The sequence below is a fragment of the Oryctolagus cuniculus genome, chromosome 15, assembly GCF_964237555.1.
Source record: "Oryctolagus cuniculus chromosome 15, mOryCun1.1, whole genome shotgun sequence".
Classification (NCBI taxonomy): Eukaryota; Metazoa; Chordata; class Mammalia; order Lagomorpha; family Leporidae; genus Oryctolagus; species Oryctolagus cuniculus.
In genome coordinates this window covers 10400613-10513709 of record NC_091446.1, presented here as the reverse complement: position 1 = coordinate 10513709, position 113097 = coordinate 10400613, and the positions used below count along the sequence as shown (strand labels likewise).

At 45.4% G+C, this 113097-nt stretch overlaps 1 long non-coding RNA gene across 1 annotated transcript; it reads left to right on the top strand.

Annotated features, from left to right (window-relative positions):
* The first annotated feature begins 21531 nt into the window (after positions 1-21531).
* LOC127484172 (uncharacterized) lies at positions 21532-79518 on the top strand. The gene is made up of 3 exons (XR_011382712.1): positions 21532-22212; positions 62596-62692; positions 79444-79518. It is a non-coding gene; the product is annotated as an uncharacterized lncRNA (long non-coding RNA).
* The last annotated feature ends 33579 nt before the right edge of the window (positions 79519-113097 follow it).

Here is a 113097-nt window from a genome sequence, read left to right as displayed (position 1 = left end):
TCCTGTGGTTTTCACCCAATAAGAGAAATGGTTGATTTTGCTTTTTGAAAGCAATGACAAGGACAGATCCCAATGTCCTTGGAGAAAAAAGGCCTTTCTAAAAAGCAACTGTAGAATCTATGTCGACACTGTGAATTTCGAAGGCAAGCCTAAGAAATCCATTTATGTCATCAGTGGATGCCTTCTCCCTTCCTGCTAAGTGGCTCCGGGCTCAGTTCAACCTGAAAAACTCAACCCAGACTCCTCCACCTGGGAGCAGTGCTTTGTGCCAGGGCCGCCGTGTGGTTCTCTCCCTGCTTCGTCTCTGCTTGGGGCTGGATTGTGTGCAGGCCGTGATTTCTTTTCTTACCAGTTGGCTAGCCCTGACAGGCCCAGCACAAGCTGGGGATAGATGTGTCACAGCTTGGCAGCCTTCCTGGGGTGCGGACGGGCCTCCAGCTCCACTCCACGCGCACTGAGAGAGGCGGCAGCTCTCTCGCCTTGTGAACAGCGGTGGCCACCGTGTGGCACTTCACTGGCCTGGGCTGTTGGTGGAGCCTCTGTGTCCTGTGTCTCGGAGCCACCCTGGGGTGTGCCCCAGTGAGACTGTCACCAGTGTGGGTGCTGGGTCTGCTCTGAACAGAGACTCCCTGTGATTTGAGTTTGCTTTCGACAGGCAACGGCCCTGTCGCATTTATCGAGGGCTTTCTGCGGGCCACTTCCTTCTCATGCTGTGTCCTGTGAGGACAGAGTGCCTTTTGCAAAAATCCTTTTTGAAGTTTGAGAGGCAGAGAAGCAGACACAAGTAGACAGAAAGAGAGTGCTGGTTCACTTTCCAAATGTCCGACCACTGTCTTCTTCTTCTTTTTTTTTTTTTTGACAGGCAGAGTGGACAGTGAGAGAGAGAGACAGAGAGAAAGGTCTTCCTTTTGCCGTTGGTTCACCCTCCAATGGCCGCCGTGGCCGGCACACCGCGCTGATCCGAAGCCAGGAGCCAGGTGCTTCTCCTGGTCTCCCATGTGGGTGCAGGCCCCAAGCACTTGGGCCATCCTCCACTGCCCTCCCGGGCCACAGCAGAGAGCTGGACTGGAAGAGGGGCAACCGGGACAGAATCCGGTGCCCCAACCAGGACTAGGACCCGGTGTGCCTGCGCCACAGGTGGAGGATTAGCCAGCCTCGTGAGCTGCGGCGGCGGCACTCGACCACTGTCTTTTGATGTGGACTTTGAGCACCAGCTTTAGGTTTCTATGAAAGTTTTAAAGTAAGCACAGAGAATTCCCATCTGCCACAGAGCCCGTTTCAGTCCGCCCATTTTTGCAAAGAATCAATCAGTATTGATATTTGTATTAATGAAGTCCATGCTTGGTTTAGAGTCCCTTCCTTTGGAATCTGAAGTCTTTATTTCTCTTCCAGGATCCCATCTAGGATTCTCCACTGCACTCGGTCATCGCGTCTCTAAAACTCCTCTTGCCCGAGAGTTTCTCAGACTTCGTCTTTGGTGACCTTGATGGTCTGCGAGAGAGTTGGCCAGGTGCTTGTGGAACGTCCTTTACTTAGCTTGCTTGGACTGCCAGGGAAGGAATAGTACATTGCAGCCATCTTTTGCCTCACCCGTGAGGCTTGGTGGGGGCTGGGGATGGAGGCAGGGAGACCGTGAGGAGGCTGCTGCATCAGTCCAGGTGACACAGGGTGGAGGCCTGAGCCTAGTGTGCTGGTGGGGTTGGGAAGAGCCAGGGCAGTGACCTAGGGACCTAACTTTTAGCTGTCAGGCAGAGTCCAGCGACCTACACACTGAAAATGTGAAAGCCAGGAGGAATGAGTATGTTCTGTATCCCAGTCAAGGTCGCGATTCTTTGGAAAAGCAACTTGACCTGATGAAACTATCAAAGTCACATCCATCTCACCCCAGTCAGGCAGCATAAGCATTCATTGTGCACTGTGTTCTGACTTGGGGACGCAGAAAAGAATGAAGCAGTATCGTGCTGGGGGTACTTTCAGTAGGTAAAGTTAGAGTTGAAGTTTAAAGCATTAATGCATACGCAGTGTGTGGTATGTCTCGGTAAATATGAGTGTTTGGAGATGATTTATTATCTACAAGATACCTAGGAAAGGTCAGCACTTAGATGTGAAATCCATTTCAGAAGCTGTAATCAAAGCAAACTCCCAGGGCAGCTTGCTTTAAAAAGCATATTAATGTGACAAGGCTATGTTGCTTTCCTCCTGAATTGATGGAAACCATCAAACCGTTTCTTCTTTGGAAACGGAGTCACCTTTTCATCTAGAGAACAAAGTGGCCAGACAGGGACCGACCTCAGGTACAAAAACAAAAAGGGCACCCAGAGTTTCTGCCAGAAGCAACAGGGCTCCAGCTAAATACTGTTCGCATGGTCTCTATCAAAGGGAAGTTGAAGGACAAAAGAATAATCCTTTAGTGCCTTTGAGAGAATTTTGAAAGTCTTTCTAATGTCCATCAAAAGCACCACAGTGTACATGGCTGTACAGCATCGGCAAATCCCGTTCGGATGCACCCTGGAACACTCTTTACAAAGTGAACCCTTCCCGGGAATATGGAAATGTACCCGCAACTCCTGCCGGATCAGGGACTGCATTTTTAAAAAGTGGCAGGCACATCGTCCTCAGATCTTGTTTGCTTCTGACAACTTAATGACTTAGCATCAACACGCTATTTCCAGCTTTGGTTTTGGGGGTTCTAGAACATTCTATGTTTGCGGCAACTCGGTTGGATCTTAGTGGACTTGATGATCTGCTAAACCATCACTGGCTGCCACTGGTTGGGTACCAGGCAACCTGTTAGAACTTCACAAGTATCTTCTCTGGGAGAGACACATTTCACAGAGGAAGTAGCTGCATCTCTGGGAAGTCAGGTAACCCCTAACGTCAGGAAGGGGTGGCTTTGAATCATGTGCCTGACCCTAGAATTAATGCACTTATATTGGTTGTTCTGTTAAATAATAATACCCAACACACACGGTGTGTTTTAGTTTGCAAGATGCTTAACTTAAGCGCCTAATTAATTCCATAAATGTGGTGATTTAGAATTATTCTTCATCCTTGAGGCACTTAATTTAGGCATTGACTTCTAAGTCCACAGAGGGAAAGTGTTGGAGCCCTCCTGCCTCCCTCCCTCATCCACTGTGCACCACGCCCACCAAGTGCCCACTGATTGCTCTGCGGTTTCAAGGATGCCCTGGGGGCAGAAATTGCTCTAGGGTCTGACCCAACTGGGGGCAAGGGTGGTTTGTTGGGACCCCAGTAGCTGTCTCTTTGCCTGCATCTCTGGTTTTGGTTTGTCGCTCTTCATTGAAAAGAGTTCCCAGCCTCCTGTTATTTTCTTAACTCCAAATCTCCATCGTTGCTAAGAGAGCCAGGAGGCCTTAACTTTGCTACACTGGGTTTCCAAGACAGTCAGTTGCTCTGGAAAAAGCTTCTGATCCCCAGGCAAGGGCTGGGCTGCAGGCGATGGGCGAGGCAGCCGCCCCTGGCCTCGCTGTGGACGAGGGGCTGAGAGCGGCATCCTGGGCTGCTGAGTCTGGGGTCGTCTCCATTTGAAGAGAGGGAGAGGCAGGGGTGGGTGGAGGAGAGCAGCCCTCATGTCTCAGCTGTGCTCACCAGGAATTCACCCTCTCCTGATGGATTTGGAGGGGATGATGTGTCCTGGCAGCTGGACCCCAGGCTTAGGAGCTGGGGACTGCCCAGAGCAACGGTGCAGGCAGAAATAAACAAGCTCTGTAAAGAGGTTAAATACCAGGTTTATTCTGGGCACAGTGTGAGTCGTCTAGCCCTGGCGACACAAGCCCAGCTTGGGGAGTGTTTCAAATGGTCAAATTCTAGTTGGAACTTAGGAATTGCACAGTGTGCACACCCTGGCTGGGCCCCCAGAAGGCCGGCCTTAGGTCAGCAGAGAAGGGAAGAGTTTCTTACTGGTTGCAAATTAGAATATGTTTGGCTCAGAACATCTTCAGGGACAGGGAGGGGTGGTCTCTGGAAGGAAGCTGTGAAGTGAAGGCTTCTGATTGATTTCAGGAAATGGGTACGGAGAGTGTAGATAGAGAACACAGGAACGCACAAAGTGGATCCGGGTGGCTGAGACAGAGCAGACCCCACGCACACCTGCACCCAAGTCAGACTGACCTGGGGGCTAAGAGCTCTCCTCACCCTGGCCTTAGCAGGTGTTTCTCTTGAATGCCTTGCAGCTCTCTGAGGGGCGGTTTGTTCTCAGCTGGGGGTGGCCTGCGCTAAGGGGAGGGAGGGAGTAGATGGTGGCTCAAATGCCACAGACTCAGAATTCTTACCAACTTTGCATTGATTTTCTTGAGTCAATGTTTCTTCATTTGCTATGCAGCCTTAGGACAATTTTCAGAAACTTTAAATAGTTGTTTGATTTTTGAATATTTTTGTTGTGGGGATCAAGAACTCTGGCTGGGCTTGGAGAGACCCTCGGCCAGACTTAGTCCAGGCTCTTGTCTTCCGCATGTAGGAATACAACCAGGAGACACAGATAGGCGTGAGCAGGAAGGCAGGGTTTAGTGAAAGGCAAAGGGATGGTACCGGTGGAGAGACGAATCCAGCTGTTGTCTGGGAGCTGCGGGAAGTTTACGAGACGGGATGCAGCAGTGACAGGAGAAGCAGCTAAGCTTCATCTGGGAAGCAGAAAATTCCCAGTAAAGGGAGGGGCTGGTGGAGAGAGAGATGGAGCTGCCAGTTCTCCGGGTCTGGGGATATTGTATCTTTAACGCATCATCTCAAAAGAGCAAATGTAGTGGTTACGCATTACCTATTGTGAAAGCTGGGGGACAGTTCTAAATGGATTTTTTTTTTTTTTTATTTGACAGGTAGACAGAGAGAAACACAGAGAGAAAGGTCTTCCTTCCATTGGTTCAACCCCCAGATGGCCACTACGGCCAGCGTGCTGTGCCGATCCGAAGCCAGGAGCCAGGTGCTTCCTCCTGGTCTCCTGTGCGGGTGCAGGCGCCCAAGCACTTGGACCATCCTCCACTGCACTCCAGGGCCACAGCAGAGAGCTGGACTGGAAGAGGAGCAGCCGGGACTAGAACCCGGCTCCCATATGGGATGCCGGTGCCGCAGGCGGAGGATTAACCAAGTGAGCCCTGGCGCCGGCCTCAATGGAATTTCTTCTATCTTTTTGTTGAAACATAAATCTTGCAGTCAGTTGGCGAATAGAGCTGCATCCTTGTGTCCTGTTTCATTCAGTGTGTGCGGGCTGGCAGAGAACTTGAGACGGAGTCGGAGGTCTGATCCAGGGTGGAGCTGGTGTGGCCTGCTTCTAGCCTCAGGCTCCCTCAGTACACACTGACATGAGTTCAGGCCACATTGAGGGGGAAAATTGCCCCCAGCAGCCCTGGGTCATCCTTTTTAAAGGACAAGGGGTGGGGCTGGGAGCGGGGGGGGGGGGGGGGGTGGTCTCCTGGACGGTGTCCCCGCCTCTGCTGCATAAGGGAAAGTGAGGCTTAGCTGCACGGTGGGGAGTGGGTGTGCTGAGCCTTCAGCCCCGTGGGAGCGACACAGGAGGTGGGGCTTGGGCGGTGTCTGTGGTTGGTGTTGGCGGCTCCTTGCCGCTCCCTGCCTACCTGCCGACACGTATCAGTGTCAGCCACCGCGCTTGGTTCACAGGACAGTAGTTTTGCTGGACCTCGCCGTTCCACAAGAGGGACTCCCCGTTAGTACCGGTCCTGCCACCTCTGTGCCATACACGAGAAATCTGAGGCACAGAGAGGCTGAGCGACTTGCCGAGGTCACACAGTAAATGGCAGTGCTCACCTACAAAACCATGCAGTCCTGTGACTTTGCACTGGGCCTAAAGGAAGGGGGTTTTGCGGGAGATGGGGCCTATATCTGGGGGGAGAGGGGAGATTCTTAGGAACTGTAATAAGAACGCTGGGGCGGCCCGTTATGCCGAGTGTCTCTAATCAAGCCCAGGGCGTCCTCAGGGCAGCAGGTGCGCGCACCTTCCCGGCAGAGCCTGAAGCGGGATTCTGCCCAGGCCGGCATTTTGGCTTTCTGCGGGACGACAACCGCCTCGCAGGCATCTTGGGAGCGTTTTCAACTGAGGACATTGTCCCTGCAGTCGGGGACTCAGGCCGCCCACCCACCCATGTTGCGTGGTGCACGTCTCTCGGGCCGGCCCTAACGACAGCCTCGTCCTGAGTGGCCTCCCACCCGGGATTGCCTGCCGGGGCCCGCCCGGGCCTGTCTCTCATGGAGAATGTCTCCCCGGCTCACCACCAAGTCTGCTTCCCGGCTGAGGCACCGCACGGCCAGGCCGCGGACTCGGGCCTCAGCTGCGCAGCCGTGGCCTCCGGGCCGGCCCCCGGTGGGGCTGACCACCCGGGCCTACTGCAGGGTGCTGAGTACCCGCACTGCGCGGTCAGTGGCCTGCTTGTGGCGGAGAAGCAGAAACCGCGCAAGCAGCGCCTGCGCCTGGGCGGCGTGGGCGCCCATCACCCCCTCTTCGTGGGCTGCAGCCCCTGTTCCGCGGCCCTCGCCCCTGATCGATTCGTGCTGCCATCAGCAGCTGTGTAGACCGACGCCGTGGCTCCTGCGCCCACTGGCGGGAGGGGCAGACGACGTCGGCGTCCTCGCGGGACAGCCGCTCCTAGGAGTGTGCTCCTGGGCTTGGGTAACCACCTGCACGGCGTCCGCAATGGCTGGACGAGCGCCGAGATCGACGAAGCGGTGCTGCACCTGTGCTAGGCAGGGGCCGTGACTGCCCCGGGCACCTCCACCGTGCTGAAGAAGAAAGCCTGTGCATTTTTGAATAGTCTCTGGTTGCCGGGGGGTAACGCTGGCAGTTTCAGGAAGTGGCGTGTGCCCCGGACGAGGGTACAGGGCCCCTCAGCTGTCTTTCTAGTGCGGTCTGGAAGGTTGGCAGGCGTCGCGTCACACCCTGCGTGTGGATTCTTCCACATCTGAGGTCTTCCTGCTTGCCCAGCGTTGGTCCTATTGCACAGTTTTAACTAACGTTTTATAATCTGGAGAGAATACTTTTTAAAGCTTATGGAATGTCTTAACCAAGACCGCATCTTATACTCTGAAATAAATAAACGGAAGCCCATTTCGGATCTGCGCCTTCCCTGCAGCTCCTCTGCGACTCCGCCTCAGGCCATCACCATCTTGCGTCTGGACACTGCTGTGGCCGCCTGACCGGCTCTCCGCTGTGCTTCACCCCTGCCAGCTCCGTTCTCTTCCCAGCAGCTGTCCATCAAAACACATGGATCAGGGCCTGTCTCCCATTGAGCCTGAAAGGTTCCCACGGGCTCTGAGACCAACATCTGAACTTGCTACCGGCCTGCCGCAGTGTCCAGCCCTCACATCCTGTCTGCCCCACCCACCCTGGCCTGGTTTCAGTTCTCATGCCAAGGCCTTTGCCCCGTGCTCCTCCAGAGATGTGTCTGCCCACTCTCTGTGACTTGTGACATGTTATGGTGCATGTAAGGGGACGTGGCAGATGTCAGAAGTACGGGCACTAAGGGAGCATAGCCTCTGTTACCCAGGGGGGTTCCATTTAGTCACAGACGCCCTTAAGAGTGGTGTCTGTTGTTAGCAAGAAGGCGGGGTCAGAGATGTGAAGAGTGACAAGGACTCGGGCACCATTGCTGGTTTAATATGGAGGAGCTGAGAGGGGCCCCTGGCTGACCACGAGTGAGGAAACAGGTGTAGGCAGCAGCCCTACAACCACAAGGGACTAAACGCTGTCAGTGTCCCCAGTGGAGTCAGAAGGCGATTCTCCCCAGAGGCTTCAGGTGAGGAGCTGGCTCGCTGATGCCTTGCAAGACCTGGGGCAGTGCTCACCTGGATTCTGTGAGGGGACCCCTTTGTATTTTCTCCAGCTACTAAGCCCGCAGTCATTCCGACAGCAGTGTCGAGATCAGGTACAGCCTGGAACCTGACACCCCGGCCGTTCCCTGAGAGCCCATCTGAAGCGGGCCCACCTGGTAAGTGCTCTCAGGCCTTCCCGTTCTTCCTAACGTTAACCCCGACTGGGCCTTACCTACTGTTTGCCAGGCAGGGAAGCTTCAGTGTTCAAAACCCAGCTGCTCTGCCACTTGTCTGAGCTTGGCTAAGCCGGTCACCGTTTGTGCCTCAGCCTTCTTATCTGTGAAATGAGCGTCACACTGCTGCGGCAGAAGCTTGCTGCGAGGATGAAATAAGTAAATATTTGCAAAGCATTTAGAACTCTGCCTGACACGGAGCAAGCTCCAGTAATCGTTGGCATTGGCCAGGTATTTGTTTAATGCTTTCTAGACCCGAGGCTGGCAAACTTGCACTCATGGGTCAAGTCCAGCCAACACCTGCTTTTTTATTTTTGAGAGAGTGGGGCTGGGGAGGGCAGAGAGAGGGAGAGCATGAGCATCCCCTGAGGCTGGGCCAAGCGAGAACTGGGAACTCAATCAGGTCTCCCATATGGGTGACAGGAACCCAACTACCTGAGCTATCATTGCTGTCTCCCAGGACCTGCCTTAGTGGGAGTTTGTGTCAGGAACCAGAGCCAGGACTTGAGCCCAGGCACTCTGATGTGGGATGTGAATATCTTTTTTTAAATATTTGTTTATTTACTTTAAAGGTAGAGTTACAGAGGGGGAGGGAAAGAGAGAGCAAGAAAGAGAGAGGTACCTTCCATCTGCTGATTCACTCTCCAAATGGCTTTAATGGCTGGGCTGGCCCTGGGCTGAAGCCAGGAACATCTTCCGGGTCTCCCACGTGTGTGGCAGGGGCCCGGGCATTTGGGCCGTCTTCTGCTGCTTTCCCAGGCACATTAGCAGGGAGCTGGGTGGGAAGTAGAGCAGCTGGAACTTGAACTGATGCCCATATGGAATGCTGCTGTCACGGTCAATGGCTGAACCTGCTGTGACACAAGACGCCCCCATGGAGATGTGAATATCTTTTTTTTAAAGACTTACTTATTTGAAAGACAGTTACAGAGAGAGGTAGAGACAGAGAGAGAGGTCTTCCCTCTGCTGGTTCACTTCCCGATTGGCCGCAACAGCCAGAGCTGTGCCCATCCGAAGCCAGGAGCCAGGAGCTTCTTCTGGGTCTCCCATGTGGGTGCAGGGGCCCAAGGACTTGGGCCATCTTCTGTTGTTTTCCCAAGCTATAGCAGAGAGCTGGATCAGAAGAGGAGCAGCTGGGACTAGAACCGGCGCCCATATGGGATGCTGGTGCTTCAGGCCAGGGCTTTACCCCACTGCAGCACAGTGCCAGCCCAAGATAAGAATATCTTAACTCCTAGGCCAATGCCCACCCCAACATGTTTTCAAAATAGTTTTGTTGAACAGAGTTCCACCTATTCATACCTATGTTGTCTGTAGCACTTTCCATGCTACCATGACAGGAGTCATAACCATGTGTCCTTCAAAGCCTAAATTATTTATTCTCTGGGTTTCTGCAGAAAAATGTTCATCTGCGAGCCCCCCAAAGGATGGGGCCACATCTGTTTGTCCGTCTCTGTGTTCTCATGTCTCTGCCTCCTGCCTGGTGCCTAGTAGGTGCACAGTGCAGGGAGTGCGGATGGGAGAAGTTGAGTTCCGTATTAGGCCTGCATTGCCTATCGGGGCGTGAAGGGATGTGGGCCCTGGCCTTGCTGCCCCGACTGGCATTGCTCCAGCAAGTGCAACACCTGCCGCGCGGGGGCCAGCTGCTCCTCCTCATCATGATTCTCCTCTTTTCTTTCTCGGCCTCATTAATGCTCTCCTGCTAGGGCATCTTGGGTTTTAATATCAAGTGCCATTTTTGCTTTCTAAATTAAGGCTGCTTTGTCACCGAAGTTAATAAGCTTGGTGTCCTTCGGCCGTTCATCTCCCAGGTCGGTACCTGAGTCTGACTGGGATGGCTCGGATGTCCAGCGTCAAGCTGCCAAGGCATCCATCAGTGGGAGCCACAGAACACATGGTGGCGCTTTAATGAGCTCTGATATGTGCGTTCAGTTGTCCCTTAAGATGCTTTAAAACGCCCCCCTTAGAAGCCCAAAGAAAGCCGTGGCTTGTGACCTGCGTTGCTGGGACGCTTCCAGCCGTGACCCGTGCCTTTCCTGCAGTGGTGTGTCCTGGGCTGCTCTGCTGCCATTCGTCACAGCCTTCTCACATTGCCAGTCTCGTGCCCTTTAATTATTCCACGGGGGCTCTCAGAGAGTTTTTAATTATCAAACATATTACACTTGCAGGGAAATCAAGCTACCCTTTCAGGAGGTGAAAGGGCAGAGCTGACTGCTAATTGAGCTGTTTGCCATCAGCATCAGCTGTGTCAGCAACTGCCCGGTGGGGAGCAGGGGCCCAGGCTGGCAGGCTCACCTCCATATCCCCTGCTGATGCTGCAAGTCTGCCATTGGTTCATAATCCCCCTGCATTATACATGGTCTGCTTCAAGCCATTCTTCATCTTCTGCAAATACTTGGGTAATGATAATGTTCCAGAGTTCTGTGTCTCTTCCTTATGTGATTTGGACAGGTGATGACAGAGCTGAGTGTTGGGGGCCCTTATGGGTGTAGCCCCTGGTTGGGAGATGGGGGAAGGAGCAGAGGGAGGCGATGTGGGCTGCTTCACAGCTGTGTCTGGCGGGGCTCAGTCTGCTGTGGCGTCACAGGGGGTAGCAGCGAGAACATGGGCGTCTGCGTCTGTGCCAGCTCCATCAGGAAGGTCAGACACCTGCTTCAGCCTCTCTCCTCTCCCCCAGTGGTCAGTCTGGGGAGTGGAGGCTGAGCAGTGAGGTTTCCACCTGAGCTCCCTCAGCTCATCAGACAACAGGCCTGGTCACTGCCAGGAAGTGGGTGGAGCGTTGGCCGTTCTGGGGTCTGCTGAGTCGGTGGTGGTGGGTTGAAAGTTTTCATTAGCTGACCTCAGGGCGTGGGAGTCTGCAGTTACAGCACAGGCACACCTCATTACTTTATATACAAGGGTGCTTCAAAAAGGTCCTGTGCAAAAGGAATTAACATGTTTATTTTGATGGAAAAAACTGAAATCACACATAACTTTCCTGAATATGTATTTTCATGAACTGTTTGAAATGTTTGCATGTTTCTTTTTTCCCTTTTTTTTTTTTTTCATTCCCCAGGGAGTGATTTAGCCTAGTGCTTAAGGTACCATGTCCTACACTGGCATGTCAGCACATGATTTAGAATTGTTTCACCTGTTTCTGTCTTTGAGCTAGTCCTACAGGTGGTGTGTTAGTTTCCAAAGGCTGCTGTAACAAGTGACATTTTCCCTGATTTAAGTTGCATTCACAGATTCAACCCATGATGTCATTAGAACAATACTCTGCCCTCTAAGTGTGTGATGGGATTGCATTCCGTTGATCCCTTGGAGTTGGGCCAAGCCATCTGGTGCTTCTGGCTAACGAGTTGCAGGTAGAAGGAATGCCACAGCATTTTACTGCCACTCACGACACCCAGTGACCAGCAGCATTCCAGGCCAGCCTAGCCCCTGAGTACCTATGATGAGCAGACTCTTGCCAACCTGCAAGCGTCATGTAGTCATCCAAAAAACAGAGTGTGAAATGAACCACAGTTGTTTAGATGAAGAGTTAGCAAACTGTCTGTAAGGGATCAGGTAGTAAATATTTTAGACTGTGCAGCACAACAGGTGAAATCAAGGATATTATGTATATTATAGATCTCTCTCCCCTCTCTCATGTATATAATTATAGATACTAAGAGAGAAAAGGAATTCCCACCCATTTTTAATCGGTGGAATTCAAAATAATAGAATGTAGTTTTGTACTGTAAGTTCTGATGAAAAGAATGGATTTGTGGCTGTTTTTTTGGCTGGGAGATGGTGGTGTGCTTAATTGGAGTTTTAAGTTTGTGCTCCATAGGATCAAATCAGTGGTAGCGTTTACTTGTTATTGCTGATCTCTGGTCTTTTACACGTCTCACCTTCATGTGCACTGCCCTCCTCAGAAGTGGCTGTGGGACCTCAGGGGTGTTACTTCACCTCTCTGTGCTGGTTTCCACGATGCGCAGCAGCCTCATACGGCTGTAATGAGAATGAACGTCATATACATTTCACATTAAGTGCTGTTTTGCCTTGCACTTTTGTCAAGTATGTAGCAAACCCTAATTTCCAACCATTAAAAAAGATAAACACCTCTATCCTCTGGACCATACAAAAAACAGGTGAAAGGCCAGAGTTTGTCCATAGGCCATACTTTGCAGATTTCTGTCACTGAGATGTTGGACTTGCTCTTGACCATAGCATGCTTATAGCTCTCTGTGTGTGTGTCTGTGTGGGCATGCTTTCTTGTTGGAATTTTGTATCAGGGCTAGCTTTGAAGAAATAAGAAGTTTTCTGATCTCTTTGTATATTCTGCCAATTTATTACATAATGATTGCTTTATGAAAATTTAGAATTTGCTTATTAAAATATCTGTGACTAGAATCTATTTTAGAGTATGTCTTAGTTGGCTCATTCAAATTCTTTCTAGTTTTTGGGCTATTTTCTGTACATCTTAAAAATTTTTCCCTAGAACTGTTCTAGTACAGTTGTCATCAGTCATATGTTTATTTAAATTTAATTAAGATCAAGTAAAAAGCTCTTCAGTTGCATTAGCCCCATTTGTCAGAGTTGGATGTGGCTGGTGCACCCGTGTTGGCCAGTCTTCATAGCAAGTTCTCCTTGGCAGTATTGGAAAGTTCTCATCTCAATTCCATGATGCATTGTTTGTTATACAGTCTTTAAAAAATAATTCAAATCTCTTTATCTGGAGTCACATTTCTTTTCTCACTCCCAACGCTGTTTATGTCTTCTTTTCTGTTTTCTTCTCTCTCTTTTTTACCAGTTAAAATTTGAAATACCAAAAGTTCTTTTCTCCTTTTTTTTTTTAAAGATTTATTTATTTATTTGAAAGGTAGAGTTTAAAGCGAGGGGGAGACACACACACACACACACACACATGCACAGAAAGAGAGAGACAGAGAGTGAGCGATATCTTCCATCTGCTGGTTCACTCCTCAAACAGCCGCAACAGCTGGAGTTGGGCTGGTCTGAACCCGGGAGCCAGGGTCTTCTTCCAGATCTTTCACTTGGATGCAGAAGCCAAAGCACTTGGGCCATCCTCCACTGCACTCCCTGGCCACAGCAGAGAGCTGGCCTGGAAGAGGGGCAACCGGGACAGAATCTGGCGCCCCGACCGGGACTAGAACCCAATGTACCGGCGCCACAAGGCGGAGGATTAGCCTAGTGAGCTGCAGCGCCGGCCCCCTTATTGTTCTTGAAGAATCTGTTTTGGTTTCACTAAATCTACCATTTGAAACATTCTTTAAAAAGATTTATTTATTTATTTGAAAGAGTTACACACAGAGAGAGGAGAGGTAGAGAGAGGGAGAGGGAGAGGGAGAGGGAGAGGGAGAGGGAGAGGGAGAGAAAGTTTTACATCTGATGGTTCACTCCCCAAATGGCTGCAACAGGCAGAGCTGTGCTGATCCGAAGCCAGGAACCAGGAAATTCTTCTAGGTCTCCCACATGGGTGCAGGGGCCCAAGGACTTGGGCCATCTTCACTGTTTTCCCAGGCCATAGCAGAGAGCTGGATCAGAAGTGGAGCAGCCGGGTCTCGAGCTGGCACCCATTGGAATGCTGGCGCTTCAGGCCAGGGTGTTAATCTGAGCCACAGTGCCGGCCCTGAAACAGTTAATTAATGTGTACTTTTACCTCCTCTCTGTTTCCTAGAATTTATTTGTAGTTCTTTTTATCTGGTTTCTTTCTTCCTTTCTTCCTTTCTTCCTTTTTTTTAATAATACGGGAGAAGAGTGAGAGCGAGCACAAGCGAGTGAGCTTCCATCTGCTGGTCCACTTGCCAAATGCCCAGCAGCCATGGAGCTAAGGCTGAGGGCTGGGAACTCAGTCCAAGTTTCCCATGTGGGTGTTAAGTATCCAACTCCTTGGGGCTGGCATGGTGGAGTAGTAGGTAAAGCCATCGTCTGCAGTGCCAGCATCCCATATGGGTGCCAGTTTGAATCCCAGCTGCTCCTCTTCTGATCCAGCTCTCTGCTAGGCCCGGGAAAGCAGTGGAAGATGGCCCAAGTTCCTGGGCCCCTGCACTCGCGTGGGAGAACCAGAAGAAGCTCCTAGCTCCTGGCTTCGGATCGGCACAGCTCTGGTCATTGCGGCCAACAAGGGAGTGAACCAGCGGATGGAAGACCTCTCTTTCTCTCTCTGCCTCTCCTTCTCTCTCTGTATAACTCTTTCAAATAAATGAATAAATCTTTAAAAAAAGAATATAACTCATTGGGTCATCACTGATGCCTCTCAGGGTCTGCACTAGCAGGAAGCTGGAGTCAGGAGCTGGAGTGGGGTCTCAAGCCTAGGTGTGCTGACATGGCACACAGACGTCCCAACAGTGCCTAACAGGCCGAGTGCTGCCCCAGTCTGGTTTCTTCAGTGCTCAGATAATTTATTCTCAATCTTTCTTTGTTGTGTTTTTTTTTTTTTTTTTTTTTTTTTTTTTAACTAGAAACTTTCCTTAATGTATTTGGCTTCACCCCCTAGTGTTTTTTTTTTTTTTTTACAGGTAGAGTGGACAGTGTTGCAGCCGGCATGCTGCGGCTGGTGCACTGTGCTGATCCGAAGTCAGGAGCCAGGTGCTTCTCCTGGTCTCCCATGTGGCTGCAGGGCCCAAGGACTTGGGCCATCCTCCACTGCACTTCCGGGCCACAGCAAAGAGCTGGACTGGAAGAGGAGCACCTGGGACAGAATCTGGTGCCCCGACCGGGACTAGAACCTGGGGTGCCGGCGCCGCAGGCAGAGAATTAGCCTATTGAGCCATGGCGCCGGCCACCCCCTAGATTTTTATATGGAAGATTTTCATTTTTATTCATTTATAGTTCATAACTTTAGTTTTGATGGTCTCTCCAACCAAGAGTTATTTCAAAGGGTTTAAAAAGTCTAAAAAAGGTTTGTTTATTTTCAGTAACTAATATCTAACTGTATTGCTTTGTAGTCAGGCAAAGTAGATTGTATAAATCTGAGTTTGGGGAATTTACTCAGTTTTTTAAAAATGGTTTATGTATTAATTATCTTTGTTGGGGACCCATACTTGGTAGCTTAAAGCAACATGTATTATCTTGTAGGGCTTCCGAGGGTCCAGCATCTAGAAACAGCTGAGCTGGTGTTCTGGGCTCAGGCTCGGTCAGGAGGATTCTGCCACTGGCAGTGGGAGGAGCGGCTGCCACAGCGGTTCTTGGCTGTTAGCCGGTGTTCTCGGTTCCTTACCCAAGGCCTTGGTCATACAAAGTGGGCTTCTCCTGGAGGAGTGATCAGAGAGACAGAGTGTGTGCGCACAATGCCGGTTAGCTCTTTATGACCTTGCCACGTCATCATGTCCACCCTGTTTTGTTCACTAGGAGGGACTCGTGAAGTCCAGCCCATGCTCAGTGAGCAGGGACTACAAAGTGTGTGGTTGCCAGCAGGCAGGGATCACCTACCAGGGCTGTCTCCGAAGCTGCCAACCACATGCCAGCACACGGTTGTTTTTGGTAGTGGTTCATGTGGTGTGAAAAGAAGGCTTGTCCCTGTTTGTTGGGATGTGCTCTGTGGAGATCTGGCCAACCTAACCCGTTAGTTGTGCACATCCTCAAATCGTCTCTCATTTTGCTGCTTCAGTGGATCGTGGCTAAGGATAAGTCAACCTTGATGACTGTCTAGTGGGTGCTGTACAGGTCTGGGGGAGCAGCCTAGGAAAGTGAGTGCTATCGAGTTGTCAGCTGGTGTTACTCAAGTCCTCGCTGTCCTTACTGAATTTTTTTTGGTGTATCTGCTGTTTTAAACACATACTAAGCGAGGAATGGCACAATCGCCAGTGATGACTTTGGGTTTGTCTGTTTCTCTTTCTGTTCCATCAATATTGCTGAGTGTGTTTTAAAGGTCTGTTATTAGGGCGTCACGTTCAGAATTACGTCTTGATGCATTGACTACCTTCTCATTACGGAATGGTTCTCATTTTCTCTGTAATATTTCTTGTCTCCTTGGGCTGATTTGTATGCTTGATGTTTCCATGACATATCTTTTTCCATCTTATTTTCAACCTGTCTGCTTTTAAAAATAATTTACATTCCAATTCCATCTCTAACAGCATGAAGCTGGGTTTTGCTTTGATAAATCCAGTCTGATCATCTCTGCCTGTAACTGTAATGTCTGAGATCAGTGGGTTTTATTTTTATTTATTTATTTTTTTTAGAGACAGGTGTAATAAAATCTCTTACATCAATTGTTCACTCATCAGTTTCTTTATTTTTTTTCCTCTAACATTCTGTGTCATTTAATTCAAAGCTAAGTAGTTATGTGCCTTACGAGTTAGAAACTGTATTTGGTTCCAGGTTAGACACCTGCAAAGCACAGGCTTAGATAGAGCAAGCGTTTATTTATTTATTAATGTAAAAGAAGTCTGAAGCTGGCTGCCAGGTCTGGTTTGGTAGGTCTGTGGACTCACCAGGGACTTAGGTTCCCTCTAGCTTCCTACTCCACCAGTCTAAGCTATGATTGTCACTCTCATGAACGTGAGACAGTTGCCAGAGCCCCGCCCATTGTATCCAGCCACATAGGAAGATGGAAAAGGGTGAGGGATAAAATAATGCATACAGTCCTTAGCTAGTGACTGCCACTTAAATGCCACTACCCATAACCCCACCACTTCAGCCACATGGAGGTCGAAAAATGGCTGTGCTCCTGGCTGCCCTGATAAAATTTTATTTATTTATTTATTTTAAAAGATGTATTTATTTATTTGGAAGTCAGAGTTACACACAGAGAGAAGAAGAGGCAGAGAGAAAGAGAGGTCTTCCATCTACTGGTTCACTCCCCAATTGGCCACAATGGCTAGAGCTTTGCTGATCCAAAGCCAGAAGCCAGGAGCCAGGAGCCAGGAGCTTCTTCCAGGTATCCCACATGGGCGCAGGGGCCCAAGGACTTGGCCATGTTCTACAGCTTTTCCAGGCCGTAGCAGGGAGCTGGATCAGAAGTGGAGCAGCTGGGACTTTAACCGGCGCCCATATGTGTTGCCGGCACTGCAGGTGGCTGCTTTACCTGCTATGCCACAGTGCCGGCCTCCAAATTTTATTTCTAATATAGAAAATGGGACTAGATATGCAGGAGGAAGCTGGTAAACTTTTCTGCAGAGGCATAAAGATTCTCAAGAATTATTTTTGTAGGTATTTGGCTCTACAACTTTTTCTTGGTGCTTTTACTTTGAGTAACATTTTGCTTGATATTGACATTGGCATCCTTGTTATCTATTAGCGTTTGCCAAATGAGTGTATATTTGTAGTCACTTTTAATCTCTCTGATTATGAATACCTGAATATTATGAATTATGAACAGTGGGAAGTTGGATTTTGTTGTTTTAAAGTCCTTTCTCTTTACCCAGGACTGTGGTTTCTGGTGCGTCTGTCTTGTTTCTGCAGGCTCCTTTTCCTTCACACCCTGGTCGTGTTTTAAGAGCGCAGTGGCTGTGCACATCTCTCTGAGGCTGTGAGTTAGGATTTTGCTTACTATGCTCTACTGTCTTTGTTACTTTGCTCAGTGAGGCCCTTGCCATCATCCTGCTGGTTTTCCTGAAGTGTCTGCCGCTTCCTGTTGGGGCGCTGGGCTTGGCTGAAGGCCCTGTCTGGACAAGCCCCTGTTCTGTGAGCTCAGCAGGCCTCTCCGTGGGGGACCTTTAACAGCCTCTGTGTAATTTGATGCAATTTGGTAACTCTTAATGTCAACATTTTACTGTTGAAGTTACAGTGTGGTTTCTCCCTTCTGACTCTACCCTGACTGACTGGAAAATCCTCCCAGTTAGGTAGTCGATATCTGATTACTGTAGAAAAGATCCCGAAGAATTCGAAAAGGGAGGAGACAAATTTCAAGAATATGGAAGGGGAGGAAAATGGAGAATCATGCTGTTTGTTTCTCAAGAAAGTCACCGTTTCTGCACTTAGGTCAGTTATCACAAAGTACTGTTAGTCACCTGGCGTGAACTCAGATCTGCAATTGAGACCCAAGCAGAGTGAGCCAACACCTGTCCCTGGATGCCTCCTGGCTTTCTGCTCATTCCCTCCCCTGCTCCCACTCTTACTCCAGAGTTCTGTGTGTGACTGATGATCCCGATTCCTTAGCCCTACATCCCTAGCCTCCTCTTGGAAACTTGAATGTGGAATACAGAACCATGGCCTGGACCCAGACTTGCTTCTGCTGCCTGCATGACCATGGCCTCCGTTGTCCCAGTGGCGAGAGGGGGACGAAGCGTCTGTCTCAGGAAGCTCACTCAGGGACGGCAGGAGCTCAGTGCACAAATGGCTTGGGACATTGTTGCCATGATGGTGAGCTCTGAATAAACCGGACTGTTTCAGGGATGAACATTGCTTTTTTTTTTTTTTTGACTATTTTTGCTTGATTTTGACCTTCTATTCAACACATCTAAGCTTTGCAATCATCATTCACTCCCCTTAAATTTATGTCATTTTTGATTATGAACTCAGTCATTTGGGCTCAAAAATGTGACGTCTGCTTTCTCTCTTTGTCACCACATCCAAATAACCTCCAAGCCAGAACATTCTTGGTCTCCAATGTCTTTTTTTTCACTTTAAAAGTTTTTTTAATTGTGGTTTTGCTTAAGTCTTATCTGTATTAGGATAAACTTTGTGTATTTCTATATTATTCTTAACTAAGTCTCAAGTCACAATAAAAACATAGGATTAAAGAAAAAAACAAAATAATTAAGCACTGAGTACTTCTTCCACTCTCTTATCCAAAATTACAAGGCCTCTGAAAAATAATGTGAGTGAAAATAATGGCTTTAAGACCTAAGTTGGTCATAATTTTTTGGAAGTTCTCTTTTTCTCAGCCAAAAGCTACATATTAAACTAACTTTAGTGAGGCATTTCAAAATAAAACCTACAAGACTATCCTTAGAAGCTATAAAAATTATTTGATAAACATACTCCTAATAATTTAGATAGATATGAATAAAATTACAAATAAAGATTAAAAATAAAGTCACTTTAAAATAATTTTGGTTAATCCCATTCCATATTTACCATGTGATTTAAACTGCAGTCATGGGTTTTGAAAAAATACATATATTCTTATCTATAAAAACACTAACCTGGAGCCGGCGCTGTAATGCAGTGGGTTAACACCTGGCCTGAAGTGTCGACATCCCATTTGGGCGCCAGTTCTAGTCCCGGCCACTCCACTTCTGATCCAGCTCTCTGCTATGGCCTGGGAAAGCAGTAGAAGATGGCCCAAGTCCTTGGGCCCCTCCTGCACCCACGTGGGAGACCTGGAAGAAGTTCCCGCTCCTGGCTTTGGATCGGCACAGCTCTGGCCGTTGCGGCCATCTGGGGAATGAACCATCTGATGGAAGACCTCTCTCTCTCTCTCTCTGCCTCTCCTCTCTCTGTGTAACTCTGACTTTCAAATAAGTAAAGAAATTTTTTTTAAGAAAAAACACTAGCATACAGACTTGAAACTAAAGGCTTATTTAAAGTGATACAGATGTTCTATATCTTAAAAAAACTTAAAAATATCTTTTCTATTAAAACTAAAAGAGTAAAATCAATATGATTGTGCTATTAGGAAATTAGTTCTGGAAACTTATTAATAAATTACTGTGGATACCGTTATGCTACCACCTGGAATAGACTCAGTCATTTTCCTGGATACAATAATAAGTAAACTAATGAGCTACAGGTTAGTCAGATGTTACAATCAAGTATGACTCTGTGGCAGTAACAGGAATGGGAATCACACAGTAACTCAGGTCTGGCTGTGCCCTGTGGGTATCACTGTGAGGCTATCAGGCCAACCTACCTTTGGGACAGTTTTATCTGTAGACACACAGTGGGTGTCTTTTCATCCTGCTCTCTTAGAGTTTGTATCGCTAGTTCTATAACAGATAGCACTGATACAACTCTAGTAGTAGGGGAAGCAGGAAGGTAAGTGTGGTCTAAAAGCACCGTTTGTCAGTCTTGATCCAGGCTTCTCAATTAATTCCTGAAGAGGTACCAACCCACGTCTATCAATCAGGTTAAACTCCTGAACAAAGAAGATAAAGTGCTTAAAGGAGGTGTTGAGGTGGCAATTGTGACAACCTTTACTAGTAAAATAACAGCAGGAAAACTGGGATGAAGTTTCCTTAGAAGCTTAATAGATTTTAATAGAGAAGTATAGATGTGGGTGATTATTTTGTGAATCCAAATCGGACTTCTGATTTTGTTATCAGTGGCTTCTGTGCTCAGGCTCAACTCTGAGGCTGAAAACTGACTTTGAGAAATATGTTAGATTATCCTGAGATGCAGCCAGAACCAAGATGCTCCAGGCCAAATCATGGCCGACTGGACGTGTTCCCCGTGTGTCTCCTGGGTGCTGCTGAGTGGGCTGGACCGCCTGCTGCTGTGATGAGCCCAGCAATGTCTCCAGGGGAAGAGAACGAAATAGCAGAGGGGAAAGGAAAAAAAAAAAAAACCAGGCTCCAGGCCAAGTCCTTTCATGTGCAGTTTTTCATGTATTACCATTGGCCTTTGTACTTGGAGATTGGAATTACGAACATAAATGATGAAATTTTTAGGAAAGTTTCCCTAAAACTTTGATGGCCAAAGAGAAGAAAGCATCTCTAGCAGACATTTGAACTTTTCCGGTATGTATGCAGCAGTCACAACTATGAAATTCAAACATAGAAGTAGTCAAAGTAGGCTTTTGAATTACGACTTCAGCTTATTAAGTAGATAAAGCAAGTCAAGTCGACACTGCTGAAAACACATACATCACTCACAAGATGCAGGATGGCTGCCAGCACGCGTGATGAATGGCTCCCCTGCAGCAGAGCCTGGCGCTCCGAGGCTGGTTTGCAGCCCTGTCCTGTGACATTTCCATCAGTCAAGGGTGTAGGATGAGAAAGTTGTTACTTCGTAGCAATCCATTAATTTCTTCACTTGTCCATTCACTGCTGAGCCGGGCACTGGAGAGAGATGAGTAATGCGGGAGGCTCCGCCCTGGACAAGCTCGCAGTTAGTGGGGGAGATGGGGTGGATACCGGTCCCTGGAGCACAGCGCAGGAAATGCTGGAGATGGAACTCAAGAACAACTGGAGACAGAGAAAGGAGGTGAACCGGAAGACTTCCCACAGCAGGTGGCACTCACGGAGGTGCCATTGAGACAGTGATTGCCTGAGGACTCTTTGAAACTAATTGATAATAGAGTAAAAAGCTCTGTAGCTTAGTAGAAAAATCCTGGAAGAATTTAGAAGTTCTCTCTTCATTCTGCAAATGGGAAAATGACCTTGGAGGAGAAAATGACTTATCCAAGGTCATAATCCTTGGAATTTGCCATCATGGCCATCTGGGGACTGAACCATGTGATGGAAGATTCTTTCTCTCTCTGGCTCTCCCCTCCCCCTTCTCCTCCCCCTCTCCTCCCCCTCTGTCCTCCCCCTCCCTCTCTTCCCTCTCTTCTCTCTCCTCTCTCCTCTCTCAGTATCCACAGTCCCACTAAGGCTCCTCTCTCTACTTTGTGTTTAGCAATAAAAAAACTATCATTTTCCTTCTAACTTCTCTACTACCTTATATACTTTTTTTGTTTAATTTGGTGTGTGTATAAGGAAAAAATCAATTGAATTCAGTAAGTCAACGTCTTGGAGAGAATAAAAGATGAACATATAAACATAGCTTTGAGTTTAAGATCAGCTTCTGTTGCTGCTGTAACACATTACGTAGACAAGGTGGCTTAAGACAATTCAACTGAAATCACTTTGTTACGGATTTGAGTAGTGGAAGTCAGTGTCACTCGGCTTAAGTCAAGGACTTGCTTACCTGCTGTGGCTCTGAGGGAGAATCCATCCAGCGTCTGGTGACTGCCGCACTGCATTCTCTGTCTCCATCCTCCCATCACCTTTTCCTCGCCTGTGCTCTGACTCTGCTCTCACCTGTCTACCACTGGGACACTTACAATGGCATCCGGGCCCCTCAGATAATCCAGGATCATCTCTTCATATCAAAGTGATTAATTCAAGCACACAAGCAGACACCTTCCAACTGAGCTCACACAGATTCCAGGGGCCTGCACGTTTCTTTGGCAGCTATTATAGACCGGCTGCAGGTTGCCTACATGGAAGAGGACATCACAATGGAGTGACGATTCCGCTCTATTAAACTTGAATGAAAGCTTCACCTCTGGGCTCCACATCTTCAGGGGTGGAGAGAATTTGGAGTCTGCTCAGAGGACAGTGAACAGGTTAGTTTAGAAAAAGGCAGTAGAAATGTGGAGACTTAGGCTGGCACCGCAGCTCACTAGGCTAATCCTCCACCTGCGGTGCCAGCACCCTGGGTTCTAGTCCCAATCAGGGCACTGGATTCTGTCCCAGTTGCTCCTCTTCCAGTCCAGCTCTCTGCTGTGGCCTGGGAGGGCAGTGGAGGATGGCCCAAGTGCTTGGGCCCTGCACCCCATGGGAAACCAGGAGAAGCACCTGGCTCCTAGTTTCTGATCAGCGTGGTGCGCTGGCCGCAGCATGCTGGCCGCAGTGGCCTTTGTGGGGGCGAACCAATGGAAAAGGAAGACCTTTCTCCCTGTCTGTCTCTCTCACTGTCCACTCTGCCTGTCAAAAAAAAAAAAAAAAAAGTGGAGACTTAATGTGAAGGATTGAGTCCTGAAGATGGCAGGATGGGGTCTGTGACTGGAGGTACCGAAGGCTGATGGACAGCAGTCGTGAATGGGGTTGGAGGGTGGCCAACCTTTCTGCCATTGCTAAACTGGCCTTGTGTGGTAGACCCCAGAGGAAAGCAGACTGGAGGAAATGACTCTGAGGTTCCTTCCATCCCCTGTTAACCCTTTGAAAGGATTTTTACCTATCAGGAACTTGGTCCCTTACCTTAGTCTGACTGGATGGAGACTGAGGATGCCATGGGGTTTATATCATTCCTAGGAGAGAATTGGGGCCATAATGGATTTGGGAGGAAAAAAATAACAGGAGCCAGCATTTTTCAAAAAGTATGTGGCCCTTTAAATAAAAGTAATCATTGAAGAAATGATTTGATATAAAAGTACTAAGTGTATTAGGAAGTGCTTCTGTACTAAAAATTGAGTGTTGGCAAAAATGATTTTTCTAGTGCGATAGAGGACTTTTAAAAATTTTTTTGAAAGGCAGAGTGGACAGTGAGAGAGAGACAGAGAGAAAGGTCTTCCTTTGCCGTTGGTTCACCCTCCAATGGCCGCTGCGGCCGGTGTGCTGCGCTGATCCGAAGCCAGGAGCCAGGTGCTTCTCCTGGTCTCCCATGGGGTGCAGGGCCCAAGCACTTGGACCATCCTCCACTGCACTCCCTGGCCATAGCAGAGAGCTGGCCTGGAAGAGGGGCAACTGGGACAGAATCTGGCACCCCGACCGGGACTAGACCCGGTGTGCAGGCGCCGCAGGCGGAGGATTAGCCTATTGAGCCGCGGCGCCAGCCACAATAGAGGACTTTTAAAGACTGCTTTTCTGAGACTACAGATAATTTTGTATAAAAACCATACCTAGGTAAACATTTGTTTAAAACTAGATGTAAACAACATTATAGGCATTCCCTTGTATGGGTGAGTTCCATATACATGGATTCAACCAACTGTGGATAGAAACTATTGGGGAAAAATCAAATCTTTAGTGAATTTTCCCTAAGTACACTCACCTTTTCTTGAGCACCCAGCTCAGGTTAAGAGTGCACCCCCAGAGACCCTCTACTCACTGTTCCCCAACAGTCATCTCTCTCCTGCATTTGCACATGATGTAAGTAGAACTGTGTACTTTGCACTCTCACTGTCTGGCTCCTCTTGAAAGTGTTGTGCATGAAATTTATGCATGTTGGTGGGGCTGTGGATTGTTCAGGCTCTCTGCTGAGCAGTCATCTATTGGTAAGCATACCACCACTGATTTATCCTACAAGGGGCTTTAGAAAGATTGTAGGAAAATGGAATGACAAGATAAGTTTATTTTGGTGAAAAAGTTTTGAAATCCATGCATAGATTTTTCATAAATCAGATTTCCCATAAACATTTTGGAGACCCCTCATGCTACTGATAGTCAACAGCAGTCTTGGGGCCAGCACATTATTAGCACAGCGGGTTAAGCCCTGCCCTGCAGCACTGGCATCCTGTACGAGTGCTGGTTAGTGTCCTGAATGCTCCACTTCCAATCTAGATGCCTGCTGATACACCTGGGAAAGCAGTGGAAGATGGCCCAGCGCCCCTGTATCCATGTGGGAGACCTGGAAGAAGCTCCTGGCTCCTGGCTTTGACCTCACCCAGGCTGAGTCATTGCAGCCATCTGGGGAGTGAATGAGCAAATGGAAGATCTATCTGTCTCTGTCTCTGTCTTGTCTTTTCTCTCTGTAACCCTCCTTTTCAAATAAATATTAAATTTTTTAAAAAAATATACAGCAAATTTTCTTATTCTGTTATTGATGGCTAGGTACTATTCATTCTACCCTTTAGGTAATTTGTAGTTGACAGTTTGATAGTACAAAAATGCTTCTATGAATATTCTTGCACATGTCTCTTAATGAACATTTGTTTCTTGTGTGTATGTACCTAGAAGTGAGCTTACTCCATAGTGTCTGACTACAGCAGTTTTAAGAGCTACTTTAGCCTGAGGTTCATGAGGGCATTAATAAGCACTCATTGCAGCACTAAATGTAAAGGTAGTGAAGACAAGAAGTACACTAGAAGAGCAGAGGTATTTTCTCCTTTCTTACTGCACAGTGCTTTCACCCCTTCTGCTACTGATTTCTGAGCATTTAACCACGAGGCCTGGCATTTCATTATCTTGTTTATCCTCACAGCAACCCCAGATGAGAAGATGGAGGTTGCAATGGATGGGGCCAGATTCAGACGTGGCTCTGTAGTCTTAAATATGTGACATTTCCTTCAGCTCCTCCTATGCTACTTGAACACCTTGTGAGTCCAAGGTGTATGTGCACATGGGATTCCCTCTTTCTAGCACCCTCTACACATTCCTGTGTGTACATGTGAAAGTGAAATGGAACCCAGAGTAGGTTTAATTCTGTTATCCTTTCAGAATTTTTCAATTACATAGAATAATTACTGCTGTGATGTGACACCACTAGGCCTTTTCTTTCTGGTAATCAGTGTTTTTCTTTTTTTTTTATTATTTCTTTTTACAGGCAGAGTGGACAGTGAGAGAGAGAGACAGAGAAAGGTCTTCCTTTGCCATTGGTTCACCCTCCAATGGCCGCTGCGGCCGGCGCGCTGCGGCCAGCGCACCGCGCCTATCCGAAGGCAGGAGCCAGGAGCCAGGTGCTTATCCTGGTCTCCCATGGGGTGCAGGGCCTAAGCACTTGGGCCATCCTCCACTGCACTCCCGGGCCACAGCAGAGAGCTGGCCTGGAAGAGGGGCAACCGGGACAGAATCTGGCGCCCCAACCGGGACTAGAACCTGGTGTGCCGGCGCCGCTAGGTGGATGATTAGCCTATTGAGCTGTGGCGCTGGCCAAGTCTGTTTTTCTTTACATCCATTGTTCTTTAGGATGATGAGTGTTTAATTACTATGCCAATTTCATTGTTCAACAGAACTCTGGTGAAAGGACACCTTCACTGGAACTTTCAACCTGTTGACAAAATTTCCTTATGACATTTTGAGCTGGAAAATGAAAAACAATTACCTACCTAATAGAATTTATGGGAATGAGTACAAATATTTAATAACCTGTTTAATAATCTGGCCACTGAGGAGTTCTGAGGAGTCAGGTTAAAGTCACACTTTCCTTTATGCGGTAAAGTAGAATCATACTATTAGGCTTGTTTTCTTTTCTTCCCCCCGCCCCCCGAAACCTTTTATGTAAGGAATATGAACTTCTTGCTTTTCATAAATACAACCAACTTTAGGAATATAGTGATTCTTCTCACTGTACCCACCTCCTACCCACACTCCCATCCCTTTTCCTCCTCCCTCTCCTATTATCATCCTTATTTTTAATTTATTTTATCTTTTTTGTCTTTTACAGAGTTAGACAGTGAGAGAGAGAAACAGAGAGAAAGGTCTTCCTTCCATTGGTTCACTCCCAAGATGGCCGCTATGGCTGGCGCTGTGCTGATCCGAAGCCAGGAGCCAGGTGCTTCTTCCTGGTCTCCAATGTGGGCGTAGGTGCCCAAGCACTTGGGCCATCCTCCACTGCCCTCCTGGGCCACAGCAGAGAGCTGGACTGGAAGAGATTCAATCGGGACTAGAACCCAGCGCCCATATGGGATTCTTGTGCCACACACAGGCGGAGGATTAACCAAGTCAGACATGGCACCGGCCCCCTGTCCTTATTTTTTATTGAGATCTATTTTCAATGAACTGTATACATATATGATTAACTTTTACTAAATAGAGTTCAACAAATATTATGAAAAAGAAAAACCTGTTCTTCAACAGTTGAGATAAGGCTGTTTGAAGTCATTGCATCTTGAAGTGTTGATTTTGCTTCTATAGTTTACTTTTATGTGCTCTAATAGTTATCACATATCTGGGAGAACATATGGTATTTGTCCTTTTGGGCTGGCTTATGTCACTAAGTATGATGTTTTTGTTGCACCAATTTTGTTGCAAAAGACAGGATTTCATTTTTTAACCGCTGTTTAATATTCCATGGCATATATATCCCATAATTTCTTTATCCAGTCTTCAATTGATAGGCATTTGGGTTGATTCCATGACTTAGCTATTGTGAATTGAGCTGCAATAAACATGGGGATATAGATAACTCTTTCATACTCTGATTTCATTTCATTTGAGTAAATTCCCAGGAGTGGGATGGCTGGGTCACATGGTAGGTCTATATTCAGATTTCTGAGGTATCTCCATTCTGTCTTACATTCCCACCAACAGTGGATTATGGTAACTTTTCCCCCACATCCTTGACAGCATTTGTTATTTTTCTGTATGAAAGCCATTCTAATGGGGGTGAGGTAAAACCTCATCGTGGTTTTGATTTGCATTTCCCTGATGGCTAGTGATCCTGAGCATTTTTTCATGTGTCTGTTGGCCATTGGGATTTCCTCTTTTGAAAAATGCTTCTTTAAGTCCTTTGCCCAATTCTTTTTTTTTTTTTTTTTGACAGGTGGAGTGGAAAGTGAGAGAGAGAGACAGAGAGAACGGTCTTCCTTTTTCCGTTGGTTCACCCCCACAATGGCCACTGTGGCAGGCGTGCTGCGGCCAGCACACCGCGCTGATCTGAAGCCAGGAGCCAGGTGCTTCTCCTGGTCTCCCATGGGGTGCAGGGCCAAGGATTTGGGCCATCCTCCACTGCACTCCTGGGCCACAGCAGAGAGCTGGCCTGGAAGAGGAGTGACTGGGACAGAATCCGGCGCCCTGATTGGGACTAGAACCTTGTGTGCCAGCGCCGCAGGTGGAGGATTAGCTTATTGAGCCGCAGTGCCGGCTCTTTGCCCAATTCTTAACTAGGTTGTTTGTTTTGTTGTTTTTGAGTTTCTTGATCTCTTTATATATTCTGGTTATTAATCCTTTATCAGTTGCGTAGTTTGCAAATAATTTCTCCTATTTTGCCAATAGCCTTTCACTGTGCTGTTTCTTTTGCAGTGCAGAAGCTTCTCAGCTTGATGTAATCTTTATTTGTCAATTTTGGCTTTGATTTCCTGTGCCTCTGAAGTCCTTTCCAGGAACTTTTTGCCTACGCCAGTGTCTTGCAGGATTTCCCCAATGTTCTCTGACAATTTGATGGTATTGGGTCATAGATTTAGGTCTTCAATGAATTTTGATTGGATTTTTGTGTAAGGTGTAAGGTAGAGGGCTTGCTTCATACTTCTGCATGTGGAGATCCAGTTTTCCCAGCACCATTTGTTGGAGAGACTATCCTTGCTCCAGGGATTGATTTTTAGCTCCTTTGTTAAAGATAGATTGGTTGGGGGCTGGCGCTATGGCTCACTCTGTTAATCGTTTGCCTGTGGCACTGGCATCCCATATGGGCACCAGGTTCTGGTCCTGGTTGCTCCTCTTCCAGTCCAGCTCTCTGCTGTGGCCTGGGAGAGCAGTGGAGGATGGCCCAGGTGCTTGGGCCCCTGCATCCGCATGGGAGACCAAGAAGAGGTATGTGGCTCCTAGCTTTGGATCGGTGTAGTGCTGGCCTTAGTGGCCATTTTGGGGGAGAACCAACAGAAGGAAGATCTCTCTCTCTCTCTCTCTCTCTCTCTCTCTCTCTCACTGTTTATAACTCTACATGTCAAATAAATAAATAAAAAAAGAAGAAAAGATAGGTTGGTTGTAGATGTGAGAGTTCATTTCTTGTTTCTGTTCTGTTCCATTTGTCTATCCATCTGTTATTGTACCAGTACTAGACTGTTTTGATTATAACTGCTCTATAGTATGTCTTAAAACCTGGTATTGGGATGCCTCTGGCTTTGTTTTTGTTCCTTAAGATTGCTTTAGCTATTTTTTGTCTTGTGTGTTTCCATATGAATTTCAGCATCTTTTTTTCTAGATCTTAAAAGAATATCCTTACTATTTTGATTGGTATCACACTGAATCTGTAAAATGCTTTTAGTAGTATTGGCATTTTTATGATATTGATTCTTCCAATCCATGAACATGGAATATTTTTCCAATTTTTGTATCTTCTTCTATTTCTTTCATTAATGTTTTATAATTTTCATCATAGAGATCTTTGACATCTGTGGTTAAATTTATTGCAAGGTATTTGGTTTTTTTTAGAGCTATTGTGAATGTGATTGATCTTAGAAGTTTTTTCTCAGCCATGTTATTGTCTGTGTATACAATGGCTTTTGAATTTTGAGTGTTGATTTTATATTCTGCCTCTTAACCAAACTCTTTTATGAGTTCCAATAGTCTCTTAGTGGTGTCTTTTGGAGCCCCTATATTTAGAATCATGTCATCTGCAAATAGGGATATTTTGATTTCTTCCTTCCCAATTTGTATCCCATTGATTTCCTTTTCTTGCCCAATGGCTCTTCATAAAACTTCTAGGACTATATTGAATAGCAGTGGTTAGAGTGGCCATCCTTGTCTAGTTCCATATTTCAGTGGGAATGCTTCCAACTTTTACACATTCATTAAGATGCTGGCCGTTGGTTTGTCATAAGTTGCCTTGACTGTGTTGAGTAATGTTACTTCTATACCTAATTTGCTTTAAGTTTTCATCATGAAAGAGTGTTTTATTTTATCAAATGCTTTCTCTACATCTATTGAGATAATAATATGGTTTTTGTTCTTCAATTTGTTAATGTGATGTATCACATTAATTGATTTTCATTTGTTGATAAATCCCACTTGGTCCAGATGAATGATCTTTCTGATCATTCAGAAAGTATCATCAGTATTGAATTGGCTAGTATTTTGTTGAGGATTTTTGTGTCTGGGTTCATTATGGAAATGGGTCTGTAGTTCTATTTCTCTGTTATATCTTTTTCAGTTTTAGGAATTAAGGTGATACTGGCTTTCTAGAAGGAGTTTGGGAGGATCCTGGTCTTTCAATTATTTTGAATAGCTTGAGAAGACTTGGAGTTAGTTTTTCTTTAAATGTCTGGTATTATTCAGCAGTGAAGCCATCCTGTTCTGGGATTTTTACTGGGAGCGTCTTTATTACTGATTCAGTTTCTGTTTTGGTAACAAGTCTGTTTAGGTTTTCTATGTCTTCATGGCTCAATTTAGATAGATTTTATGTGTCCAGGAATCTATCCATTTCTTCTATGTTACCTGGTTTGTTGGCATAAAGCTCTTTGTAGTAATTTTTGGTGATTTTTTTATTTTGTGGTGTCTGTTTTTACATTTTCTTTTTCATCTCTGATTTTATTAATTTGGGTCTTCTCCCTCCCTTTTTTTTGGTTAGTTGGACCAATGGTGTGTCATTTTTTTTTTCAAAAAATCAGCTTCTTGTTTTGCTGGTCTTTTGTAATTTTTTTTTTGTTTCTGTTTTGTTTATTCTCTAATTTTAGTTATTTTTTTCTCCTACTAGTTTTGGTTTGGATTGCTGTTGTCTTTCTGTTCCTGAGATGCACTGATAGCTCATTTATGTGGTGCCTTTCCAATTTATTGATATAGGCTCCTATTGCCATAAAATTTCCTTCTAACACTGATTTTCTGTATCGCATAAATTTTCAATGTTGTATTGTCACCTTCATTCATTTCCAGAAATTTTTTGATTTCTCTTTTGATTTCTTCTATGAGCAATTGTTCATTCAAGAGCATGTTGTTTAATCTTCATGTGTTTACATGTTTTAGAGATTCTTGAGTTGTTGATTTCCAGATTCATTCCATTGTGGTCCGAGAAGATGCATGGTATGATTTTGATATATTTTTAATTTGCTGAGACTTGCTTTATGGACTAGCATGTGGTCTGTCTTAGAGAAAGTTCCAAGCACTGGTGAGAAAAATGTGTATTCTGCATCTGTGGGATTAAAAGTTCTATAGATATCTGTTAGGTCCATTTGGTCTATAGTGTCAATTAAGTCTGCAGTTTCCTTGCTGGTTTTCTGTGGGGAGCAACTCGGACTAGACTAAGTTACTGGAATTAAGACTTATTCTATGCATCTGCTCTCCCACAATATGGCGCTGGGAGAGGAGTAAACAACTTCTACACAGGTGCCTCCAGTTCGACCGGTAACCTGCAGGAGCTGATCCCGCTCCTGATTGGAGGAGAGCAGCGTACTCGGAGTGTGGGTAGCAGAGTTGGGATTGGTGGAAGAGGACTATAAAGGAGGAGAGAGACAACATGCACCAGGAACATCTATCTGAAGGAACATCTGAGCAGCCCCCGAGAGAGCCGGCCGGCGGTGTGCCGCTCCCCCACGGAAGTGGGGAAAGTGGCAGGGGGAACCGCCCTTCCACGGAGGTGGAAGGGTAGGTAGCCAACCCGGGAAGAACCAGCAGCAAACCCGGGAAGGGCCGAGCAGGCAAAAGAACAGCACAGGGTCCTGTGTCGTTCCTCCACGAAGACGGGGAGCGGCAGTTTTCTGTCTGGTTAATCTGTCCATTGCTGAAAGTGGAGTATGGAATCCCCCATTACTATTGTATTGGAGTCTATGTCTCCCTTTAGTTCCATTAACATTTCTTTTAAAAAGCCAGGTGCCCTTTAATTAGGTGCATATACATTTATAATTGTCACATTTTCCTGTTGAATTGGTCCTTTAATTATTACATAATGCCTTCTTTGTCTCTTTTAACAGTTTTTGTGTTAAAGTCTGTTTTGTCTAATATCAGCATGGCTACACCAGCTGTTTTTTGGTTTCTGTTAGCATGGAATATATTTTTCCATCCTTTCACTTTTGGTATGCACATATATTTGTTGGTGAGATGTATTTATTGTAGGCAGCAAATAGATGGGTTTTGGTTTTTAATCCATTTAGCCAGTCTGTGTCTTTTAACTGGAGAGTTAAGGCCATTTATATTCAAGGTAAGTATCAATAAGCAACATCTTTGTCCTGCCATTTTTCCATAAATATTCCTACTGTTTCCTTTGATTTCCTTTGCACTTTTTTTAAAAAAGGATTTATTTACTTATTAAATCAACAACAGGAGTCACTGTGCACTTGCTCCCCATGTAGGACCTCTGTCCTTAATGTGATATACTATGAGAATTAATGGTAAAACTAGTCTTCAAACAGTACTTTCTACTTTGTGTGTCTATGTGGGTGCAAACTGTTGAAATCTTTACTTAGTATAGAGCTGATCTTCTGTATATAAAGGTAATTAAAAATGAATCTTAATGAATAATGTGATGGGAGAGGGAGTAGGAGGTGGGATGTTTTGGGAATAGGAGGACGAGTATGAGGGGAAGAACCATTACAATCCAAAAGTTGTACTTATAAAATTTATATTTATTGAATAAAAGCTTTCTATAATTACATATATTTATTTGAAAAGTTGGAGAGAGGAGAGGTAGAGAGAGAGGTCTTCCATCCTCTGGTTCACTCCCCAAAGGGCAGCAACAGCCAGAGCTGCACCTATCTGAAGCCAGGAGCCAGGAACTTCTTCCAGGTTTCCCACATAGATGCAGGTACCCAAGGACTTTGGCCATCTTCTATTGCTGTCCCAGGCCATAGTAGAAAGCTGGATTAGAAGTGGAGCAGCTGGGACTGGGACCGGTGCCCATATGGGATGCCGGCACTGCAGGTGGTGGCTTTACCTGCTATGCCACAGTGCTGGTCCCTATTTTGAACATTTAATGGGAGATTTTCTGCCTACAGTTTCTTTCATAGTGATGACCATGTTTCTGTATTTCTGTGTGTATCACATCTTTAAGCATCTTTTGTGAGGCTGGATGAGTGATGACAGATTTTTTCAATTTCTGTGATGGAAGGTTTTTTATTTCGCCTTCATTGATAAATGACAGCTTTTCAGGGTACAGTATTCTTGGTTGACAGTTTTTTTTCTCTTAAGACTTGGGATATATCTCACTATTCTCTTTTAGCCTGTAGGGTTTCTGATAAGTCAGCTGTGAGTCCATTAAAGTAATCTGGCATTTCTCTCATGCATTTTTTAGAATCATTTCCTTATGTTTTACTATGGAGAGTTTGACTAGGATGTGTTGTGGTGAAAATCTTTTCTGGTCTTGTCTATTAGGATTAATATGTGTTTCTTGTACTTGGATGTCCCTTTCTTTCTCCAAATTAGGGAAGTTTTCTGTAGTTATTTCACTAAAAAGGCCTTTTAATCCATTCTCTCTTTCCATGCCACCAGGAACTCCTAAGCCCTGTATGTTAGGTTGTTTGATCGTATATCACAAATCTCCAGCACTGTTTTACAGTTTTCTTATTTCTTCTTCTTCTTCTTTTTTTTTTTTTTTTTTTTTGGTTTGACTAAAATTTCTGGAGTTTTGTCTTCTAACTTGAGTATTCTTTTCTTCTGCCTTGCCGAGTCTGTTCTTAAAGATTCCACGATATTTTTATTTGCTTGATTGAATTCATTTCCAATATTTCATTTTGATTTCTCTTTAAAATCTCAATTTCATGGGAAAAATTTCATTCATGTCATGTACAGATTTCTTTTTCCATGAATTTGCTTTTGATTGCTTCTAAGTAATCCTACAATCAGTTTTTTTTTTTAATTCTGTTTCTGGCATTTTGTTAATCTCTTCATCTTAACATTCTAGTATAGAAGTGTTACGTTCTTTTGGGGGCGTCATGTTGCCTTCCCTATTATTGTTTCTTGAATTGCTGTGTTTATTATTAGGCAATTGTGGTGATCCTTGTTTTTACTTTTATTTTTCCCCTGTGATGGCTTTTTTAAAAAGATTTATTTATGTATTTATTTGACAGGTAGAGTTACAGACAATAAGAGAGAGAGACAGAGAGAAAGGTCTTCCATCTGATGGTTCACCCCCAAAATGGCTGCAATGGCTGGAGCTATGCCGCTATGAAGCCAGGAGCCAGGTGCCTCTTCCTGGTCTCCCATGCAGGTGCAGGGGCCCAAGCACTTGGGCCATCCTCTACTGCTTTCCTGGGCCATGGCAGAGAGCTGGACTGGAAGAGGGGCAACTGGGACTAGAACCTGGTGCCCATATGGTATGCCAGCAGCGCAGGTGGAGGATTAAATTACTGCGCCACAGTGCCAGCCCTCCTTGTGATGGCTTTTATCTTTGGAGTATTCCTCTGTGACTTAGTGGAGTGTCCGATTTTTCGGTGGATACCCAGAGGCACGTGCTGGGTGTGGTCAGGGAGCTCTGATCAGTGCTCCAGTGTGAGGGTCTAAGGTGACAACCACGTTGGGCATGGTAAATCTCTCTCTCCTTTTTTTTTTTTAAACCAGAGGGGGAGGTTTGTTTAGCTCTGTTGGCATAGTCTCATGCTCACCTCCTCTCCTGCAAGGAGACCAATGCCTGGGCACTAGCCCTGGTGGGTACAGTTTTCATCTGTGCTGCCACGAGAACCACACAAAGGATCTGTGCAGTCCTGCCACGAGAACCACACAAAGGATCCGTGCAGTCCTCGGTGTGAACACAGATCCTGCAGAAATGAGCCTCACCAAGGATTCAGGAGCCCTGAGCATGTGGAGCCACCCACAGCAACTGCCCAAAATCCCAGCCACACCCTGCTCCCTTCCACACAGCCACTGTTTTCACAGTCCCAGCACAAAATACTCCCACAGTCACGAGCTCCCAGACCTCCGTCGATTCTCCCAGCCAGACTCAGGCATCGCCTCTCTGCTGATTGCTGGGCGCGTGGACACAAGCTGGAACAGCTGTCACATATGTCCAGATTGGTGCCCGCCTTCTCGGCTGGTTGCAGGATGCCAGGTGGTTGGGAGAGAAAGGCATGTCCCTCCTTTTTTCCCTCTAGGTTTGCAGGTACACTGTACCCCACAGGGCTCCAGGCTGGACTCCCACCGGGCTCTTTCTACAGCTTTATTGCCAGTGGCTTGGTCTACTGCATTCTGGTCTCACCTCACTCCAAAGCTGATGCTGAGGCTCGCAGGTGCTGGGGTCCTGTGTTGTGTGTGTCCACACCCTCTACGTAGTCCCACAGTTTCCTTCTCATCTGCAAGGAGTTTCCTCTGCCGTTTTCTCTCTGAGACGTCTCCTCTTTTTTGACACTGTCTTCCCCTAGACTAGAGCAGTAAGCTCCCTTCCTATTCCGCCATCTTTTAGGCTTGCTGTCCACTAGAAGTTAACCAGATTTAATAGGTGGTAATATTCTCCAGTATCTCCTATAGCATAATATTTTCTAGATGTTATTTGTAAATGAATTTTATCTTTAAAAGTAGTAAATGCTTCACAGAGAATCTTAGGTGAGTATGGCTCTGGGTGTGGTGTAATCTCATTATAGGAATTGTCTTGTGGGGAATGTCTTGTTTGGCAGATTCAGTTCAGCTTCCTGGCTAGCCAACAGTGAGTGCCTGCTGTAAACAAAGCTTTACGTTTGGAACCTTGAAGTCTAGAAGAGAAAGAAAAGATAGTACCTTCCCTTCAGCAACTTGCGTGCTGTTTGAGGAGACAGGTGTTGAGACACTGGAGGTCATAGGAGGCAGTGCTATGATGTTGGGGTCCAGGATGTAGTGGCTCTTCTGCCCCCAGAAAACAGCCTTTTCCAAGTAGAGGGTATCCCCAGATGTGAAGCTGAAGACAGGTAGTTTACTTAGAATGCGATCATAGGAACCCGGTGGGGGAGACAGCACAGAAAGTGGTCAATAGGGGCGTGCTATTAAGCAGGCTAACTCTGTGAACAGCTGAGACTCATTTCTGTTGGGTGATTCTGGGGAAGAGTGAAGGACAGCCCATGCTGTTGTCCTCACAGAACTCTGGACAGGATTATTTGCCAACTTCTGTTAGTCATTGGCTGAGGGCACTGGTGGGGAAGAGTGCAATTTCCCAGCTCACCTGATTGTTCTGAAGCAGCTAGAGAAAGACCTCAGGAGAGACTTCCAGTGCTGGCATTAGGACACCATTGTATTGATGTGCACAGGAAGGGGAGTGAGAAAGTGTATGGGAAGTGTACTGAGAGTTGCTAAGATAGATCTGGGCACTGCACAGTAGTCTTGGTTGATTGGCTCAAGTGTGCACCTGACTGAGGAAGACGTGACATTGGTGGGTTGAGAAAATGAAGTTCTCTAGAAACATGAATGTGTTTCTAGAGTTCCGGACAGTGGCCTGTCAGAGCAGGGGCTAGAGTGGGTGCCACAGGAGGACCAAAGGCTAGGGTAGGTGGAATGTGGGCAGAGGGAAGGGCCTTGCTGAGCTGATGGCCTGTGGAGAGAAACAGGAAGTGGAGGAGAGAGGGAGAGTTGGGAGTCCAGTGAATTTGTAGACCTGGAAGCCTTGAAACTCTAGTTGGTGGTCTGGGTTCCCCCTGTAACCCAGCTGTCCTTTACTTCCTGTCCTTGCTGGTGAGACTGTCAGGTGTCCCTTCTGTGCACATCCTTTCTACCTAACCTAGATCTTGAGGGATTTTCCTCCTTGCAACCAATCTCTAAGTAGGACCAAAGTCCTGTGGCTTGTGACACAAGAAGTGGACTAGAAGTGAAACTTGATCTGGGTCTTGGTGCCTGAAGAAGGGTTTTACAAAGAGAGAAGGTGGGGGAAACTGAGGTCACAACCAACAAAATGCCACCACAGGAATTGGGAGACATTTCCTAGGGAGAAAGGTGTGACTGGGATAGATTGGATGGGGAGGAGGTGAAGGAGAGGTGGAAGTCAAAGCTGAAGTTGCATGCCTGCTATCTGATGGGCAAAGGTGCCATTGGCAATAGAGCTGAGTCAGTTGTGCAGAGAGCATATAGGGAAGAAGCTACTCTGTTTGATTTTTGCTAGATGTATTGATTTCTTTTTTAAAAAATATTTATTTATTTTAGAGGTGGAGTTACAGATGGAGTTGGAGAGATAGAAGGGTCTTCCATTTGCTGGTTCACTCTCCAAATGGCTGCAATGGCCAAAGCTGGGCCGATCTGAAGCCAGGAGCTTCTTCCAGGTCTCCCACATGGATGCAGGGACCCAAGGACTTGGGCCATCTTCCATTGCTTTCTCAGGCCATAGCAGAGAGCTGGACTGGAAATAGAGTAGCTGGAACTCCAACCGGTGCCAATATGGGATGTCAGGACTGCAGGCAGCAGGTTTACCTGCTATGCCACAGTGCTGGCCCCAGATGAATTGATTTCTGATCATGAACTGATCACTCTTATTGGTTACAAACAATATCAGGGACATTGATTTTAATCAAGGGAATAGATAGACTAATAATATGAAGAAACATTCCATTTCCATCTTGAAGTGGAAATCAAACAAATAAATTAGATGTTTAATGCTTTCTTAGGTTTGCAGTGTTACAATACACATCCATCAGCACTTTATCTCACAGTTGTCTGGTTTGGATCTCTCAGGAACTTTCTTCTTTTTTTTCATCAAAGTTTCATGCACCATTATTTGAAAGAGGTTAGTTGGAAAAGAATGGATCCTTTGGGGCATTGAGGGGTCTCTTCCCACCATGAGCCAGCTGTTTCCTGGGTGTAAGTGGGGCTTTGGTATGGGCTTTTGAAAACTGTCTGAGTGCTTGAGTATTCTCATAAATCATCATGTAGCAGTAAATAGTCTGAAAACAAAAGAGTCTCTACTTTCTAAAAACCAAGGGCCAATTTGTTTTCAGGAGGCTGAAGTCCAAGGGCACATTATGTGGGGCAGAGAGCCCTGAGTTAGGAATCCAAAGTCTCGACTTTGGTCCTGGTTTTCCACTGTCCAGCCTCCCTGATTCAGGCAAGATAGTTATGCTCTGCGTGCTCCACCTTTTGGTGGTGGGGAGGCCACACAAAGCTGTGAGCTGGATTTCTGGTGTACTTCCTAGCTTTCAGGTATGATAGTTTTGTGATTCTAACATTTTACTTAGCCATCAAAACCTTACCTAGGAGAAGCTGAGGGCTGGGTAGATGTGAGATGCAAGGTGTTTTGTACACATACCAAGGCAGGAGAAAAAAGAGCAACATAGAATGACAGAGCCCTTTCGTTCTTCCGTGAGTTAATGGTGCAGCCAAATTACAATGTCTGTATCTATCTAGAAATAAATATGTTCACTGGCCAAGCAGTTAATGGGTCTGAAACAAATTTTCAAAACTGTGCACACTAGAAGCACTTTATTCCTGAGGACATGGCGAGGTGCCCATTATGAAACAGGGATGGCGGGATTATTACTGTTAGGAAATCCATCAGGAGGCTTCATTTTCAGACACTATGCTTACAAGGCTGTCAGCAAATTGCTCAGATTTCAGATGTTGCGTATGAAACAGTCTGCTGTGATGCCATTTCTTTCCTATTTTTCAATCATGTGGTCCCTGGATGGTGAACTTCTCCCAAGGAAAGTCCAGATATGCTGATCACACACCTAGCTTGGATGATACGAAGATGACATGAAATGGTTAAAGGTAAAAGCATCGGTTGTGCATACAACTGATCGGTTAACACGAAGAAAGCCTGAAAATTCTTTGTTGCTGAGATTATATATAATTTGAAATCTCATTTCTTACCAAAGGCCAAGGATCTAGAAAAATGAAACTCTTTTCAGAGAGGAGCTGATTTTGATGAGACACATGCATTTTGCAAAGCTCCCGTGAGCAGGATCAGTAGTCATTGAGATCCTTGTGGTGCTGATTGAAATGGGGATGTAAAATTCAGAGAAATTTCATCTTATGATGACTGTGCACTTAAAGTCTGAACTCTGAGCAACGGAAGTAGGAGAGTCAGAGTGTCCCTGAGGCTCCTGTGAAAAGCCTCACTATGTAGAAGGGAGCACTGGGAGGACAGACCTACAGGAGGATGGGGAGAATTGTCAATTTGTTGAACTAATCTCATAGTTCCAGTCTCAGACACACTGGCTCTGAGTTTCCTCTGGTATTTACTTGTCTCTCTTTTCTTTAAAGGTTTATGCAGTTATTTTGAAAGTCAGAGAGAGGGAGAGATCACTCCCCAGGTGACTGCAGCAGCCAGCACTAGGCCAGGTAGAAGCCAGGCGCTTCATCCGGGTCTCCTACATATGTGGCAGGGAAATAAACACTGGACATTTTCTGTTGCTTTTCCCAGGCCATTATCAGGGAGCTGAATGGGAAGAGGAGGAGCCATAACTCTAACTAGTGCCCATATAGGAAGCTGGTGTCACTCTTACCCACAACATCATCCCCATTCCTCTGATATTTCTGAAGAAAGATGGCCAGGAGCTATCAGCTAGCCACTGACCTTTGGAGGGGCATGTCCAGTGGAGTAGTAGGGGGCAGAGGTTTTCAAGCATTTACTCTGGACCAAACCCATATTGTCTCTATTTCTCAGTAAAGGAGCTTGAGGCTTACGGAGTTTAAACAGCTTACCCCGATTATATAATGAGGAAGGAGGCCAACACGCCTGTGTTTTTAAAAAAGCTTTTTGTAAACTTTACTGTAGACTGTTTCAAGCCCATGCAGAAGTAGAGAACAACAGTGTTAAGATCTGTGGAGCTTCAATGTTATGGGTTATCTTGTCGCATCTATTTCAGCTACTGTAAGTGAAAATCATTTTATCTGTAAATATTTCAAAGGCTTTGAAAAAAACCAAAGCCATCATCATACCTCCCCAGATTAATGGTACTTTCTTATCAGCAAATGTCCACTGTGAAGTTTCCCCACTGTCTCATACTTTAAAAAAATCCTTGTTGAAATCAGGGTCTAATAAGGTCTACAAACTGCAATAAACTGCGATGTCTCTTATCACGATTGATCCACACTTCCCCAGTTGCAAGTTACCTGTTGAGGAAACACATGAAAATTTCCTTCTCTACTTCTCTTATTATTTTCCCCCTTAGAGAGTTATTTTCAAGTGTTTACTGTTTAGACTTTATGATGTTCATTTAGAGAAATGAACACACACATATGAACTATGTATATTTCACAGGCATGTATGCATGTCTTGGTGATCTTTGTATGCTTGGTGGACATAGATCCAGCTAGTCCTAGTGGCTCAATGGTAATGCCATGAGTTGTATTCCTGCACTACAGTTATCCTATTGATACAAATTTAAATACTATTTTCCCTGACCTTGACTGTGGAATGTAGTTTAGAAAGTAAGGTTTGAAATCTCTGTTCTGTTGTCATGGACAGAATAGAAATAATTGCTAGCATTTGTAGAGTGCTTTATTCTTTATTAAACACTTTCATGACTCTTCCTGTTTAATCATCTTGTCAAACATATGACTTAGGAATTAAAAGTATTGCTCTTACTGTTTGCAAAGTAAGCTTGGCCTGAGAATGAAAATTCCAGTCAGAACTGTTACTCCTATCTATTTTTAAACACTTGTCTACCCAACTAGTAGTGGCAATATCATCACAGTTCCATGGGCAGGAATCTTCTGTGAGAAAGACTGCCTGCCACCCCAGCACCCGTGGGACAATGTGTCAGGCTGTGATTGTTCAAACCAGCACCAATGGGGCAAAGGCTGGCTGGTTTGTCAAGAGCCAAGGAAGGAGGCAGAGTTTTCTTGGGAAATATAAAGTCACATGGAGTTTAATTGGGTCAGAGGCTGAAGCTAGATAAGCTGAGGCTGACCCTGCCTCTCTTACCTTTCTACAGAGCTACCCTTTCCACACCTACCCGCAGGGTTTCTGGTGCTATGGTTACCCGAGAGTCCCTGCCACATGCAGGAAAGAATGAGAGAAGTTGACTTAAATCAGGGAGCATTCTTAATGGTGTCACACGAATAGAATAAGTCTTTTCAACCATATGAGATTGCCAAAACATGTCCATTGTTTTTTACTCAAAATGCCTATTTGTTTAAGAACATTCCTCCTTAGAAATAGTTATTTCGGGACTGGTGCTGTGGTGTAGCAGGTTAAGCCTTCACCTGCAAGTGCTGGCATCCCATATGGGTGCTGGTTCGAGTCCTGGCTGCTCCACTTCCTATCCAGTTCTCTGCTATGGCCTGGGAATGCAGTGAAAGATGGCCCAAGTGCTTGGGCCCCTGCACCAATGTGGGAGACCTGGAAAAAGTTCCTGGCTCCTGGCTTCGATCAGCCTAGCTCCGGCCAGTGGACCAGCAGATGGAAGACCTCTCTTGTTCTCTCTCTATGTCTATAGCTCTGCCTCTTAAATAAATAAATAAATCTTTTCTTTTTAAAAGAAATAGTTATTTCTAGGTTCAAGTGACAACTAGGATGTCCACTTGGCCCAGGGCTACTTGCATTAATCAAAGATTCATTGCCTGGGACAGAAACAGCCTTTCCCCTCCATGCAGCTGGCCTCCGTCTCCCTGGGCTTCAGGTCCAAGTTTCAGCCGACTCGTCTGAGAAAAGGTTACATCTCTGTTGAACATGTACAGACTTGCTTCATTGCCATTGTCCCCCAAACAATGCAGTATACCAGTGACTTGTACAGCATTTATACCATATTAGGTATTAAGATTAATCCAGAGGTAATGTAAAGCATATAGAAGAATGTGTATAGGTCTTACGCAAACATCACACCATTTTGTTTAAGGAGCTTCAGTATCTTCAGCTTTTGGTGTCCATGGGGGTCCTGGAATCAGCCTCCCACAGATACCAAGGGGGAGCTGTGTTCAGTCAACACTCAACACTCTGGTACCAAAATACATGAGCTTCTCCGGTATCAGCCAGTTCTCCAGCAGTAGCTGGGTGAGCCACAATGTAACTCAGTTCTGTTACCACCTACCTAGAGACAGCATCAGATCCCACAGGTTGAGTGCTCACCCCCACAAGTCTGCCCCCTGCCCTCACTTCAGATGCCAATCCCAAGTTCAGGGATTGTGCTTTCAACTGACTGGTTACACATAGAAAGCTCCCATGCCCCCTCTTTAGGTTCAGTTAGTGTTAGAATGGCTCAGGGAGGTCAAGGAGACACATTACTTACATTTGCCCATTTATTACCAAAGGGAAGTAGTTCAGGAACAGTGTGGTGAAAGAGGTGCATGGTGTGAGGTGTGGGGGAGGGGCGTGGCGCTTCAGTGTCTCCAGGGCCACCCTCCCAGCACCTCCCTCAAGAAGCTCTTGAGTTTTAACAGGGCTTCATCATGCAGGCATGACTGATGACTGGCTCAGCCTGCAGCCTCTTTCCTCTTCCTGGAGGCTAGGGGCAGGGCTGAGAGCTCCAAGCTTCCGATTACGGCTTGTTCTTCTTGGTGACCAGTCCCCAACCTAGATTCTGCCAGGAGTCATGCCTCATTAGGACAAAAGATGCTCCTGTCATCCCGAAAATCCCAGATGGATCAGGAGCTCAGAGCCAGGAACTGGGGATGTAGACCTACATATATTCGACATAAATCATAACATCGCATCTAGTACATAAGAGACTAACTACATAAAACTGAGTTGCCACCATTATTTTCTGGAGTTAAATACTAATTTTGAAATGCTAGAGATGGACACAAACACTTGCATGGTTTATTCTTTCTGTTATCAAGGTCCTTCTGGGGGCGGAAACCGATTCAGCCATCCTCTGAGAAGTGGGGACGGCAGCACCTACCTCGTAGTCCAGAGCCCATGTGCAGAGGCAGCCCACAGGGGGACTCAGTCCTCACTAGTTACTACTAGCTCATGGAAATTAGTGTCCAGGGCCAGCATTGTGGCACAGCAGGTTAAGATGCCACTTGAATGCAAGCATCCCATATGAATGCCAGGTCCTGGTTGCTCTGCTCCCCATCCAGCTCCCTGCTAATGTGCCTGGGAAAGCAGCAGAGGATGGCCCAAGTGCCTGGGCCCCTGCATCCAGACGGGAGGCCTGGATCCTGGCTTCAGCCTAGCCTGGTCCCAGTGGCCATCTGGGGAGTGAACCAATGGGTAGAGGATTTCTTTCTCCATCTTTCTCTTTCGTTCTCTCTCTAACTCTGACTTAAAAATAAAATCTTAAAAAGAAAAAAAGTTAGTGCCCAGAGAAAATACTTGAGGCCCCATTTTAAAAGCAAAAAGTATTTGGTGATAAAAAAATAATAAACCTGATACTAAACAATTTTGTGACAAAGGTCTTGTGGCTCCAGAAGGTGTCATGGAACAAGACGAAGGAGCCAAGAGCAGTGAGAGCAGAACCTGTGTGGCCATCGGGGTTTTTCTGCTGTCTAATCTGATTCAGATAATAGACCTGTCTTCATCTCCCAGGGTCACTGCCAGTCTTCAGGCCAAGTATGTGGGACAGAGTGACCTCTCATGTATGGTCAGCCCTGTCCCTGACCTCCACAACCAGGCAGACACGGGATCTTTCTTCTTGAGCTCTGAGGCTTAGCACATTCTCCCTTCCAGGACTGTCATTAATGTGTTACTAATGGAAAAATAGAGTTTAAATCTGAATTGCCAATTAAAACACCCTGCTGTAAAGGAAATAATTTAAATCAAACTCCCTCGACAGTTGAGAGTAATACAAGTGCATTTTAAAAATCCTTCAAATAGATGAGATTCTTGAAAGATGATAGAAGCTTGCTAAGTATGCAAGTATTATCTGCAGACTTTTCTTGAGCCATGATTAAAAATGTTTCAAAATTATATGAATGTTGAAGCTTGAAGTTGTCCAAGAGGTCAGAAGTGATTGATGTAGAAATGGAACATATGAGGGGATTTCAAAGGGTTCACAGAAAATGGAATCAAAACATTTATTTTGGTGCAAAACTTTTTGGAAGTAATGCATTTAGGGGGAGTCTTTAAAAGGCTCTTGGAAAAAATGGACATCAAAAGATAATATGCATGGATTACAAAATGATTTTACACCAAAATAAGCATCTCTTATTCTGTTTTCCCAAAGATTTTTTTTTCAAGATTTATTTTTGTTCATTTGAAAGGCAGAGTTAGTGATGGTAGTGGTGGGAGAAAGATCTTTCATTTGCTCCTTGACTCCCCAAATGGCTGCCATATCCTTGGGTCAGGCTGAAGCTAGGAGCCAGGAGCTTCATCCGGGTCTCCCATGTGGGTGCAGGGGCTCAAGCATTGGGCCACCTCCCAGTGATTTTCCCAGGCACATTAGCAGGGAGCTGAATCAGAAGTGGAGCAGCCAGGACTCGAACCAGCACCCATATGGGATGCTGGCATTGCAGGCAGCAGCTTAACCTGCTACGCCACAACACTGGCCCCTCCTAGCATGTGTTGAGATCCCCTTACACATAAGATCACATTTATGTCTCAGCAGTCTTGCAGGTGGGACAGGAAAATCCAGCAGCCTGTTGTGCTCCCTGACTCTGCTCCCCAGGCTCTGGGGTTTAAAGAGATGGTTTTCTCCTTCTGTGGGCTCAGTCAGTCTCTGGCTTCTGTCTGTGGAGTGGAGTGACTTCCCCGCCTCCCTCCCTTCCCCTTCCAAGCTATCATCTACACTCAAGTCAGAGTGACTTTCTGTAACACGGTTTTGATCACATCATTCCCTGATAATGTGGCTCCCCGGTGCCTACTCAATAAGCCCTGAAGCCTTAATATCTGAATCCATGACTTTCATCCTCTTGCAGAACAGAGATGTGGTTGAAGAGCCTTGTTGATGGAACGAGACTGCCTGAGTTAATCCAACGAAGTGCTGGGAGCTGTGGCTGGCATGCAGAGAAGGCACAGTGTAATTCAGCAGTGCCGATCATTCGGCTCTGGGCTGTCTTCCAGCCTCATCGTGCCTTTGATCCCGCCTACGTAATCCATCCATCATCATCTTTATTAGCACTCCCTTGTGACAACCCATGGAGCTGGGTTCTTTGATTAACCCCATTTACAGTGAGCTGTGGATTAATTCCACATTGGAATCACTTGGGGTGCTTTTTGAAATACTGCTGCCTGGACTCTGTGCCTAGAATTTCTGAGATAATTGGCTTGGATTGAGACCCAAGCATTGGTTTTGGTTTTTTAATCTGGGGTGATGCTAACATGCAGGTGGAGTTGCGCAACAGTGAGCTCAGAGATTTGCCCAAGCTCTCAGAGGTGCTAGAATGAACCCTCTAGCTGTGTGCTTTTCTGCTGGGCTCCATGTCATCCTGCCTATGCAAGACTAATTCAGATTCTGTGTCTTTGAGGCCCTATTCCGCTCATCCAATGGGAAGCCCATTCTCTTACCTCTTTACCTAATGAGAATTTTCCTTTTTCAAATCTTGGCTCATAAATGGTCTCCTTCTCGGAGACATTCCTAAGACATTCCAATAGACATTGCAATAGACATTCCTAAGTCTGGGATGCTGCTGTCTACTCCTGGGCACACAGAGCATTGCCCTGTCATCTGTTTGCTAGTCCGGCCCTCCCAGCCTGGAGATCCTTGAAGACAGACCAGTCTCAGGCCTCTGGGGCACCAGCTTGTTGACTGGCAGCATAGATATCAGAGTTTTTGGTGAGTGAATGGATGAGACTGCATGCCAGTTCTGTCAGGTTCCTTCCATGGAGGAACAGGATACCTGTTCAGACTCCCTAACTCCCTATTTTTTTCTAAGTTAAGAGAAATTTCTCTACTGCTTTGGCTTGAAGGTGGTTTGTCCTCCCCCTCCCCCGCCCCAAACCTCATGTTAAGCTTGGTCCTAGTGTAACAGTGTTGAGAAGAGGTGAGAAATAAGAGGCATTTGGGTCTCGAGAGATCTGCCTTCAGGAAATGATGAATGCCTTTCTCTTTGGGTTGGGTTAGTTCTTCTGGGAGTCAGTTCTTGCTCTTACAGAACTGGATTAGTTACTGAGAGAGTGGATCGTTATAAGGTGAGGGCACCCCTCCTGTTTTATCTCTTCTGCACTCACCTGCCTGTCCTTCCACGTGTTATGATGCGGCACTAGCCCTCAGCAGACACAGCTGTCCAATCTCTGACTTCCAGCCTGCAGAATCACAAGTCAAACAGAGTGTTTTAGTCTTAGGTATTCTGTTCTAGCAACAGAAAATGGCCAAAACCATGCTTTTCCCTTGTAAATAACGGACCCCGTGAGCTTTCCTCACTTTGTTGGAATATTGGATAATATCAGATGTATTTTTCCTCTGATTGAAAACATTCAGTGTCAAGGCCTTAAATGTGGTTTAAGGAAATGAGTCTCAGGCTCCACTTTTACTTTGGGTCTTTGGAGAGAGGGTGGGCACTATAAATGCAGCTTTTACTGTCATTAAAGAGAAAGTTGAGGGGCCAACGCTGTGGTATAGCAGATGGAACTGCTGCCTGCAATGCCAGCATCCATATGGGCACTGGAGATTGTGTTGGCATCTTTATATGTACTCTCTGGAGTTAGTTGTGTATCGCTTAATGACAGAGATACGTTATAATAAGTGCATTAGTGGTGATTTTGTCATTGTGTGACAAAAAAGTAGATGGCACAGCCTACTACACACCTGGGCTATGTGGTTGACATGAGGGATCTTCAGAAAGTTTATGGAAAGTGCACATTATCTTTCATTTCGTTTTCCATGAACATCTTGCAGCTTCCTTAGCTATGTGGTATGGCCTATTGCTCCTAAGGCCACGATGGATGAAGCAACATGAGATCAAATCAAGCTCAGGAGAAAACGATGCCATCAAGAGATGTGGTAACCATGAGGTACATGATGCTGCTGGCAGTGCAACATGGCACTGTTTTACATAAACTAAATTAGGTAGAAGAAATGTGTTCTAGAATAATGATAAAAAGCATAGTGCAGAAGCACTATAGCCAGTACCTTAGCTGGTTGTCTTTATCAAGTGAATATTCTATTAATGTGCATAATTGTGTGTACTATATATACTCTCATATGACTGGGAGCACGGTGGACGTGTTCATACCAACATCACCACAAACAGGAGGTGTGCGTTGGCTGCAGCTAAATGACAGGAAGTTTGCAGCTCCACTGTGATCTTCTGGGGCCACAGTTGTGTATGCGGTGGTTTGTTGACAGAAACGTTGCTGTGCATGCATGATTGTACTCACTTGCAGGAAACTCTGCTCTGTGTGTCCTCTGGTTCTTCAAGCTCTGCAGAGTTGCTGACTTTGCTGCCTCGGATCAAGGGGGGGTCCTTGCAAAGTGAAGATGCCAACTCTGGTTGGAAAACCTGGTTAAATTATTACATGTATTCAAAGTCAAATCCCCCAAGTCAATGGAATATTTTTCTTTTGACTACAGGATTTATTATTATGATCCTGTTACTTTAGAGGAGGAGTTGAAACAGACATGGAATAGTGATTATTATTTACTGTATATAAAAGAGAAATTACATTGTGTTCAAGCTTTCATCAAGACAAGTTGATTCTCTCTTTGTGTGTGAAACCATTAGGGATTATAGTTTTGACGTGGTAACGAATATTTTCTTACTGTGTTGAATATTCACTTTACAAAATTACCATAAACTATGAATAAACATGAACAGGGCTATTAGAATGGTTATCCTCTCAAATCCTCTGGGTGTGCTTGTGGAAAGCTGATGATTCTAACTGCCTTAGTAAGTTCTAATTCTGCTAATAAAACAAGGGGGTTGAGAAAGAGTGGTTTGAGACAAGTTTGAAAAAGATGAATCTGTTTTCTGTGGTTGTTTTAAAGAATACCTGTATGGAGTTTACATGTTTTGGCTCAAGTAGCATGATGGGCATTGGCTTCTTTGAAGATACTTTGGTTGATTTCACAAAGCATGTTGTAGAGATGTGTTGAGCAGGAAAATGCACGCCTTGGTGTTGATGAGTCTGTACAGGTAATGGTATCACTGCTGGGTGTAGAGAAGGCCCCCAAACTGTCCATGGACTGTTTTTCAGCTTATGTGACTTAGGCTTGGGGACCCATTTCATCTGACCTATTTTGCACTAATTTTTCTTTTATCTCTTTTGGGGGAGTTGTCAATGTTTCTTAGGTGGTTCCCTATCCCTACCAAACATACCCTTCTTGAGCCCGAGGGAGTTACTGTATTACCACTAGATGATGGGTTGGTTTCACTTCACTTTGCAGCTAAAGGGATTCCTTGAAAACAAAAGAAAGACTCAAGGAAGAGGAGTTTCTACTGGTATCTACCACATGCCACCAGCGGTGACCCCAAAAGTGCATTGCAACCCAGAGCAACTCTCACTCTTGCCCAGGGAGTTAATATGCTTGTTAGGAGGTTGGTCTCAGGATGGGTTTTTAGAATATCATATATTTTTACAGTTCTTTTGGTATCTTTTTGACTTTCTTCTTCTTCTTTTTCCTCTAGAAAAATATTCTAGATATTTGCTACATACAAGTAGAAACAATGATAGATAGACAACAAATGGTTATAGGAAATGGGATTATAGTCTAATTGATTTTTATTAGTAAAACAAATTTTGCTTATATTTACCTGAAAAAAGTAAAATACAACGAAAAGAGCCATTGAATTTCAGGAATATTTTTCTGTGTTGTTGACTAGTCTTGAGCGTTAACTGTGGGTCCTGGTGGCATCATCTGAAGCAGGGGCCCTCAGCTATGTCTTGGATGTGTATATAGATATGTTACTGTACTTATCTTTGTGAATTGATTTTTTTCAAATCAATATTATAATTGAGCTCGGTGTGGCCTTGAACTCTAGGTCTATTTTGTGCTTGTTCATGGATGATTATTCTTTGTGAACATTAAGCTGCTGTTCCGCAGGCACCATGCCAAGGGCTGGATTCCTGCAGCAGGCCATTGCTCCCCACCCTGAGACTCGTTGTGCACCGCAAGCCTCCTGCTGGACCTGCCTTTGCCTTTCTCCAGTCTTCTTGGAGTTACTTTGTTCCTTACTGTGGGACTCCAACAGCTTTGGCCTTTCTTCTTCTCCTTCTTTTTAAGTACCCCTTCCTGCTTGGAGGACTTCGACTTGGTTGACTCGTTCCATTGAAAGCTCTTCTCTGTGTTCCTGCCTAATTCTCTCCACTATTCCTTTAGCTCATGTCTCAATTCCTGAGGGGAGTCTTCTAGAATCTTCTAGAATATACCAGATTCCTTTGATATACATCCTGCTCTTTTTGTCTTTAGGCTTTTTGTGGGATATATTTACATGTTTATTTATGTGGTTTTCTTTCTCCCCCACTAGACTCCAAGTGCCATATGGGCAGGAACCCTGGGTCTTTGCCATCCTGTCTCTGGAACCTAGAGCATCTTGGCCAGGCAGCTGCTCAAGTGTTTTCCTTTTTCATACAAAATGTTGTAGTTAAATAAACCATGGCCCTTATTCTCCAGGGGCTTATCGTCTACTATAATTAAAGGAATTAATTCTTGTAGCAGAGTGTGTGCTGTGCTATGAGAGACTATGTTTGTAGATCTTTGTAGGAAGCTTTGGAGGATGGGTAGAGGGGTTGAAGGATATTGGAGTGTTTATGTGTTTGTAGAGGTGGGAGTGGTGGTGGGAGTGGGAGGAGAGTGTAATGAAAAAAGCACTTGGGACACAGTCACCGAGTAGAAAGGATCGAAAGCATTACAGCGACATGTTCAGTGAACTTCAAGGTATTTTATGCGACTAAAGCCACACAAGGTAGTGGGTGGTCGAAAGAGATGAACTTGAAAAGGATTATGTGGCAGAATGTGAAAGATTTTAATGCCTACTACAACAAATGAAAATGTTTTCAAGATAGAATAGAACCATTAGCTTATAGCAAGAGGAAATGTACTGTGGCCAACACTGTGGCACAGTGAGTTAAAGCTGCCGCCCATGGCACCAGCAACCCACACAGGTGACAGTTCAAGTCACAGCTGCTCCACTTCTGATCCAGCTCCCTGCTAATGTGCCTGAGAAGGCAGTAGAAGATGACCCAAGTCCTTGGGCCTCTGCACCCATGTGGGAGAACTGGATAAAACTCCTGGATCCTGGCTTCAGCCTGGTCCAGCACTGACCATTGCAGCCATTTGGGGAGTGAACCAGAGGATGGAAGATCTTCCTCTGTCTCTCTGCCTCTGCTTTTCTTTTTCTGTAACTCTTTCAAATAAATAAATCTTTAGAAGAAAATAAAACAAACTACTTAAAACTGTCAAATCTTTTTAAAAAAGAGAAAATATATTTACTGTTTAGAAAATACTGCTTAGTTTGTTTTATAAAACATCAAATAAATTAATTTTTTAGAGTGTCAAGTTTTATTATGATACTTCATGAAGCCAAAAAGATAAAGCTTATTTGTAGAAAATAAAACCATAAAGCTATAGATAAAGCCTTTAAATTAAATTTGGGTAACTAGGCAGAAAAATAATTTGGATATCTATATACAACAAAAGTAGAAATTAAAGCTACTTAGTTAATTTTATCATAACAGACTTAGAAAATCTTTTCATGTCAGTGGCCTTTTGTTGATGGTAATTTAAAGGATTCTAACATTTTTCTGTGGAAATGGGCAAAATGGATCAGTTGAATTACAGACTTGTAAATTAATTATAAATCCTTTGGAAACCAAGGCATCATCTAGAAAAGAGATAGCATGTAGTATCTGCTTGTTTATGATTTCCAGTTGGGGGACTGTTTAGTCATTTTTTGTTCTTCTTTGAGAGACTTTTGTGGTTATGCAAATTTGCTCCCCAATATTTTATGCCGTCGGTCTTTTCTTGGGAGACATGCATTCTCATCCTGGATCAGCACTACTGGTGTGGCTGGACATGAAGAGATAGATAGTACAGATTCCTGGGCCCCAGCTCAGACTTCTGGTTCCAAAGGCCCAACGTTCTGAAAGCTCCTGACAGAGTTCCATTGTATACTGAAGGAGGGGGGCGGAGTCTCTTCCAAGATAGAGGAGGTGTCCATGCTAGACAGAGAGTCGTCTTTATGCTGGGAGACATGAAACGGAGTTTGAGAAATTCCATTCACCTGCCCAGGGAGGCAAGAAGAGAGTATGGTAGATGGAGAAAGAATCATCTGTGAGAAACCAGACACTGCCTAAGCGTCAGGACTCCCGTGGAAAACAGTGTCAGTAAAGATGAAAAATAAATCATCCACACTGGGAAAGAAAACTCCATGAGGCAGATTTATCAAGCTGGAGAATTCACATTACAAGAATTAGACATCATAGCAGCAAAGTTTCCAAAACGAGAAAAGATGAGCTAGAAAGCACAAATAAGAATAGGGTAACATGATAAATGAATAGGTGCATTTGTAAAGGAATCATATAGAATTGATGGAAAATAAAATACATCCATTATAGGGAAAAAATCTCTCAAATAATTAATCTAAATGTAGAACACACTAGCCTTAAATGAGAATTACTTAAGTGGGAGAAAGATCTGAGGAGATTACCCAGAATGTAGCACAGATAAACAAAAAGAAAATATGAAAAAAATTAGGAGATAAGAAGAGATGATCAAAGGGAATACTGACTTTACAGTGAAAAACATACAAAAAAATTCTGTATAGACATCATTATAGCAAAAATGTCTGAACATCTCACAACAGAAATAATGCTGCCAGAGATGAAATATTGAGTATTAGAAGGCATGAAAGTCAACCCTAAGCAAGGTGCTTAGCAGACATGATAGATGCCAGAAGACAATGGGGTGGTGGCTTCTTCATGCTGAGGGAAAATGAAGATTGAGCTGGGAATTTACACCCAAACTATTCTACAGGAGAGATGATGAAATAAAGACACCTGATGATGTACAAATTCAGAGTCTGCCACTCACAGACTGTGTTGGAAACACATTTTCCTCAAGGTGAAGCATAACAGAGAGGGAGAGAGAATGCAAGAAACATTTGAGAGAAAAATCAGTAATTCTGGTGCCTTAGGGTTCTCCAGAGAAACTATTCCTGCCAGTAGAGGCCTGATGGATGGTTTGACAGATGGGTGGATGGGTCAGAGGGAGTTTATTAGGGAATTTGACTCAGGTGGTAATGGAGGCTAAGAAGTCCACAGTAGGTCATCTGTAAGCTGGAGAACCAGGGAGGTGGATGATGGGACTCTATGTCAAAGAATGAAGGCTTGAGACGCTGAGGGGGTAAGGGGAGGGGCACTGGTACAAGTCTTAGAGCCCAAAGCCCGCAGAACTGGGGGTTCTGATGTCCACGGGCATCAGTGATCCAACAGAGAGACAATTTATCCTTTTTCCTGCATCTTTATTCTGTACTGGCCCTCAGCAGGGGATGGTGACTGCCCACCTTGGTGAGGGATGGGTCTGCTAATTCAGATGCAACTCTCCCCCAGACACAGCCTCACAGACACTCAGAAATAATGCCTTTCTAGTTTCCTCCGTATCCCCTAACCCAGTCAACTTGACATCTACAATTAACCGTTTCAATTGGCAAACCTAAAATGAGCTGGCCTAGAAAAGACCAATTTGTGGGATAGCAGAACAAAATGAAACTAAGATGACCATATATATCATAGAAAAGGGGTTTGGGCCGGCGCCGCGGCTCACTAGGCTAATCCTCCGCCTAGTGGCGCCAGCACACTGGGTTCTAGTCCCGGTTGGGGCGCCGGATTATGTCCTGGTTGCCCCTCTTCCAGGCCAGCTCTCTGCTGTGGCCAGGGAGTGCAGTGGAGGATGGCCCAGGTGCTTGGGCCCTGCACCCCATGGGAGACCAGGAAAAGCACCTGGCTCCTGCCATCAGATCAACGTGGTGCGCCGGCCGCAGCGCGCTGGCCGCGGCGGCCATTGGAGGGTGAACCAACGGCAAAAAGGAAGACCTTTCTCTCTGTCTCTCTCACTGTCCACTCTGCCTGTTAAAAAATTAAAAAAAAAAAAAAAAGAAAGAAAAGGGGTTTGGGGGTTGGGAATTAGAATATCCTCACTTTATCAAATTATTTGTGACCAAGATTTTGATACTGATTACTTTAAATGTATTTGATTATGTATATATAAAATTTAATGAAAGTAGAAAGTGTAACTTCTAACCAGTAAGTAGGAAAGAAAACAAATGGTCAATCCCCCTGAAACAATAGAAGGTTTGAAAAAGGGGGAAAATAGCAAAGAAAACAAATAGAAATGCAATCTTATTTTTAATTATAAATAATTATATTAGTATTTACAACAGATGTAAATAGCTTAACATTCTCTATTCAAAAGCAGAGATTTGAAGAGTTGCAATTAAAAGAACATATAATGCATCTTAAAAATGTCAAAATCATGATTGCTGCAATTAAAACAAATTAAATGTGTTTTTGACCATCGACATGCACAAATTTAGAATAAAATGTTGAGTTAAAAATTCAAGTTACACAATATGTACAGGACTAAAATTTATGTATATTTCGACATCATTAAACAGTATACTTTAATGGGCTTATACTAGAATGCAAAACTGTGGGAATGAACTATATTATTAAGATAATGTTTGTCCTTGGGGAAAAATGGAATGAGACTTGTGATGATACAAAGCTTACTTAAAATGCATATTTTTACATTAATATTTTAAAAAGAATTGGAGAAAACATGGAAAAGTGACAGAATTCATCAATGATCTGGCTGGGTACTGGGCTGAGTTAATATATTACATTTCTGTAAGTCTGAAATATTTTATTGTGGTTTTCAAAGCTCCAGACTGATTCTTCCCTGTGAGAATAATCAGAATAAATGACCCTGTGTTCGCTTCCAATGTGAATTTTGTTCAAGTCCACACATTATTTGAAATACGCCTTGTGGGAGCTTATAGAGACCCAAGTTCTTTGTGTTTCTGGAGAAGCTGTTAAGGATTGGCCAGAAAACTGCCGCAGACTCAGAGGGGGCAGTGAAATCTCGGGCTGCCATGTTGAGTTGGTGGCTTCCGTTCGAGCCATCTGTTCGCATCATTATCCAGCAAAGAGCTCTAGAATGGGGGGGAGGGGGTTAAAACTTTCAAACTGACATGTGGGGAAGTTGTTGGTGGGTGAAGGCCTCGGATGACATGTGCTCACCCCTGGCATTTTCCGTGGAAGGGAGGAGGGGCGTGGAAAAGCAGAATTAGATGATCCTTCAGAGTTCTGCCCAACTGAGCTCTCTTGGCAGTTTTCCCCTCCTCTATCAGAATCATCTCCGTTTCTTGCCAATGTGTTCTTTTCAGTTACTCTTAATATCCCATCCAGAATTAGAGACGTAGGAAATAATTGGGTCAGCTCATCTTTGCTTTGCCAGTGCAGGTGTTTTCCAACATGCTCTCCATGGTGGTGCCCAGTTTTTAATAACAAGCCTCGCACTGTGCAATTATTTTAAGAGTAGGGGAAAATGATGAGCCGTGTCTGTTGTATGCTATGAAGACCCTCATCACAGCATTCTATACAGCAGCTTTGGGGAAACCAGTTGATTTCCACATCTGCACTGAAGGCCCTTGACTGAAACTCCCTTCCAAATCAGGAATGAGAGGGAACTGCATGTCTCGGGGAGCCGAGCAAAGCACAAAGTATAAGTTTTTAAAGTCTTAGCTCTAGCCAGCTACAGGAAACATATAATCATAGCCCTTGGTATTCGAAATCTCCATTAGACAAGGTCTAATCTCGATTAGACAAGGTCTATTTCGTAGTCCTTATGATACTTGAGAAATGACAGCGTTGTAAGTATAATTCCTTCAGAAATTGAACAAGCAGTGTGGCTATCCTTCAGCTATGTGACTCTTACACCTGTTCTTATTTTTGTGGCATGCATTTTGTTGCATCATAATGACTGTTTGTCTTCCCCTATATGGAGCCCCTTGAGAGTAGGGATTCTATATTTTCTGCCCTTCTTCCCCAAGTCCCTAGCACAGTAATTGGTTCATAATTGGTGTTTAGTGAATGTGTGTGTGATATATATATATATATATTTACATATACATATGTAAATTGGACAGCTAGTGGGGGAGGAATGAAAGGGGGCAGAGAGGGAGATCAAGACAGGCAGACAGAGCTCCTGTTTGCTGATTTATTGCCCACATATCTAGAAAGGCCAGGGCTGGCCCAGGGCCAGAGCCAGGAGCTGGGAATGCAATTCAGGTCTCCTATGTGGGTGGCAGGGACTCAATTACTTGTTTCTGTGTGTATTCAACTTTAGGATTTATTTTATATCCTGTTTAGTATTCATATAATAAAATAAAAAGTTGGCCACAAGGTTCAAGTCAAAATTGTATGAAATGTGTATTCAGAGGAACCCCTCTGCCAGCTGTATTTTGTCTCTATTTCTACCCTCACTATAGATCACTTTTTCTTAGATTTGAGTAATCCTTTTACTATTTGTTTATTTATTTTTTGAAAGAATTATACAGAGAGAGAAGGAGAGGCAGAGAGAGAGAGAGGTCTTCCATCTGCTTGTTCACTCCCCAAATGGCCATGGACAGAGCTGTGCTGATCTGAAGCCAGAAGCCAAGGGCTTCCTCCCGGTCTCCCACACAGGTGCAGGGGCCCAAGGACTTGTGCCATCTTCTACTGCTTTCTCAGGCCATAGCAGAGAGCTGGATCGGAAGTGGATCAGCCGGGTCTCGAACCAGCACCCATATGAGATGCCAGCACTGCACGCATCAGCTTAACCTGCTATGCCACAGCACCAACCTCTTGAGTAATCTTTATGTTTGTGAAACATGTATAAGTGTGTGTGTATGTTTGTGTGTTTGTCTCCTTTATTCTTATGTAATAATAGCATGCAAAATCACTCCTCATTTGGTGGAAAGGATTTTCTGCACATGCTGGACTGTAACCTAACTTGATGTGTACACAGGGCTGTAGCCTACTCTCGTAGCAACAAGTGTTGAGCCTCAGCCAATCATAAGTTTGAATATGCTCAAGTAGGACTGATATGAACTATAAGCAATTGGGCTGTCTCTGTCTCCCACTTCTGTTTTCTGTCGGCAACTTCCTCTTTTCTGATTATAAATATCACCTGCACATAAACTCAGTGGAACATTATGACCCATATTTGATCTGTACTGATGCCTAATTCAAAAATCAAAATCAATTAAGATCCAAAAAACTAGATTTGTTGTAAGTTTCTCTTTTCAACACAAACTATATGTCAATGAAGAACTTTTATATTTGCTGTTTCTTATAGTGGTGGCTTTCAGGGTAAATTCTAGAAGTAGGAATTCTGGGTAAAAAGTTGCCAGTTTGAATTCTGAGTGTATTTGAAATGGAGACAATAGGTAGAAAGTGAAGATAACGTCAGCTTTATCCCTCTTAGAGCAGTTGTTAAAGGTCGCTCAAGTTCTTCCTGTTCTAAATTCCTGAATTAGGGGCCGGTGCTTTGGCACAGTGTTTTGAGACACTGTTTATGATGTTGGCGTCCCATATTAGAACTCCAGTTTGAGTCTTGGCTGCTCCAGTTCGAGTCTGGCTTCTTGCTAATATGCCTGGGAAAGCAGCAGGAGATGGCCCAAGTGCTTGGGCTCCTGCAATCACATGAGAAACCCGGATGGAGGTCTGGGTTCCTGGCTTTGGCCTGGCACAGTCTGGGCCTTTGTTGGGGAGTGAACCAGTGGATGGAGGCTCTCCCTCCCCATCTATCTGTGTTACTCTGCCTTTCAATTAATTTTAAATTAATCCTTAAAATACATAAATTCCTGTAGTGGGTAGACTTAACTACTCAGTCCTACACATTATGGAAAACTCAGTGGACTTTGCATAGGCAGAACTCCTTCTAAGTTTACAGCTTTATCCATGGGAGACCACAGCAGGGAAACTGCAGAGTGCAGAGGCATGGGAAGGCAAAGGGGTGGAGCCATGGGACCCAAGTATCTCCATCTCGTCAATCTGAGAAGTCTGCCCTCCTCCTGTAGGGAAGAAAAGTGAGGCGCAGGGAGAGGCCAGGACTGTTGCTCTGATGTCCTTCCACATGGAAATATGACAGCAGAGGGAAGGTGCTTCCCCTTTCTCTAATACCCTTTATTTTTAATTTTTATTTAATGAATGCATTTTTACATAGATACAACTTTAGGAATATAGTGGTTCTTTCCCCCATATCATCCCCCCTCCCATCCCAGCTCCCATTCCCTCTCCCATCTCCTTCTTCATTATGGATCATTTTTAGTATGACTTTATATACAGAGGACCAACTCTATGCTAATCATAGATTTCAACAATTTGCCCTCAGGCCCACACACACAACATATAAAACACAGTTTGGGGAGAGAATTTGCAGTGGATTCTCATATTACAATTCAATAGGATGGCTGGCGCCGCGGCTCAACAGGCTAATCCTCCGCCTAGCGGCGCCGGCACATTGGGTTCTAGTCCCGGTCGGGGCACCGGATTCTATCCCGGTTGCCCCTCTTCCAGGCCAGCTCTCTGCTGTGGCCCGGGAGTGCAGTGGAGGATGGCCCAAGTCCTTGGGCCCTGCACCCCATGGGAGACCAGGAGAAGCACCTGGCTCTTGCCTTTGGATCAGCGCGGTGCGCCGGCCATTGGAGGGTGAACCAACGGCAAAAGGAAGACCTTTCTCTCTATCTCTCTCTCTCTCACTGTCCACTCTGCCTGTCAAAAAAAAAAAAAAATTCAATAGGGACAGAGGTCCTACCTGGGGAGCAAGTGCACAGTGACTACTGTTGTTCCTTTAACAATTAACACTCTTTTTTTTTTATGACATCAGTGATCATCTGAGCTCTTGTCATGGCTGCCAAGGCTATGGAAGCCTTTTATGACCACAGACTCCATCAGTATTTGACGTGGCCGTAAGCAAAGTGGATGTTCTCTTCTCCCCTCAGAGAAGAGTGTCTCCTTTGATGACCCTTTCTTTTCTCTGAGGTCCCACATAGATCCTCCGTGTAGGATAATTTTTGTCACAGAGTCTTGTCTTTCCATGCCTGAAATGCTCTTGCAGGCCTTTCAGCCCGACCAGGAAGTCTTATGGGTAGATTCTGAGGTCAGAGTGTTATTTACTACAGAAGTCATTCTAGGAGTCTGCTGTGTGGACTGCTTCCCATATTGTTCCCTTCTTCCTTTTCAATTCTATTATTTTTACTGGGTACTTGATGTTATTTACATCATCTCTTTTAAACTTAGACCGATCCATCTGTTGCCTTTAACATTTAATATGATCATTTTAACAATGAAGGTGCCGTTTATTCCACCAGTGCTTATGGGTTTGGAGCCCCATGACTAGTTCTTCGGCTGCACCCTGAGAGGTACATCTATATGCCTGTATGCAGAACTATACTGTTTCACAGTTTTAGACTACTTCCTCCATCTCTTATTCCCTCTATTATTTTTACCTGGGATCTTTTTCCAATTGCCTTAAAATACATACAATTAACTCTGTGTTACATAGAGAGTTCAGCATATAGTATGAAGTAGAGAAATGAGAGAGAAAGAAAATAGAGGGAAAAAACAACAAAACAAAAAGGATATAAGCAGTAAAAAGTACCAATGATAAACTGTCCCTTGACAATCAGGTCAAGGATTCTTGAAGCCATTGATTCTAAAAGTGACAATTTCACTTCTATAGCTTTGATTTTAGCTGCGCTATTAATTCTTCCAAATCAGGGAGAACATATGGTATTTGTCTCTTTGGTACTGGGTTATTTCACTAAATATGAGGTTTTCCAGCTTGCTCCTTTTTGCTGCAAAGGACTGTATTTCATCCTTTTTATTGTTGTATAGTATTCCATAGTGTACATATCCCACAATTTCTTTTTCCAGTCTTCAGTTGATAGACATTTAGGTTGCTTCCATGTCTTAGCTATTGTGAATTGAACTGCAATAAACATGGAGGTGCAGACAGTTCTTTTGTTTACTGATTTCATTTCACTTGGGTAAATTCCCAGTAGTGGAATGGCTGGGTCATATGGTAGGTCTATATTCAGATTTTTGAGGTATCTACATGCTGTTTTCCATAGTGGCTTTACCAGTTTACATTCCCACCAACAGTGGGTGAGGGTGATTCCTCTTTTGAAAAATGTCTGTTAAGATCCTTGGCCCATCTATTTATTGGGTTGTTTGTTTTGTTATTGTGGAGTTTCTTGAACATTTTATAGATTCTGGTTATTAATCCTTTATCAGTTGTGTAGTTTGCAAATAATTTCTACCATTCTGTCGGTTGCCTCTTCACTTTCCTGACTGTTTCTTTTGCTGTAAAGAAACTTCTCAATTTGAGGTAATCCCAATTGTTTCTCAGTTTGTTAATGTGATGTATCACATTGATTGATCTGTGAATGTTGAACCATCCTTGCATACCAGGGATAAATCCCACTTGGTTTGGGTGAATGATCTTTCTGATGTGTAGTTGGATTTGGTTGGCCAGGATTTTGTTGAGTATTTTTGCGTTTGTATTTATCAGGGAGATTTTACTGATTTGAATCTTCTCTATCCTTTTTTTGGTTAGTTGGGCCAATGGTGTGTCAATTTTATTTTTCAAAAAAACCAGCTCTTCCTTTTGCTGATCTTTTGTATTTTTTTTTTGTTTCAATTTTGTTGATTTTTTTCTCTAATCTTAATTATTTCTTTTCTTCTACTGGATTTGGGTTTGCTTTGCTGCTGTTTTTCTAGATCCTTGAGGTGCATAAAGAGATCATTTATTTGGTACCTTTCCAGTTTCTTGATGCAGGCACCAATTTCTATAAACTTTCCTCTTAGCACTGCTTTTGCTGTATCTCATAATTTTGATAAGTTTTATTGTCATTTTCATTTGTTTCTAGAAATTTTTCGATTTCTCTTTTGGTTTCTTCTGTGACCCACTGTTCAATCAGAATCATGTTGTTCATTCTCCATGTATTTGCTTATAATGCAGAGATTCTTGAGTTGTTGATTTTGAGCTTCATTGCATTGTAGTCTGAGAAGATGCATGTTATAATTTCAGTTTTTTTTTTTAATTTGCTGAGGCTCCCTTTATGGCCTAGCATATGGTCAATCCCAGAGAAAGTTCCATGCACTGGAGAGAAATATGTGTACTCTGTGGCTATGGGGTGGTAGACTCTGTAGATATCTACTAGGTCTGTTTGGTCTTAGTGTCAACTAGCTCTGTTGTTTCTTTGTTCGTTTTCTGTCTGGTTGATCTGTCCATCGCTGAAAGTGGGGTATTGAAGTCCTCTATTACTATTGTATTTGAGTCTATATCTCCCTTTAAATCCTTTAATAATTCTTTCAAATAGCCAGGCGCCCTGTAATTAGGTGCATATAGTAACATCTTTGTTTTGGATTGATCATTTAATCATTATATAGTGTCCTTCTTTGTCTCTTTTAATAGCTTTTGTGTTAAAGTCTATTTTGTCTGATATTAGGATGGCCACATCAGCTCTTTTTTGGTTTCTGTTAGCTTGGAATATCTTTTTCCATCCTTTTGCTTTCAGTCTGCGTGCATCTTTGCTGGTGAGGTGTGATTCCTGAAAGCAATAGATAGATGGGCTTTCTTTTTTTAATCCATTCAGCTAGTCTGTGTCTTTTGACTGTAGAGTTGAGACTGTTTACATTCAGTGTGACTATTGTTAAATAATGTCTTCTTCCTGCCACGTTTCCTTAAGTAGGACTGTTTATGTATGTTGCTATTTGCTTGTATTTTAGCTGGGTCATTTTCTACATTCGTCTTCTTTTGTAGTGAAGTTCCTGTTTCTGTGTTTCTGTGTGCAGCACATCCTTGAGCCAGTGTTGTAGGGCTAGATGTGAAGATACAAATTCTTTCAGTTTCTGTTTGCTGTGGAAAATCTTTATTTCCCCTTCATTCATAAATGATAGCTTTGCAGGGTACAGTATTCTTGGTAGGCAGCGTTTTTCTTTTAAAACTTGGAATATATCATGCCTTTGTCTCCTTGCCTGTAGGGTTTGTGATAAGTTTGGGGTGAGTCTGATTAGATTACCTCTGAATATGATTTGTCGTTTCTCCCTGGCACATTTAGGATTTGTTCTTTGTATTTCACTGAGCTGAGTGTTTCCACAATGTGTTGTGGTGAATTCCTTTTCTGGTCATATTTGTTAGGACTCCTGTGTATTTGTAGTATTCGTATGTTCCTTTCAACCTGCCTATGGTGGAAGTTTTCTGATATTATTTCATTAAGAAGGCCACCTAATCCAATCTTTCTTCCTACACCCTCGGGGACTCCTATTATCCGGAAGTTACAATGCTAGATTGAATCTTGTAAGTCGTCAACAGTGATTTTTAATTTTCTAATTTCTTCTTCTTGTGTTTGATCTGACTGTATTATTTCTGGAAGTTTGTCTTCAACTTCTGATACTCGCTCTTCTGTTTCATCTGTTCGATTTCTGAGGGATTCCACAGCATTTTTTATTTTGTCAATTGAATTTTTCATTTCTAGTATTTCATTCTGGCTTCTCTTTAGAATCTCTATTTCTTTTTGTTCAGATCTTGAATCTGTTTCTCATTGCTTCTAGGTAACCTGATTATTAATTTTCTGAATTCTTTTTCTGGCATGACTTCAAATTCTTCTTCTTCGACCTCTATTATTGAAGGTTTAGATTGCTCCATTGGTGAGTTCATAGGTTCTTCTATATTCTTACTCAGGATTTTTCCTTTGTTCTTTGGCATTTCTGTTTGGTTTAATTTGAAGTTGATTATCATCTGCTATGGGCTGTTATGGGTGTGCCAATTGCCAGTGTAAGCAGGAAACTCCACCTCCTAGAGCTTTGTTTATTTCTGGTAGCTGAGGGAGGTGGGTACTTGAGTAGGCTGATACCTGGGCTTTGAGGTGCTAAGCCCCGCCCACTCGGGGGATCTCCCTGTTCCTTTGTTCACCTGAAAATGCCTGGGCCTCCGTTGACAGCCTTCCCTGTCACTGTGCTCCCTGCATGACGATGGGGGAGCCACTCTGAACTGCTGTGACCCTTGTCCCCGGGTGGGGTGGCCCATCACTGAAGTTCGCGTGTGGGAGGCAAAAGCACAGCCCACCCTGCTGCGCTCCAAAATGTGAACAAATAAGATGGCTGCTCTCTGCCTGCTGAGCTCCAGTTGTGGGGGGTGGAAGACATCGAGGGATTGTGGTGTGGTCAGTCTCTGCTCGCCCCCCAGAATTCGTACTGTCCTCCCGCTTTCAGCACCAAGCGCCGTTCACTTCGCCTTGCTTCTGCACCCCTCCGTGCTCATGTCTCCGTGGGCTCTCACATCTCGCCTGTTCCTCCCGGGGCGGTGGTGGCCGCGGCGGCAGCAGTCCTCCCACTGCTTCTTTGTTCTGTTCTCTTTCTGCAGTTTGGGCACCTCTACCTCCCCCGACATGGTCCCTGGCACTCTCTGGCCTGCTCTCATGCCACTCTGCACCACCCTTCCCGTGGTTCCATCGCCTGACTGTCCCCTCTCTTCATCAGTCTCTCTCTGTACGACTTGGCACATCTTGCTGCTATGCTGCCATCTTTCCCAAAACAACCTCTCCAGGAAGCGTTCCCCAAGTCAGCTGATGGCGGCTTTCCTCACAGCAGGCCCGGGACAGACGCTGGCCACATGATAGGGGACACTGTGCTGACTGCCCCCAGGTGCCCTCCAGGACACTCCCTCAACACAGGACCCTGCTCCTCGGAGCCCTGCAGCTGGCGGTGTGGACGTGGGCCCTCGGCAGAGACCCTGTGGAGTGGGCCCAGCCGCTCACACGTGCCCTAATATCCTTTAGCCACCAACTTCAGACTCTTTAGTCTGTGACAGGCACAGGTGAGGACTAGGAATGTCTGAAAAAGCAAAAACTAGTGAAAGCTAGACCACTGGGAGGCTGCTATTCCTATATTCCACTGAGTAGACTAAAGAGACTGCACCGGTTTTCCTCTTCCTGGGTCGTGTGCTGTGATTTAAAATGAAGTTCAGGTACACAGGAGCCATGATGAAAGGTGGTCGGAAGAGATGGGGTGCCCTCACGGCCACTACATTGCCATGGTACAAGCAGGCGCCCAGGGAAGACTCACTGTGACACACGTCTGGTTCTGCTGGGAGCTCCCTGGGCAGGGGGTGGTTACAGAGGGGGTCCCCATCATTCCTCTCATCTATAAAGGTTCTTGAGGATCCAGAACAAGAGGGGGCATTTTCAGTCTAAATTTTACAGAGGCTTCTGGGATTACAGCTATGCTTTTAAACGTTTTGTGTAGAAGGAGAACAGTGCTTTGAGTTGTCAAACTGGCGAGTTGAAAATACCAGACTCCAAAAAACATTTAAAGGAAATATTTCTGTGTTTTCCTTCAGATTAGAATATTAAAAATTAAATAAGTTCAATAATGTTTCATTGCAAATATGAAAAATTTATGCTCAGAATCTGATGGGAAGATTTTGGATTCCTGTGAAGCTTTGTTTATTTGGAAATAGATGAGTTTTTTTCTACTTATGTTGTAAAGTTGAAACCCTAAAAAAATGTGTAATAGAGAAGCTGCCTACCTCTGAGATAATTTTTATATCGTTTGGCATAAAACCCTCCAGCGTTTCCCCTTCTGTTCCTGTGATAGTGTGCGTTATGCTTTACGTGAGATAGTGCAATTATGTTGTTTTTCAACTATTATTTCTTCAATTATCATGTCTTAGATGACTTTTGTAACAGATGTACACAGTCTGTGACCCTAGACCACCGTGCTTGTCCCTGAGGCTCCACTGGACGTTCCCCTCGCCAGCCAGCATCATGGTAAGGTGACTCCTCCTGGTTTTATGTGGCCTCCCCCTCCCCCCACAATGATTAGACTGGCTCACGCCGTGTGAACCAGTGGCTTCCATGACGTTGTAAAATGAATTGAGAGGCCGATGAATTTCTCTCTGTGGGGATGAGGTGAAGATATTCAGCTTAGGAGCTCTTAAAGGCAGGAAGTCAATACAGATGGTCCCTCTCTTGGGGTGCTTTGACTGATGATTTCTGACTTGCTGGTGGTATGAAAGCCATCTGTGGTCAGTAGAAACCATGCTTCAGCTTCTGCATTTTACCTTTTCCCAGGCTAGTGCTGTGAGGTCTGATCGCTCGTGGTTCTGAGCAGTGGCAGCAAGTGCAGCTCCCAAGTAGCCCTGGGATTGCCAGGGAAACAAGCAGGGCCTTGCAGGGTGCTGTGTTGCTGAGTTGGAGGATTGCATGCATTTGCAACTTACAATGGGTTCATTGGGGGACATAGCCCATTGAAGACTGAGGAGCATCTGAATGAAGCCAAAATGCAGAGAGAGGCAGGGCCCAGGAGTACCTTGGCCCTGGATCTGACTGTTCTTTTCTACAGTTTGATTTAGTTACCTGCTCCTTCCTTAAATTATAAGAATCCATAGGTCTTCTTTCTTTCCCCCAGACTAATTTAAATTGTCTCCTGTCACTTATATTGAAGAGTCTTTATTACTGTGCCTTTCTATGTGAATCCATAAATATTAACCATTTTAATTGGGTGGATAATATTTCATTGAAATATAAACTCAGATATTTTAAAAATCTTTTAGCTATAATCATTTGTATTATTGGGAAGTTCGGATTTTATACAATACTGCAATGTGCATTCTTTTATACTTGCACAGTTGGTGAATATATCTCTAGAGAAAAATCTTAGTAGAGCAACAAAAAGGCTCAGATCTTTTAAATTTTAATAAGCCATAACAAATAACCCTCTTGCAAAGTGCACCCATTTATTCTACCACCAGTAGTGGCAGGTAGTGCAGGTATCTTCCAAATAGGTGTTGCCAGGAGTTTAAATCTTTGTAAATATAATAGGAGAAAAAATAATTTCTGGTTTTAATTTGTATTTTAAAATTTTTCTTGTGGAAGATCACCTTTTTTTTAGAAAAAGATTGATTTATTTGAAAGGCAGAGTGACAGCACACATGCTTCCATCTGCTGGTTCACTCCCCAAATGTCTGCAATGACTGGAGTGGGGACAGGCCAAAGCCAGGAGCCTGGAACTCCATCAAGGTCTTCCACGTTGGTGGCAGCACTTGGGCCACCTTCTGCTTTCCCAGGCACATTAGCAGGGAGCTGGATCAGAAGTGGAGCAGCCAGGACTCAAACTGCTGCCCATAGGGATGCTGGTGTTGCAGATGGCAACTTCACCTGCTGTGCCACAACGCCAGCCCTGGATCACTTTTTAATATACTTACCTCAGAGGACAAAGAAAATTATATAGATTTCTTGTTGGAAATGACATAGACAAGAAGATGGAGGGACAAAATGTCAAAAGAACTGGAGGAACATCCATTGACTTCTAATTAAATACCCAGTGAAACCATCCTTCAAAACCGGAAGAGATAGGAAGACTTCTGAAGGAATGAAAAACTGAAAGAACCCAGCAGCAGCAGAGCTGCACTACAAGAGATGCTGCAGGAGGTCCTGCAAGCAGAAGAAGATAACGCCAGAGGAGGTCTGGATTTATGCCGGGAATGCAGACTAACCCCAGATGGCAACTGCACAGATAAGCACACATGACTTTTAGAAAGTAATCATTGGAACTGGTGCTCTGGTGTAGTGTATAAAGCTGCAGCCCACAATGCTGGCATCCTATATGGGCACCAGTTCATGTCCTGGCTGCTCCACTTCTGATCCAGCTCCTTGCTAATGGCCTGGAAAAAGCAGTGCAGGATGGCTAAAGTGCTTGGGCTGCTACACCCAAGTGAGAGACCTGGATGCAGCTCCTGGTTCCTGACTTTATCTTGGCCCAATTCTGGCCATTGGGGCTATTTTGGGAGTGAATCAGTGGATCTCTCTGTCTCTGTCTCTGTCTCTGTCTCTGTCTCTTCCTCTCTCTCTGTAACTCTTAACTTTCTAATCTTAAAGCTCTCTCTTTTTTTTAAAAAAAAAGTATTTAAATCTCTTTGTAAGATAATTGGATGCTCAAAGCAAAAAATAATAACTATAAAAATGGGTTTATAACATGTGGATTTAAAAATTTATGACAACAGTAGTACAAATGTCATAAGGGGAGAAATGGAAATATGTTGTTGTAAGATTCTTAAACATCAACTATGATATGTCAAAGATGTGTATTATAAGCCCTAAAGCAATCCATAAAATAATTCCCAATGATTTACAGCTATCAAACCAATAAAAAATAAATTGGAGCCATGAAAATACTACATTTGTCCAAAAGAAGACAGAAAAAAGAGTAAGCACAGCTGATACAGAAAACAAATGACAAGATGATAGATTTAAACCAAGCCATCCAACTGACAGAATGGGAGAAATTATTTGCAAACTATGCAACTCATAAAAGAGTAATATACAGAATCTATAAAGAACTCAAGAAACTCAACAGCAACAAAGCAATCCAGTTAAGAAATGGGCAAAGGATTTGAACAGGCATTTTTCAAAAAGAGGAAATCCAGATGGCCAGACACATGAAAAAATGCTCAAGATCATTAGCCATCAGAGAAATGCAAATCAAAACCACAATGAGGTTTCACCTCATCCCCAATCAACGAACAACAAATGCTGGTGAGGATATGGAAAAAAGGATACCCTAATCCACTGTTGGTAAAAATATAAACTGGAGCAACCACTGTGAAAGACAGTATGGAGATACCTCAGAAATCTGATTATAGACCTACCATATGATACAGCCATCCTACCCCTGGGAATTTACCCAAAGGAAATGAAATCAGCATATAAGAGTTATCTGTACCCATTTGTTTTTTTATTACAGCTCAATTCAGAACAGCTAAGATATGGAATCAACCCACACGCCCATCAACTGAAAACTGGCTAAAGAAATTATGAGGGGCCGGTGCTTTGGTGTACTGGGTAAAACCACCGCCTGCAGTTTTGGCACCCTATATGGGTGCCTGTTCGAATTTCGGCTGCTCAATTTCTGATCCAGCTCTCTGCTATGGCCTGGGAAAGTAGCAGAAGATGGCCCAAGTCCTTGGGCCCCTGCACCCATGTGGGAGACCTGGAAGAAACTCCTGGCTCCTGGCTTCAGATCAGCACAGCTCTGTCCATGGCCATTTGGGGAGTGAACAAGCAGATGGAAGACCTCTCTTTCTCTCTCTCTCTGCCTTTCAAATAAATAGGTAAATAAATCTTTTAAAAAAAGAAATTATGGATATGTATACCATAGAATACTACACAGTGATAAAAAAAAAATGAAATCCTGTCATTTGCAACAAAATGGATGAAACTGGAAAATGTTACACTTACTGCGATAAACCAGTCCCAAAAAGACAAATACTATGTGTTCTCCCTGATCTGCGGTAACTAATAGAGTAACTAAAAGGTAATCTATAGAAGTAAAATTGGCCAGTGCCGCAGCTCACTAGGCTAATCCTCTGCCTTACGGCGCCGGCACACCGGGTTCTAGTCCCGGTCGGGGCGCCAGATTCTGTCCTGGTTGCCCCTTTTCCAGGCCAGCTCTCTGCTGTGGCCAGGAAGTGCAGTGGAGGATGGCCCAAGTCCTTGGGCCCTGCACCCCATGGGAGACCAGGATAAGTACCTGGCTCCTGCCATCGGATCAGCGCGGTGCGCCAGCCGCAGTGCGCCGGCCGCGGCGGCCATTGGAGGGTGAACCAACGGCAAAGGAAGACCTTTCTCTCTGTCTCTCTCTCTCACTGTCCACTCTGCCTGTCCAAAAAAAAAAAAAAAAAAAAAAAAAAAGAAGAAGAAGAAGAAGTAAAATTGACACTTTGAGATGTGATGACTTTGAATAGTCCTTGACTTGATTGTTGAGGAGCAGTTTTTTTTTTTGTTAATACTATTTGTTGAATTCTATACTTAGTGTAAGGTTAATATTATGTGTACAAAAATAATTGAAAATAAATCTTAGTAAAAAATAAGAATGGAAATAGGAGAGGGAGGATGAAGAAGGGTAGGGATTACTGGTAGGAGAGAGGGTGGGATGAGAAGAATCACTATGTTCCTAAATTTGTATTTATGAAATGCATGAAGTTTTAATACCTTAAATAAAAATTTCCCAGGGAAAGAATAAATACTACTAGAAAATGGACCAGCCACATTATCAGGGACAAAACGTCCTGGGCACACAAGCCATAGCAATAATTATATTAGATGTTGTTGGTTAAACACACCAATTAAAGGCAGAGGTTGTCACATTGGGTAGAAAGAATGATCAAACTGCATAGGAAACCCACATCAGATGAAAAGATTTCAATGTATTAAAAGCGAAAAGATAAGAAGATGTATGTTAGCATTAATTAAAAGAAAATCTGGAGCCATATTAATATCACATAAAGTAGATTTTATAACAAGGAATATTTTCTGGGATAAAGAGGACCATTTCATAAGGATAGGGATTAATTTTTTTTTTTTTTTGGACAGGCAGAGTGGACAGTGAGAGAGAGAGACAGAGAGAAAGGTCTTCCTTTGCTGTTGGTTCACCCTCCAATGGCCACCACGGCTGATGCGCTGCAGCTGGCACACCACGCTGATCCGAAGCCAGGAGCCAGGTGCTTCTCCTGGTCTCCCATGGGGTGCAGGACCCAAGCACTTGGGCCATCCTCCACTGCACTCCCTGGCCACAGCAGAGAGCTGGCCTGGAAGAGGGGCAACTGGGACAGAATCCGGTGCCCCGACCGGGTCTAGAACCTGGTGTGCTGGCGCCACAGGCGGAGGATTAGCCTATTAAGCCACGGCGCTGGCCAAGGATAGGGATTAATTTATTAAAAGAACATAACAGTGCTAAAAAATTATACAATTAATAGCAGTATCAAAATATGTGAAACAAAAATTGAAAAAAAAACACGAGAAGAAATAGACATATCTGCAGTAGAAGCAGTTTTTAAAACACTTCTCTTGATAACTGGTAGGCTAAGTAGATGGAAATCAGCTGGGACATGAGTGACATGAGCACCACCATCAACCAACTAGAGTTAATTGACATTTATAGAATGTTCCATCTGACAAAAGCAGAACACACGTTCTTGTTGGTGTACAGATTATTGATCAAGAGGGACCATATTCTGGACCATTACATAAGTCTGAACAAATTTTAAAGGAGTCATAGAATGTATGTTCTTTGATTGCAGTGAAAATGGAAATTACTAAGAAATCCAGAGAGTCCCCAAATATCTGTCAACTAAATAAAACTTGATAGACACTTGATAGAGGTTAGAAATACATGATACTGCCTGAGAGAAAATATTTGCAGTCAATGTCTGATAAAGGATTTAAGTCCATAATACATTTCAAAAACTGAGTAACAACCCAATAGAAACTGGGTAAAAGACTAAAGCAGTTAATTTACTAAAGGAGATATATGAATGGCAAATAAACTTATGAACAGATGCTTAACATTATCATCATTCAGTTAAGTACAAATTAAAATCACAATGAGGTGCTATTATACATCTTTTAAAAAAAAGGCAGAGAATCTCTCTTATCAACTGATTTACTCCCCAAATGTCTACAAATAGCTGGAGCTGGGCCAGGCCAAAGCCAGGAGCTGGACACCCACCCAGGTATCTCACATGAGTGGCGGGGACCCATCTACTTGAGCCATCACTTGCTGTCTCCCAGGGTGTGCATTAGCAGGAAGCTGGAATTGGGAGCAGAGCCAAACCCAGGCACTACAATATGGGCTGTGGATGTCTCAAGTGGTGTCTTCATTGCTATGTCAAATGCTCACCCGTACACACCTTTAAAAAGACTAACCTGTGGCTAGCTTTGTAGCACAGCAGGTTGAGCTGCTGATTAGAATGCCTGCATCCCTTGTGGGAGTGCCAGTTTGAGTCCTGGCGGCTCTGCTTCCAGTCCAGCTCCCTGCTCATGCTCCTGGGAAGGCGGTGGAAGAAGGCCCAAGTATTTGGACTCCTGCCACCCAGGTGGTGTTTTCCTGGCTCCCGGCTTTGGCCTGTTCCTGCCCTGGTCATTTGTAAGGTGAACCAGGAGATGAAAGGCCTCTCTCTGTTTCCCTCTCACTCTCTCGTTGTCACTCTGCCTTTCAAGTAAAAATAACATCTTTTTCTAAAAATAAAAAGGCTGACCTTACTAAGTGTTAGTAAGAGGTAGAACAACTAGAACTTTAATACACTGTTGGCAAAAATGTAAAATGGCACAACCACTTTAAAAATAGTATTTCTTTAACCATATTCTTGTGATACAGGTTTTTACCCAAGATAAATGAAAAAATATGTCCATAAAAATACTTGTGCACAGATAAAGCAGCTTTATTTGTAATAGCTACAAGTTGGACATAACTTAAGGACTGTCTTTGGAAGTGTGTGAACAAATGTAGTATGGCCATAGAATGAAGACTCAGCAGTACAAGCAATGGACTTGTACTGGAACAACGCGGATGAATCCTAAAATAATCAGGCTGAGCGATAGAAGCCAGAACAAAAAATAGTATGATACCGTATGCAACTTAGTCCATTTGGGCGTCCACAGCAAAGCACCATAGACTGGGTAGTTTATAAACAACAGAAGTTTGTCATAGTTCTGGAGACCAGAAGTCCAAGACCATGGTGAGGGCCCTGTTTCAAGCTGCAGACCGCAAGCTTCTTGGTGTGATCACTCAGAGTAGACGGATGAGTTAGCTCTCTGAGGTCTCTTTTAGGAGGGCACTAATCCCAACACTCAGGGCTCGGCCTTTATGACCTAGTCACCTGCTTCTTCCCTCCTGGAACCCTCACCATGGGGGTTAGGATTTCAGCAAAAGGATGGAGAGGCAGAACCATTCAGTTTATTGCAGTCCGATTCCACTCACATGAAATGCCAGCACATGAAACCACATCTACAGTGACAGAAAGCGTACCAGTGATCTGGGAGAGTCTGTGGTAGCTGGGGGATGGGAGAGAGTGCAGAAGAGTGGGGAGGGATTATTACGGGGTGTGAGGAAAGTGTGTGATGTGTGACGGGTACATCTGTTCTCTTGGTTGTGTTTTCATAAGGTACGCGTGCATGTCGGAACTTACACAAATGCACTCTGTCTGGTATACCTCACTAAAGAGGTTAAGAAACCTGACACCAAAGCCATCAGCCTTAATCACTGGTTAAGTCTTGGGAACAATGATTTTGGAGGTTCAAACTCAACCCTGAACCTGGACAGATGTCTTATTTCTGTAAGTCTCATTTTCTTCATAACGGAGGATAGGAATGGTGAATTAACCCATATTCTGCATATGTGATGGGGATAAGACTGCACAGATGTGAATATGTGGTCTATATCCTGGTAGCTACTCAACTTGAGCCTTTTCATTTATTATTGGCAGACATTTGGAAGCCACAGGGACCCTTCTTAGGCATTATGCCTTTGGCTCAAGGGGGATTGGTGCGGTGTGGTGAACACAGATGCAAGGACCTGTGGAGTTGTTTTCTCTCAGTGGTCACACCACATCCAGAAATCGAGCCTGCTCGCCCCTGCTCAGGAACAAGCCTGCAAATGTGGCCGGACGCCTGGTTCACAGGAAACGCGAGGGCACTCTTGTACTAGGAGCCATTCGCTTTGGAATCTCGGTGTTGCTGCTTCTGTCCCTAAGACTTCAGGAAAGCAATAAAACAAGCCCCTCTCCCTGTGGCCACTTCTCAGCAGCTGGACATGTAGGCCAGTTTCCAGAGCCTGGTTTGGAGCCCACGATCCTGCCTAGTTTCTAAAGAAACTTCCTGCAAGAAAGTGTTAGGGGCTGGTAGAAGCAGCACTCGAAATACGGAACAATACCAATGAGCAGACTTACCGGGATCTCATGAAGGCTGCCTGCACGTACGCACTTTAGAAATTGCAGTGCTGAGGGCAGTACTTTGAATAGGATGTGGGATTTGTAGGGATGATAGTAATATGTCATTTAAAAGTATCTTAGATATACTGTGGTCACATTTTGATCCTGGTACTAAGGAAAAATCACAGCTGTGAGGAGAAAGTAAGCTTTATTGTTTTCATAACTGACAGGGCTGTAATACTGTTAACAAATTATTGCTAATTATTCAACAGTTCCTCCAGGGTGTTGAGATCAGTTGGCAGAATTTTGTAATACCTCCATCCCTCAGTGCTCTGGGTTTTTCCACAAATAATTGAGCCAGCTGTGCATAAGAAAGCCTCTGCAGTCCACAGTCCACGTGGCAATGATTTGGCCATGTCGGTTACACAGAGACTGTGGGAGCAAGAACCACACTGGACTGTTGATGGTCGTATCCGTAGCAATAAGGACAGAGCCTGCCTCTTCAGAGGTGCTGGGTCAATGTTTGTTGAGTGGGTGATCAAGCTCTGAAGGGTGCTGTTCTCAACTATTTTTTAAAAATCTGTGTGTCATCTGTCCACTTATTGATTTCATTTCTTCTGTTTAAACACTTTTCATATATGACTATTCATGCTTTTAACACTCACAACTTCCCTGTGATGTGGAAGTATTATGATTCACATTTACAGATAAGGAACCTGAGCCCCAGAGACGTTCATCAGTTTGCCTGAGGTCACGCAGCTAGTGGGTTGTGGTGTTGTCTGTGCCCTAGCCTCACTCATTCATTTTACAGAGACAGTCTGTTTTCTAGGTATGAGTCTTTTAATGAGGGATACACTGGAGCAAGTCAAATTTTCTTTTTGTTCATTTTCCCTAGCTTCATGATTCTAATCCAAGCTGGTGACAGGGAAGGCGAATGCGCAGACACTCAGCAGTGTGTGTGTGCACGTATGTATTCATATGTTTGAACTGAGTATGCACATGTGCATGTGTGTGCATGTACTCACTTGCATGTGCAAATGAGTGTGCGTGTGTATGCATCCCTGAGTAGGCACATGTGTGCATACATAAGCTTGTATGTGTGAATGTGTATACATGTGCACACATAGACGTGTGTGTGAGTGTGCACATGTGTGTGTGTGCATGAGTATATATACATATGCAGAATCACATGTGTGCCCTTGTGGGGCATAATGAAGGGAGGGCAGAGAGTCCCACCAAGAACAATCTCAGAATCCCAGTGAGAACTCGCAGTGACTCTGGGAACATAAGATGGCTTTTATGACATTACAGAAACACTCCATCTATGTTTTGGGTGATGACATTCCCCTGAAGAAGATTTTTTTTTTTTTTTTTTTTTTTTGACAGGCAGAGTGGACAGTGAGAGAGAGAGACAGAGAGAGAAAGGTCTTCCTTTGCCGTTGGTTCACCCTCCAATGGCCGCCGCTGCAGCCGGCGCACCGCGCTGATCCTGGCAGGAGCCAGGAGCCAGGTGCTTTTCCTGGTCTCCCATGGGGTGCAGGGCCCAAGCACCTGGGCCATCCTCCACTGCACTCCCTGGCCATAGCAGAGAGCTGGCCTGGAAGAGGGGCAACCGGGACAGAATCCGGCGCCCCAACCGGGACTAGAACCCGGTGTGCCGGCGCCGCAAGGTGGAGGATTAGCCTATTGAGCCACGGCGCCGGCTCTCCCCTGAAGAAGATTAAAAATATACCGTAGCTGAAAGTACTCCTGAAGCTGAGAAAAAGTCTTTAACATTTAATAACCAACTGTGACCCTGGAGCATTAAAGTCTGTACCTGTGACTACACGCCTTCGATCCAATTTCACCTTTCTGTAGCATCACCATGGTCATGTTTGGATTTGAAGGAAGAAAACAGCTCTAAGGGTAAAAGCAGAAGTGGTGGCCTTAACTCACATTCCATTTTCTTTTAAAACTTCCTCTAAACAGAGATGGTTTGGGCTTGCTGATGGCATCATCTCCATAATGAAGAATTCAAACAAGCAGGCAGTGTTGGCTGAAGTCAGATGAAAACCTTTGAGTTTCTGTTCCTTTCAGGGGATGTCAGTAACAGCCCCCTCTTTGCAAAAAGCAAGAAAAGGGAAAATGGGCATCATTTTCAGGCTGATGGGAAACAATGGCATGATCAGGGAAGCCCTTTTTTAAGAAGGCTGAGGTGGTGCTTGGCCACTGAACCTGTCCACACCGCTGATCTGGAACCTGGAACCTGGTCACACCAGCGGTGTTGGCTGGCAGGCTATTCCGGGTGTCAGCAATCCACCTGAGCGGTTGTCTCTGCTGGTGGCTGTAGGGGTGCCCTCCACTGGACACTGCAGGGTCCCTTCATGTGGCCGACCATGCAGCGCGTGTGGAGGCCTCTTTCTCTACTGTCTCCTCATTTCTGTCTGCCCGGAAGGAAAAGGAAAATGCTTTTTTTTTTTTTTTTCATCATGGATCTGAGACTGGCGTGCAGCTGTGCTCACTGGCAAAGAGCTTGATGGGGGTGGCTTGTCCCGGAGGAAGAGGCGTAACCGTCTTCACCGTGAATTAGGGGGCAGAAAGCTGCTCTCATTTTGCCCCCTTCTCCTGCCCCCAACTCTTGTTGGTACAACAGTGCCTCCAAGTGGTTGCCTTGCACTTTGTTGAACACAGGTGAATGTGTGCACCGAACAGATGAGCGTCTTTCCCCACTTGCCTGCTTCTTCCACCTTTGCCATCAAGGCCCCATCCTCTCACTTCTGGGATGTTTAGGAGCTTTTTGGTTTGACCAATTTGGCATCGACTTGGAGGAAATGGCAGTGGGGATAGAGGCTTGATAGAGGTTGAGGATGGGAAGGAAGTGTTTGTCTTGTCCTTGAGCAGCTGTGTTCAAGTGGGCTGGACGCTCCATTCTCCCAGTGAGCATTTGGAAGGGGGAGGTGGTTTATTGTCACATGGCTGTGGGGGCACAACAGCCCCTAGTAGACAAGAGCCAAGGACGCACATGTCTTGTGATATGGGACATGTACCATATTGGTTTCCAATGGCTGCTGTTGCCAAGTTACCACAAATCTACTGATTTGAAATAACAAGGCTTACCACCTGCTTGTTTTGAAGTCTGTCATGGGTCTCACTGGGCTGGGGTGAAGGCGTTGGCTGGGCAGCATTCCTTCCGGAGGTTCCAGGGGCGAATCCACTTCCTTGCCTTTTCCACCTCTAGAGCCCTCCTTTATAACTTGGTTTGTGGCCCCCTCCTCTGTTGTCAAAGCCAGCATCACCTCTCTCCCGACTCTCTGAACTCTACTTCCAATGTCGCGTGTGCTGTCTGGACTCCCCTTCATTCTCTTTCCCTATGCGGTTCCCAGTGTAATTGTGTTGGACTCCCTTGGTGACCCAGGAATCATCTCCCCATTTTAAGGTTTCCGACTTAATCACATACACAAAATGCCCTTTCCCAGGAAGAGTAACATAAGTTCGAAGGGTGGCAATATAGAGCACTTGAGTAGTGGGTGGGGGTGGGGTGGGGAGGCATTACTCTGCCTGCCAATGAGTTTGACCTTGATTGACTAAGAGTGAGGTGATGGATTATGGCTTGTGTCTTTCTTGCTAGATAGGCCTGGTGGTTGGTGGATGCTTTTGTTACCACTGCATGGGTAACAGCAGGTATGTTCCAGCCCAAACACAAACTCTGCAGTCTTGTAGCACTGGAGTTGATAGAACCTCTCATCCCTGAGTATCTGCCCCACCCCCTTCTCTCTGAGGTCCTTGATGTTTCTCAAGTCTCCACAACACACCTGATTTGAGGCACCGTGGTATGGCCAAGTGAACTTTTCACTCTTCCGGGAACAATCTGCATGCCCTGTCTTCATCCACCTGCTCCATCAGACCAGTTTCCTCATTGGCTTCATTTCTATCCCTGCTAAGCTACTTTGCCTTCTACTTAAATTTCATTTGTCTAGCTAAGTTGTTGATTCTGTTTCTGTCCATATGAGCTGTATAATGTCCAGGCTTTTTCCAATACCACATTGGTAGCTAGAACTTCCTCCTTCAAATTCCCTGAATAAGAACAACTAAGTGCATCCCAGTTGTCTTCTAGGACTTAATTTCACTTCTCTCTCCGGTAGCAACCATGCTCTTTCTCGGTGCCCCACTGGGTCTTGTATTCCACCTCTGTGGTTGTGGTCATGCATGCATTCACTCTTAGCCATTGTTTATTGAATGCCTGCCATGAGATAGGCCCTGTGGCATCATACTCCATGATGTAAATTGGTTTTAGTTGTGTCTCCTCTTGTAGACTACGGTGGTTAGTTTCATGTGTCAGTTTGCCTGGGTTAAGGATGTCCAGATATGTGGTCAAACATTATTTCTGGATGTGTCTGTACAGATGTTTCAAGGAGAGATTATTATTTGGATCAGTAGACTGCATAAAGAAGATCTGCCCTCACCAGTGTGGGTGGCTGTCATCTCCTCCACCAGGGGCCAAGGCAGAGCAGGGCTCACAGCAGCACCCGTCCTGCCCTGTGGGCCTTTGTGCCTGCAGAAGAGTCCATGGCGTTGGAATCATCAATTTGTTTCAAAGGCTCAGGAGAAATGGCTCACAAGGAACAGGTGCCAGGCAGTCCCTGCTTGTCCTGTGCCCCCGCCTGGCTCTGACTTCTGAGGGTCAGGGCCGGGCCACCTCCCGGTACTCCTGAAGGTGGCTGGACACTACGGAAGAGTCCCCATGGCTGGCACACCGAGGGGCCACAAGTGAAGTGATTCTGTGTCTCCCCATTATTGGCCCTGTTTCCCTTAGCACTGCTTGAAGGGTGGATTGGATGCCTTTGGTTGGTTGGCTGTGGCCACAGGACTCACTCAACCCCAGCCTCTGCCCACTGGGTGGTGGAAGACATGCAGCCAGCACGTGGCTGTGAAGTGGCTTCAGACCCTAGCCCAGGGCAGGACCTTTGTGTTGGACGCTTGCAGCAGCTTGGGGACTCCTATGCGGAGAATGAAATTACAAGGGAGTCCCGTTTGCCTCCGCACCATGGCTGCTGTAGCCAGAGCAGACAAAGCCCTCAATCTCTGAGGAGTGAGAGAGGAGACCCTCCTTTGCAGCACCTGTCAGGGAGGCCAAACACTCCACCTTTGGAGGGCTGGGGACTGGGGCGAGGCAGACAGCTTCCACGGAGGCTGTGATGGCAGAGTCGAGTTTCTTCCATCAGAGGCCACATAAAGTCATCCGCTTGTCTTGTTTGTGTCTTTTAATTCAACATCTGCCCTTTTGTTGAGACTCTGACTTCCACCAGGTAGGAAGGTGTCCAAGTGGGAGTTTGCACCCACCAAAAATCACGCAAAGCAAAGCCCACTGGAATACTTTGCTTCTTAGATAATGTTATGACATAAAATTAGCTATTGCAGTCAAAATGTTTCTAACAAAATAAGGAGTTTCTACAATATTAAAGCTCAATTCTATTTTCCCTTTATGGACATTAAAGACAGCTTCATTAGCCCTGCAGTGTTTCCTTGAGACATTATCTGAAATTGTTTTGTTAAGGTTGTTTTAAATAGTCCAACATGTGCAGCTTCATTTTCTCAAAGCTGAAAATCAAATTCGTTTTACAAAATCATTAATAAAGGTGATGACCTTATTTATTTGAGTTTCCACTGGTTTGTGAAATTTCAAGGATGAATTAATGACTGGAAACAGGTGTCTTTTTTTTCTCCTTGCTTTCTCTCTGGGTTTTCTATCTGGCCTGGCTGTGGCTGTGCCAGCCCTGCTCCGAGATGTGGGCTGGAGCAGGTGTGGCCAAGCCCAGCAAGTGCTTCTCTGTGAAGAGACCCTGGTCCCTGAGCCCTTGCTGACTGCAGGGCTGTCCTCCTCCCTTGCAGACTGGTGGTTCATGTACAAAGTGGCAGGAAGGGGCTCGGGGTCTGAGCTGAAGCTGGGCTGCAGAGACAGAGAGCCTGGGCTCGTTCTGAAGGTCCTGCGTGAGCTGGGGGCACTTTGGGCTGAGGCTGAGGCTGGGCTCTGGGGCCGAGCTGCCGACTGGGAGGAGAGAGCTGGGAGGAGTGGGGGGAGTTCCGGCTGATGGCTGGACTCTTCAGGTAGTGCTGTGTCAGGCTGTCCAGGCAGAGCAGGGCTGGCCAAGGCAGGGTGGGCTGTGTCAGCAGGGCAGAGAAATGGGGGCCTGCTTGCTGTTATGTAGGTGAAGAAGTCAACATGGTTCTAAGGCTTTTTGTCCTTGCTCCATCCGCGTGGAAGAACTGGGAATGTTAGTTCTGGGCTTTAATGGGGGAGGTGGGCGAGCAGCACCTGCTGACGGTGTGGCATCTCTCATGGGGTCTACAGGTGCGAGGGTCTCTTGTTTGGGAGGTGGAGGGAGTGGCAGTGTAGGGTACAGTCCTGGGCCTGGGCTAAGCACCTGCTAATCAGTGATGGGAAGAGCAGGGCTGAGTGAGGAGACCTTCCCTGTGCTGGCCGAAAGTCACAGCCCACGCCAAGTGTGAGAAGGCACAGCACTGGCTCGGCTTCTGAAGTGCCAGCCAGCAGCCGTTCAAGCCATCTTGAGAAATATTCACTCCATTCAGCTCCACTGAGGCCAGGATTGGATGTCCCCTTCCCCAAATCCAGGAAAATGTTTCCTTGGCTGAGACTGCTGTTTGACTTTTCCTTCCACGCTCGTACTCTCCTGAAGGTGACAAATAGTCTTTTTTTTTTTTTTAAAGAAAGATTTATTTATTTATTGGAAAGGCAGAGTTAGAGCGAGGGAGAGACACACAGAGATCTTCCATCTGTTGGTTCATTCCCCAGTTGGCCTCAACAGCCATGACTGGGTCAGGCTGAAGCCAGGAGCTTCTTCCTGGTCTCCTGCATGAGTATAGGATCTAAGCACTTGGGCCATCTTCCTTTCCCAGGGGTGTGAGGAGGGAGCTGGATTGGAATTGGAGGAGCGGGACATGCGCTGGTGCCCATATGGGATGCTGGCTTTGCGGGTGGTGGATTAACCTGCTAAGCCACAATGCATCCCCAACAAATAGTCTTTTGACAAAGATGAAATTCCTCTAATATCCTGCTGCCTGCAGTCTAATTTTTTTTTTTTGCACATGGATGAGACTGCTAGCAGAATAGATTGATCCATCTGGTTTAGAGGAAGGGTTAAGCAATTGATTTTAATTAAATCATATTTTTAGAAATCAGCGGAATGCATCATTTTGGGCCCCCTTTCTCAAAACATTAATCAGTTAGTCAATAATTTCTTACAATTTATGGACCCTGAGTTCCCTCTCTCTGGTGACTCAGAGAGTTAGTGAGACATACTGTTCATTTCCAAAAAACAGTCATTCATTTTGAATCCTTATGTCCAACGTTCAGGGAAATTATTCAGTAAGACTTTAGGCCACTTTCCAGTTTTCCTGTGTACACTGCAATGACTGCTTACAGTTAGTAGTGGCCCCCAGTGCTTCAGACTAGAACCCCAGTGTGGAGAGGGATCCCAACCATCACCAGGCCCATCCCACCCCCTCCTGTGCTGGAACTCTTCTCTGAGAGCTTCTCTGAGTCAGCAGTCCCTGAGCAAGTCCCGGAGCGGTCGTGTGCATAAGAACCAGTGGGAGAGCGTGTTAAAGCAGTGTAGTGGGTCCTGATTCTGATCCGTTGGGTTGAAGAGGAGCTTGAAAATTTGCATTTCTACCAAGCACCCAGGTGATTTCAATGCCACCAGTCCAGGAACTACCCTGTGCCAGACATTGCTGCCCAAGACACAATGTTTAAGGGCAGCTCTGCAAGGGGGAGGCTTCCCTGGGCTGTGGGAGGGAGAGCAAGGTGAGGTTCTATCACCAGACATCTCCATGGCACAGTTTGGCCTGGCTGCCTCCTTATGGGGGTTTCTAGGCAGAGACACAAGGCATTGCTCCCCCAAGAGGGTGGAAAAGGAGAAATGGAGGAGAGCTAAAAACAAAGCAAAGAGATAATCTTCATATAATCATATACATGTATTTATTTATCTGAAAGAGAGAGAGAGCAAGTGAGCGCGGGTGCAATTCCACCTGCTGTTCATTTCCCAAATGCATACAATAGCCAAGGCGGACCAGGTCAGGTCCAGAAGACTGGAACTCAGTCTGCGTTTTCCACATGAGTGGCAGGAATCCAACTTCTTGAGCCATCACCTGCTGCCTCCCAGGATGCACACTAGCAGGAAGCTGGATTGGAAGCAGAGCTGGGACTCTAACCCAGGTGCTCTGGTATGGAATGATGAGGAATGGCATCACAAGCAATGTCCTAACTACTTTACCAAGTGCCTTCTCGTATAATTCTTAACTCTGCTAGTCTAGTGATCCCTCTTTGATTTTATATAGAAAAAACTCGGAGTAACATCCTTGCCTACTTTTTTTTTTTCTTTTTTGACAAGCAGAGTGGACAGTGAGAGAGACAGGTCTTCCTTTGCCGTTGGTTCACCTTCCAATGGCCGCTGCGGCCAGTGCACCACGCTGATCCGAAGGCAGGAGCCAGGTGCTTCTCTTGGTCTCCCATGGGGTGCAGGGCCCAAGCACTTGGGCCATTCTCCACTACACTCCCGGGCCACAGCAGAGAGCTGGCCTGGAAGAGGGGCAACCAGGACAGAATCCTGTGCCCCGATCGGGACTAGAACCCGGTTTGCCGGTGCCGCTAGGCGGAGGATTGGCCTATTGAGCCGTGGCACTGGCCCATCCTTGCCTACTTTTAAAAATTTCTTTGGAAAGTAGTAATTGCTAATAGATAATACTTTCACCATTACTTAGAACTTTCTGTTAATCCAAAGTCATTTATGTTCCTCTTGTGTGTGTTTTTTTCTTTAGGGCTTTCCAGTAAACATTGTTTGGGAAACTGAACTTCATTTTGAAAGTGCAGCCCCCTCATAAAATCTCTAAGGTAGGTAAAATTTTAATCAACTTAATTTTTCTAAGTGCCTTTAAAAACTCATTCGATCATTAATTGATTTCAGTGAGCAGAAAGATTTCTCCCTTCCCCTTCCCAAGTTTGCCATCTTGCCTGTGTTTTCCTTTTCTTAGAAAAGTTTGGAAGCTGGTTTTGTTTTGCAGGTTTCTAAGGGAGTTATGATTGTGGTGAAATGAAGCTCTTTCTAAGTTTAAATTTTAATGATAATATTCAACATATGCATGATATACCCATGCCAAAGCATTAAGAATTTAGAAAGTGTAGTATCTTGACTTTTAAATTCACTTACAGTATGATTTCTAAGTAGGTTTGGGAGGTGCAAATATTTGTAGAACCTTCTGTTTGCTTTATGAAGTATTTCACCAATGGTTTTCAGTAAAAGGAAAAATCATCATGTAAAACATAAGGTCTGATTTGCTTTTCAAAGATGGGACTTTTTTGAACAAAATGATCATGAAAAATGAGTCAGTGGTAGGGTGGTAGTCTGAGAGGTGAGGTACACAATCTTAATATGTGTCTGCTGAGTGTTGGGTTTGCAGGCTTTCTGTTGTGTTGGCCATCTAAACATGAGAAGAGTTTGAAGGAAGAAGCAAAACTTGAAACTTGACTATCAAGCCCAAAGGTGACTCAATGGAAGGAGCTTGGAGAATGTGCGGATGACGTGGGGATGTGATTAGGGATGAGCATAGGGAAGAGAGACAAGGGAGAGGTGGGTAGGGAATTACATAGACGATGCATCCGCTTGAGGAACTGCCACAGAAAATTAGCGATCCAGCTATAAATTATGAATCTGAAGCCAATTTTCTTTTTCTCTCCATATGTTCTTTTAATAGTTGCCGTTTGTTATTTTAGGCAAAATTCCAGACTGTCAAAGCCATCTCTGTAAGGCTTTATTTAATGCCAGTAGCGTCAGCCATGAAAGAGAACCACACAGGACTCTTCAGTCCCAGTAATGACTTCTCAGTTCCCTGCTGGTTCACTTAGAAGTTTCTTTTTATTCTTCTTCCTTTTTTTTTTTTTTTTTTTTGGCCTTCCTAAGCAGACAGAGTTGGAGCAGGAAGTTTCTTCCAGGTTCCAAATACTCAGCGAATGTGACCTCATCCCTGTTCCTATCAGAATGCCAAGTGCTCACTGGTCCCTTTCTTCCCAGCTCTCAGAGAAGAAATTACAGCTGCTCACATGTTGTGGGACTGCATGGTTTTTTTTTTTTTTTTTTTTTTTGGCTCGTAGCAGGATGCCAGAAAAGCTGTTATCCAGGCTCCTTTCACAGCCCAGTGAGGCCACGGGTGCTGCCTCTCAGTATGGCTAATTCCAATCACAACCCAGACTGTCAGCTCTGCTTATTAAAGAGTCTCAAGGGTACCTAGTGCAACAGAGGATGGATGCCCTGGAAACCTAGGAACCCAGGCGCTGGACTCCCACACTCTCTTACCCGCCTCTTTTTCCTGAGGTTTTTACCTTAAATATGTTTCTCCCCTTCTCCCTCCACTAATGAGCTCCCACTGTGCTTTGAGATTCATTTTAAAGAATGCTTTCTCTAAGAAAATGTCAGCAATTCCCTTAAGATGTGCTTGATCTTAAATACACGGCACCTGTGTCACCTCAGCAGGTTCACACATAGCTCTAGTGCGTAGCAGCAGTGGCCTTGCAGTTTTATGCTGTTTGTACTCCTACTTTTCAGTTCTTAGCAGTACATGGCATACAGTATTTATTCACTAAAATGTGATTGAGGACATCTGGTCAACCATGGTCACCATGTACAACACAGGGCTCAATGCACCCTTCATCCCAGCCAAGGCCAATGAGAGGCACAGACACTCAAGTTTACACTTTTCATCCAGATGTTGGCCATCTCTAGGCAGAGAACCCACCACTTACAAAAGGTTGATGTGAATGGACAGAAACACCAAGAGTCCAGAGTTAGATCTGCATTCAGATCCCAACTCTTCTCTTTTCTGGGTGGACTTGGATAAGCACTTCTATCCAAGGCTGCCTCCTCTCCCCTGGAACAGGACAGAAATTGCACCCATCATGAGCTTGGTGCAAGGGTTAGATGAAATAATGCATGTAACATGCTTGGTCCAGGGCCAGGATCTCCTGGCTTCAATCCTGATTGGGAGCCTGGATGCTTTCTCATCTTAAAGTATCCTCCAGAACACACACAAATCACAGTTTCTGTGATGTGTAGTTCAAACTGGTTTTCTTTTTTTTTTTTTTTTTGAAGATTTATTTATTTATTTGAAAGTCAGAGTTACACAGAGAGAAGAGAGGCAGAGAGAGAGAGAGAGGTTTTCCATTCCACTGGGTCACTCCCCAGATGGCCACAATGGCCAGAACTGCGCCGATCTGAAGCCAGGAGCCAGGAGCTTCTCCTGGGTCTCCCATGTAGGTGCAGGAGCCCAAGCACTTGGGCCATTTTCTACTGCTTTCCCAGGCCATAGCAGAGAGCTGGATAGGAAGTGGAGCAGCTGGGACTAGAACCGGCACCCATATGGGATGCCGGCACTTCAGACCAGGGCGTTAACCTGCTGCGTTACAGCGCCGGCCCCCAAGCTGTGTGTTCTACTCAGATTTCCTCCAGATAATCTGCGTTGTCCCAGTCCTGACACTGGTGGTGAAGTATCATGTTTCCTCTCACTTTGTTCAGTCTGCAAGGTTTGCTCCTCAGGAAGCAGTCGTAAAACACTTTGCTAGTGATGCTGTCCTCTGCCAAAGGAGCTGTCTTCTGATTATTCCTTTCCCTCCTGGCTTAGAGGCTGCTGCCCCCAGCGAGGACAATGCTCCATTCCCAGCGAGGACAATGCTCCATTCCCGGAGTAGGGGCACGGCTTCTGCTGAGTGTGGACCTGCTATTCTTGGTCCCATCCTGGAGCACAGGTGGCTTTGTGATTTCAGCCATCTGGTGACCATATGGGAAAAACAACAGAGCAGTGACGCCATATCATGGATAATGAAGCATAGAAGGCAGCCAAGACACAACAGCAGCAGCATCCTATGAACAGAGTTCAGCATCTGAAGCAGGGCGTCGGGACTGTTCCTATTCATAGAGGTAAGTCCAGTGGCATAGAACGCCAGGTTGTTAGGACCAGAGAGAAATCGGCTGTCCTCTGGGGGCCTTCTCCCTGTGTCGCAGGTGATAGAATTGAGGCATCGTGGGGGAGAATGAAAGTGTCTGTCCTAAGCTCAGCCAGCAAATTAGTGGGAAAAACAGGAAGATGGAATCTAGATCTCATGATGTCATTGGTTTTTCATGGAGTTTAAGGCTCTTTGGCTAAAGCAAAATCTCTGCCTCCCCTGAACTGCTGCCCCCTTGGTCTTTCTCTTAGACACTTGGTCTCTGTTGGGTTCTGGTTTCCGTAGGGGAACACCCTGCTCCCCTCAGGTGTTTCCTCCACGTGGGTCGGCTCAGTGCTCTTGGCGGAGCTTTGGTCTCTTTCTTGTGGCCCACAGCCTCTTCCCCACCCAGTGCTCGTAACCATGAGCATTCGCAAAGAAGCGAGGGGAAGATTGTGTCCATGTACATTTCTCTACCTTACTTATAAAACAGCATTGCTCTTGGGTCTAGCATGACTTGAATCTCAATGATTTTATGCTTAAATAAAATATTAATGATAAAACAGTAATTATATTAATGCTTAAAAAAAACTAGGGTTGGAATCCTGTACTCTACTGAGAATTTGAAGGAAGTTATGGTGCCCCTAAACTAACTATAAATTGTGTGTCAATTTAGATTTTTATGATTGCAAATATTCTTAACCTGTTGTTTTTCTCAAAACCAAATGTACAGAGATTGTATAATTTTACCTTTTGAGTGATTGAGATCTTTATCAACACTTGGATCCTTTTTGAAGAATGCTGTAACTTATGGTGCAGAGAAAGGACACTTCAATCAGCTGGACTCTGTCAGATGCCTGCTCAGTCTTACTCTTTGTGCCATCCTAGGAAGCATTTAGCCTCTCCTCAAGCCTGAATTTCCTCGTCTGTAAAAATGGGAAAATAATTGGTGGTTTCTCGTAGGATGATCGTGAAAACTGAATTAGGAGTGCAAAGTAGTCTGTCACATAGCTATGATGACGATCGTAGTCAGACATACTCATGACAGTCAAGTTAATATGAGTAGCAGAGCACAGGAAGAAGTGCCATGAATAGGAGGAAATTTCGTCCTGAAAAATTGTTCTCAGGATTTCCAGCAATCTAAGAAATGGCTTTGGCTTTACGTCATGTCGGCTCTCAGAATCCCGTGCCAAGTCTGGCTCTGACTTACAGTTGGCTGTAAGTGTATTTTGCACACATGAAGCAGAAGGTCGGTGCAGTGTGTGCCTGGTGGCTCCTCACGTTGCCACTGACTCGTTTCATTGGTGGGAGTGACAGGTGAGCCCACAGCTCCTCCAGCTCCCACCAGACCTCTTCCACCAGGTTTTCAGTTCCTTGGACAGGAGGACAGCCAGCCCTAATGCAGGCCACACCGATTTCTTTTGCTCACTACCGCATTGTTATTGTAGAGTCTCCAATAAAACCTGCTGATGTGCAGCAAGCCAGTCACTGATTCTGAGATGGTGGAAGAAGGTAGCTGTTTATTTTGCAAAGCCCAGAGCAAGGAGTACAGGCAGCTATAGCTCAGTTCCCAGACTTCTTGACGGATTAAGGGTGGTGAGTCTTGCAGATGGAAGTTGGGGTTGAGCAGTGTGTCATCAGCTCATGTGCAGGCTTCTGGTTGGTCCATGGTGCTCATGGCTTTCCCTTGACTGGTCATCAACACAATGGCTCGCGTGTTCCTCTGATAATACTGTGATGGCAAAGTAGGCTTCTGTATGTCTGGGTCTATTAGTAGATGGCTATTGACTTGCTTGATCAGCGGCATGGGGTTCCTGTGAAGTATCTCCAAATGGGGTCCAGTGTTAAGGTTTACCTACAGAGTGACAGTTGAATTCTAAGCTTTGTGATCTTGGGTTACGTGGGGTCAGTCTTCCCATGTTGCACTCCCTTACTTTAGTGAGTTAATCTTTAGTAAGGAATTGACTTGCAACTGTCAAAATGGAGCCAGAGGAAGCACAAGCTAAGGGAGAGGGAAGGGGCTGCTAACGTTTGTATCAGAGGCATTAGGGGCAGGGACTTGGTTTCCTTGTCAGGTTGCCCTACTGAGTGACACACACACGTTCCACCTTGTCTTGTGGGTTCCAGTTTGTCCTGGCATGTTCTGGGTTGTTTTTGCAAGCTGTTGCCTGACCTTGATCTCTCACTTTTTGTATCCAGCGTCTCTTCCTGACTTCCACCTCTGCCACCTTGTGGGGACATCAGCCCCATCAGCAAATGGAAAGTCAGCAGGCTTCAGTGGACTTCTTGCCCACTCCCATGCTGTGTAGATGACTAAGCAGTTGCTACCACAGAATACGTTAGTGAAAAGTGCGTTAATGAAAATAAGGTGTGTAATGGTTTGGCTGGTGGTTTCTAAGTGTATTGGAGAACTTGGCTGAAATGGTTCTTTATTACAAGTTGTCTGTGAGTGCTACTAGGTAACTCTAAGTGCTTGACCTCAGGCCACCAAACAACTGTGATCTGAACCACGTCCTAGGTGCGCAGCAGCATTCCACGGTCAAATGTAAGAGCAGATGTAAGGTTGGTTTTGAGAAAATGCGGATGGATGCTGGGTTGAGTCTGTCCTCATTGCTTTGAAGCAGCTGACCTAACAGACACTGATCTGCCCGTCTGAAGATCAAGTTGGGTGGAAACACCTTGCAGGGACAGGGTCCTGTGCTCCAAATCAGCCACCAACAAAGAGTGCTCGTTTTCCTCCTGAGACTTGTGGGCCTGGGGATGAAGGCGTGAATTCAGAAGTGATTTCTCTCACTACCGAGTGTTATGACTCAATAGTGAAATTTTTCTTTCCCTCTCTGAGATTTTTGAGTCTGCTGGTCTAGAGGTTTTAGTTCCTATGAGAAAAAAAGCCTGGAGCTTCCACAAGGAGGCACGGCAATGGTTCAGTTAAAATGGAATTCGGAGCAAACTGTTGAAATCTTTACTTAATATATGCTAAACTGATCTTCTGTATATAAAGAGAATCGAAAATGAATCTTGATGTGAATGGAAGGGGAGAGGGAGTGGGAGAGGGGAGGGCTGCGGGTGGGAGGGACGTTATGGGGGGGAAGCCATTGTAATCCATAAGCTGTACTTTGGAAATTTATATTCATTAAATAAAAGTTAAAAAAAATGGAATTCAAGCCTGATAACCAGCCACTTTGGGTTCCTTCTGTGCTGGCTAGGTTGATTGATCCTATCAGTGGTCATTTTGATGCACCGGGGATAAGGAGATAAGGAGAAGTACCCCTAAGGACCCCCTAGTATTCTTATGTCCTTGATAAAAGTCAATGGAAAAGCATAATGATACAATGCAGCTGGGACATCAAATAGCCCAGGCCCTTTAGAATGGAAGGTTTGAGTCACCTCTCCTGGCAGGAAAACATGACACAAATCTTGTTCTTCCTGGTCTGATACACTGCTGAAGACAAAGGGCATACAGAAGGGTAGTGAAAGAGTCACACCAGCTTGGCCATGTGATCAGGCACAGAATAAGTTGTAGAGACTCCTGCTTATGAACAGGACATATTTCCTGATTTTGACGAGGCCTATGCTTGTGCATGTAATAACTGTTCTCTTTCCCTCTTCCCTTTCCTGTACCATCTTACATAAGATATGTTAATAGTAGGTACACTTGTTTTATTTATTTTTACTTACTTGAAAGACAGAGTGACAGAGTGAAAGTGTGTGTGTGTGTGTGTGAGTGAGAGAGAGAGAGATATGACTTCCATCCACTGATTCACACCCCAAATGCCATAATAGTCAGGGTTGGACTAGGCTTAAGTCAGGAGGCCAGAATTCCATCTGGGTCTCTTATGTGGCTCATAGGGGAACCAATTACTTGACCCGTTGCCTGTTGCCTCTCAGGGTGTATATTAGCAGAAGCTATACTGAAAGCAGAGCTGGGACTTGAACCCAGACACTGATATGGGATGCAGGTTTCCCAAGTATTTGCTTAGCTGTGTGCCTTCTTCTTCCTTTTTTTTTTTTAAGATTTATTTATTTATGGCCGGCGCCGTGGCTCAATAGGCTAATCCTCCACCTTGCGGCGCCGGCACACCGGGTTCTAGTCCCGGTTGGGGTGCCGGATTCTGTCCCGGTTGCCCCTCTTCCAGGCCAGCTCTCTGCTATGGCCAGGGAGTGCAGTGGAGGATGGCCCAGGTGCTTGGGCCCTGCACCCCATGGGAGACCAGGAAAAAGCACCTGGCTCCTGGCTCCTGCCAGGATCAGCGCGGTGCGCCGGCTGCAGCGGCGGCCATTGGAGGGTGAACCAACGGCAAAAGAAGACCTTTCTCTCTCTGTCTCTCTCTCTCACTGTCCACTCTGCCTGTCAAAAAAAAAAAAAAAAAAAAAAAAAAAAAAAAAAAAAAAGATTTATTTATTTATTTGATAGAGTTACACAGAGAGAGAAGGAGAGGCAGAGAGAGGTCTTCCATCCATCCACTGGTTCACTCCTCAATTAACTGCAATGGCTGGAGCTGTGCCGATCCAAAGCCAGGAACCAGGAGCTTCTACCAGGTCTCCCATGTGGGTGCAGGGGCCCAAGGACTTGGGCCATCTTCTACTGCTTTCCCAGGCCATAGCAGAGAGCTGGACTGGAAGTAGAGCAGCCAGGACTCAAACTGGTGCTCATATGGGATGGTGGCACTGCAGGCAGCAGCTTTACCCACTATGCCACAATGCTGGCTCCCAGCTGCTGTGCCTTAATGCCCATCATAATAGTAGTGAATTTTATATCTCAATATTTAAGTGCAGATATTCAGAAGGTAAGTATGACTCAGCTAAAAGAAGAATGAATGTGACCCAAAGACAGAGAAAGGGACTCTGTATTTATTTGGGAAGTTTGTTGTCCATTGCATGCGTCAGGTGGAAGCATGATTTTGCTCTCCTCTTTATGTGGAAGTTAAGTGTGGTTCAAAGAGGTATTACAGACGTCAAGCTGCGAAGGGGTGGCTTGTGTGGCTTTGGACTTTGTCAGCTTCCTTCAGCTAAGACTGTCACCTTGAGAGAAGTGAGATGAAAGCATTGAATACAAAGCGGCTTCAAGGAAAGAGAAGGTAAATGAACAAACAGTTTAAAATTTGGAGCGGAACTTCACAAGGATTTTGCGGAGTCTCCCGCACACTAGGAGAAGACAAGTCTTAATTCTGTGAGTAAGCATCCAGAAGGTGAAATGAACCTGGTCATCAGTTTTAGGCACTGGGTTTTGGATTTACCTGGAAAACCAAAAATGACACAATCTTATTCTTCCTGGTATGCATATTGAGCTGAAAACAACTTATGTCTGGCAGTTGGAAGCAAGGTCAAGGCTGTGATGAAAGTGCAGGTTAAGAAGAACCAGGGGTCCAGTGCTGTGGTGTAGCAGGTAAAGCCGCCGCCTGCAGTGCTGGCATCCCATATGGGCACTGGTTCAAGTTCCGGCTGCTCCATTTCCGATCCAGCTCTCTGCTGTGGCCTGGGAAAGCAGTAGAAGATGACCCAAGTCCTTGGGCCCCTGCACTCACGTGGGAGACCCCGAAGAAGCTCCTGGCTCCTGGCTTCAGATCAGCCCAGTTCTGGCCATTGTGGCCAACTGGGGAGTGAACCAGCAGATGGAGGACCTCTCTCTCTCTCTCTCTCTCTTTCTCTGTCTCTGCCTCTCCTTCTCTCTCTGTGTAACTCTTTCAAATAAATAAATAAATATTTAGAAGAAGAAGAAGAAGAACCAGGACACAGAGGCTGAGAGAGAGAGGTTTGATGTCAACTTAGCTCCTTCTTGGCTTTGGGGTTTTCACAGGCTGAAAGGGAGAGTTCTAGCAGCTTCCTGATCCCTTCTCTCAGGGATGAAGAGTCAAGAGGAAGCAAAAGTGCTCACCAGACATTTCTCCTGTCCACAGCATCTTCTACAGAGGCGGCCTTACAAAGCTTCCTCCAGGTAAGCCTCGGGGAAACTTGATCAGAAATGCACAAATTCATATGCGAAACAGCCTGCTCTGGAACATGGCCCCCTTCTTCCCCAGGTGAGGCTCATCTCGAAGGGCCTGCTTACCAGGTACCATCTGCTGGCTCCCAAAGCCCCTTTGCCATCTGCCTGCAAAGTTCTTCACTGCCTCAAAGTCAACTGGAAGTAGGTGTCACTTCTTTGTACTGAGGCCAGGAAACAGCTGGACCCAAGTAGTTCCAAGTGATCAAAGCATTTTGAGATATTTTGACTCATACAAGATCCCATGATACCATGTTCCAACAAGTTGAATAGACCTGGTTGATGAATACAGCATGTTTTTAACTGTCTTATGTAATCCAAATTTGAAAAATGATCAAACAGTGAGCCCACACATAATGTAGATCTCGTCTCATTGGCAGTCTTATGAAGACATAATGCCTGGAAGCCAATGAACTGGATTTATTAACTTACGAGAAAGAAAGTTGCCCTGGCGTTTGTTTCATTTCTATAACAAACTAAATGATCTTGTGTATAGCTACCGTTCTGCTTAATAAATACTAGCTCATTTGATCCTTTTGACAACACTATGAGTTAAGTACTAATGAGACTGCATTTTGCAGATAAGGAAACTGAAGTATAGAGTTGGCCGAGGTTGCTCAGCTAGAGGGGACACAAACTAGAATGGTGGCCTCGTGAGAAGAACAACTCTACTCCTCTAACTAGCAAGTGCTGGCCACGTACAGAATCTAAGGTCTCTAACACCTGTACAGATTGTCACCTGCATTCTTGTTCAAGTTGTTGGCAGTGGCACCATCATTCATTCATCCGTTTGACTTTTATGGGGGCATCATATCATGTTGGAGCACCAGGCAAGGTGGATACCTGCCTTGTCAATCTCTTTTGAGGATTCACTGGGATAATGTTCAGTACATATACTGATTAAAGAAATTTTCCAAATTGTACTTGTTGTAGATCCAGTAGATTCCAGTATTTGACACCAACTGGAAGTTCAAGACCCCTCACCCCAGTTCCTCCAGGGGCAGGTACTGTGATCATCTCCATTTCACAGCTGAGTAAACTGAGTCATGAACAGGTCAAAGAACTTGCCTGGGATCACACACCTGAGTGTTCACAGCTGACCCACGCAGAGGCATGCTTCTCATTCCAGCCAATCCAGCAACCCCTGGGAAATGAACACTTAGATGGAAATTTACAAACAGACAAGGGTGTGGAGCTGAGTTGCCCTGATGCTCTCCGGAAGGACCCCAGCTGCTGTGTTTCCTGGAGTGCCCTGTTCTACCCTTTCCAAGCCCCGGCTGCTCTGTTCTGCATTTGATTCCAGAGAGCTCCAGGCATCTTTCTAGAGGCACTTCCCTGTTTCTCACGTCGGCCAGAATCAGATTCTTTATTTGCAGGCACACCAATCTGAATGAGCACACCTCCATGGGGCTGGAAATGTGGAGGACATTTCTGCTTGGCCAAGGCTTCCAGAACAGCCCAGCACCAGGGAGAAGGAACACTGCCCAAATGATTGAGAAACTCCACCTCATGCGTATTTAAGATTCTTAACGGAAATAGGGCAGCCCTGCTTATGCTGGGTCCAACAAATGATTTGCAATGAAAATATATTGGTTTTGCTTTTAGACACTCTGTATCAGGTACAGATATTGTTCTGTTTACATGATTCTGTCCTTATTAGAGGGAAATGTCCCTTAAATCAATGGACTGTAGTGTGGCAGTGACCTATCCACCCTAGTTCATAGTCCAGTCACCGCAAAGCAAAATGAGCCTTAATGACACTCATTTACAGATAGGAGTTACTGACTGCAGTAGGAGCTGCTACAACAAATTCATTCTTTAAGGTTAAAAAGTTAAAACCAAAAGCCCCTCGGTTCTAGGAGTTAATAGCAGTGAGCTGCACAGAATGTAGTCAGGAAATTAGATGTGTAATCCACTAATGCACTGAGCAGGTAGCTTTCTGTACCTAATGAAACCCAGGGCCACACAGCATGACTTGCTCCACAGGCTTGTTTACCCTTCATTGGCCACTGGGTTGCTCTTTGCTCCCCCTCCCATGTTCCCAGCCCCTAGTCTTTAGGTCATGAGTGGAGGGGACAGTTGCCACTCCAGGGCTGGAGCATCTACTCCTTCAGCCTCTCCTGCTTGGAAAATCACATCCCAGCCTAGGAAGGGCCTTATCTAAAAATGAAAGATTCCTAAGAAATGATATCTAGTTCTTTGGGATTAAAATGTGGAAAAGAAATTCCAGCAGATGGAGGCTAATTGAACTAGATGAGCTCACAGAAACCAGGGGTCAGGTTGGTTGTAGGACAGGAAGGCCTGTAGCCTCTACAGAATTGATTCTGGGTCAGTGCAGGAGAGAGTGTTTACATGATCTCTTTGGCTTAGAAGTTACAGAGTTCCATTATTTCTTGACAATGATATAATTAAATAAAGTCTCTATCATTGTCTACAAGGTGGGAGAGGCATAAATCAAACTAGCATCAGCTTTCCTCAATTCCTAAATGTGCTTACATTTGTTTGGAATGACCGTTTTGATTTAATTCTGCTCTGTCACTCATCAGTAATTCCATCAGCCCAATTTCATGTACATAAATCTTGAGCCCTGGGGAGGATGTGTTCTGCAAATCCTGTTAGCTGCAGAAGGAGACATGAGCCATTGCAGTAAAACTACGCTGGTGGAACAGTGGCCAACATCACACTACAGGTATTTGATCGATTTGTTGTGGATGCAAAGAACAATCATTAAAAGAAATCATGGTAAAAGTACATGAGGGACTAGGCTTCTCTGAGAACCAGGAACGGAGGATGTACCCTTAGGTCTTTAATTCCTCAGACCCAAACAGGAGGCTGCTTGGGAGAAAGCAAACCGCTCAGCAAAAGACAAGAGAGCTGGTAGCGTTCATTCTGTGATCCGTCACATTCACTCTACACCTGGCTTCCCAGACGCAGGAATACCTGCGGAGGCCAACTGAGAGCTACATGCCAGGATGCAAAGTGGGCAGGGTGTCTGCCCATGGAGTTCAGAGCCTCGTGGAGCAGATCAACACCTGCCCCAGACCATGCAGTTGTGGTTGTGATGGAGGAGGAAGGACAGGGCACAGCACTCTTGGAAACGGGGGAGTTACTTACCGAAGGGCACAGCTGGGCTTTCCCCAGGGAAGAGAGGATTCAGCTGAACTCCACAGGAAGCGTGGGGATCAACTAGAAGGGGCTTGCAGGTGGAGGGAGAGAGACCTGTGTGCCTGGGTTTGAGAGGGCACTGTGAGCGGGGTTGAGAGGCTGCTCGGGCCATGCAGGGCCCTTTGGGCCCAGTGCAGGAGTTTTGGTTTTATCTTACTGAAGAGTATTAAGCAGAAAGTGACATATTGGGAAGGTCGCTTTGACCGTAGTGTGGTGAGTGCCACAGCTAGCTGGGAGCAGGGGTATGTGGGAGCAGGGTCAGACCCTACAGAGCATCAGCAGTTCAGGAGCAGCCAGGCAGGCCCAACCTGGGGTGGGCAGGTGGGCACAAACAAGCACGGACCTGGAAGGGGACCTCTTCCTGGAGCAGAGGCGGGTCCGCCATGCCCTCCTTGGGTACACCTGCCTGGGAAGCAGCCACAGCTGCAGAGGGGGCTCTGGTGCTCTCGGCCTTTCAGTTAAATTCTCACCACAGAGACGCCTGGCCTGCCCTTCCTCGGCTGCTGCTGCTGGGCTGTTCCTGCTGTAGGTCCAGCTCTCTGGTTGGCCCTAGCAAATGCTAGTCACTGCTTTCGCTTATCACCGTGTGTCTCAGGAGTTCAGAAAAGGAATTGGCTCCTCAGGGAAGCAGAGAACTCTTGTTGGATGACACCGAGGTGGCCTTTGAGCTGAGGATGAATAGAGACCTAAATGGAGGGGGCGAGAGGAGTCCATGCCTTACTACTGGGAGAAGGTGGGAGATGCCATTTGAGCCCGATAACAGCATGCGTGGAAACAGAGGCAGAGGAGGAAGACCTGGGAGGCAGGAGGGTAGCACCTGAGAGCCCAGCCTGCCTTGGTGAAATCCTCCACCCTACGCGCTCGCTAGCATTGTGACCACAGGCGAATGCCTTTGCTGCTGTTTCCCTACGTGTGAAATGAGAACCAGGTCACCTACCTCGTAGGGTCGTTGTGGACAGTAAGTCCAGCACATGGAAAGCGCCATGTCAGTGTTCAGGGTTACTCCAGCAGCAGGAGGCCATATCACGAACAAAGTTAGAGGTTGTACGATGAAGGGGTCAAAACCCAGGCTGCAGCGTTGGCAGATATTGGGGATTTTCCTGATACCAATCTGTTTTTGATTTTTAGCTTTATTTCAGTCTTGTTGAGAGAACATACTTTGAAAGGCTTGAATCCTGCTCAATTTATTGAGACTTATTTTGCCTGACGATAATAGAAAATGTTCCATGTATATTGGAGAAAATTTCTTTGGTGCAAATATGTTTTAAAATCACACAATTTTTTTTCTATGAACTTTTTGAAGACCCCCCCCCCAAGTTGTCTTCTGTGTCTTTCCTGTTTCCATGTCCCTCGCGAATGACTCAGCCTCTGTGCAGCAGTGTTTGATGTCTTTGCCTGCTAATTCTCGCGTCAGTTGTGGGTCCATTTAGATAGATTTTGCTCCTCATGCAGGGTTATATTTTTTGGCTTCTTTACATGCCTGGTCTTGTATACCAGACATCATGTTAGGTGCAAGTGTTTTTCTATTTATAAAATTAAATTGAGCTTTGGTCTATGATAAAGTTAGGTTCCTTTGAAACAGTTTGATCCTTTTGGGTCTCACTTTAGAGACATTTTTAAGTAGAATTAGAGCCGTGGTCAGTCTAGGCTAAATTATTCTTCATTACAAAGGAGTGAGCTCTTCCCAGTGTCCTGTGAATCCTGGGGCTTTGCAGTCTGAATAGGAGTGACAGATGCAGTCTGAGTCTTGTTTAAACCTGGGGCACTGTTGCATGGAAAACTCTCTTTGTCCAGCCTCGGAGCATTTCTGCCCACACTGTGCTGGTCAGTATGCAGCTGAACACATGAGAGTGACACTCTGAGCATATCCAGATTTCTCACTCTGTGAGGCTCTTCCCCCCTCCCCCCGGAATGCTGTTCTGTGAATCCTGCCAAGACTACCGTGGGTATCTCAGCTCAGTCTCCTCAATGCAGGGAGTCTGCCAGGCTCTGTCCGATGGGCCTAACACATGTGCCTGGACACTCGCAGTGCAGGCAACTGGAGCAATCAGAGGGCTCATCCTGTTTTCCTCTTTCAAGGATTGCTGTGCTTCATTGCCTGAAGTCCTGTGTTTTGGAAGTTGTTGTTTTCTGTATTCATCCATGTTTTGGTTAGTGTAGGTGAGAGGATAAACCCTCCTACTACCCCATCTTGGTCAGTGGTGAAAGCTGTAGCCTGCCAAGGTGTAGCAGGTGCAGCAGGTGTAGCCTGCTAAGTTTGAGTCTCGTTCTTCATGCGATGCAGAAGCATCAAACCAGGGCAGTGATGCTCAGCTCTGGGTGCCCAGAAGGTAACTCCAGTTGGGTTTTGTGGAGAAATCAAGGAAGGAGGCAGAAATCGAAAGCATGAGCTTGAGAAATAAATCTGTATACGGAAAATATCTCTAAAAAGGATGCAAATGTCCAGGCTTGCACAATAGAAACACCATACAAAGAAATAGGTTATGAACCTGTAGCATTTTGTTTGTCTCTGACCAGACAAGTTGAAGGCAAAGATTGTGTCTCCCGTGGTGTCCCCCACACCCTAGGTACCAAAGTTCTTTAGACTTGGGGATTGGGGACTCAGCAGAAGCATCTGGAAGACCCGCTGAGTCTGGCAGCTGTGAGTCTGTGGACTTACATAACCCCCAAAGACTTCCAAATGGCTATTCTTGTTTGGACAATGTTTGAGTATAGTGCCTATGAGAAATCACGATGTTTTATTCATGTGCATTTGGAAACTTTGTGAATAGCAGAGAATATTTTAGGACTTTAGAAAGCTAATCTCCACATGTGCTTATCGCAAAGCCTTTGAGTTTTCGAGTCACTTTGGAATAAGAATATTTTTCTTCCAAATCCACAAAGTCTAAATGCAGCTGGGATCTTTACATTTGAACACTGTGTTTCCCCAAGTTACTGGTGTGTCTAATGCTAAAATAATATATTTAGGATAATAAAGCAAAGTAGGCAATAAAAAAAGCACGAGGCATAGTTGAATAAAATCAGTCTTGAGAAAACATTCCATTATCACTTGGAGGGACTTGGGATTAAACAGACTCACTTTAGACATGGTACGGGCGTGGGGAGCACTCTGTCAAAGACCAAAGATGGGAAAATGTTAACAAGCTTGTGCCAGAGAAAGGCCATTAGGAAGCTCTGGGCATTCGTTGGTGGGGGGAGGGGGCAGTTCTGATCCTAAAAATGCTGCTTCTGTGACAAGAAACGGGGGCAGCAGAGCAGCTGCTGGCTGTGTTGGCTCCCTCCCAAACTTGGGGCTCAGGCTGATGTTCTACCTGCACCTTGAATCCCTTTGGGTTTCTGAATGACTGGCAGACTGTCCCCCAAGAAGCTTACTGGTACCCCCGTCCAAAGATTCCCTTACACATAAACCCCTTTACAAAGTGACTCTTGAACAACAAAAAAGGTTGTTGCTTTTTTCAGAAGGTTAAATCTGGGAACTAGGACCTGTTCGTTCTTTTTTTTTTTTTTTTTTTTTTTTTTTTGACAGGCAGAGTGGACAGTGAGAGAGAGAGACAGAGAGAAAGGTCTTCCTTTTGCCGTTGGTTCACCCTCCAATGGCCGCCGCGGACAGCGCGCTGCGGCCGGCGCACCACGCTGATCCGATGGCAGGAGCCAGGAGCCAGGTGCTTTCCCTGGTCTCCCATGGGGTGCAGGGCCCAAGCACCTGGGCCATCCTCCACTGCACTCCCTGGCCACAGCAGAGGGCTGGCGTGGAAGAGGGGCAACCGGGACAGAATCCGGCGCCCCGACCGGGACTAGAACCCGGTGTGCCGGTGCCGCAAGGCGGAGGATTAGCCTAGTGAGCCGCGGCGCCGGCCTCTGTTCGTTCTTAAGGTTTGAATCCAGGATGACTGGGATAGCTGTTGTTATTCCGAGGAGAGATGCAGGTGATCCCGCTGACGGGAGAAAAGAAGAGGAAGAAAAGAGGACTTGGAGAAACAAGTGAGTGCGGTACAAAACTAAGTCCCCAGTCTCCATGTCGCGGGGTTGGCAGCAGGAGTCTGAGGACCACAGAACAACAAACAGTTCATTTGCCACCATTCAACATCACCACAAAACTGTCACCCCTTGGGGGCCATCTTTTGATGCTAGTTTGGTGAACAGAGAGTGAGTGAGTGAGTGAGCAAGAGAGCTCCTGTCTATTGAGAGAAAGAGAGAGAGAGAGATATTCATTCATTCATTCATTCCATTTACTGGTTCACTCCCTAAATGCCTGCAACGGCCAGGCTGGCAGGGCTGAACTCAGAAGCCAGGAACTCGATCCAGGTCTCCTGTGTGGGTGGCAGGGACCCCATCACTGGAGCCTTCCTCACCACTCTCTCCCAAGGTCTGCATTGGCAGGAAGTGGGAGTCAGGAGCTGGCATTGAACCGAGGCGCTGTGATGTGGGATACTGGTGTCTTAACTGACATCTCAGCTGTTGCGTTAAGAGGTAGCTGCACCCCAGCTACCTTTGTTTGTTTTTATTTAATGAATGCATTTTTACATAGATACAACTTTAGGAATACAGTGGTTCTTTCCCCCATGCCCCCATCCCATTCCCATCCCGCCTCCCATTCCCTCTCCCATCTCCTTCTTCATTATGGATCATTTTTAGTATGACTTTATATTAGAGGACCAACTCTATGCTAATCATAGATTTCAACAATTTGCCCCCATGCCCACATACAACATATAGAGCCCAGCTACCTTTTTAAAACTGGAATGATATTGACTCCCTCTCCCATCCTTGCTGATGCCCTTGGAAACTCAGTGTTTGCAAGCTGGCATGGCAGAGCATGATAGTGACAGCTTTAGCTACTTAAAGTGCCCTTCCTGCTCCTTGGTGATGCTGTTGAACTCCTTATAATACTGGTGGGACTCAGAAACCCTTATCCCACCTCTGCCAGAGGAACCCGTGTGCAACCCAGGCTGGCCCATCGGGAACCTGCTTCCTCATGCAAAGAGCGAGGTGAGGATGGGCACAGCACACAGTAGGACCATCCGGAGTCTCCTGAGGTGGATGTGGAGGAGTTCTTGAGGACGACAGGGACTGCTGCTCTCCACTGAGGGTTGCTGAGCTGAGCTGCTGGCTGAATGCAATCAGATGGTAATTTTGCTAAATATCCAAATGGAGCCTGCTTCATGACAGATGGAGGGTTTTAGGGATTAATGAATTTTTTTAACAGCTTCCTAATTGCAGACACTCATTTTTGACACGAGTGTGTATTCTGTCATGTGGATTAAACCTATCACTCCTCCCTGCCAGTCCTCCTGTCAGAATGACAAATGACCTGCATCAGAGAAGCAATGGCAGGCGGAGCCCAGCAGCCCTCGTTCCAGCACCACCAGTCAGGGTGCTGCGGCGACGGTGGCTGCCGCAGGGCTCTGCTGCCTCCAGCAATGGGATTGCTCCAAGGATTAGCCTCCCCCGACAGCCACCGTGCATGGAGAGTTTTAAGAGAAACCTCGCCTTCAACAACTGGGGAAGCTGCATAGGAATCGGCTTCCCTCCCTGTGTTTGGCTGTTCTTTATAAATTGAGTTTGCTGGCAAGAAAATAGAAATCTCCAGTTTCTGAGTAGCTGGAATGGAAATGATCCTGTAAATGAGGATTGGCAAAATCTATTACCAAGCAAAGCAGTGAGGATGATGTTTAGCTTGCTTTCAGTGTTGAGCCTGAGTCAGGATGCAGGGACTGTGGGTGGAGTTTTTGCCACTTGAGGAAAGAACCCTGTTGGGTTTTGCTGGAGCAGCGTGTTACTAGGGCAAAGCCAGAGCTGCGTTGGCTTCTCAACACTGCAGAGACCCTTACCTTTGCTCTAGTCCCCAGAATCTTTCCCTTGGTTGGCTGAGTACTCCTATAGGAAGCCCCTGAGGGTAAGCCCCATATCCATCATATATGGGTAACTTGTTGATGAGAAGGTGGGCTTTTTAAAAAATCTTTTTGTTTGAAAGAGAGAAAAAGATCTTCCAACAGCTGGCTGAATCTCCAAATGCCAGCAACTGCTGTGGCTGGACCAGGACAAAGCTCGGCACCTGGAACTCAGTCTGGGTCTCCCATGTGGGTGGCAGGGACCCAATTACTTGAGCCATCACCTATTGCTTCCCCAGGTATGCACTAATAGGAAGCTGGCATTGGAAGCAGAGCTGAGACTCACACTCAGGCCCTTCACTATGGGATGTGGGCCTCCCAAGTGGTGTCTTGACTGCTGTGCCAAGCACCTCCCCTCTCCTCAAAGGTGGCTCTTCCTCTGTGTATGCACTGGAAGCATTTGCTTAGTGCATGACAACACAGGGATGAGTCAGAGAATTTGGAAAATGTCAGGAAAATTATTTGGTATACCAGGTGGCCAACTTTTCCTTTCAAGAGCTGGCTAGCAATTCTTTAGGAATACTGGACTCACTGCAGGTTGCGTGTTTGCTGCTGCAGCAGGAAAGCAGGCATGGATGACGTGCGAATGAATGAATGTGTATGTTCTTTATTTACAAAAACGAGTGGCGGCTGGATGTTGCCCAGGGGCCCTGGTCTTCTGAACATTAGTCCAGTCCCGTCCTCTCGTTAAGGAAACTGAAAGTCAAAATGATCTATCTGGGGACCTGTGCTGTGGCGCAGCAGGTTAAAGCCCCAGTCTGCAGCTCCAGCATCCCATATGGATGCCGGTTCAAGTCCTGGCTGCTCCACTTCTGATCCAGCTCCCTGCTAAGGTACCTGGGAAAGCAGGGGAAGATGGCCCAAGTGGTTGGGCCTCTGTACCCACATGGGAGACCTGGAAGGAGCTCCTGTTTCCTGGCTTAGTTTCAGCTCAGCTCCCTCCATTGCAGCCATCTGGGGAGTGAACCAGTGGATGGACAACCTCGCTTTCTGTGTGTGTCTTTACCTCTCTGTAACTCTGTCTTTCAAATAAAAAAAAAAAAAAACTTAAAAAACTTGTCTGACCCCTTACCTAGAAACTAGCAGAGCTGAGTCCAATCCATTCTGTTTCCACTCCCTTTGGGTCTCAAATCCAACTAGACTCTTCTCTCCCTGGAGGCTGCAGCAAGTGCCAGGGATGAATTTTCTATTACATTTGAGGTTTGGCATCAGCATCCTTCCTGCTCGAGGCGATGTTCCCACGCATGAGCCGTGTGATGGAGGCGGGGCTTGTTAGGTCATAGCGCAGGTTTCTGGAAGGGCTGCTCTGACATCACCCCTACAGCGACGGAGGCCAAGTACTCCCAAATCCATCTTGAACCTGCTTATCCAGGCCAGTGTCAGAAACCGCCAGGTTACGTCTGAAGCTGATTCTGCCAGCTCCCGGGGGAAGGTCCTCATGCCTTCTAATAGAATTAGCGGTATCCAGGGCAGTTGCTTTCTCGGGCCTCACCGCCCTCTTCTAACCTAAGGTGCCTCACTACCATTCCTCAAAGCTCATCAGTCAGTTCACCCTTTCATTTAGGCTCATGTATTGCTACACTTTTAATCTTTATTTAACTTGGCTGTAGCATTAATTATTTTAATCTCATCTCATGAGTCACACTCCCTTGACTTTGAATCACTTGCTTAGCTCTGCACTGAATATTCTCTGATTCACTTTTATTCCAGAGGTGGAATTTAAGCTGTAAATAGCTGTAGGGGGGAAAAAGTCATTCTCTTCTTTCCACTTATTAAAGTTTTGTCTTATGAAACACTTAAAATATTTTATTCATCGAATTATTTAAATTTAAAATTACATCCCAGATCCATCTGGCCTGTTTGATGTCTTTCAAAACAAGCTAAATGGGCCTGAAATGTCATTAATCCCAATTCTGCTGTTGATTTGTTTAGGAACTGTTTGGCTTTAATGAACAGAAACATAAACTAAAGCAAGCAAGCAAGCAAAAAAAAAAAATAACTGAAAGACAACTGGACACAGACTACAGAGGGTCAGCTGGCTGTGTGGGGGTTCACACCAGGGGTTGGTGAGTTGGGGCCAGGTTGTCCTCCCCCTCTCAGGGCCTGTTCCTGCATCTTCTCACCTGGGCAGTGTCCAAAGAAGCCATACACAGCCTGGTCCACTTTGGGCCTCCCAACTCTGAGCCCATCCACGGTCCCCTTTACTAGTGTTTGTTAAACTGATCCTCTAGTTACTGGGCACCCCTAATGAAGAGTTTATCCCAACCAGTGAAGGTTCAGACCACCTGGAGAACCCTTCATCACTCCTCTTGGCTATGTCAGGGCTCAGTGTCAGGCATTTGGACAAAGGTTCTGCTGTCCGTTTTGTGTCCCTGTGGAACGAGTACTGAGGACTATAAATTGTAGGGCAGTGTTTTGGATAATCATACTCTGGTGGCAAGTGAACTCGTTGTTATGTTTGCCTTTAGAATGGGTTTCCCTTTAGTTCTCAGGACCAAAGAAACCAGTGGTTTTCTGGCTGTTTAAGTTTGGAGCAAACATGATTGAATTGGATTGGCCAGCTATGGCTCTTGGGCTAAATATAGTAGCTGCCTATTTGTCAATAAAGTTTTATTGGAACACAGCTACATCCGTTCATTAATGTATTGTCTAGCGCACTTTGACATAAGTTGAGTAGTTGTTGTGGGGAGCAACTGGGAGCAACTCGGACTAGACTAAGTTACTGGAATTAAGACTTATTCTATGCATCTGCTCTCCCACAATATGGCGCTGAGAAGGGAGAAACAGCTTCTACACAGCTGCCTCCAGTTCAACCAATAAACTGTAGTACCTGCTCCTGATTGGAGGAGAGCAGCGTACTCGGTGTGTGGGTAGCAGAGTTGGGATTGGTGGAAGAGGACTATGAAGGAGGAGAGAGACAACATGCACCAGGAACACCTGAGGAACACCTGTGCAGCCCCCGAGAGAGCCGGCCGGCGGTGTGCCGCTCCCCCGCGGAAGTGGGGAATGTGGCAGGGGGAATCGCCCTTCCACGGAGGTGGAAGGGTCGGTAGCCAACCCGGGAAGAACCAGCAGCAAACCCGGGGAGGGCCGAGCAGACGAAAGAACAGCGCAGGGTCCTGTGTCGTTCCTCCATGAAGACTGGGAGCGACAGTTGTGACAAAGGCTGCATGGCTCCCATGTCTGCTTCTTTACAGAAATCTTTCTGATCCCCAACTCGAGACAAGAACAGTTTTGGTCTCAGTAGGTCACAAGATGATGTCTCAGGTGATTCAAAAGCCCAAAGACAAATAATGGAATCTACAATGAGGAGGCCATTTGGAGAGCCCGCACCACCCTTGTGGCAGGGTCTGGCCGTGGACTCGTTTCAGGGAGAACAGCAGAGGAGAGCCCACTGCGGTGTTTGGTAGATCAGATGACTTCAGGCCCATGCGGCAGTGCCAGTAGTTTGAGAAGAAATGAGTCAACTACTGGGCAGAGTGAGTCTTGATCAGGATCTGGGTGTAGGTTATCGGGACTTGGCGAACGGGGCGGAACAATGCCTCTGAAGCCTTGCTGGGGCTGTGGCGTGCTTCTGAGTTAACATGTGACAAGACGTGAAAGGGGAGCAGGCTCTTGACAAGTAATGGGACAACAGCCCTCCATGGCCAGACTGTGTGATTCAGGACAGAAAGATGCTGGTATTTCTCTTCGCTTTCGGATACTAAGGAGCAGGCCCTCTGCAGGCTGGCAGGTGGAGGCCATCTTGGTCTCCATGACTCAGTGTGGCCACACTTTGGGGCTGCTGTTGCAGAAAGCAGAGTATCTAGGGGGAGTTCTGCCTAGGTCACCTCTCCCTTCTCACACCTGGTTCACACCCTAAGTCTCTGCCTTCCCCTGAGTTGAAGGCCCCCTTGTCCAATTTATGTCTCTAAGCTTTAATACGACAGATCTCCCACCTATTTGTCTCTATCATGTAGTTTACATTTTAAACTATAACTTTTATCATTTTACTATTTTAATGAAAATGTTAGCTTTTGTGTTCATGATGTCAATGATAATGATATTAGTTATAGCCTTATAGCTAGCATGTACTAAATACCACTTATGAGTAAAGTGTTTGAAATACTGTCTCTCATTTGATTCTCATATCAATCCTACAAGGTAAATACAACCATAATTCATATCTTACTAATGAGGGACGTCAGGCTTAGGGAGACTAAGTAATTTAACATGATTCACATGCTTATCTAGTCAACAGATGTATATTGACTGCACATCCCTTGTACAGTGCTGCATGTTGTGCAGTGAGCAACTGTTCCTAGCAGGGACATGTGGAGCTTGTACTCTGGTGTAGTAGACAAGTGGTTAACACATGCCAATACACAATCCCAAAGTAGGCTAAGTGCTCACTAGGGCAAGGCAGAGTGCCGTGAATAACAGTGAGAGGTCACAGCATATGGCTGCCTGGCCCCCAAGTGTATCTGACTGTCTCTGAGGCCTACGTTCTTTTTAAAGATGTATTTTTTATTTTTAAAGGCAGAGAGAGGAAGAGACTGAGAGAGCTTCTAGCTGCTGGTTCACTCCCCAGTGGCCACAATGGCTAGGGCTTGGTCTGGGCCAGGCTGAAGCCAGGAACCAGGGACTCCTTCTGGGTCTCCCATATGGGTGGCAGGGTCCCATATGCTTGAGCCATATTCTGCCTTCCCAGGTACATTAGCAGGAAGGTGCATTGGAAGTGGAGCATCAAGAACTGCAACCAGCACTCTGAAATGGGATGCTGGTGTCACAGTGGTGGCTTCATCCACTGTGCCACAACACTGGCCCCAACATGAGCTTTTTGAATACCCACGTATAGAGACCTCACGATCTTTCTCAGAAGCCTTTTCTACTGTGTTGTCTTTCTAAGTTTTTAACATATGAGCAAATACTTCCTTCATCCCTTTCTTCCTCTGTTTGAATTATTTCCTTTCTACCAGAGAATATGATATATTCAATTCAGCAAACATTTACCAAGTCTGCCCAGGGATTAGGAGAACACTCTCCATAACTATTTATGGAAAAAAAATGAATGTACAGGACTTAAAAGAAATTTAAACCGGGCAGGATCTTGTCCTCAAGGAGTTCATCCTTGCTGAGCAGAGAGAGACACAAACAGCTCCTCAAGTCCAAGGCAGAGAGAATCAGGCACTGAGTAGAGTTCACCTTGGGTGATTCTCCTAAAGTCCTACCCTGAAAAATCCTGATACTGAGTTTCCTTCATACCTCAATGAAGAGCCTGCCTCAGTGGTCAGTTTCTTAAAGCACCAATTCATGGTTTGCTCTCTAATCTATCTCATGATCTCGACTCAGAAGAAGGCAATGTTTTCAAAGCTCTGCAGGTTGTTTTCCAGGATGGGCTGACAAACACCATCTCCAGCGGTAGAAATTTTGTTAGGGTGGCACTGCTGGTGACAGTGAGCAGGTGATCCAGGGAACAGGTGTCAGATTCATTTGGTCTTGTGCAATCAGCATGCTTACACAGTTGCCGGAGTCCAGCTCCCGCAGGTCCGGGGTTCCCGAAGGTATGGGAGGCGTTGGCGTAGGGAGGAATGAGAGACACACTCACAGCAAGGCTGATGGCATGGCTCCGAGGAGAGAGCACCAGACTTTATTTTTATACCCTAAGTTACATCTGCTGTTCATTTTACACATTCTTTACTGTTCTCATAAATTCTTCAAATGTCCACTCATTAGTGATCTTTACAGAGTTAATGATTCTTCCTTATGATAACAAAGTCTGTTTCCCATCCACTTTAAACCACTGACCTTGTATTACATATAACTCTTCCCTAATCCAGATTTCCATAGCCACGCAACAATTTCTTCAATTTTAAAGATTTACTTGATTTTGAGATACAATAGAACAGAGACTCAAGGTGATGCTAACTTATACAATAATCGATCACAAAAAACATAGTGGTTATTTTGCAAAGAATCAGAACATCTGCTTATAACAGTTAACTACGAAGATTGGAACATCCACCTTTTAGTTTACTGGTAACCATTAATGCCCTGCTCAAACAAACAATCCATTACGCATGTCCTTTCCATAACCCTCCATTACTATTTAGTTTTAGTAGCTCGTTTAAGACTCGCTTCCTGATTTTGGTAATTACTTTATGTTCTTTCCACCAGGCCACACAAACTAAGGTATTTACAAGTCATTATTCTATGATGAGACATCCTCTCAAGTGGATTATAGCAGGAGACTGAAGACCTTCCCCAAGGTCCATCTTATCCCGAAGTCAAGTCTAACTGCTTCTCATACACTCTAGTTTGGAGTTTCCTCTAGGCTTTTATTGTAGATAACTGAAGCATCAGAAGGGGTTGGATTACTCTAGGAGGATCCAGTCCATCCAACAGCTCAACCATCCATGAGGTCATTTTCAGCAGAGGTCATTTCTCACAGATTTCCAAGAATATAACGATCATCAGCGAGATCACCAGGAAACTGGCTTTTTTGTATCAGTAAATCTAAAACCACCAAGAGGACCACAGCTTGTTGTTCTCATGCCCTGCGGAGACAGACCTCCTGCTGTGACCGTGTCAGACAGCCCTTGGCCTTGGCCTCCTCACACAGTCAGTGTCCCCAGGGTCAATGATTTCCATTCGGATCATCAGCACTCCAGAGAGTTTGATGGATGTCATTCACAGCCTCCAGTCTAGAAAGTTCATGCCGACCTTAACAGTTGGTCCTCAGGTGGGTACTTGGCCTAGCAGTTAGTTAAGCTGCTGGTTGGGAGCCCACATCCCACACTGGAGTGCCTGGGGTCAAGTTCTAGCTCCAGCTCTTGGCTCCTGACTCCAGCTTCCTGCCAGTGGACATCCTGGCAGGCAGAGGTGATGACTCAAGTAGTTGGGTTCTAGCCACCAACGTGAGAGACCAGGATTGAGTTCCTGTCTTCTGGCTTCAGCGTGGCCTGACCCTGGCTATTGCAGGCATTTACAAAGGGAACCAGTCAAAGGGAACTGTCTTTTTGCCTTTCAAAAACAAACAGGAAACTTGTGCTCCTTTGGCTCCAGCTCCGCACAGCTCCCTGCCATCTAGTGCAGGTTCCTAGGGCTCTGGAACAGATGACTACAAACTGGGTGACTTAAACTAATAGAAGTGTTCTCATACATTCTGGATACTAGAGGTCTGAAATTAGGGTGTGCATGGCCGGGGCCCGCCCCTCTGCGGGCTCTAGGGGAGAATCCTCTGTGGCCTGGTCCAGCTTCTGGCGGTTGCTTGGCAGTGCCTGGCGTTCTGTGGCTTGCACCTGCAGCCCTACAGCCTGCTCTCCTGCACATCCCTGTGTCCTCACCTCCCCCTCTCCTTGTGAGGACGATAGGGACAGTTAGCTGAGGCCTGAGCTAGATGGTCAGGGACACAAAGGGCCCAAGCCTGACATACACAGGGCCATGCCTGGAACAAAGTGAAACCCCAACTCAAAAGCAAGATGGAGAAGCTGAAAACTAAGCAGGATGTGTTTACAAGTGCACATGCCCAGCTCCCCAGCAATGAGGTCATTGGTGACTGATATATATATATATATATATATATATATTTTTTAAAGATTTATTTATTTGAAAGGCAGAGTTACAGAGAGGCAGAGGCAGAGTAAACCATGCACAACTTCTAGCTCAAAATATATAAACCCTGAGGCAACTTCCCCCCAACAGATTCTGTTCAGGAACTACACCCACTGTGGGAGTTCTCCTTTGATTCAATAAAACTTTGTGTTCTCTTTTCACTCCATGAACTTTCCTTCCTGCTCACCCTCCATTGTCCGTGCTCCGAGTTCTTCTTGGTTACAGGACTCCTGCAACAAGGACACCTTCACTGGGTTAGGTTCCTAATCCAGGATGACTTCAATTTGTTATACCCTAGTTCCAAGTAAGATCATCATTATATTTTCCATGTGATTCCTGGATTCCCAATATCAAATTCCTAGAACTGCTGTGTTTTAGAGCTGGAAGCCTCCTAAGATCTTCAGAAGTAGTTTCAGGTTTTTTTTTTTTTTTTTTTAAGATTTATTTATGCTACAGCACCAGTCCCAGTAGTTTCCAGTTGTTAAATGAATGATTAACGGCACATTAATATGTGTACTAGTGATAGAATCTTTACCATTTTCCCCTTTTTACTGAGGAAACTGAGACCTAGATGACTGGCCTGGTGTCACAGGCGGGTCCAGGTGCAAGACCACGACCTCAGCAGAAGCGCACTCCCATGCCCCTCTCTGCTTGCCTGGCTGGGGTACCTCTGATACACACTGTAGCTGTGAGGCCCACTTTGCCTTTCAGTTCTTTGTTGTGTTCTACCAGGAAGTTCATCTGAGAAGTGGAGACATTAGGACCCAGGTAACATTTAGCTGTAAATGAGGAGTGTCACCGCGGCTGTCTTCTTTGCTTCTGACCTTGATAAATGCACCAGCCACACACTGGAGGCTCCAGGTGGGCCCGTGCAATCACCGTCAGCTGCCTTTCTGATCTTATTCTGGAAAACAACATAAAGGCTTGTTTTCTAAGCACTAAAGTGGATGATATATAATTTCTGTCAAAAAGCACTCAAATCATCTTCAAACAATTGACACTCAGATATGAAGTGTCTGCTTTAGATCATAAATTTTTCAAGGCTGACTTTTGATTGTTTTTATGAAAGGAGAGAACTCACTTTAGTGGCCGTTTAAGTTTTTGGAGAGGCATTTGCTTTGGCTTTTTGGAGAACAAAGTGCTTGTGGTCCCATGGTATGGGATGCCTCAGTAGCTTTTTATAATCTTCCATCTTGTTGAAGACACAAATGTGATTAACATTTTGGAAACTTCTCATTTTGCAGATCATTGTCAGGGGCACAAAGTAGTTAAATCAATTTGGGCCAAAGTCACAGAGATATACATGGAGGAACCAAATGAAACCCAGGTGGTCTGGCTTCTGGGTTCCTTGTTGGTACCCAGTGCACTACGGTACCTGTGATTTTGTGTGCTCAGTCTCCATCCGTTGACTAGCTGTTCTCGTTAATACTTGGCCAAGCACTGGCAAATCCTGCTGTGCTCTCTTCTCTCTCCTTTGCATTGTGCTTGGGTGCTCAGTTGCTGAGGTTGGCAAGGGGAGGCTGGACAGGAGGGTCTGTGAGCAGCAGGTCCCTTGAACGCCCAGTGGGTCTTGTTGAATGGGACACGGCAGTTTTAACCGAGCATCGTCATGAAGAATGAAATGCAAGGATATGCTGGAGGTGGCTTCTGGCTCCTTTCCCAACTCTGCGTTCACTGACTTCATGTTAGTTGTTTGAAATTGGCTATGGAAGGAGTATTTGTATCATCAAAATTGGTGGTCTCTACAGCTGAGACCTTCCTCGCTCCCACCCTGCCAGGAGGCAGGCATTTGCCAGCACACTCCCGGAAAAGAATGAAAGTCACCAACACTCAGTTTAGCCTAATTCCCTCCCAATTAGCTCCTTGCTGTGGAGCCAGCCTCCCGGATCTCAGCCAGAATCGCTGCCTGGGACCATTTAGGCTTATTTTCTCCTTCTCTTTAATGCAATCCTCTCTCCTCCACTTTCTGACTTCCCATTCTTTCCCATTCATAAGGGCCTTAATCCTTTCCCTTCTCCATCCTAATACTGCTGCCCATTGCTGGACTCTCCTCTGGGCATTATTGTCAGTTTCCTGACTTGTGCTATTGGACCAAATCTTGCCTTGCTTGGCAGCTGTTAGCTTGCTGGGATGGTCATTCTAGAATGCAGGTAGATCACTTGCTAGTCACTTATTTTAAAGAAAACACCTGAATTGCTGTTGGAGACTGATCCTGATCTGCTTCCCACCACCTCCATCCAGGTTCAGCTCTGGCTGCTGCCTCTGCTCCACCTCAAGTCTTAGCCTCAACTGTGCTCTGCTCCTGCGAGGGATTGCTCTGGGTCCCACCGCATTTGGTGCAAACTGTAATGATCTCATCCTGTCATTCCTCTGTTTCCCCGCAGTCTGTGTGGTCATTCACCACCAGAAAGACGTCTTGTTCAATTAGTCACCTTTGTAGATCTCTACTGGCTTATTTACTCATTTCTGCTCCTCCATCTCTTTTGGGAACAGCTCATCTCACCTATACCCTTGCTGCATTTCCATGATTCCATGTGGCTGCCTTTTGAACCTCCATTCAAGAGGAGATAGATCTTTGGCTAAAGATGAGCCAAGTGATGTCGTCCTCAATATCTTGGAACTAGAAGCGAGTGAAAGAAAAGCCTGGGATGCAAGATGTAAAATTCTAAGAACTGTTGACAGCCATTACATGGACTGAGTCTAAAGGAGGCCAGTCTTCAGGGAGAAGGCAGCACCTGCTGATACAGAGCAGGGCAGAAATGAGAAATTCCTGGATTGACTCTGTTCCCAAGGCTGGGCTGCCCATATGGCATTGTGATATTGTGCCATCTTTCCAGTAAAGACACCTGTTTGCTGAAGGTAGTTGTTTTGGATTTTTTTTTTTAAGCAACCTCTATAAGGAAGTCAGAATAATGCCCCCTTACTTGAGAACCATACCCTGATCTTATGAAGTGGTGAACACAGTGTTAGTTTGCAAGTAAGGATTAAGGTAGCAAATAGAATCAATGCTACTAATGAACTGATTTTAACATAGGGAGATTATTGCAGCTTATCTGGATAAACCCATTGTATTCACAGTGTCCCTAAAGTGAAAGAGGGAAGCCAGAAGGGACGTGGTGTGTGTTCTGAGGAAGCCTTGACCACGGCTGCTGGCTTTGAGGATGGTGGGATGGGCCACAGGGAAAGTGGGCAGGAAACATCCCCTCTCCAGCTACCAGAGGGAACACAGCAGTCTTCCTTGATTTTAGCCTGAAAAAGCCAATGGAACTTCTGGTCTACAGAACTTAAGACAATACATTTCTTATTGACTTAAGACAATACAGAGCTTAAGACAATACATCATCTTACCTCTGTTGTTTAAGCCACTGAGTTTGTTACAGCATCACTAGCAAACTCATACACTCTAGCAACCTCCCATCACTGAAACATCTCTGTGTCAACATCCCAAACCTTAAAATTCCCTGCTTGGAACCCTCTTTCTGTTTCATGCTCCTCAGTCGGAACAAGCTCCTTAAGTATTCTTTATGTTCCTCAGTCTCTGCCTCCACACATATATTTTTCATTTTCCTCCTAATTATGCAAATCTTTTAGCAGAGTTACTGACACATGGAAGAGATCCAACAGCATAGCCATAACAGTAGTAGCTTTGATTATTGTTGCCACAACCGAGGGACTTCTTAACCTTTGCAGAACTAAGAACAGTGCCTCCCTTATAGGTAGTTTCTTAGCAAACAATTATAAGATTGCATTGAAAGTATGCTGACAAAACCATAAGAACAATTTCTTGTGATTTCTGGTGAGTTCCAATTAAGGACAATTAAAAAGCACTAATTAAAACTAGGCAACCTCCCCCTTTTTAGTTAAATGTATAAGACAGCATCCTCATCTGTGTCTTCTGTCTCTTATTTCTTCTTTTTTTTTTTTTTTTTTGACAGGCAGAATGGACAGTGAGAGAGAGAGAGAGAAAGGTCTTCCTGTGCCGTTGGTTCACCCTCCAATGGCCGCCGCGGCCGGCGTACCGCGCTGATCCGATGGCAGGAGCCAGGTACTTATCCTGGTCTCCCATGGGGTGCAGGGCCCAAGCACTTGGGCCATCCTCCACTGCACTCCTGGGCCACAGCAGAGAGCTGGCATGGAAGAGGGGCAACCGGGACAGAATCCGGCACCCTGACCAGGACTAGAACCCGGTGTGCCGGCACCGCAAGGCGGAGGATTAGCCTATTGAGCCACGGTGCCGGCCCTCTTATTTCTTCTTGAGAGCTCAAGTGTTTGACTTCTAACCTTCCTCTCTGGCTTTTGCTTTTTTCAGTACAAAAGGTATTGATTTCATTCATATGATGTTCAGTGACAAACTGAAGACCAGATATGTTTCTTAAATGATGAGATGAACCCTCAGCACATATAAGTTGGTTAACTAAGAACTGCTCCAATTTGTACATGGCTGGTCAGGTTGCACGTCTTTAGACATCTTTTAATCTTATTTTCTTCAGTATATTAACAGAGCACAATGCCCCATAGCTTGAGGTTGTCAGCCATCCCTTCTGTAGAACCTTGACTGCCTCTGAGGCGCACCTGTTACACCTTTGTCGTTGATGTCAGATCTATCCCATTTACAGCGTGAAAGGGCTCAGAATGGGATTACTCGTGTAAGTAGCACCCAAAGTTTCTGGGTCCAATGAGCATTTTGCTTAAATTCACTCAGAGCTCTGTAAGAGCATATTATTGATGAGATTAGTGTAATTTGTTTGGGTTTTAGTTTGCAAATCCCTGAAGTGGAAGGACAGATGATGAAGATTATAGCCAGGCTTAGGGAGCTGCAACTCAGATCTCAATTTGATCTAACTACTGATCTTAAGAAAATCACACCACCTTTCATTTTTCTGTGATTTTTAAAAATTGTGCAATGCTTCAGATATACAGAATGATATTAACTTGCCAACAGCTTTATCATGTCTTAACATTGTGGCATATTTGCCATGGATTATTTTGGTAAAAAAACAGCAACAAAACATTGTAGAAGTAGATAAACCTCTTCCCATCCTATTCCTTTCCTCTCAGCAGAGTAACTTCTGCCATAAAGTTGGTGTACACATCACCCTTATACTTTAAATAATTAATTGTGCATGTTTTCTACCTTTGCATAAATGATATCCTACTGTGCATATAACTTTACAGCTTCCTTCTTTAATATAATATTTTATCTTTGCAAGGGTCGTTCAAAGATTTCATAGAAAAATAGAATGAAAAGATAAGTTTATTTTGGAGCAAAACAGTATTGAAATCTATGCATAGATTTTTCTGTAATATGCATTTTCCATGACCTTTTTGAAGGTCCATCATATTGCATGGATTTTATTTTTTTGCACCAAAATCAGCTTATCTTTTAGTTCTATTTCCCTTGAAGTTTTTGAAGTCCACCAGTATATGTAAACATGTTGATGTAGCTTTCTCATTTGAAATGCTTTTCCATTTTCTATTATAAAAATATATGAAAGTATATTTTTCCATTTTCCTATCAACAGATTTTGAAATTGTTTCCAGTTAGAAACAACACTGCCATGAACATTTTTGTGCATGGTATTCCAGGAGAGGCTCTCTAGAGCATGGATATGAAGTTGTTGGGATTTAGTGTGCGCGTATCTAGAACTTTCCCAAACCTTGTTATGCTGCTCTCCAAAATGCTCGGCATACCAGCTGTGTCTGAGTCTTGTTCCTCTTCAGTTTCATTGTTTGGCATGGCCCAAAGACTGTCCCTCAACTTGGCGAGTCTAGACTCACAGGACATGGAAATAGTTATGCACTGGATTGTGGCATATCACAGGAACAGGACCCAATGTTTACAATGAAGTAAAAAGGCACTGGGGCTGGGACCGGGGAGACCCGCTCCCAGAACGCTGTCCCAGCTGTGTTTGCAGGGTGTGCTTGCTCCTCCAGCAAGTTACTCCAGAGTTTTTAATGGTGGCTGCCAGACAGGCACACATCACTGTGTGGTCAGTGGTAGTTACTGCAGAAGGAAAGCAGCTGCTAACATAAATCACAGGGTTTGTACACAAATTATCTCGACAGATTGGTGCAGAGTGATTAAATGTTCCGAGTGTACAAAGCGCCCTTATCAGTGGTAGCACAGGGAATAGGCCCATAGCTCAGTCCCCAGGAGCTGGCTCTGGGCTGTCACACAAGCAGGCCCTCCTGAAGATGTACAAGATTGGGGCAGTCAGGCACGCTGAACTCGCTGCTTTGCAAACTCGTCAATTTGATATTTTCATGTTAAACTTTGAGCCAAGCTGATGAGTGTGAAATAGAATCTCATTAGTAGTTCAGTTTGCATTCCTTGATGACAAGTGGATGAGTGGGTTTCCTCTTCTGTGACTTGCTGTTCATGTACAAGGACTGCTTTGTCATTAGTTTTTTCTTCTTTTCCGTGTTGATTTGCAGTTCGTTCTGCATTTGATGATTGCATTCTTTGTGGGATCTACATGCTACAAATATCTTCTCCCCATCTGTCAGTCGCTTTTCCCTTCTATTCCTAGTGTACTACAAGTTATTTTCTATGAATGAATGCCGAATTTCTTGAATGATTTTCCTTTACTCATTGATGTATTGGTTTCCCTTGGCTGCTGTAACAAATGACCACAAGTTGGGTGGCTCAGAATTATAGAAATGTATTGTCTCACAGTCCTAGGGGATAGAGGGTAAGATCCAGGCATCGGCAGGGCTGGTTTCTGCAGGGTCTTAGTCCACCTGAACGAGGATGGACTGGGTCCAAGGAAAGGGAAGCGCGCCGCTCGCCCATTTCCCAGCCTCGCGATACCGTAGACAATCAGACGCAGCGGGGAGTCAAGTCAAGCAAGAACTCGTTTATTGTGCATGTAGCAAAGCCTTTTAAAGTACAAAACTCCAGAGTCATTGGGGCAGGGCATAAGGACCAACCAATCACTTGAAGGTCATTTTATGGGGCGATTTTTTATAGGACTAGCCATAGTTGTTGTCACCTCCCCTGAAGTTGTGTGGCCAATTAGCTTTGGTGGTGAACAACTTTGTGTTCTGCCCACCTTACTTCCTTTGGGCGCCATCTTTGAATTGCCTCGTGTGTCTAATTTCCCTATAGGTTTCTTCCAAAAGCTCTGAGGGAGAATCCATGCCTGCCCCTTGCTGAACTTCTTGGTATTGCCTGGTCTAAAGCTGCAACAGTTCACTGACAGAATCTGTCTGCACATCACTTTCTCCTCTGCTCTTCTCCCTCTGTTCTTCTGACACTTGTCCTTGAATTCTGGGTCCACATGGATAACTCAATATACTTTTCTCATCTTAAGATCCTTAATTATAAACAAAAAGATATTTTTCCCCACATAAGGTAATGTTCACAGGTTCAGGGATTAGGATGAAGTAATACATTTTTGGGAAACACTGTGCAGTCCACTGTAATTGGAGTAGTCCTGTCATTTTCTCCCCTAATCTGTACATCTAGCAGATTATGAGAGGTTTTAAAAAATACATGGATGGGACCAGCACTGTGGTGTAGCCAGTGGAGCCACCACCTATAGTGCTGGCATCCCATATGGGCACTGGTTCACATCCAGGTTGCACCACTTCTTCTTTTTTAAAGATTTATTTATTTAATTGAAAGTCAGAGTTAACAGAGAGAGAAGGAGAGGCATAGAAAGAGAGAGAGAAAGGTCTTCCATCCACTGGTTCACCCAGATGGCCACAATGGCCAGAGCTGTGCTGATCTGAAGCCAGGAGTCAGGAGCTTCTTCTGGATTGTCCACGTGGATGTAGGGGCCCAAGGACTTGGGCCATCTTCTGCTGCTTTCCCAGGCCATAGCAGAGAGCTTGGAAGTGGAGCAGCCAGGTCTCGAACTGGCGCC